Here is a 106,043-nt window from a genome sequence, read left to right as displayed (position 1 = left end):
GCCAAATTCCATTTTTCTTTTTCTCTTGTCTTAATTAAATCTGGGAAAGATCACATAGATTTCTGGTTTCTGTTTTTAAAAGTGAGTTCAGTTTAAGTTTCCAATCTCATATCCAATTTACATCTCACCTTCCCTGCCTCCAGTCAGCCAGGTTCATGCATCAGAGGACCTTGGGTGGGGAAGGAAGGTGGGTTACTCCGGCACATTTCCAACCCCTCCTAAAGGTGATGGGGAGAGGCCTGTCTCAGTCTAGGACACCTGTGTCCTCTCCATTTGCTGGGGCTGGGTCTCGTGCTCGGAGCAAGGAAGTGGACTAGGATAAATAGCAAGGGTTGTTTTCTATAATGGTCAATGATGGGGTATCACCTTTGACCCGTTCTTTCTAAATCTGGTTTTGTGTTATTGGCACCCCTGTGTTTCCTTGGTTTGGTGTTTGGCTTTACTCCTACCCACTCAGGCCCCCAGAACTTTCTTTTTTTTTTTTTTTTTTCCCCCAGAACTTTCTATGAGAGAGGCCACTGTGTATCCTTTTGGTGCTTTCCATAGAATCACATCTAAGATGCTGGATGGCCTCAGAGTGCCTGTCTTTCCTCTTCTCTGTCCTTCCTGAGGAGGCATGAGAACCACCAACATCCTCCACTCTCTCTGTCTTGGGACTCTGCTGGAAAATGAGTGGTACTCATGTTTTCCTAGTCATGCTCCCTCCCCCCTTCTCTGAAAATGGTGACAGCCACCCTTGTCAGAACTCTGCCTTCAGCACCCTCTAGGCAGGAAGTGGTCTCATGCTCAGGAAGGAAGAACCCCTCCACACCTGCCCTCATCAGGATCCATAGCTCCCAGAGATTCCTCCTGCAACCTGTTCACAGGGGTCAGCTCTAAGACTGCACAGCATCCCACTAACCAGCAGGGGCAATACCTATATCCTTGCTGAAGATGCCCCACACCCTACAAAAGATTCTTGAGAGTCTCCAATAGCCTGGCTTTGGTAGATACTTTCTTTTTTTTTTAATTTTTATTTATTTATGATAGTCAGAGAGAGAGAGAGAGAGAGAGGCAGAGGGAGAAGCAGGCTCCATGCACCGGGAGCCCGACGTGGGACCCGATCCCGGGTCTCCAGGATCGCGCCCGGGCCAAAGGCAGGCGCCAAACCGCTGCGCCACCCAGGGATCCCTGGTAGATACTTTCTTCAGCCTCCTCCTCACTCAGAGGAGGGAAGGGACTTAGCAGGGGTAGTAGGACTCTCTCTATGAACACTGTATTCACCTGGATGCAGATTTCCATGGCCTCCTTCCCACCTCTCCTGCCCCCCTCCCCTCTCCAGGAAAGGTATGGGGCAGGTGTGAGAGCTGGGGAGAGTGGCTCCAACTCAGTCCAGAGGAAATGTTCTTGATTCAGTTGTTAGTGGCTTTCCGTAGAACATGGGAGTATTAAATGCCTCTTTGCCCTCATATTTGTTTTACTAACTGATCTCAAAACCTTAGCCAGCCGATCTCCAAGCCTATTAGTGGAAGATTTACTTCCTCTAAAACTCAATGGGATTCCTACCTAGTAGAAGGTGGCCATATCTCTTCATCCTCACTCTTTGTCTTGGGGGTGCTGAAGGCATGATGCTGACAAGGTGGCCTGCATTATTGTGAGACGTGGCAGGGGGGTGGCATGACAGGAGAAGATGGTTACTGACTCCTGGGAAAAGAAAAGGTCCCACTCAATTGCCATTACACCAGGAAAATGTTTCTGGTCCGAGGTTTTTTTTTTCCTTCATCATATTTGTCCTTTGATATTGCAAGATGTTTTAGATATTGTTAACATGATGAATGAGATGGAAGGAGAGTGACATTTAATGTGTCGGGTCTAATGAGGGTGCTGCAAGTGGCTGTTCTTCATGGAGTATTTTCTGGCATAAGATGATAGGACTCACCTTTCCTTGCATTATTTTCTCCATAGTAATTATCCTCATCAAACATACTATATATTTTATATGCTCATTTTATTTTTTTATGCCTTCCTCCACATGAATGTGAGCTTCATGAAGGCAAAGGATTTTGCCTTTTATTCACTGCTAATTCCCAGCATCTTAAACAGTACTTGGCACATTGTAGGCATTCAGAATCGTCTATTGAATGAGTGCATGAAGGAAGGTTAGGTTTCAAGAATGTCTTTTACAAGTTGTTGTAGGTTTTTGTTTATTGATTAATTGAAGACAATTCTGGTTTTTGTTCTTAATTCTATTTGTGAGAATGCTTAATATTACAGGTTTCATAAGATCCTTAGAAGTCCCATCATTTTAGTGCAATGTGAACAGAAGAATTTACTGGATTGATGTGAAAGTTATCGTCTAGGTGTACACTATAGAACATCATGGGCTGGAACTGGATAGGAAAGGCTAAGGCAGGAGAGGCAGGGTGAAAGTAACACAAAAGAATCTATGTCAATAACCTATGTGCACACCAGTCTGCTGTTTGTAGCAGAATGCCTTTTTGTAGGGATTATTTTTGAACAGTAAATCTGTTTATCAGTTATTGTTTTAGGCTGAACACCTTCCAGGATACAGTATATCCACTTTCCTGTTGGCACATCGTATAGCTCCTACTTCACAGATGTTCACTGTTTTCTCACTCAATGATGATCCCATTTTGACACAGTAGAGTTGGCTTCCACCCTTGAAGCACTGGGGAGGCAACAGGCAGACACATTTGGAAACGGAGGCTGAAATGAGAGGGAGACAGTGTGACTCACCAATGTACTTTGGGGTTTGATTTTACCTAGTTTGTCCCCAAAGCAGCAGGCACTTTGGTGGCAATGAATTAGAAAGCTGGAACAAAGGCAATGACCCAAAAGACCCAACTGTGGTCGAATGGAGTGATCTGGATGGAAGAGACTAGAATGCACTAGTAAGCCAGTAAGATTCAGGAGTTGGGCTGTCCCTGACACCTCCTTCTCAATCAGTGCCCATATCCAATAGGTCAATACATCCCATCAACCCATCTCCACAATGTCTTCAGTCTGTCCTTACTGTTATTTCTCATCGGCACCATCTGAGGTAACATTTAGTTATCTTCCGTTGAGGTATATGATTCATAATTCATATAAATCTTGGATTCATGAAATTTTGAAAAATTATCACTTGGGATAAACTTACCAAAGCCAAGAATATTAAATAAATTTTGAGTAAAGGGATAGAGGCTTATTTATATACATGCAGTTTTAATCAAAGGTCAAAAATCCTCTATAGTTCGACCTCAAAATCCCTTTGCAACATTGTCTTTTCTGATTTCTCCATTCCAGGTAGGGTAAGTCCCTCTCTGCTTCCCAAACAAGACCTCCATCGTGTTCTAGTTTTTGTCCTCTTGTCCATGCTATCCCCTTCTTCTGCTACACTGATGTGCTCTTTCCTACCTTCCCCTACATGTCCAGCTTCCACAGGTCTTACCTCCTCCAAAAAGTATTTCATAGCCACTTCCCCCCATACCAACTCAACTGTAACTAAAATTTTAACTAAACTTTAATAGTGTAAATTTGCTAGTATTATATCCGACATTTTTATACTTTCTTGTTAGTTAGCTTTTCATATACATCTTTTTCCTAAGTCCTAAGTGGTTTGTTTGAGAATGCAGTCATCTCTCTATCCCACTTAGCTCTTGAGGAGGTGCTCAATTAATTCTACTTCATCAACTGATTTCAATTCTGAATTTGGGGGTATAGGTATAAATATTCAAAAAGAAGTGTCTTGACTGATCTGGGATAATTCATGTTGCCAGAATATCTGAGTCAGACTGAGAATCAGTAATGCTGTCATTAAGAAGTAGCTTCTTAGGGATCCCTGGGTGGCTCAGTGGTTTAGCGCCTGCCTTTGGCCCAGGGCACGATTCTGGAATCCGGAGATTGAGTCCCCTGTCAGGCTCCCGGCATGGAGCCTGCTTCTCTCTCTGCCTGTGTCTCTGCCTCTCTCTCTCTCTCTCTCTGTGTGTCTATCATGAATAAATAAATAAATAAATCTTAAAAAAATAAAAAAGAAGTAGCTTCTTTTAGGTGGATGGCAGTTCTTTCCCATGTGTCTCAACCAATGGGAGAAAATAGGGAAAGGAAGTAGGAGATACTCCTAGGCATGTAGACTTCCTGTCTTTAGTAGAAAACATTTCACGGAAAAGCATGCATTCCCTTGTAAGCCCTGTCGACCAGCTAGAGAAGATTCTAGTTGTGGAAGGGCTTGCTCATTTTTGTCAACAATAGAGTTTGGTGAAGGATGGGAGACTGCTCTGTCTTTGCAGAGGATATCAGTTCTCCAAGCTTGTGGAAAGGCCATGGTCACCATTCTTTTAGGATGGTTATGGTTTAAATGCTCTTAGCAAGATTATTTTTTAGACTACCAGCACCAAAAGACCCTTCCCAACACCTCTCACAATGCATCCTCAAGCACTCAATTTTCATGCTACCATCCTTATGAAACACTTCCAGGCCAGAAGATTTTTATCTCTCTCATAGTTCTTATTACTTACTGGCTTGCATTAAAGTTATTCATGCAATTATCATGAAAAGTTACTCCTTCAGCTACTATGAACAATTTGAAAGTACAAAACTCCTTTATCTTCAGAGTCCTCATCAGACCTTGTGCAGTGACTTCCTCATCTTGGATACTAAGGGGATGTGTGCTAAGTGGATTTTCCCTTTCTATTAGTTGATGGTGGATATTTTTAAAATTTAGGCAAAACAGTCAATGTCCAAAAAAAAAAAAATAAGGATAAAAATAGTTTCTTTAAGAAGCCATTTGTGTTCTAACTTTTGAAAAGTGAACTTTGTTATTTTGAAGTTTCCATTTTAAACTTTTTCTTATTTCATTTTAGACAGAGAAGGAAAAGAATAGCAAAGTACACAATGTAATCAAGAACACAGTTTAACCAAGGTGACCTTCAGTTTAACTCAAAATTAATATCCCAACTTGCCATGAGTGGGTTGGGTACAAAATACATTTTTTAGCTTTCTCTTTCTTCATACAATGCTGTGATTTGTGTATTGACAGTGCCCTATAGTGCTACTGAACAGAATTCTCTGTGTCATTGACTTTTGCTCACCAATTAGAGAAGACTGGCACAGGCAGACCATATCTTTAGGGGGAAAAAGGCTTTCAGTATTCTGATTGTGTGCAGAATCAAAGAATATTTTAAATGACTTAAATCTTATTACAAAATGTTCATGTATTAGTTAGACTACCCCAGGACATTCTGCTAACTTGAGCAATATTGGTTAAATATTCAAACTTTTCAGTGTTCTTTTCTACAAACCTAAACTCCTTAATACTGTGGGATTTAGATACATGCACAGCAAAGAGCTAATGGTAAAGGCAGATTTTGATGAAATTGTAAGCTGGAAATTATTTTTTACTCAGACCTTAAAAGAATAATTTGTGGAAAGATAGCAAAAAAAAAATGGATTGCAATAGAGAGTTCCATGAATATCTTTTCTCTATGACAAATATGGAAGGATCGCAGCTGACACAAACACATTCCCAAATACCTAATCTACCTATTGTAGTATGGACAGGGACCATTTTAATCTCTCTGTTTCCTTTATCTTCAGTGTGTATTTTTGACAATAATTTTCCTACACTACAAATTTCAAAGAAAAAGTTTATATTTTTAATATGAATTGGTATTCCGTAATACTTTCGGCTCTTTTCTACCACAAATTATTATTTCTAAGAGACATGTTTGTTGGGTGATGGTGTTGATCCAGCAATGAAAAATGAATGGTAGTGTTTAGCTACAAGATGATTTGATACTGATCAAAATTGAGCAACGGATACATCAGGCCCTGGGCTGCTGTCTCTTTTGTGGAATTGCCTAGTTCAGATATGTCACAAAGTTTGGAAGCCTGAGTTGCCACCATCAGATGGCATATGGGCTATGCCACCTGTGTCTACCCTCTGTCATGAATTCAATCCTGACACCTCCCAAGAGAGCTAGATCTTGATAATCAGCTGTAAGTGGATCAAGAAGGAAGTGGATTTGGGTAATAAGAGCTCTCCTCTTTTCCAGGACTGAATTAAGAGCCAAGGGGAAAAATAAGGATCTGTGTTTGTTTTTGCAAAAGTAAGGTGGTTTTAGCAAAAGTTAGATATAACAGTTCAACAAGTTTCCATTGCATATTTCATGTCTCAATCTAAGATAGTTTTTTAAAGATATGTCATAAGGAAAATCTAGCTGCCTATTTAAGTTCTGCTAAATCCTAATCTTCAGCCCATATTTATGTGTTATATAAAGCTTGGTTGAACTATTTCAGGGTCAAAATTCATCTTAGAGCAAATGCACTCACTGCTGTGAAGTTTCCTCTTCCAAGCAGTTCACAAACAAAATGCCAATAGCTAATTCATTTACCAAAAATAGAAATGTAATACCACTTCTTAAGTATCAAATTGACAGAGAAATAGAGAAGTAATAACTCCAAGGTTTGGTGAAGGTATGGAAGGCAGTCTTAATTATACATTGTAGATAGGAATATAATATGGTAGAAACATTTCTGGAAAGAAAGTTGATACACAGTTCCAGTGAAGACTTTATATTTGAAAATAATATTTACCTAGAAATTTCATTTTCTAAGGTACATCCTAAAGAAATAATCTTAGATTAAAGATTTATCTGTGATAGATTTATCTATTATAGCACTGCTTATAATAGCAAAATATTGGGAAAAATCTAAACACTTAACAGAATATTGGTTAAATAAATTACAGAATGTCCATATAGGCTTTGGCAGACATTGAAAATTACATAGCAGAAAAATATATAATGACATGAAAATGGTTTCATGATACATTAAGTGAAAAACAGCAATATATAAAAAAAGATGTAAAGGATGATACTTTTTAAAAACATTATAATCAGGGCCATCCCTGAGATGTATAAGGCCCTGAGGAAGTTTTGTTTTGTTTGTTTTGTTTTATGATTATGCCTCTCTACATAATTACAGTCACTCTGAATTAGAGTGTCAGTACCATACTAGCAGTCTAATCTCAAGCAATCTTGGCAAAGAATATCCTGCTAGATGGTGGCTCATCACGCTGCTTTCTGGGAATGAAAGTCTAGTTCTGAGTCATGGAAGACTCCACAGGCATGGGTCCCAGAGCTACTTGGAGTATTTGGTTGACCCTATGCATGGTGAGAGAGAAGCAGTAGGTCAGAGAATGTTCCACAAAGGAGAAACAGTGCCTGAGCCCATGAGAAACCCTATCTAGGCTCAGAGTATCCTGCCTGATTAACACTGCCAGCTTGGGCTAGTCCCAGGTACTGCTAGAAGACTTAAAAACATTGGAAGAAGACGCTTCTGGTAAATAGTATCCACGAGGAACTTAGTCTAGGCTCAGGGCACTCTAGCTATTTTGTCCTAGCCAGTCCCAAATGCCAGAGGAAAATTTAGACAATTTTGCTAAATGTCCTCCAAAGCTAGGGGTGGGGAATGGTGCCTGAAGCATGAAACTGGGACAGGTGATTTTCTACTGCGGTCCAAAGGGTAGTACTGATTATACATACATAGAATGATAATTAGGAAGATTCACCCTTAAAAATGATGAAAGTAGTTATTTCTAATAGTGGGTGGGATATATTTTTATTTCTATTTAAATAACTTTATAAAATTTTTTACAATGTAAAGGAATTATTTTTGATTAAGGAAAGGTTTTTTTTTTTTTTTTTTGGTTGTTTTTTTGAAAGAGTGTATAAGTGCAAATAAGTTGAACTAGCTGAGCTGAAGGTTATGTGTGAGCATTTCTAATATGTGGTCACCACTGGAGCTTACCTGAACATTTTTCCCAGTCGTAGCAGGTGTCATAGCCACAAGGTTCTTTCTTTGTGCTATTGGATGAAAGTATTCTCCTTTCAAGACCCCATTCTAACTGTGGACCATCTTGACAGGAACCAATATGTAGAAAATGGAGTTGTTGATTATTTAAACACTTCTCAGCCAAAAACTTACAAGCTGACAAAGTAAAGTAATGGCTGGTGTCTGTATCAAACACACAGAGATCTTCTGAATAATGGCTGCCCAAGAGAGGAAAGCAAACATTTATATATAAAGACTAGAAAAACGAGATGGCAGGTAGCCAATATAACATGTAAACTTACCACTCAGTTTTCTTCCCCCTAGTACCCAGTGCACCCAGCTTCTCTTTTTTCAGTTCCTCATATCATCTTGCATGCTCTGGGGTTCATCTTACTAAAATTTCATCTTAATCTTGGTATTACTCCCAATTGTCTTCAAATCAAAGTCTGAATTCTTAAATTTTGGTAATCAAGATCTTCCACAATTTGGCTCCAATTAACTTTCCTTTCTAGAGTTATTTTCCTTTCTTTCCTAATATTCATCACTTGACAATTGTATTGATCATTCGAAAATGATACAATTACTTCTCCTTTGTTAGCATCCCACGCCCTGTTCAACCAGTGTTGCATTGTCTTCCCTGTCTTCTCTGCCTATGTGTGTTCAATTCAATTCCTGGCTACATTTTGAAGCTAACCTTGATCAACCTAGCCCATAGAGTCTGGATCCCTCAACTCTGTAACACTCATTAATTGCAACACAAGAGTCTTATATCATTAGAGAGCTTTGCAAGTGTGTTTGTACTGTGATTGAGTGCATGAGCTTTTATGTTATTCCCTGGGTAACTTTAATCTCCCTAAGTAGGTGGGTCTTTCTCCTAAGAGGTAACCAATGGCCATAGTCCTTTTGTTCCTTGATTACTCTAGATTTGAGTTTCTTCTTGGATGTCAGTTTTTGAGTTTACAATCAGGGTATCAATGTGTAAAATCATCTCTAGGAAGTAAAGGCCACTCTCTATGTGCAGAAAACTTAAGCTGTGGGGCCAGTCATTCCCACAAACACCTTCAAAGCTGTGTAAAAGAGAACTGAGGACTACAGAAAGAGGCTAGGTAGGTAGGGAAGAGCTGAAATGTAGAGAGTTCCAGAGGACAATCAGCATTCTCATGACTTGGTATCGCAAAGATAAAGACAGAAGTTTCTTCCACATTAAGTGGGCAATATGAATGTTGCATGTATTCCCCAGAAGGTCATCTGTTAGATGAGAAGATTCTAGCAGCAGGAAGCTACACGGTGGATCACTTCTGGTGAAGACTGAGGGGGGCAGAGAGGACCACATTTGCACTGAATTATGCCTGTGGAATTATACAGATAAAGACCCTAGAGTGTTCCTAAATAAATAAATAAATAAATCCCTATAACTGTTTGTTCACCTTCAGCACAGAGGAACATGAGAGCGACTTAGAGTCAAAAGTGAAGGGTAACAACTGGGCACAGTCTGTCGGCTTCCTATTTTGATGTTCAATCTTTCTCCCCCTCAGTAATTTGACTCTAACTTTATTCATAGTGCCTATGCATCCAGCAAAGAACTGCACTTCATAGCCTCCCTTGCAAGCACATGTGGCCATATGAATAAGCAAAGATTAATGAGATGGAAGTGAGTGATGGGTCTTCCAAGAATCCTCCTTAAAAAGAGAGAAAAATGTCCATTTTTTGGTCCTCTTGCTTCCTGCTCCTGCAGAGCAATCTCGGACCATGCAATAACTTTAAGGATGGCAGAACAAGAGCAGGAATGAGCCTCAGTCCTATCTGCCATGAGAGCGGTGCTGTACTAGCCCAGATTGCCTACCTCAGCATTTATTTTGTGAGATATAGAAATTAAATGTTACCTTCAGCAACACTGTTTTGAATTAAATTAAACTGAATATAGCCCTTAAATTAAGAAGCACCTTCGACTTTCCTCAGTTTGTTCATGTAAAGAGAAGGCAGTTCGGGGTGCCTGTCTGGCTCAGTTAGAAGAGCATGTGACTCTTGATCTCGGGGCTGGGATTTAGAGACCATGTTGGATTTAGACATTACTTTAAAAAAAAAAAAGGCAGTTATAATAACAACAAAGAAGAGATAGCCATCTAGTTATGGCAGTCACAAGAGGATGTATCATTCTTCATTCTTTCTACCCCAACATGAAAAAATAAACTGACAAAGGGGTGTGTATATATGTGAAGTCCATGCTTATACCACTGTCTCTATTCTAAGATTTTGGAGTCACAACCTTGTCCTGCATTTAGGGGGAAGAGGAAGGAAGGCTTTGAGATAATTGAGTCTGAAACTAATTATGGACTGGAATAAGTCTTCACAAACAAAACTGAGTTTCGTAATAAACAACTGCCATGCAAACTTAGGGAATGGGGCTGAGAGATAATTAAGAAAGCTTGCTACTCAGTGGGGAAGAAATCAACACAGCACAGGGGGTATCAGTTATGTGAAAAATTAATATGTTCCATGTTTGTGCTTCAAGAAGCCCAGCTCCTCTATCAAGCTAGTTACACTAGAGTGGTTTTCCCATTTTCCAAATACCGTCCGTAGAGTATCTCTCACCTACAGTCTTCTTCTGGTGACATGCAAATGCATTCAGATCCCAACTGTTTTTGTCCTGGTTGACAATGGCCCTTTAATTTTGTCAAAACATCTGAAACAAAAGAAAAGGGGTAAAGAACAGTGCACAGCATGGATTCCAAGTGGTAAGTTTGGATTTAGGAGGAAAGGCAGTGGTGAAAAGTTCTCACTCAGCACCTGCAATTAGAGCACTCATTTTGCCTTTTCCAAATATGTTGTCATGAAATATTCCATCTGAAAGGTCCTTTCTAGCTCTCATGAGCTGTCATTTTCCAACCTAAAATTGCTGTTTAGTTCAGAGAGCTGAAGAAAATGGAATTGCTGAAATTTCTATTCATTTGTTCTTCAAATATTTACTGGGCTACTAAGATACTCTCAGCACTGTGTTTGGTTCTGGAAATAGTGGGTTGAGTAAAATTTTACCCAGGTCCTATGCTCACAGAGCCTAGAGTTTTGTGAGGGCAGAGTGACATTAATCAAACACACAAATACAAATAGAATTGCTCATGTTATTTGTGTCATTAAAGAGAAAGCATATAATCAAGAAAATTGACGTGCAAGGAAGGTTACGAATGGCAAAATGGCAAGAAGAAAGGGAAAGTGTTTATAGCAGAGGAAACATTAGGTATGGAGGTTCTAAAGAGAGAGGCTAAATAAATAAATAAATAAATAAATAAATAAATAAATAAAGAGAGAGGCAGCATATGATTTTCCTTGAACTGCAAGAAGGCCTGCATGGTTTAAGCACAGAAAAACAAGAGCATGAAACAAGATGAGGCCAGAGAGGTGAGTGTGTGTCAGGCTGTCTGGGGTCTTACGGGGCTTCTGAAAGATTTTGCCTTTATTTTATAAACAATGAAAATGCTTTGGTGGGTCTTAAGCAGGGGGTCATATGACAAAATCAGGTCTGGATCCTGAAAAAGAAATTAATTCTGGTTGTTGTGTGGAGAATGGATTTGAAGAGGCATGGTGGCCAAGAAAGGTATGGGTAGACAATCAATGGGAGTTCCGGTGAAAGAGGATGGTAATTTGGAGCAAAATGTTGAGTTGGAAATGGAGAGAAGTAGATAAATCAGTGACATATTTAGTAGGTTAAATGGATCAAGCTGCATATTGTGGGTAAGTTATGAGAGCAGCAAAGTATGATTCTTAGGTTTCTGGTTTGCATTAGACAATAGACATTGGTGCCTTAACTGAAATAGAAAATATTGTAAGATGCTTAGTTTTAGGGAAGGGAGGGTAATGACTCAAGAGTTCTGTGCATATGTTAAATTTGTGGTATCTGTAAGACAAACTAGATAAAAATAGATACATAAAAATGTGGCTATTTGGGTTTGAGCTCAGTGGAGAAGTCTGTGCTAATAATTTAAATTTGTTATAATTCTATGGAGAATCATTGAAGCCATGGGCTTGGGTGAGATTCTCCAGTAGGAAAATGTAGCATAAGGTGAGGAGACAGATATGAGCCTTGAGGAACTCCAACATTTAATGTCCAAGCACATGCAGGAGGCTGCCAAAAACAGAGAGCAACAGCCAGAGAGGTAGAAGCTAAACAAGATGATATATATATCATATATGCATATGATATATATTATCATCATCATATATGATATATGATATAAATGAAGAACACGAAGAGGAAGGTCAGCACTGTTGGATGCTGCTAAGAGGTCAAAGGAGATGAGGATCAAAATAATATCTATTATTTTAGAAGTATAGATGTCAGTGGCGATGGTGAAAATGTTTCTTTTGGGGTCATGGCTTGAATGTCAGATTTTCTTATAAGAATTGATGGAGAAATGCAAGTCCTAAATGAAGCAATTTATCCCTGCATGATATTCTAGGTACTAGGATATTATGGTGGGGGAAAAAAAAGATGAATGAAAACAGCGGTGGTCCCTTTTTTGCATGAATGTAAAAGGACACTGTGAAAACAGACATTACTCAAATAATCATAGTAATGGGTTTATACATAAAGGCTGTAATAGGTATTTTGAAATAAGGGAACATGGCTCCAGAGACCAAATAACAAAACCCCAACTGAGAAATATAAGGAAGGATCCAGGAGGAAATGAGACTTGAGCCAAGAATAGTGTGTATGTGAACAAGGGGGATTAAAGCAGAGGGAGTAATACTTGGGTGTATTATATGGAAGGGGAAGTCTTGGTTGTCTTGGTTTACATTAACATCCATCCAGAGGACCTCTAGGCTCGTTGAACTGGACTCGTAGCTGACTCCCTGAGCCCACTGTGTGAAACAAACTTTCCAGGACTGAATCTGACTAATCAGGCATCCACAGAACCACGGTGGCTTCCAGAAGCAAGTAATCATCAAAGGGTGACAGTAGGCAGCTATAGCTAGATATTTTGCCACATTAGATGGCAGAACAGGAGATGGAGCTCATGGTTGCGACTGTTGGCCTACCAGACAGAAGGTTTGATGAGGGAAGGGGTTTATGTAAAAGGCAAAAATAAAGATTTGGTAGGTTTTAAGAATTGGTAGGTTTTCATAGCAATGAATTTCATAGCATTTCCTATACTCCTACTCTGTCAGGAACCTCATTCCTTCTGGTGAAATCTGGCCCAGAACCTTCCTGGACATGGAGACCTACAGCTGCTGGGAAGGCCTCAGATGCTAAGCCTTTCCAGTGTCATGGGATTGTTTTCCTTTGTTTTGCTGTAGAGCTATACCTCTTTGCCTTTTGTAACTAAATCCACACTTAGGTCAGGGAAGGACCCCGAGCTGTACATTGTTTCCAAAGAGAATCAATTCTCAAGCATTTGGCTGATGTGAAGTTGTCATTGATCACATCCAAGGAGTCTGCTCCCTCAGTGTGTCAGGTGGAAGTCAGAACTGGCTGTCAGCTGTCCACACTGCCTGGCAGTTTGTGAAGGACATGGAAATAACACTGTGATCTTTGGAGTGCTGTGGTCAAGGGGATCTTCTGGAAGTGTCCATTTCTCAGAGGAGGAAAAAGTAATAACGGAAACATATGTCATCTCATTTCCTCAGGAAGCCAAACCCTTTTTCACATTAAAAGAATTAAAAATCTTTTCCTAACCAAGGTTGGCTTGAAAGCCTCTTTGTCTCATAGCTCTCCACACATTGAGAGGAAAGAGTGTTCAGTTTTATTGATGATTTTCTCTCTCTTTCTGACTACCCTTATTGATCTTTTTGCCAGTGTTGTTGGAGAGAAAATATATGAGACAGGATGTTTAGTTACTTTACCTAGATATAGAACATTTCATTTTCTCTCTGAGTGGATTAAAATTTAAATTTCTTCTCCAAACACAGAATCATGGGTCTGTGTGATGTGCCTCTGTGTGTGTGTGTGTGTGTGTGTGTGTGTGTGTGTGTGTGTGTACAGTGCTGTTATTTGTATAGAGAAGATGCTACGTAAGATGCCCAGAGGCCATCTGAAGCCTGTGGTTCCCCTCTGATATATATGATCAGGAGTCAGGTGAAATCAAGCCACAATATAAACTTGAATTTTCATGATATCTCTTTTTCAATAGTTTCAAGGTTATCTTAATAGGTTAGCTTTTGCCCTTTTCTTCCCTCAGTTTGATAGCCTAGAAGAGGATAAAGAAGGCCAGATGGTAATGAGCTTGGGGAATGCTCAGTTCCTGTTGACCCAAACGCCTGACCTTGAGTTTAACTTAGTCTCTCTACGCCTCCTGCTTTTGCATAAGCAAAATGGGCCTAATTATAGCTCATCTCAGATACATCTTCCAGTATTCTCTGAATAAAAACGAGACATGCTTTGAAAAAGCATGCTGAAAAAGTTGGACGATATGAATTAGTAGAAGCCCTTAAGTGTCTTCCAAGTAACTGACTTGCCAGACTATTTTCTCCAGACCCTCTAAGGCAGTTGCCTGATGTTGAACTTCCAGGTTTGTGGGTTCCTCTTTTAGAGTAGACAGTTAGTAATGAGTAGGACAGGGATGGAGCAGAAAGGCACTGTTAGGCATAAAAGAGGGGTAAGGACACCTGAATCCCAGGCCAACAGCAAGCTGAGGCTATCTGGTATCCCCAGATGTCTTTTCCCCTCATTATAATATCATTCACATTACCGTTTGGAAAGCTCTTCATCCCTAAAATCACCATGACAGTTCTGATCAATCCAAATAAGAAAAGGAAAGGGGTGGTACCTGGTCCTGGAAAAAAGCAGGCTCCACCAGAAAGGTCCCACCTACCCCAGTGAACATTCCTCCCTTAATTACTCAAAATACAATAAAAGCTTGTAAATAGAAGCACCCAGGACATTTGCTCACTGGAGTCTGTCCATTCTTCCTCTAAGAGTGTAATTTCACTTTGATAAACTCTCCTGACCTGCTCATCTGCTCTGTCTGGCCTGTCCTTGAATTCTTGCAATGAGACCAAGAGACCAAGAAGAGACCAAGAGCCTTTTGCAATCTTTTTTGGCAACACACTCTCTCACAGCCTCATGCTTCTGTCCTGACCAGCTGAGCTACAGGTTTATTAGTGTTATTGGTCTCCCAATCTATATATGCCAGTTGTTACTGTAATTGTGTAAATTGATGAAATATAGCAAGTGATAAATAAAGGAGGGAAGGAGTTGTTTTTATAAAAAATTGAGAATTTTGAACAATTATAAGTGATTTGCAAAAATTTTGCATTAAGTAGGGATGAGAATACTGTAAAAGATTATGATTTTATATATATATATATATTTAAAATATTCTCTAGTCAATTTGTTTCAAGGTGCATTTATGTTTTTACCTCTCTTCAAAATAATGGTTCCCAACTCTGCATGCATTCTGGTTAGCTAGCAGAGATTTTAAACAACACCAAATACCAGGCCCTCCCCAGCTCAATGACCTCAGAATTGGGGGAGGGGACCTAGGCAGAGGTGATTTTTTTAAAGTACCCCACCAGGAGTAAAAAAAAAATTATTTTAGGGGAACTGATATGGGATAACATAGATGATGAATTATGTATTTGTTTTATTTGAGGAAGCAGTCTTGGGACTCAAATCAGAAGACCTTTTAGAAAATAAGAACTTGGTTTTATGTAGAAACTGGTTGAATAATTGTGCATTTCTATATTTGAAGTTAAAACAAAAATGCTTAGGTAATTAAAAAGTAGTATGCATTACCTTTTCATGGCTCTCCGCTTTACCCAAATTTTTAGTTTACCATTAATTCTCATTTTGTTAGATGAGAGAGCTTGTACTCCCTCAAAATATTGAAGCATTATATTGGAAAAGAAAATAAACCTCACTCTCTAAAATTTGAAGATACGTACTTGACCAATAACTTCTTATTTGCTGCCTGACCTCATCATGACACAGGTTGAAATATAAAACCTAGTCCATATTGGAATCTTCTGCTTTTTCCTCCCAAAACATGCTCAAAAAATAGCACCACTGTGGATGCTATACCACCAATCCTGGGGGGTACCATCTTAGCAGACCGCAGTATCCTGAGCTGCCACTCACCACTCACCTTTTTCACAAGTGAGTGAGTTTGAAATGGGAGGTGTCCAGGAATCCTCACTGCATGTGTACCTTGATGGCCCAGCAACAACAAAGCCTTTGGGGCAGGTTAGCTCAATGGATTCTCCAATTCTATATAATCTCTGAAATGGTGAGATCGTCAGAACTTCCTGCACAACAGGCTTGAGGCATTGTGTCTCTGCAGGCAGAAAAACAGTTCATTCAGATTGACTTAGTGGAGCAGAATGCTTGATAAATGTAAGCAGATTTTAGGCAACGCAAGAGGTGATTTTAAGGTGACTTACTGCATTGGTGCAGCTTTAATGCCATGTTTTTGATCAGAAAACTAGGGGTAGAGGATCCCAGGCTTCCTCTGAGAGACTCCTCCACTGAGGCACTCTCTTTAGTTCCATTATCTAAGGTTCTCTTGCTAGGGATGTGACTCCAGAAACTTCCAACTTTCATTACATTACTGGGACTTTTTCCTTTCAAAAATATTTTTCCCCTCTTCTCCCTAGCACTTTTTCCCCCAAAGCAAGTCACCACAGTGTGAATGACTCAGAGGTAGATCTAATAGACACTGATCTCAACTCTGCTTCATGGGGCTCCCTATTAACTCTTTGGGGTGCCTACTTGAACCTTCTTGGAATCTTATTTTGACTTTACTGTAGCCTACAAATATAGGGAGCCTACAAATGTCTCCTCTCTTCCTCAGTAAAGGATGTGAAAGTGCTACAAGGAGAAAACTGCATTTCACATAAAATCCCATTTCTGATACATAAAGAGTATAAGTATCATCTTCCTGGGACTCATCAATTTGCATTAATTTGCATATCAGGCAAGCAAAAGTCTTTTCCAATGTAGTCCTTGGACTTTCCAGATTTCTTTGTAAGCATATGCTTTATAGTCCTGCATCTATGAGGCTAATGTACAGGGGCACCAGAACTGAAATAGGAAGACATTTTGAAATCAAATTTTACCAGATGAATCCTATTTTCTGCTTCACTAAATATTTTCACGAAAAAATTGTGTAATGTAGTGATTTAAAGGTATGATTTTGCTCTAGTTATATGGGGGCACGTTCATTCTTTAGAGCAGTCATGCAAAAAGTCTGCCTTGATCTCACTTCTGCATTCCACATCTCCTCGCCTCCAGGTCCTGTCTGGTAAACATCTGAAGTACTGGTATCCAACAGTTTTAAATCCAGTAAAGCATAAAATTTCAACTTCTTCTCCAACTGAGTATAGCTTCTTTTCATTCTAGAATTAAAACAGAAGCCAACAAATTATTGATGCCATGAATGATATCTCTAAGCACCTCGGGGTAGTCCTGGAATCTCTCCACTCCTTCACTCCTGTACCTTACTCAGTCACAGAGTCCTCTCAATTTCTACTTCTAAACATCTCTCAAAGTTCTTTCCTTTCCTTTGCCATCATCACTGCCTCTGTTCATGGCATTTATGATCTCTTACAAGGACAACTTTCTAACCAGGAGTTCTTCTAATCTACCTTCCATATTGCTGCTCTAAATTGATTAGATTGATTGATCAATTGATTGATTTTGCTTAAAACTTCCTCCCCACTGGATAAAGCATGGCCTACTACTGCAAAAGTTAAAAACCTATATGCTTACCCTATAGTGGCCATAAAATAAATAAATAATATATTCTACATATGCAGAACATGCATGGATTTGCTGTGGTGGCTAATCGACCATAAATCATTTAGAAGTGTTACTCAATTCTTGGTAACCCATTGGTCATTATATATTTTCCCAATTTTGTGTAATTAAAGTGCAACTACTGTCATGTGGGAGTTTACTAAAATCTTCAAGATAAATTGGGTCTCACACTTCTTAGTGTGGAGTATTAGTTTTAACCCATTTTACCATCCTTACCTCTCATCATTTGCTCCTGTAAAATCTACCTCTCATAGAGGTAGATTTTACATAACAAAACCATCTACCATTCTTTGAACAAAATATTCTCACTCATGTCTCCATGTCTTTTTTCTGACTATTACCTCTAAGCTCCACACCTTCCCTCTACCCTTCTCTCAGGACCTAACTCAAATAGAATTTCCTCTGTGAAAACCTTCTTCACTTTCCCAGCTTCATGAGATGCACCATTCTTTCCACTCTGGTGGAAACTTGCACAAAGTCGTATTTTTCTAACGTGTACTAGATTGCAGTTCCATTCTTGACCCATGACTGACACATCTGCTACCAGATTTCCTCAGAAATCTTTACAAAGCCTTCATAACTCTGCTGATAGAATGCAAAACACCATCCTTCTCAGGAGGGGCAGTAATATAACACTCTTTTTCCTTACTGAGCGGAAGAAATGCAAAGAATTGACTAGGAAGTTATACCCTGCGAACTGAAATTGTGTATTTTGAGGGAGGTGAAAAAAAAAAGCTTAATTGTCAACTTTTGTTATTATTTGGCCATACGATTCAGCTTGTCTCCTAGAAGATGATTAATTTCCTGAATGCAAACAGATTATTCTGCTATCACTTATTATGGATGTGGCTTTGTTTCTAAGGGAAACAGACTAATGAATGAGTAGCATTAATGATTCGGATGATTTATTCAAAGGCTGCACATTTCTTCTTGCATTCTTCCCCAAACAAATTATGTTCTTAAGCTTATGTTTCTATTAATTTTATGAAGCTGTAACCTGTAAGTGTATGTGGAAAACATCAAGCTTTCACCGACGCATCTACTAGACTGACTGGACAAGGAAACTTTACCTAAAGTCACTGTTCCTTGCCTCCAGGGGTAATAGGTAAATATTTTCCTGTACAATAACATGGTTGCTCTAGATTAGAATGAGGCATTAGCTACCTCTGTTTGTATCACTATTAGTGGTATTTTGCTACTTAGAAATCCAGAAGATACTCATTAGGAAAAAAATCAAAATTGTATTACTTTTGAGTAAAACTACTGTCAGTAGAGATTAAGTTTTTAATAAAGAGCAAAATAGGACAAAAAGTAAATTTATTCATAGGATTGGAAACATATGATCTAATTATAAAGAGTCATTAGTATAATGAATCATTGTTTAAACCCTTTGTGTGCTTTTAAAATTAGAATGTTGATCATTTTAACAGTTTTTGTAAGCAGCTGGCAAAAAGAGGTTAAAAATTCTTTGGGTATCTGGATTTGACAAAATGTAATTTTGAGGATTATGTTCTAGGGCAGAGACTAGAATGTTTCCATGATAAAGGGCCTCCATGGTCCAGTGCAGGTTATACAGTGTTTGTGGCAACTATTCATCTCTGCCATTGTTGCTATCATAGATAATATGTAAATAAACGAGTGTGATTTTATTCCAATGAAACTTTGTTAAAAAAAAAAAAAAGAAAAGAAAAGAAAGGAAAACAGATGGCAGGCCAGATTTGGACTGTAGGCAGCATTTGCTGATCCCTGTTCTAAAGGATTCATTCTCACAGTGTGGCTCTGAAACTAGCAGCATCAGTATTACCTATGAACTTGTTAGATATGGCAGTTTCCGGGCCCTGCCCAAGACCTGTTGAATGAGACCCAGCAAACTGTGTTTTAACAAGCCCTCTAGTGTGCTGTAGAGTTTGAGAATCTCTGTCCCAAAGACTAAGTGACATTACCTCCCTCCAAAATATTTCCTCCCTTTAAAATCTTTAGGCAGAAGACAAATGAACACAGAAGTTACATTAGCCTGGACTCTGCTCCATCGATATGTATTTGCTGGGACTGGAGAATTGAGGGTTATTGATCTTTGATCGTAAATATGATACAGTTAGAAAAAGATTAAAGGCTTCACTGAGTTTAAGAAAGGTAAAAAAGGTAAAAAAAAAAAAAAGGTAAAAAAAAATTTTAAAGGTAAACTTGATTAGGGAGCATGAGTTCTGTGATCACTTCTAAGTATTACATGTCTCTAATTTATACCTAAAGCCACAGACCTGACAAACATATTTAGTTATTTTAAATTATAGAAACATTGTGGCTCAATGAAAAAAGATAAAATTAAAAGTAATTAGAACTATATTGGCTGCTTAAGAATTCTATAGGTTTCTAACCCAAGGTATTACAGACTCCACACCTCCTGTGACTAGGTTTCTCTCAGAAATCATGTCTTAGGGGATTCGTTTGCTCAGACTCAGAAATAAACAGTCAGATCCTAGGTGCAGATTCTCACAAGTCATCCAAACCTATATTGTGGTCAAGTTCCACTTTCCATTCACATAAGTGGACCCTTAGCTTAGGAATTAGTAGTGCCAAGGAATGCAGGCAATCTGCTGCCTTTGGTCTAACGGCCAGACATCAAGATGTCTCCAGAGAATTCAAGACAGAGGAGTGGTAGAGTGTTTTTAAGTATTAATTTTTAAGTCAACAGAAGATGATTAAACTGGGAAAACAATAACCTTAATTAAAAGAAAATGCATACTTTTTAAATTCTATCTTCTGGATTCCAAACTTGAAGTGAAGGTCAGGATGCTTACCCGGATAAATCCATTTTCTGGAGAAACTGGCCGAGGACACCCTGAATCAGATTCTATCTCAGGGAGGTCTATTTCTTTTACTTCTTCATCATCACTGATACATGCTTGTCCACTAAAAGGGAAAAATAAAGAGGTGTATACATATATATATATATATATATACACACACACACACACACACACACATATACACACATATATACATTTATACACATACACACATACACATACACACAATCTATTTACATGCATATGTGTATGCATATATATAAAGAGGCAAAATATTCAAGAGCAATGAGTAGCGCCAGATCCACCAATACCCCACTAACAAACTGTTAGAATAGGTAAAATTCTGATTATTTCTTTACTTAGCACTAAGAAAATAAATATTCCCCATCACCCATCCTTACTTGTTCTCCATGACTGAAAATGTGCAGTCTTCCTCTTGCCGCTGCTCCCCTTCACATGGTTTCCCCCCTTGTTGGGGGGCAGGGTTGTTGCATTCTCGGGTTCTTGATCTCTTATAAGTAGCATCACACGTGCTCCAGGAAGACCAGCAGCTCCAGTTCCCATCCACTGCATCTGGAGCACAAGAAGCCCACCCACTCAATCCTGGTGCAGTTGAGAGAGCAGGGGTCTGAAGCCAGGCCAACTTGGTCTGGTCTCTTCGCTTTTCAGCTGGGTGATTCTTTGATGAATAGCACAGGATTATCGTGAGGATTAAAAGAAATTACCTTTGTAAAGGGCCTGACACCTTGCCTGATTTCCCTTTCCCATTCCCACAGCCTGAATAAAATGGCAACATCCATGAATCATTTTTAACTATCAGCAACATATCACACACACATGTATATGCATACATATATGTATAAATATGAATTTCTTCTGAATAGAGTATGTATCAATTTACTTTTTGAAAGGTAATAGAATTTATTCTTACCCCCATGACACATCCCTTTTTAAAGGAAGATTAGAGGTAGCCATAAACATTACTTAATCCTGTAGGGAAACTTTGGTGGGGGCTTAATTTATCTCTGACTACAAAGCCTTCGTCATTCTACATTACATAAGAGGCTTATAACCATAGTATCATATATTTAATTTTATATTATGGCTTATTACTTTATTTATTTTATGTTACAGGCACTGTACTGCCTATCATATATACATACTTATGGATATATGTAAAATCTTCAGGTACATACTGGCATTTTCCCCATTTTATGGACGAATGGGTTGAAGCATAGAGGGATTGGGTGACTTTCCCAAGGTTATACAGCTGGTAGGCTACAGCTGAGCCTCACTCACACCAACGCTGTCTGACTTTAGGGTCTATTTTTTTACAGGTTTCTTTTCCTTGTGAGTTTGCATAAGATGGGTAATAAAAATGTTATTTTGTTTTACTCCACCAACCTTTTGGAAGGGAAACCAGGCCTCCCTTACAGGAAGTCACAGATACTCACTAGACTTATAATCCGGGGAGCGTCTCTCACAGTTGTCTCCGTAGGTGCCACTATGGCATACACACAGACACTCTGTCCCCGAGAGTGTGGGGCGGCCGTTATTAGGGCACGGAGCACACCGGCAAGGGTCAAACTTGGCTGCATACTCTCGAAAAGCCTTTCTGAGGTTGTTCCGTCTTGTCACCGCACAAGGGATGTTTCTCACCAAGTCTGTGATGGGAGCAAGCTAAGAGCAGATGGTAGAGAGATCTGGTCCACCACATCTCTTTGGCATATGTTGCCATCACTGCTCAATTCTCACGGACTGAGAGGAAAGGTCTGGAGAATCCCACACTTCAAAGGGACTATTACACAATATAACATGTCTACCTGGTGGACCAATGGGAAAAAAAACCTTCTCTATGAGGATAGGGGAGCTTCTTTTCTTTCCCTTCTGGAGTGAGTAGAGCAGCTACCTGCAGGATTAGCTGGCTTCTCTTGTCCCTAATGTCATGTCTCTGGAACTTATCTTCCCTGGAATTCTGCTAGGAGAGAAGCCTCATGGGAGGTGTTGCTTACTTGGACTTACATCACGTTATTCACTAAGCATCAAATGCAAGCCTTAACTCACTGAGAGAGGAGACTGGGAGTCGGGCGACTCATGCATGCTCTGCCAAAACCTCATTACATTTGATTCAAGCAGAAAAACCCAGAGAGGGTGAAGAGAGGCTTTCTGTGTTCTTTTTTTTCCCCAGGGACAGGATTGGCTTTTGGTAGGACCAGATGAGAAAATATGGAGCAGGAGAAATGAACTTGCCCGTAGGATGAATGAGAAAATTATGGTAACAAATAATGGAGCTAACACAAAATCAGAGCTCATTTTATTAACATTTTAAAACCTCAAAGGAATGACTCTTTAGTGCAGTGTATGAGTCACAGGTGCCCAAATGGGCAGCCAGATTTCATTTTCCCATCATAGCCTGTAGAGCTCAATGTATCTTCACGTTGCATGTAAATTATTCTGCTTTCATAATGATTGAACTCCTTTATCTTTATTTAAATGAAATAAGCAGAGTAGCTTCTCTGAGGGCTTTAAAAATGTGCTTGTTTTAGTCAAAACCGTTTTTAAATGGCATATGACTGATTTGCGGGCAAAGTATTCCACAAATAATAAAAATCACCTTTTTATGTCATCACAACAAATACAGGACAGGTAATTTTAATCAATGGTGATAGAAACAGAGAGCCAAATGGGACTAAGATTCCATTTATCCCACAGAACTATAAATGAAGATTTAGGCATGTTCATCGAATAAAAAGTTGCAAGAAAAGTACACAAATCAGAATTATTGTATAGATGAGAAGCCAAAGAGCTCTACTTAAGGCAAGTTTTGAGCAGTTATATTCACTAAATTCCCCGTCCTGGTATTTTATGTATGCTAAGAATTCTAAATCTGTACCAGAGAATGCTCATTTGAATAGCAAAAACAATCGATGTGTAATTTAACATTTTTAAAAAGGTACATTGTGCATGCACACTAAAGAAAGGCATTTCCTCTATCATCTGCGGGGGGAAAATGGAAAAAGAATTGCATGTGCGCAATTTGGGCTGCTAGAGAACTACTTTAGCTCTCTTACCCATAATATTTTTGACTCTTACCTCAAAGTCAATCACAACGGGATTTTCCTTCACTGATTCTAACCACTCAGAAAATTCCTTCTCCGTAGGGACAGAGCTCCCTTTCTCCCATGCCAAGGCAGCGGCGTACTTACTTCTCCCGCCTTGAATCAGGGATAAGGATTTCTCTGCTCCCTGCAAAAAGGAACCTGCAAGGTGTTTCAAGAAAATGACTCACTTAATTTTACTGCACATTCAAACTTTAAAGAAAAGCCTATTCACACAGGAAGAGAAGTAGATGGTAGTCATGTAGCTCATTAAATAAGCTAGTGGAAGGCGAGAGAGCACTCCTCCTCATCTCTACAGGGAGTGTAATAATAGAAATGATAGCAATGTTAGCAGTTGCCATTTATTAAGCAACTCGTATATGCCAGGCACTTTGCACTGATTGCTTTAAGTTATTCTCATGACAATCTTGAGAAGTAGGTATTATTATGAACATGGGCACTGAAGCTAGAGATAATGTAGCCTGGAGCACATGTGCAGTTACTGGGCAGGGTGGAGGGGAGGGGAAGAGTAGGAGACTGGGGCATAAGTACAGCTCAAGGCCGGGCTCCTCTGCTCCCTGCTCTTTAATGCCAAAGCTCCCACTTTTGATGTATATCAGTATATGTCTTGGGTGTTCAAAATAACAGGAACTACCAGGGGATTCTGTTATCCAATCAGTTGACTGCCAGGCTGGAGATTTCCAATTAGAGGAAAAAGTTGAGAAAATGCTTTTAAGCTTAAAGACAGGTGCAAAAGCACAACTAACAAAAGAGAAAAGAAAAGTTAAATCTCATGTTAAGAGGTGGTATAGTGTGTCTTTAGAAGCAATGACATTTAATGTACACAGCTCAGATCTTTTCTTTTAAGATTTTACTTATTTATATGAGAGAGAGACAGTGCACATGAGAGAAATTGAGAGAGCACGAGCAGGGAGGAGGGGCAGAGGGAGAGGGAGAAGCAGACTCCTCGCTGAGCAGGGAGCTCAGTGTAGGGCTCCATCCCAGGATCCTGAGATCATGACCTGAGCAATGGCAGATGCTTAGCTGACTGAGCCACCCAGGTGCCCTACAGCACGGATCTTTAACACAAATTTTCAAAAACAATTCCTATGAGCTAATGGTGTCTTTTTTTTAAAGATTTTTATTTATTAATTCATGAGAAACACAGAGAGGAGATAGAGAGAGGCAGAGACACAGGCAGAGGGAGAAGCAGGCTCCACGCAGGGAGCCCAACATAGGACTCGATCCCGGGTCTCCAGGATCAGGCCCTGGGCTGAAGGCGGCGCTAAACTGCTGAGCCACCCGGGCTGCCTCTAATGGTGTCTTTAACTAATAAGGGCAGGAACTGAGTAATAGGAAATCATAGTGAGAAATAAAAGCAAATGAAGAGGAGTCTAGTGATATGTAAGGGTTAATGGCATTAATTTGGTGTCTATTCTGCAGTACCAGTAAGGATTAGCCATGCCTTCACTGTTTAGAAATTCTATAAAAAGAGAGTCTAGAATGATCAAAACAATGGGTGAAATCTCTCTGTGAAGAAAGTAGTATGATCCTTTTCATAGTGAGGTTGCATAAGGGGTATAAGAAGAATATTTTAGAGGTTTTTGTATTTATTTTTCATATAAAAAAGGAGAGAAATTCGTATTTGCCAATATATTGTGTACCTATTGACAGTAGCTCTGACATGTTAGTTCACATTTGATTGATACCAGGTATTTCATGAACGGATTGACACTAGTAAGAGTCAAAAATGACAAGCGTGGGATCCTGAAGGAGTGAGTATTACTGTTTACTACTCCATTAGCTAGTTTGAACAAAACTAACTCTTACAAGTGAACAAGTGGTTTAAAAAGATTTCAGGAAGAAATGCTTATTGAAGATGATACCAATAGTGCAAACACAAGCAAAACAACTAGTAGGAGGAAGAACAGATGTTTCTATTTCTTATACAAGTTTCTCATGAGCCACAATATGGGATTGACATCAAAGCTGCCCAAAACATATCACAAATTTCAAGGAGTTTTTATGAATATATTAATTTGTCATTATAATATGAGTAAGACAATAAAAATTCTATTTATTTCATATAGGCTATCTTAAAATTTTTTCTCTTTTCTACATTTGCATATATTTTGTGTGCATAATATGTTTTTAGAATACTACATTTATAAAGTTTGTTAGTATTTTTTTACTCAGTATATTAGGGATATATAGTAAAAAAAACTTTAATGATATTATTACAGATTTAAAAAGTTTGGAGTGGGATGCCTGGGTGGCTCAGCAGTTGGGCGTCTGCCTTCGGCTCAGGGTATGGTCCTGGAATCCCGGGATCGAGTCCCACATCAGGCTCCCTGCATGGAGTCTGCCTCTCCCTCTGCCTGTGTCTCTACCTATCTCTCCCTCTCTGTGTCTTTCATGAATAAATAAATAAAATTAAAAAAATAAATAAATAAAAAGTTTGGAGTTCATTTGATTAAATGAGTTCAGGATTAGAAACAGACAAATTATGCTCTTGTGTGTGCTTTACTCTTTTGAAAAACTTTATTGTTTCAAAAGTTTATTTAAATTCAATTAGCATATAATGTCTTATTGGTTTCAGAGGTAGAGGTCAGTGATTCATTATCTTATATAATCCCAGTCCTTATTACATCACATGCCCTCCTTAATGTTCATCACTTAGTTATTCTATCTGTTACCCCTCTCTTCTCCAGTGACTCTCAATTTGTTTCCTATGATTAAGGATTTCTTATGGTTTGTCTCCCTCTCTGATTCCATCTTGTTTTATTTTTTTCCTCTATTCTCCTATGATCCTCTATTTTGTTTGTTTTTTTTTGTTTTTTTTTTTAATTTTTATTTATTTATGATGGTCAGAGAGAGAGAGAGAGAGGGAGAGAGAGAGAGAGAGACGCAGGCAGAGGGAGAAGCAGGCTCCATGCACCGGGACCCCGATGTGGGATTCGATCCCGGGTCTCCAGGATCGCGCCCCTGGCCAAAGGCAGGCGCCAAACCGCTGCGCCACCCAGGGATCCCCTCTATTTTGTTTTTTAATTCCATTTATGAGTGAAATCATACGACAATTGTCTTTCTCTGATTGACTTATTTCACTTAGCATAACATCCTCAATGACATTCATCCACATTGTTGCAAATGGCATTTCATTGTTTTGTTGATGGCTGAGTAGTAGTCCATTGTATATGTGTACCACATCTTCTTTATCCATTCATCTGTCAATGGACATCTGGGCTCTTTCCATAGCTTGGCTATTGTGGACATTGCTGCTATATACTTTAACGGGCAGGTTCCCGTTTGGATCACTACATTTGCATCTCTGGGGTAAATACCCAGTAGTGCAATTGCTGGGTCATAGAGTAGCTCTATTTTCAACTGTTTGAGAACCTCCATACTGTTTTCCAGAGTGGCTGTACCAGTTTGTATTCCCACCAATGATGTAAGAGGGTTCCTCTTTCTCCCCATCCTTGCCAACATCTGTTGTTTCCTGATTTGTTATTTTTTAGCCATTCTGACTTGTGTGAGGTGGTATCTCATTGTGGTTTTGATTTGTATTTCCTTGATGCCAAGTGACATTGAGCATTTTTTCATGTGATTGTTGGCCATTTGTATGTCTTCTTTGGAGATGTTTCTGTTCAATGTCTTCTGCCCATTTCTTGATTGGATTATTTGTTCTTTGGGTGTTGAGTTTGATAAATTCTTTATAGATTTTGAATACTAGCCCTTTATTGGATGTGTCATTTGCAAATATCTTCTCCCATTCTGTGGGTTGCCTTTTGGTTTTGTTGACTGTTTCTTTTCCTGTGCAAAAGCTTTTTATCTTGATGAAGTCCCAATAGTTCATTTTTGCCTTTGTTTCCTTTGCCTTTGGAAGTGTGTCTAGCAAGAAGCTGCTGTGGCTGAAGTCACAGAGATTGCTGCCTGTGTTCTCCTCTAGGATTTTGATGGATTCCTGTCTCACATTTAGGTCTTTCTTCCATTTTTGAGTCTATTTTTGTGTATGAGTGAGGAAATGGTCCAGTTTCATTCTTCTACATGTGGCTGTTCAATTTTCCCAACACCATTTGTTGAAGAGACAGTCTTTTTTTTTTCCTGCTTTGTCAAAAATTAGTTGAGCATCCATTTCTGGATTCTCTATTCTGTTCCATTGATCTATATGTCTTTTTTTGTTCCAGTACTGTACTCCCTTGATGATCACAGCTTTGTAATAGAGTTTGAACTCTGGAATTGTGATGCCACCAGTTTTAGTTTTCTTTTTTCAACAATCCTTTGGCTATTCAGGGTCTTTTCTGGTTAAATATAAATTTTAGGATTATTTGTTCCAACTCTGTGAAATAAGTTGATGGTATTTTGATAGGGGTTGCACTGAATGTATAGATTGCTCTAGGTAGCATAGACATTTTAGCAATATTTGTTCTTACGACCCATGATCATGGAATGTTTTTCCATTTATTTGTGTCTTCTTCAATTTCTTTCATGAGTGTTCTATAGTTTTCTAAGTACATACTTTTGCCTCTTTGATTAGGTTTACTCTTAGGTATCTTATGGTTTTAGATGCAATTGTAAATGGGATTGACTCTTTAATTTCTTTCTGTCACATTGCAAGTGTATAGAAATGCAACTGATTTATGTGCATTGATTTTATATCCTGCCAGTTTGCTGAATTCCTGCATGAGTTCTAGAAATTTGGATTTTTTGGGTTTTCCATATAGAGTATCATGTCATCTGCAAAGAGTGACAGTTTAACTTCTTCTTTGCCAATTTAGATGCCTTTTATTTATTTTTGTTCTTTTGTTGTCTGATTGCTGAGGCTAAGACTTCTAGTACTATTTTGAATAGCAGTGGTGATAGTGGACATCCTTCCTGTGTTCCTGATCCTAGGGGAAAAACTCTCAGTTTGAGAATGATATTACTGTGGGCTTTCATATATGGCTTTTATGATATCAACGTATGTTGCCTCTATCCCAACACTGTGAAGACTTTTCATCAAGAAAGGATGCTGTGCTTTGTCAAATGCTTTTTCTGCATCTATTGAGAGGATTGTATGGTTCTTGTCCTTATTATAAATGTGGTGCATCACATTGATTGATTTGTGGATGTTGAACCACCCTTGCAGCCCAGGAATAAATCCCACTTGGTTGTGGTGACTAATCCTTTTAGTGTACTGTTAGATCCTATTGGCTAGTATTTCGGTGAGAATTTTGGCATCCATGTTCACCAGGGATATTGGTATGTAATTCTCCTTTTTTGGTGGGGTCTTTGTCTGGTTTTGGGATCAAAGTAATGCTGGCTTTATGGAATGAGTCTGGAAGTTTTCCTTCCATTTCTATTTTTTGAAACAACTTCAGTAGAATAGGTATTATTTCTTCTTTAAATGTTTGGTAGAATTGCCCTGGGAAGCCATCTGGCCCTGGACTCATCTGTTGGGAAGTTTTTGATGACTGCTTCAATTTCCTTGCTGGTTATGGGTCTGTTCAGATTTTTTATTTCTTCCTGTTTCAGTTTTGGTAGTTTATATGTCTCTAGAAATTGTGTGTTCATGTGTGCTTTATTCTTAAATGTGGTTTGATTTTAGGTAAATTTTCATCATGATTAATAAACATTTATTGAGAATCTGCTATATGCCAGGTACTGAAGACTGAGAGAAATATAAAATATGCCTTTTGTATTTGAAGGACTTAGACTCTCAATGAGGAGACAAAACAGGTACATAAATAATACTAGCAAAATTATAGAGCCATAAAAAAGGAAGGAAGAAAGATAAGAAGGGAAAGTAGAGAAGGGAAAGAAAGGTACACAAAAAGACCAAGAAAATAGTTTGGCTAAGTGGTACAGAGTGGTACAGCAATTTGTGATTCCTGAGTTAGGGCAGGGGAAGAATTCTGCAATCTTAGGCACTTAGGGAGGGTGGCACTATGAAAAGACTTTGAGGCAGAGCTAAGTCATGGTGGGGGGCAATGCCCTCCCAGCATGGGCAAAGACCTGGAATGAGGGGCAGATGTGCCATGTTCTGGAGACAGTGCATATGGACATCTGCTTGAGTTGAAGTTGAAGGTGCAGGTAGGGGAAGAGCAAACAGCAAAACAGAGAGGATATGGATGAGAAGCCAAAAAGATTGGACTCCATTCTGTAGGTTTAGAAATTACTACATCCCCTAGAAACTTTTCATTTCTGCGTGGAGAGTTCACCCAGTTCAGGGGTATTAGCAATAGCAATGTAACAATGGGTAACAATGAATAATTAAAAAATAATAATAATAATTGAAAAACCAGTTTGGAGACCATTCTAACAGTCTCTGACTTTGCAGTGTCCTTATTTGACATTTTCTCATCTCTTTGATGGATGGATTTTATAATTAAGCAGGTTTTCTTTCTTTTTCAGTAAGTACCCAAGAATGTATATTCTCAGAATTCTCTCACATTTTTAGATGTCTTCCTGTTACCTTCATATAGGAAATTACTTTTTCCCCCCTCTCTCAGAAATTTGCGGTCATTATTATCTTATAGCATTGAATTTAGCTATGAAGAAGTCAGAGGCCAGATTTTGTTTTTGTTGTTCTGTAGGAGATTTGTTCGGTCATTCAAGGTACCTGAAGAATTTATTTTTGAAATCTTTGTATTGGGCAGCCCAGGTGGCTCAGTGGTTTAGCACCGCCTTCAGCCTGGGCCATGATCCTGGAGACCTGGGATCAAGTCCCACATCGGGCTCCCTGCATGGAGCCTGTTTCTAGCCTCTGCCTGTGTCTCTGCCTCTCTCTCTCTCTCTCTCAAACAAATAAAATCTTAAAAAAAATAAAATCTTTGTATTTAGTAAATTAACTATGTCTTGTCTTGAAGTTGTATATTTGAACAGTATTTCTAATGCATGTAATCAAAACAAATTTCTTCCTTTATTTCAGGCAGGGATGTATTCATAAATAGCTGTATTTTGTTTTGTTTTTTTCTTAACAGTTTTCCTGTTTGAGTTCTTGGGATCTCTATTTCAGGAACACAAATTCTCACAGATTAAATTACATTTGTCATTCCATTTTCATTAGATTTTCCTTAGTAACTGTTAATATCCAAATTTTTCTCTGCATTTATTATGAATTACTTGAAGTCCGTCCTACATGTGATTAACTGTCTTGGTTTTATTTTCAGGCAATTATATTTTGTTCTTGCAGTATCTAATTTATTTAGAACTATAATGGTGATATTTTTCAGTGTTCGTTTATCTTTGTAACTTAGCTTTGAAATCTACCTTTTCAATTAATTCTTATGATCTTTTTGTCTCTGGACACTTGATTTATTGAATTCACATTCTTATTAAATTTATTTATTGTTTGAGAAACTGGTATAGAACCTATAACCATTCTTTGGTTTATATTACTAGGCTATTCATCTGTTATGCATGTTCACTTTTCCTTTTTCCTTTTTTTGCTATAACATGAATGCATAGTTGTCAAATCAATTCTTCTTATTTTGCTTACGCTTAACATGGGCATATACATGTAGATGATCTGTATGCTCCGATATTCAAAATTATCTATTTATTATTATAGTAAATATTTTTGTTTGTTCCTTATCTGTCTCTCCAGGAGAATATGAGCTTCATATTTTAGGAGTTTCGGTGATTCTGCTTCCCTTCATTGTTAGCAGAATGAGTAGCAATCAGTAAGGCAGTCAGGGAACAAGAGAACATTACACAGAGGAAGGAGTTATTTATAATGGCAAGGCACGAGAGAGAGCATAGCTCCTAAATAAGGAGTTTCTAGTTTAGCTAAGCAGAGAGAGAGAGAGAGAGAGAAAGGTAGGAATTTTCTTTAAGGCCATGACATGTTTAAGGCATGAGAATCGCACCATAAGGTTCACCTTGGAAAAGTTTCCTGTCACAGAATATGTGTTGAATAGATTGGCAGAAGGCAATGGGAGAGGCAAGGGGACAGTTAGGAGGCTTCTGTGGTAATCCAGGTTGGAAATAATGAACAGAGGACATGCTGGTAGAAATGAAGAGATGGGGGTCACTGGGAAAAATATCAAGGATGTAGAGTGATTACTTATTGGATGTGGAGGCTAGAAAGAGGGAGAAATTGAAGACAATACTGAGGTTTCTGGCATTGTTGCTGGAGCTTTTATATATCTCTCTTAGTCTCTTAGCAGTCTGTATTTTTAATGGTTGCTTATTCATATAGCTTGTAAGCTCCTTGATAGGCCTTCTCGACAACCAACATCACAATGCCTAATATTGAGTTCAGCCCATGGGAAGAATCAATAAATGTAAAACAACCAAGTATGAGATTACAAAAACCTTAGTTATTTCCCTTTTAAGTAGTGCTAATGATATTTTATTTTCACTCTCTCCTCCTCCTGCCCACCCACCCCCCCAACCCACCATCACCACACAAACGGCTGTGAGGTAGGTAAATGAAATAGAGGAAAGTTAAAAATAGCACAGTCAAGTATAATATGGTACTGAAATCACTGCAATCTCAGGACAGGCTACGTTGCTAAGAGAATACTCTTACCTTCGTATTTCTTGGACATCTTGTTAGTGGTACACCTGTGTTCCACTTCTTTTTTCGAAAAAAAAAGCACACTTTTCTTTGTTTCAGTCGAGACACAGTTTTGGATTTCTTTCTCTGTTAAACCTAGGAAGTGGGGTACAAATAAAACATCCTGAGAATGTACCACTGAGGATTGAGAGAAGAGGGGCGTGAGGATCTGAGCACTTGGGAGCTCCAGATACTCTATCAGCTCCATCTTTTCCAATTCCTGTAAGCTGGGATGATTAATAGCTTTCACCTACAGATTCAGTCCCTTTCAGGCCCTGGGATGATCCTGAACAGAGGAAGAATTATGAGTCCCTCCCTTCAACATTGGCCCTAAGAAGCAAATATAAGGGGGCTCATGTTGGCCTCTCCCCTGTTGCCTACACACTATGAGCCTCAAAGCCTGCCTGTCCTACTGGTCATGGCCACTGTAATACCTGCAGATCAAGAGATGAACACATGTTGTCTGTGTACCCCTGTCATGCCTTCTTTCTGGGTCATAGCTGATATTGTGAGGCCTGAGTCTGAGTAAGGCTTCTCACTGAGTAGGTGGTGCTAGGTAGGGAGAGATGGGGGGGGCTATGGGATCACACTCATGGAATTGCCCAAAATGCTGAGATGAAAGGAAACCAGAAATTAGGAACACACTAGACAACCCTGCCCTAAGTGTGGGTGGAGAGGATATTTTTTTGTTTTTGTTTTCTTGACAGTCGCCTGTGACGAACAAAGAATCACCAGACCTAAAAGGAAGCCATTAAAGATGTAATCACCAGTACTTACTGGAACCAGGACATCACAAGAATGATAAGGCCACAGGCTCCCTGGTAAGTTCTATTTTTTTAAAAAAATTTTTATTTTTCCTGGGAAGTTCTAAATAAAAGTTGCCCACACTGGCAACCCCACTGGGACCCCTCTCACTCCTGAGAGCTTTCTCTGTATCCTCACTTAATAAAACTCTATTGCTTTACTCACTCTCCTTCTCCCACGAGATTCATTCTTTGACTCTGTGAGGCAAGAGCCTAGCTCTCCCGCCTCAAGTCCACCTCATTTACTCCTGGTCATCACCTAAAAAGGAAATCTTGTTGGTCATCCCTCCTTCTCTGAACAGTCATTCTCATACTTGTCCCCCTGACTCAGCTGCTCATTCTACCTGTATCTCTCCACAACTTTGTTTTCTCTCCAGAATTCTGACTTCCAGATCTATGAACTCTTCTCAGTGTCCTCATTAACTGTTGTCTTCCTTATCTTCAAACAAGCCTGTACTCCTTGTTTCTCCTGCTGTCTCCAAGGGAGGTGGACACTGCCTCACTCCCAGCCTTGGATAGCTGGGGTTGGTATCTTCTCAGCTTCCCAGTGCTGCCATTGGATGACTCTCTAGGTTTACAAGTCTTGTCAAAACCCTGATGCTTTAAGGCTCAGATCATTCAGTTCTAACATCTTTAGTCTTCATTGTTCTTGTCTTTTACCAAACTTCTAAGCATCATTTGTTAAAGAATTTGGCATTTGAGTCACTCTTTTCTACCACCATCCTTGCCTGTATTCTCAATGACATCTAAATCGATGTGACATCAGGGATTAAGTGGGACACAGTGTAGGGAAACAGGTGTGGCTCTTTGTAGGCTGAGGTGGTGCTGCCCATCTGGGGTAATTTGAAAAGAATCAGTTTCCTTTTTCCTAACAGTTTCCTAAGCCTCCTGACCTGCCACCTGAGATACCAAAGTTAGAATCCAGATTTGGTTTTGTTTTTAATGTAACTTATGTAAATTGAAGTATGGTTGACATAAGAGTTCTGTTTTTTTGATGTTTAGTTAAAGATGGCCTTGCAAAACACATGCACAGGAGAGATAGAGTTGTTACTATCTGCTCCTAGGCACCTCAAAGCAAAGTAGTTAATCAAATACCGATATTTAGGGCTGTAGATTACAATCAGCAAAGGACTGTTTTTAGAGCTTGAGGCACAGTTTGGGTGTGATGCTGAAACTGAACTCTAAACCCACAGATCACTGAGAAATGAGGCCAAGTAGAAGGGGCTGGGGTCTTCCTACTTCACAGTATTTTCAATAGTTTGACACAGTTGAAGAGATGCATTATAAGTTGGTAGTGAAAAGTCTTAGTTTGAAGTCCTTATGTTTACTATGCATCTTTAAACCCCCCCCCCCCCCAAAAGGTCTAGTTTCTTTTTTGGTGAGGCTGAATAAATATGAGTCATTTTCTTCTGGTAATGTTCTAATAAGTAGGTCGGTCAAATGCTTTGGTCATGTTAGGAATTTAATGCATCTATAGTGCATAGTTACCATCCTTTTTTAATTTTCTCATTAGGTTTTTATTATTTATAAGTAAAAATTAAATTTTATGCATCCAATTCATTAACTATAACATAATTAATTGACTATCAACTTGGTTAATTTCATTTTCCGAGGGCTAACAGAGAATGTTTAAAGATTTGAACGATGAATCCCTTATAAGAACCATGGTGTCAGTCATGCAGTGATTAAAATATCAAGGCTTTATCAGTGATTTTCTGTATAAGCCTTTCTTCCCCTGCATGTCCTGTAGCTTGCTTCCTGACCTCTACCCAGATGCTGAGTGATGCAACACTTGGCCTCTCAAACCTGCATGTCCCTCTGATGTGGCACAGAGACAAGTATTTCAGAAATATCCTGAGCTACTCTGACTGGGCAAAGGTCAACAGTGTTAGTCAAAAATGTCATAGAGATAAATGATGGGGGCTATAATTGTTCTCTTCCAGTTCAGAGTAAGAAATGAGTTCTCAACAAAAAGAGTTTAAAATTACTATCTTGCATATTATGATATCTTAATTGTTTAATGTTTTTACCATATTTCTGAAATTCTTTTCACCTAGCACACTGAAGCAATGTCAACTTCTATTCAAGGTTTTAAATTGACTATGGGACATGGAACAATAGAGGAGTAAATGAAGGATGCAAATAAAAAGCAATTTAATTTTGTCTTCCTCTTCTTGGGGGAGAAAAGGTACCATGAAATATTCAGGTTATGTTTTTGAAATTAATGACAAGGGATACAATTCTATTGAATAAAGCAAATAAAAACTAAGCCTATACTCTAGTTTTATGGCTAAACAAAGGGAGAAGAAATGGAAAAAGAGGAGGAGGCCTGAATATATATTCATCTAGAGAGCAGGCAAAAACAGGTAAGCATACCCAGCAGAGAATTCCATTTTATTGAAATATATTTCTGTCTGGATGTGCTTCATCTTAACCATGATTAAAACTGTGCACGATATTATTATTGTGACTCAGATATAAATACATATATACTTATTGAATATAAGAATATGTATTACATATATTAAATATAGAAATATATTTAATTGAACATATATATACACATTATACAGTGTATATAAATGTTTTATATATATATTATGTGTGTATATGAAGATGTAAGTGTATATGGTCATATATTTCTAGTTTCCTATCATATCTCACATTCTCTTTCTTTCCCTTATTATATACATCTGTTTCTACCTCTATAGAGAAAGAGATGGAAGGTGAGAATGTTTTAGTAGGAAAGTATAGCTCATCACTTCATTTTGGTCATGGGTCTTCAACCATTAAAATGCTGGAAGGTTAATTAAAGATTCAAATAGTTCTTTAACTGACCTGATCTCTAAGCCTTTAGAGGCTTTGCTCTGAATGCATGATGAATATAGTTGATCAAGTGAGAAATTATTTTCTGGGCTACAGCAGTAAGTGACCAAAATAATTTCATCCTAGGGGTGAGACAAAAACCAATCAAGGGCCAGAAATTTCCCCCAACCATTTTTGCTCAGTATTAACGTGGCATTCTCATGGCAAGCAATATCAAATTCATCATACAAATAATGCTCCAGTGGAAAGGATAACTGAAATGGAACATAAGAATTAGGCAATATGGTAAGCCTACCACAGCATAAATCTTTTGGATTTCAGTAACTCTCTCAGATAAAAATTTGGGGGGGGGGGCCCTCTTCCTGAGGGTCCTTCTCAAAGACATTTATCCCGTCTTTGCTCTTAGGAAAGCAGATCATGAGGGATATCTGGTCACTTAAAGTCTGGAATAACTCAGAGCAGCCACATTAACCATTAGTATTTGCCATCATGAGATGTAAGAACAGAGGGCCTGATACTCTGTTGACCCCAGGGTTGGCTTGATATTGTCTTTTTAAACAAATTCCTGATTTCTTTTTTTTTTTTTAAAGATATATTTATTTATATGATAGAGGAGAGAGAGAGAAAGAGAGAGAGAGAAGGTGGGGGGAGGGGCAGAAGGAGAGAGAGAGAATCCTGAAGCAGACTCCAGGCTGAGTGCAGAGCTGGTCGTGGGACATGATCCCAGGACCCTGAGATCATAACCTGAGCCAAAACCAAGAGTTGGCCACTCAATGGGCTGCACCACACAGGCACCCCCTGATTTCTTTTGTATAAAATTACAGGATCAAGAATTCTTATTTATCTGGGGCAATTGCTTAGTTAAGTTCTGGTTACCATACAGTTTCCTAACCGTGACCTTAAGAGACACATGATAGAATCATTACAAGGGTCCTGTGTCATTTCACAAAAGGAGTCTGAAAGCAAATTTATCCAAGGTGCTTAAGCTGTAATAATAACTAATATTGGCAATTTAAGTTAATAGTTAAGAAACCAAGATTTATTTATAAACCAAGGTTTATATTGTTATTTTACATGTAAGCAGAAAAAATCCTTAATTATATCCCAAAATATAAAGTTGCAAACTTTCCTTGAAAGAGTGCTTCTCATCCGGTTTCAAGTTTTATCACCAGTTGGTGCATATCTAACCCATATTTAGTCCCTAGTCAAGTCCTTAACTGTTCTTTTATCTTATGCCCTTGGCTTTTACTTAAAAAATCATTAAAAGAAAAAGACTACTAGCAAATTTGTTATAATTATTGTTCTATAAAATGTATTATCTCCTATAAAATTGCTATAGGTAAATTATTTTTTAGAGTTTAGTTCCAGAACAAATTTCATTTTTCTTGAGATAGTAGCATGCATCTGTCTTTTAGGTTACCACTACAGTGTAGCTTATGATGTTTCTAGATGTCAGGAAATACAGAAACAAATCTAATGTCCAATCAAAGAGGTTAAGTATATTTACTTTTTCTTCTTTTTTGGTCCTAATTTTCTATTTTTGTTTACTTGAATATGTACCTTTTGGCTGTTCTCCCTATCATTTTGGATATAAAGTGGAGTCTAAAAGTCAATAAAGAAGAAAAATAAATAAATAAATAAAAGTCAATAAAGAAGAATTAAAATGATAGAGTAAGAGAAAAATGAATTGCATGTAATCTAATCAGAAAAATGGGTTGGGGAGGGGGTGGTGACTGCAGAAAACCTACCTGAGTTCCTGAGTTCCTCAGCACTATATTGGTAGAGGAGGTCATACACACCACCCAGGGAGCCAGAGGTATAATAGTGAGTTCCAAAGTCATCGAATATCCGGCTATACAAGGCAAAGTTGTATTCTAGAGGCAGGTGGTTAAGTGCTTTCAAAAAGACGTCAGAAAGCTGCAGATCTTTAGTTTTCATTGTGAAGTTTAAAACTTCTATCACTTTATGGATCCTAGTAAAACTAGAATCCTAAATGGAGAGGAGAAAAGAGGGGGAAAAAAAAAAAAGAAAACAAGATAATTAAAGGTAATGAAAGCTTGAAGTGTCAAGCATTTAAATGTTATCTATTTATCACTAGCTTCATCCCAACCATAGCACACTAACAACTTTAACTCTCTATGGCACGTGCTCACACACAAAATTAGAATTTTCATTTTATTTCCTCAAAGTCCTGAACAAATGAGATTATCTCAGTAATGTAAACTCTGTGGCTGAGGCATAGGTTTGGTAGACAGATCTACCAAAAACTAATCAATTATCAGAAAAGTAAATCTTTCACTCTTGATTGTCAATCATGGTTGTGTCCCTACTGAGTGTTTATTTAGAAATCCTTGCTAACAGGAAACCTTGGAAAAGGACTGCATAAAGTTTTAATTGGAAGTTTGCAACTGAGATTCAAGTCACAGCTCTGTTCCTAACTAGGAAAAGGTGTTTACATTTCTGAGTCCCCAGGAGTCTGTGAAATGTGACCAGGTGCACAGATGAGTGCATTGGGTCACATACCACATCCCTTTCAACTCTAAAATGCTATGATTCAGAATTACTTAGGTTTAAAACTAAACAAAATTATTTATATTCTTTCTCCTCTAAGCATAAACAGAAATATTTGTTTGAGGGTTTTTTTTTAATCATTTCTTGTTATGTCTGGTTAATTTATGATTTGGTGGTTGGTATTGTACCCAAATCTTGTTCCATTAAATTGTCCTTCTATATACTCACTGAGTTTTATGAGTGTATCCATATGTACTGTACTTTTTAAAAATTTTTATATACTTTACCTCTCAATTTTAGCAAACTGTAGTGTTTGAGTAATAGCAGAGAGAGAAGCATATTTTAGCAAAAGAAATTTATCGCAGCTATAAATTATTAAATAGCTATTTTCCTGTGTGCTATAATTATGGGATAAAATGGCTGCTAACACAAAAGAAAAGAAACAATCACAAGGATTGAAAAAGAGTCACCATTCACTCTCTTCCCTCTCTCTCCCCTACCCTTTTCCAACCCTGCCCTCTTCCTGCCTTTAACACATTTATCGCTCAGCTACCTCAGATGCTATGGACACAGGAATGCACAAGATAGACAAAGTTTATCCTTTTGAGGAGCTTACATTTTCAGTGTTCATTAATTCTTTTTCAAGTTTAATACTTGAATTTTGTCATAGAACCATGGCTTTGGAAGTTTGGGGGGACATTCTGTTTTTAGTAAGAAGTACACTCACTTCCAGAGTATCTGAACTGTCCATGCAGACACGGGCATTGAAATGCATAGCCCAAAATTTCCAGGTTGCTCTACAAACTAAATTGTAAAAAATACAAGCAAAACTTTGTATTTATATTGTAAAAAATACAAGTGAAACTCAACTCAGCACAAGTACACACACTTATGAAGTACATGCACTCATGCTGGGAAAATAAGACTAAAAAATGACATGGCAGTAGGTTATTAACCATGTATGATCTGTTTTTATATTCTGAGAAAACTTGCTTTATTTTCATCATCTTTTTGTGGGTTCAGCTTCAAAAAGTAATTCAGAAAAGCACTGAATCTTACTAAGACAACTAGTCTTTGAAACAGAATATTTGCACAACAAATGTTTAGTCAGATCTGAAAATTATGTATTAAATAAATAAAGCATTAAGCTCCACTGAAGGGCTTGGATTGATTTTCAAGTGTGTAGTGACTTGTTTTCATTATTTGAAGACTAAGAGAGGTTATAGTAGCATTTTCTACTTAACCTGAGATTCCTTATTTTTGTGGAGTCTAATCAAAGATGTTGGGTTGACCTCGATGAAGTTGACAATTTTGTAAGTCAAAAATGGTTGTATATCAGCAATTTCATAAGTTCCAACAGATAATATGAATAGCCTAAAATGTTTCCACTTTGGGGCAGATTATAGAGGATCAAATAACAACCGTTTATCCACAGATAAGGGTTTTACAAGTGTTCTCTAGCATGTCTGAAACATTTATAAACCAATTCTGTGAAGCAAATCTTAATGTTGAGACTGATGTATATATCTATGTCCCTTTCAACATCTCCGTTTCCCTGTTTATCATGAACTATATTTTAAAGCAGTTGTTTCCAATCCTGGATATGATATTAGAGTGAGCTGGGGGACTTAAAAAAAAGAAAGCCAGAATCACATGACCAATCCCAGATATTCTGAATCAGTAAGTTAAGAGAAGGGCCACGGGATATATTTTTACTTCCTAGTAATTCTGATTCTAACTTGTTTTAAGCATGGGGGGATGGGCTAAATGGGTGATGGGCATTAAGGAGGGCATGTGTTGTGATGAGTACTAGGTATTACATGTCAGTGATGACTCATTATATTTTACTCTTGAAACCAATACTATACTAAATGTTAACTAACTTGAATTTAAATACAATCTTGGAAGAAAAAAAATACAATAATTGGTATTGCTCAACCATAAAAAAGGATGAAATCTTGCTATTTGCAATGATGCGGAATATGCTAGAAGAGTATAACTCTAAGTGAAATAAGTCAGTCAGAGAAAGACAAATATCATATGATTTCATATGTGAAATTTAAGAAACAAGACAAATGAACAAAAAGAGAGAGAGATCAAAAACCAGACTCTTATTAATTATATAGAAAAAACTTATGGTTGAGTGGGGGCTGAGGGGGCATGAGTAAAATAGGTGATGGGAATTAAGGAGTACACTTATGATGAACACCAGGTGATGTATGGATTGTTGTATCACTATATTGTATACTTGAGACGAATATGACACTATATGTTAACTAACTGGAATTAAAATAAAAACTTAAAGGAAAAAAGAATATAATTTGGTAAGTCTGAGGGATACTAGGCTACCTATTACTTCATATGATAAAAAGAAAACTTGACACATGGTAGATATCTGATAAATATTTCTTGAGTTAAAAATAAATATATGGACTAATTTACTCCTCTGTAAAATATTAAAAAGATCTACTCTGATTCCCTTAGAGTTCTTTTGAAGATAAATGAAATGCCTAGGAAAATTATAAAGTGCTATAAAATATCTTATTTATGTAAGCATATGAATGGATGACTAAATTAAAATATGAAAGGCACTATGATACACGCATAGGAGGAACCTTAAAATGGTGCCCTCCAGCTGCTGGTCCCCTTTGTTCCAGTGTTGGTAACTTTTCTCACCTCCCCCTTCAGGTTCCATGATTCAGGGCTCAGTCTTCCCATATATCTCTTCGGAAAAAACAAATAATATACAGTGGTGGTTGTAGTGAGGAACAGATACTATTTTAAAAGACATTTGTAAATGTCTGAAAATGTCTAATAGAAATCTATCTCCTAAATCATTTAAGAGTTGAAAAATACGTCCAGGAGTTTTAATATACAAACAATAAAAGAAAAAGGAACAGAAGAAGAATGGTTGATGGATGAAGATGTATCTTTACATATTGAAGGAGTTTCACTGGTTCCTGGTAAGACTAATGGAAGAAATCTATTACTTAGATACAACCTAAATTCTAACAACAATAAAAATTATAAATTTCCAGATAGAGGAAGTAAAGGGGAAAAAATCAGCTTTGCACGTGATTTTTCCTATGCAACAATGAAAAGTAGAAGATAGTGGAATAACATCCACAAACCATCAAGAACAGAAGACTATGGTCCAATATTCCTATATTTGGCCCAGATATTCCTTTATTGCTCAGGGGAAATGTATGCATTTTAGATATATAAAGATTTAGGGAGTAAATTTATAGACACACACACAATATATATATATAAAATATAACATAAAATACTATGAACTTAGAACTTGTGTTATGTGAGGAATCCCCAAATAGAGAAGAATCAGAATAAAATAAAATTAACATATGTAATATAAAAATGAACACAAAAAAATCCCAAGGAATACCTTAGAACACAAAGGTTTTGAACTATCCAAACTGACGTTTTGGAGGCCTGTAATGATAGTGGTGGGGGAACAGAAAGCTAGATACATTCTCAAGGAGATAGTGGGGATGGGGTGTAGGGAACTTAAACATCTTTTGGGGGGTTATAGATATTACTTCATGCAATAAAAGGAAAACATAGGTTTAATTATGCGTGTTAATTAAAGAAAGATAATCACAAGCAGAATTTAAAAGTTTAGTAGAACTTTGAAAATGACCAAAAGGACAGAAAGCAATAAACAGAAATGTGACAAAGACAGCAAATTAAAATAGGAAACAGCAACAAAATAAAATGAGTAAGAAAAATTTGAAACGGAAGAAATATGATCAATTATTTCAGTATATTAAATCGAAGAGAGCAGGATTTCCCTAGCAAAGGCCTGTCAGATTATGTTAAAAAAGCAAAGTTCTGGGACGCCTGGGTGGCTCCATGGTTTAGCGCCTGCCTTTGGCCCAGGGCGCGATCCTGGAGTCCCTGATGGAGTTCCACATCGAGCTCCCCACATGGAGTCTACCACTCAATCTGTCTCTCTGCCTCTCTCTCTCTCTGTCTCTCATGAATAAATAAATAAAATCTTAAGGAAAAAAAAAGCAAAGTTCTGTTACATGTGGTTTATAAAAAATACATCTGAAACATTAAGTACAACTTTAGAGAGACCGCAACCATAAATACAGCCAAATAGATGCATCATTATTTGTATTACCTCTATAACTTTTGAAATCAGGTATAACAAAGTAAATCTATTTATTTATTTTTATTTTATTTCTTTAATTTTTATTTATTTATGATAGTCACACAGAGAGAGCGAGAGAGGCAGAGACACAGGCAGAGGGAGAAGCAGGCTCCATGCACCGGGAGCCCGATGTGGGATTCGATCCCGAGTCTCCAGGATCACGCCGTGGGCCAAAGGCAGGCGCTAAACCGCTGCGCCACCCAGGGATCCCCAAAGTAAATCTATTTAAATTTGCATTAGAAATCTTACTGGTTTGATGTAATAAACTCTCCCGTTCTAATTACATGATTGCTGGAATTGGAGTTAATTTTTCAAAAAGAATAAAATGATTTGGAACCATTTTGATTACCTTTTTATGGGAGGCTTGAATGGCTTGTTTGAAGGCAGAGTTATGGGTGGTGCTTTGAGTTTTCTTTGAGGAATAAAAAATTGGTATATAAAGACTGCTCTGCTCTTCGCCCCCAAATAAACCTTGTTGATTTTCATTCTTTGTAAGAGAAATTAAGTCCTTGTAGAAATCTGTTTCCAAATCATCTTCTTTAGTTTGTACCTGGAGAAAAATCAGTATAAAATAAGACATAATTTAGGAAATATTAGAGCTACTTGTTAAGAACTAATGCAATGATCCTTCATTCCTTTATGCATTCAATAAATATTTGTTGAAGACCCATTTTGCTAGAAATAAAGGAAAAGTTAGTTCCCTGCCCTCAGGGAGTTAATAGCTTAGTTAGGGAAATAAACAATCACAGACAATACAATGTGGGAAGTGCTGTGCTGCTAATGGGATTGGCATTAATAACCATAAAACCCAGAGAGGCCACACCAGGTAAACCTTCACCAAGGAAACTACTAAACTGAGACTTAACAGGGTAATAAGCAACAAGGGCTAGTTTTAGTCGGCTTGGGAATTTGATGCTCTTCGAAATCTAATCGAAGGTATCTTCCCCAAAACTGAGGCCTAGAAAAGGGAAGGACAAATGCTGTCCTTCCTCACTCTGGTTCCATTCCCACCCACTTAGCCTCCTCCTAGATGTTGCGCATCAGCACGCTACTGGTTATGTCTGTGGGACAGAAGATAAAGAATCAATTGGCTTGGCCTGGTGGGTGGTTATCAGCCTTCACTGCCTAGGTCTGGAAAGTGGAGAAAAACACAGCCCGTGGGACTTGACTTGAACTAGGAGTGGAGCAGGAATTTTCCAAGTACAAGTTAAATTTCTATTATGCTTATGCTGGTAAAAAGAGACAATAGATGATTAAAAAAAAAAAAGAAGAAGAAGTTGCAAAGTAAATTGATTTAAGAGTACTTTATGTTGGAAGATGCTTGGGTTTGCAATGGAAAAATTTCTTGTTTTAAAATATTCAGTATTAAAATGCACTCTGAGGCAAACCACATGTCACAATCAAATAGCTTGTACAATTAGTGAAGAAAAGACAAAATAACCCAGCTGCAAGAGTCTTGCTCAACAGTAAGATGCAGTCAAAAGTTCAGTGCTTCTTTCAGATAATACAGTGCATGCTAGTTAGCATTTAAAGGGCCCCAAAATGAAGCTCTTCAGTTAGCAATGAAGCAATACAATCCTATTGAAATATAGCTGCTGCCATTTCTTTACCATTTCTCTAAAAAGCTCAGACTATAAATATTTTGTTTTATGAATTAGCTTTTACACAAGAAAAGATGTGTCAGCTTAAAGGAAAAGATACTAGCTTGGTAGTTTTGGAATGTAGGTGAGATTTGGTGGGGTGAGGTCCAGAGCCTAAGAAAAAATTATTTTTTTTCTAAGATTTTTATTTATTTATTCATGAGAGACATAGAGAGAGAGGCAGAGACACAGGCAGAGGGAGAAACAGGCTCCATGCAGGGAACCCAACGTGGGACTCTATCCTGGATCTCCTGGATCTCCTGGATCTCCTGGATCCTGCCCCAGGCTGAAGGCTGCGCTAAACCACTGAGCCACTGGGGCTGCCCTCAAGAAAGAATTCTTGAGACATCTTTGATGCAAGTGGTGGATTTATTAAAGCACGGGGACAGGACCCTTGGGTAGGAAGAGCTGCTACCCCTGGGGTTATGAGGGGTGGCTGATTATATACTTGGGAATTGGGAGAAGATAAGGAAAAGGGAGGTTTCAAAAGCATTTTCGTATGTTAAAGACTCAGTGGATACTGGAGGCCTTGCCATTGTCAAGTTAAGATTGTTTTTCCTTCTAGCAAGGCATTAACATTAAGACAATTGGGAGCTATGTGGAGGAACGTACTTTCTGTCAGCTTCAAGTATCTGTCAATGGGCTGCAGGTTAGAAGGACATTTAATTTTATCTACATCTCCTTCTGGAAGCTACAGTTATTGATAAAAATGCTCTGTTCGTGTAAATCACTAAGACATCTGTAAACTGAGGGAGGCTCTTGTCTTGCAGAATTGTGGTCTCCTTAAGTTAACCATTTGTTTTTCCTTTCCTTAGCCTTAGGGCAGTGAGGAGTGCCTGAGGAATATCACACAGATCCCACCTGGGGGGAGTGTGGATTGTAGGGTGTCAGCTTGTGCTTTGTCCTCAGCTAGCCTTCTGCTCCCTCATCAGAAGGTATCCTGGGCAGAAGCTAAGAGAAAATCTGCCATGTAATTAAGTTGGTGGAAGAACAGGTTTATGGGGACCAGGGATGAAAAATTAGACTGAACTGGGAAACTGGAGCCAGGGCTTTTGGGGGGCCCTGAGAAAGTATTTGGATTAACTTCTAAAGGAAGATTTTGCATATAGTAGATTCTTTAAAAATGTTAATTGAATGAATGAAAAAGTGGAAGTGTTACCATCACTTTTGTGTTTTGTAAAGATCACAGTAAAGTATAGTTAACTAAAGTGGAGGCAAGGAGAGCCATTGCAAGAACTGTTGAAATGAGCCCAGTGAGACAGGATGATGGCCAAGGCTAGGGGAGCTGTGGCTGGGTAGAGAGAAACTGGGGCATTTGCAAGATATTTGGGAGGAAAGTTCACAGAAGTCTTTGAGGGAGTAGATATTGGGGTGGAGCGGGGAGGCTGGAGAGATGATGGGAATGCTGTTCCATGAAAGGGAATATAGAATGACAAGGCAACTTTTGAAAGCATAGATTTTCCCAGGAAGATGTTAACCAAACTGGGGGGGTGGGGGTGGGGGTGGGGAGGTTTTAATCTTCATTTACATATATTACATACATCGCAGAGCCCATCCATCCTCACCATCTATAGATCCGGTGGGCTGATGACCTAGGATTCAATGTGTGTCAACACTTTTACTTTGTGTTTGAAGAAAGGAGGTGGGTTTGCAGAAAGGAGCAGAGGAGAAGTAAGAGGAACTAGGGGAATGGAAAGGATGAGGTGGCACCTGGTTTCCTGTGCTGTGAGCCTTAGAGGTAGGACCTAAGGTTGTGATTTCATACGGGATTTGGGGAATTTTTGAGGGATTGCAGAGATATGAAGGTTCTCAGGCTTTGGGGCGCAGTAAGAGGCCACATCTAGGTAGGCCAATGCATTGCTAAGTATCAAAGTCTAGCAGTAACTGTATTCTGCAGTTTGCTGCTGACAGCAAATGCTTAGCACACAGCCAGTAGCAAAGCAGTGCCACCTAGAAAAAAGGAGGAATATTCTTGAGTAAGTGGTACAACTCTGGGGCCTGGTGCAGGGATCATATGGTGACTGAGCTCAGCAGTTAGGGGCTGGGGGTCCCCCGGGAGCAGAATTCTTCCTATGGTCTTCTAATCTGACTTCCCATCCAATGCCTTCTCTTCCCTTCCTTTTAGGAGCCTCTCTCATCTTTGCATACCAGCCACCCCATTAGTTCATTTATCTTAATGAACGCCAATACTATAAGAGAAAGGAAGTCAGATGCCTGCTGAATTTCTTCTCTGTTGTTTTCAGTAAAGCACAGCTTAGATTTGCACAGTTGCCTGCTCACAGCCTGAGCAAAGTAATACAGAGATCACTGAAAAATCAACCAAACTCTTGTGACCTTGGATCTGGTTATTGACCTTCCTCAGGAGTTGTCTGTTTCCTAAAACTCAATGACATATAGTTAGAGATCAACTCAGGTAGTTTCTTAAGGTTTGACAAATTTTAGATCTACATTGTTAATGAAAGGACTCTTTTTTATTCTGAATGAGGATTTTTAGACTGTATTTCCTGATGTAACTAGCCATCCAGACTTGGGTTACCAAGTTATGTGAGTGGGTCCAGTGGTCTGCTGGTAAATGTTTAAAAACCCGTGCTCTGGGAAGGTGAAAACCTGTGATTTACTATAGCACTTGCCATTGGTTATAGTGCATATATCCCTACCATAGCTGATTCAAGCTACCTCTGTGGTACCTCCTAATTCAAACTTGGAAAGAGATGTATGGTAGCAAATTATTATACAGAATTTTCATAACACATATACAATAGATGTAAATAACCTCAAGAGCCTCGATGGGAAAATGTAGCAAAATAATGAAGAGTTGATAAATTTTGAGTAATTATCACCTATGTTTTTAATATTTTAATTGTAAGGCTACATATTTAATATTTAGTGATGTCTATGTTTATAAACTAGCTTGCAAAGTTCCTAAAAATTCAGCAATTGGCTCTTGTAATCTGGAAGAGCTTGCTCTAGCACAACATTGGTGAACCTCACAGATGATACCTTTTAAACGACCGTTTATGAAAGGTACTCAAACCCGGCATGTATTGCATGGTTGTTAATATCTTTCTTGCTATTACTGTCAAGGTCTCATCTAGCTCAGGCAGCAGGGCAGTAGGAGCCAGGAGTTCTAATTCTGATGTGCCATTTACTTGTTGCATAACTCTGAGAAATTTGTCTAACTTGGATCTTCTACTGGTACAACAGATATAAACAATCTTCTATTTTTCTGGGAAGGATATTATGGGAATTGAGTAAAACAATACATGCAAAATACTTTCAAAACTCTAAGTATAAAATGTTTAGATAACAAATTTGCCCTCATTCTCATGAGCCTAATTTAACATGTGACTTGTAAAACTGCATGAAATAGATGCTTGCTGAGAATATAGGCAGTATTTGCAGGGGAGGATTACTGTATTTTAAAAGTAAGCATATGGATTGTTTAAGTGCTAGAAGACATCCTCCAACATAACAGTATTATATGTAAATGTTTGCATGTTAGCTCTGTCTCCAAAGGTTATTCAATACGATACATCTCAAGAGTAATGGTATTATTGACAGAATTACTATCTTTTTGGAACAATGTCTCATCCGAGTTCCTATTTAGCATACCAGTGACACCTTTTCCACCTTCCTTGGTAGTGGTGGACCCTCTGGGATTAGCATCTTCTGGATCTGTGGGGAGATGGTGGGCAGTTTCTTTACATGGTCAGAAGTCACTTGTTACCCTTGTCACTTCTATCTTCAGGCAGAGATCAGACTCCTCAGGGTCAGCCTCCCAGAAGGTGTTTGAATTAGGCAATTGGGCCCCAAAGGCATTCCCTTTGTCCATGAATACATATTAAATGGCTTTAAATTGAGCTGATCAAATTAGAAAACTATGTGTATTTATATCTATATCTATATCTATATATCTATATCTATCTATCTATCTATCTATCTATCTATCTATCTATCTATCTATCTATAAAAGGTTTTCTAAAGGAAGGATTGAATGACTTTTGTTGAATCCAGAGAGCAGTCTCAGAAATCACTGGACCCCCTGAAATTCACTCTAGCATGTCAAAATGTTATGCATGGGTATTACCATTAAAATCTTGGCTTTCCTGTTTCTCTTATCATACTTTAAAAGAAATAGATTGTTTACTTTTAGTTCAACAATTTTGGAGTACTTATCATGCATAAGGCAGTAGGCTAGATCTGGGAGTATTGCTCATTTCACTGAGGAAAACAAAGAGAAAACCAAATCAACTAATAAAATAGGAAGAAAGGTAAGAAGAACTACCCCTGTGACATTTAGCTTCATCTTGATTTTTTTAAGAAGCCAGGCACTCTTTTATGTCTAAGTATTGTGGTTCTCTGAGAGAATTAGCTATGGTAGGAGAAAATTTGGAATCAAGCAAACCATTTTGTGCGGGAGAAGGTACAGCTAAATGTTCACTGGAGAAAGCACGGACTCTGGAGTTTGGGAAACCAGAGCTTGAATATCTAATCCATGACTTACGTGCTGCTTGACTATGGACAAATTGGTTACATTAGTTTTTTCATCGGTAAAAGTGATGATGACAACACTGACCTCACTGGGTTGTGGAAGGATCAAACACCAACCTAGAATGGGTGATTTAAAATGTTCATTACCTTTGTATTTTCTCGTTTCATTCATCAATAACTTTTCATTGGAAATTTAGCTTATAATCACTGTCAGCGTTGGAGTGCCGCCATGATAGGTTGTCATACCTCAAAGTTGACATTCTCCAAGTTGGCCGGAACTCGGTATGGATTACTTGCTTTACTGCTTTTGACAGTTTTACATATTCCTCCAGTGAAAGAGTTATCAAGGACCTCTCCTCTGGGCTCTCCTGCTAGAAAATGAAATCTGCAAACAAAGTAATTTTCAAGAATTCAATAGATGTAGAGCAATCTTTAGAATTTACCATACTTTTATATGAAAGGAATTCCTTTCTTAGACATTTTTGACTCATGACAAACGACTTGAAGAAAAGCCCATTTTTTTCTAGTTTATGGTGAGGCAGCAGAAAGGGTTGGAAGCCAAAACCTAGCCCTTCTGTTAGATTTCTTGTATTCCACTCATTTAATTGTTCTGGGCTTTTAACACAAAATAAAATTTAGGTTTATTTTTATTTCATGACTTACAAAACCAGTGCAAACTTTGGAAGCAGATTATAAGATAAATTATTACATGATTAATGCCATTCTGGGTTCACTTCCTTCAGTATGATACAGCAAAGGAATTCTTAGAGAGAGTTAACAATTAAATAGTAATAGCAGTATTTTAATAAAATTATAATAATACTATTGTTTTTATTAATAACGGTAGTAATATTTAAAATTTGTTTAATAAATGCCTACATACTATTTACTTTATGTATTTTTATACATATATTTACTATATGTATATTTACACACATTACATACATTTTTATAATATACATACATATTTACTATTTGTAAATACATATACATATTTACTGTATGTATATATGAATATAATAAATATACATATATATTTATACATATACATTTATACATATACTTGTATCAAGCACTGTTTGATCTACACTTAACGTTACTATTTAAAAAAAAATTTTTTTTTTAGATTTTATTTATTTATTTGACAGAGGGAAAGAGAGCACAGCAGAGGGAAGTGCAGGCAGAGGGAGAGAGAGAAGCAGGCTCCCTACAGAGCAGGGAGTCAATGTGGGTTTCAATCCCAGAACCCTAGGATCATGACCTGAGCCAAAGGCAGATGCTTAAATGATTGAGCCACCCAGGCACCCCTAATGTTACTGTCATATTTATTTAATATTTATGATAACCGGGATCCCTGGGTGGCGCAGCGGTTTGGCGCCTGCCTTTGGCCCAGGGCGTGATCCTGGAGACCCGGGATCAAATCCCACGTCGGGCTCCCGGTGCATGGGGCTTGCTTCTCCCTCTGCCTATGTCTCTGCCTTTCTCTCTCTCTGTGTGTGACTATCATAAAAAATATATATTTATGATAACCATGTGATGTAGATATAGATACAAATATTTCACCAATTTTATAAATGAGGAAACTGAAGGACATAACCATAGCACAAGTCAAGTATGTAAGAAATTATGGAAATCAGGAAATTGTTTTATAGTAGATAAAAAACTTCTCCAAGATGCTCCAATAGATTTCCAAATTCTTATAAATATTCTGTGAAAAAACCTTTGTAAAAAGCTTGATAATGCTGGCTTACATGTGATGAGATAATAAAAAATATATATAATGATCTGTGCCCCCAGCTTCTGGCACAGAGCCCCTAAAATCCTTGTAGCTTCCTACGTAGTAAGAGCACTAAGAACATCTTTTGTTCTAATATTTGGTCTTTGACCCCAGTTTTTGACACAGAGCTCCTAAACCCCTTGGAATTTCCTCGGTGATAGGAGTGTCTTGTGTTCTAATAAGGTGACTCTTGGTAGGCTCCTGGGTGGGGGATGGCCACCAGAAAGGCCAACCCATGTTTAGAAGCTTGGAATATATTCAGCCTTATTTCCAATCTCCAGAGAGGGGAGAGGGACTAGAAATGGAGTCAATGATCAATCAGGCCTACATGATGGAGACTCCATAAAAATCTGACAACTGTGAGGTTCAGATTACTTCCGTTAAATACATGGAAAGTACTGAGAGAATGGAGTGCCTGGGAGGAGGCGAGTCATGGAAGCTCTGTGTCCCTTCCCACACAGCTTACCTTGCATATCTCTCCCAACTGGACATCTGTATTTTTTTTAATATTGTTTTATAATAAACTGGTAAACAATGTTTTAAAAAAGAAACAACAAAAGGAGTCACTTGGGCTAAGCTTCATGTCAGCAAACCAAGCCTTAATGCCTAACCTAATTGCAGTTCTTTATCGCCTCTCCCAAGAATGTGAGCTTTAACCAGCAATGTCGAATACTTGGTCAGCACTAGTGAGCTAATCTGCCTGACTGACTCCTGCTTTCCCTCAAAGGAAGGTGACCTTGCCTGAAATAATCCACTCTTGGCAGAAACTTCCTTGCTCTGCTTCCTTCTGCCCATAAATGTTTTCCATTTTTGTAGAACTCCTTGGAGCTCTTTTCTATCTGCTAGATGGAAGGCTGCCTGACGCGAATCATTAGAAAAAGCCAATTAGATCTTCACTTAGTTGAATTTTGTCTTTTAACAACCAGTAAGTAAATTGTTTTACTGAGTTCTGTGAGCCATTCTAGCAAATTAATCAAAGAGGAGGGGGTCCTGAAAACCTCCTAGGTATCAGAGTCACAGGTGATAATTTGGGCTGGTGATTAGCATCTGAGGAAGCTGGGTTGTGGGACTGAGCCCTTCACCTGTGACATCTGACACTACCCTTAGGTACATGGTGTCAGAGTTGAATCAAACTATAGGACACCCAATTGGTATCTCAGAGATTGACTTGGAAAACCCCCGCACTTCTGGTCAGAGCATGGCGACAAGGGTGGTCGCGTGAGAGGAGAAGAGGTACAGAGCAGAACTGGTAGTGAATTATACCTCAATAAAGGTGTTTTTAAAAAAGGTGTGATTCCTGTGGCTTTTGTAAAATGCACCTCATACTCCAATAGCTGCAAGCACAATTTGAGGTTTGTTCTCATCCGTATTTGAATTTGCATCAATGGGTATTTTGAGGGAGAAAGTATGAGGAGTTGGTCTGGGAAAAAGTTTCATGGTAGCAAGACAAACGCAGGTGTTTTAAGACTCATTCATTTTTGTTTTCGGAGTTGAGAGGGATCAATGAGATAAAAGAACTTTTGACCTTACACTGTTTTATACAATGTACTTATGAGTTTGTCACAAACAAGAAAGGGCTGGGGAAAAATGGCTCATGGGTCATGAGGAATTTATGAAGGTAACAAAGAGCTAGAAGGTAGTTTTCTGGAGATAGCTCTATTAGGACATGCCCAAGGAGTCTTTTAGGTGTTAAGTCAACTACATAGTGATTTTCAGCTTTATTCTTTCTCCTCCCTTCTGTGGTATTTAAGTTGACTAAATAGTTTGGTCTTTCAAATATATTATATGGTCTTTCATATTTTAAGTTTTAAAGTGTTTTTATCTAATTTGGCCTTATGTGTCGTATTTTATACTTTCAAAATTTAATAACAAATTACACACATATATAAATCTGCATGTGTGTGCCTGTATGTATATGTGTGTGTATGCATTTGTACCTTGGTCGAACCTGAGAAAAAATGAATAGCATGCTATTATTGCCCAATTCTTGCTTTAGATTTAAGACTTGGTGACTGGTGCTGGCAATGTAGGAACGTTGGTATGTCTTGTTAAATTCTTTCTTGGAGAGATGCTACTTAAAAACAGGTACAGCTACCCAGGAGGCTACCTTTTTTGGGTAGAAATGTGCTAGAGAGGGGGCAGAGATTCTAAGGCCAACAGATAAGAAAGAGATTCCAGTAAGCAGCTCTTAAAATTCTTGGTCCCTGGAGAGGCGAGGAGAGGACTGGCTGTCCCTGAGCCAGCAGGTTTTGCTCATTTCTGAGAAACCTTGGGATAACAGCTCTGGTTGGCAGAGGGCCACATGGTCCTTCTGCCAAAGTACACATAGCATGTGGTCCTCCCCATCTGTAACTCTAGAGCCTAGACCAACTGAGCAAGAGGTGTTTGTAATGTCACCCCTCATCAGTTGGAACATTAGGAAATGTGATTATCAGTAGGACTTTTGGGCTGAGGTTTTCTTCCAGGGAAAGGAAAAGAAGAAAACCATTTCTGTACGTTGGTAAGAAGATGTTGTTGAAACACTCTCATTGAAATCAACACTAATTAGGAATTCTTAGGACAGAATGTGAAACCAGTTTGTAGTCATCTGATGTATACATGAGGAAATTGCAGCTCAGAAATGTTCGATAACTTAGTTATGATGTAAGTGAGCTAATGCAGAACTAGTTCTAGGACCTGGCTCCCCCACCTCCAGAGTCATAGTGGCTCCATTTTACTGCTATCAGAGTTTGGTTCAATAGCTTCTGGTTTTTGTTCTAATTAAGTGAGGTTGTATTTGTAACTGCTGCTGTTCATCTTTGGTGCCTCAAGGTTTCATATTATGCAGGTCTGGCAGCATAAGTGAAGACTTAGAAATAGAGCCCAATACAAAGCAGCAAAAGCCTATAGCAAACTATTTGCTTTCTGGCCAAAAATTGATAGGAGAATTCTTTATCATGGGATCAAGAGAGTACAGGAGATTATCTTTACTGATTTTCTTATGCTTCCAACTAAGGCTTAGTTCTCTTTTCATTGACTTCTCTTATATTTCCTGAGATTTTCTAAGACATTGGCGCAGTTTAATGAATGTAGAATCCTTTGCCAAATCTCCAGTGTCCTCATGACCTAAAATAAGAATGTTAGAATTCCTGAGCACTATTTAAAGACTGGAAGGAGGTTTGCATGGTTTACTGACGTTTCCTCCAGTATGTTCTCATTCTTAAGGTGGATATTGTCCTAAATCAGAATGTAATGGTGGAAATCACCTGGGTTTTGAAATCTGGATTTGAATTCTGGTTTCACCATTTACTGGTTGGTAGGACAGGTTATTTAACCTTTCTGCATCTCAGTTTCCTAATCTATAAGCTGAGCAAGTAGACCAGATGGTAATGCATCTGGTCCTGAACTACCCATGCACTGCATGGTCCATGTGAGAGAAGGTTTGGATACCTTAGCCAGGTTCAGCTGACCTCTTACCCTCTTACTTTTCTTACCATTATTATTATTTTTTATCACCTCCCGTTTTTTTTTTTTTTTTCATGTTTGCCTCATTCCTTTCCTGCTGTCTTTATCTCCCATCATTGACTCTGACTTTGCCTCTCGTGCTTGCAGACTGGTTTTCCATCCTTAGTGTTTTGGGTTTCAATACAGTCACAAGCATACTTTCCTCATACCCTCTTCTCCATTATCAGTGGGAGTTTGGGGCGGAGGTTTTTTTCCAGGGAAAAGAAAAGAAAGAAACCATGTCTGTACATTGATAAGATGATATTAAAGCACTCTTACTGAAATAAACTCTAATTAGGAATTCTTAGGACAGAACTTCAAAGCAGTTTGTAGTCATCCAACATACAGATGGGGAAAGTGTATTTCTAATTGGTTACTCACCCAATCAAGACCTAGCCCCAGGAATCCACCCTGATTCACTCCAGAACTGTCAGAAGGATAGATGAGAATGGAAACAAACCATGGTTAGGAAGCATTGGCTGGTAGAGGCTAAGTGTGAAGATGCTAAATTCTTCTATACTGCAGCAGTGAGGATCATGGCCACATAATGCCAGAGCAGGGCCACCTCATGTGGGAGACAGGGCTGGTGGGAGTCATAAGAGGTTAATGAGGAAGGTGGACAATCATGTGTCTCATTGCTTCACTGCTACTTCCACTCATTCCTCCTGAGATTCCTTTACTCCTTCAAAGGGTGAAAAGACAATAATTACAAACCCAGCGCCCATCAGCTGTACGCTGGGGATGGGATTCCACTGCCGCTTCCCCGGGCACACTGCTTTTGCTCTCCCGCAGTTCCTTTCATCCGAATTGTCCCCACAGTCATTTTCTCCGTTGCATTCTAACTTGTTGGCAATGCAGCGGCCTGGTCAAGAAAAGCAAATGACGTTAACAACACGTGATTATTTAAGATATTTATTGCTTTGAAACAAGTGAGTGCTTTAAATTTCAAGGGAGAGTTGTGAGGAAAATTTTCACTATTTTTGATACAGATTTAGGAAATATGGAAATGGATGCCAAACTGATATTTTCCCCTTATTTTTGTAGGATTACAAGAGTACTGTAGAATTTAGTTACCATTGGGCTGATTGTCTTAATAAGAGAAGTAATTCTAGAATCCCAATCCCATGACAGTGAGCTTGCTGCAGAAACCATGTTCTGTACGTTCAGGCTTTTGTTTTGATTCAGAACAACAAACTCAAGGTCACTATTCTTATTTTTTAGAAAACCCTATAATTTAATATATATATATATATATATATATATATATATATATACACACACACACACAGATACACATGATAATATCACTGTATCTCTAAAATTTTATGTTGAGTGAAAGAAGCCAGACATATAAGAGCCATGCTATGTGATTTTTTTATCTTATGTTCAAGAACATAAAATTTATTATATCTAATTGTTTTTTGAACAAGTTAAAAAAGCAATTCTTTAAACCACTAGGTACTACAGGGTTAAGTAGCAGGTTAAGTGAGTGAATTTACAAAATAGTACAAACTCCATTTACTTAGATAATTCCCTTCCTTTTTAAATTTCCTGAATTTCATAAGGATCCTTAGAATCAGTGTATATTAATCTGTTACAGAAATTGAAATGGCTTATGTACAAGACAGCCCCTCTCCTGTCCTTCAGCCTCTTGTCTATAATCAGGGATGCTGGCATCTATACGATTATGTACAGGTCTCACTGACAATGAGATTGAATTAAATGTTTTACTCAAGATCATCTGATTAATTACTTTAAGTTGTAATCAGCATCTCACTGCAGCTATGCATAACTATTTTTTTAAAGATTTTATTTATTTATTCATGAGAGAGAGAGAGAGGCAGGGACACAGGCAGAGGAAGAAGCAGGCTCCATGCAGGGAGCCTGATGTGGGACTCAATCCTGGGACTCCAGGATCACACCCTGGGCCGAAGGCAAGCACTAAACTGCTGAGCCACCCAGGGATCCCCTACACATAACTATTTTGACTAACTGAAATGCTTGGGGAAATTTGGTATTCTGTTGAATTAAATTTTTTTATTAATAGAAAGTTTTCCAGAAAACACTTAGTTTCAACTCTTTTGGTAAATAATCTTCAATAAGAAGGTAGAGAAAAATGGAAGTAATTAAGTCTCTTTCTCTGATTATTCAAAATTTTGTATTGTATCTGGACCATAATTATAAAGAATTATAGTTGTGAGCACCATAATCAAACAAGACTGAATATATTAAGGGAACTGGATGTCTGCGAGTCCCAAGATATTACCTGAAAGATGGTTTGTTTTTAAAATAGCACATCTCTAGTGTTTTGTTTGTTTGCTTTTTTTAGGGCAGAAATGAGTATGTAATTTAGTTTGAAATAGAGATGCTTTTTCCAAAGGAAAAAAAGAACAAATATTACATTTTTTAAAAGTTTTGAAACTCACCCTTTTAAATTTGAGCAAATCTAATTTCTGATATGGTTACACTAAAAAAAAAAAAAAAAAGAAATCCCATTTTATCAGGCAGAGGTAGGGACATACGTGCAGGGTATCGTTCTCATTAGCCTAGCTTTGTGAACAAGGAAACAGTTGTGTATGAATATAAGAAATTCTATTCATTTGGTACTTCTGGGGATATTGAAGGAGTGATTAGCAAGGGTAGGGATGAAATCCAGAGGACTTCTTTTGAGTGATGTTTAGGATTGGGTGGCAGGAGTGATAGAGGTCAGATAGGGCACAGCTGAGAATGGTTCCAGGCCACAGAAACTCAATAGAATAGGAAACACAAGGGGAGAGATATTGTAAGCCATAAATATATCCCATACCAAAGAATGAATGGGAAAGGTGAAGGGCAGTTTGGATAGTGCAGGATTTGCAGAAGTCAGCATGCGTTAGCCAATGCATGCATATATATATACTTATACCTGGATATATGTATCACTTAGAAATCGTACATGTTTTTCCTATTTACTTGAACATTTGTGTTACTGCAATGGTGTAGTATATGTATAACAAGCTACAGCTTCTCTTATCTTTATGCTTAAAATTAGGAGTTTGAGAGAGGAATTGGTATAGTGTGAGTTGGGATTATTAGTCTTGTGGGTAATTCTCAAAGATCCACATGTGCATTAAAATCATATATTTAGTCTTGAGGGACTCGAACAGCAATCATGAGGGAGGAAAAGGAAGAGGGAAACTCACTTTAGGATAAATAGTTCTTTGTTAATTGAGAGCCAGGCATCTATTGAGTCCATACAAGCTTTTATTTCTTTTGAGAGGGGCATTAGTGGATGATTTTACACTTGGTCTTAGCCAAAAGGCTGAAAAGCAATAGTGGCTGATTTTAGAAGAGCAAAGCAAGTATATAATCTTCAATGAAATATTTAACAATCAGTAGGCCATGGCATTGATCAAAACGAATGCCAACCACATCTGTGGCAGGGATCATGCACTTAATGGCTGGATCATGGGAAGACCTAAGGATTCCTGGTGAAGGGACCTGAACAGCAGAGCAGGGGTAACCAAGAGAGCTCAAGGTAGCAGCTGCTTACCATACATTGCATACACATTTCAATAGTCAGGTTTTTTTTTTTTTTTAATCACTTGCTGGATATATTAATGATGAACTAGAGATCACCTGTCCTTATACCACTAGCTTTCCTGAAATCACTTCTTATGAATGGGTGGGCCATTGATGTACCTAAAGGCTTCTCAAACTTGTGAATATTTTTGGCCTAAACAAAACAGACCTTCTGTAATAAATTTCATAGATCCAGCATCCATTGTATAAAGGGGTTCTTTCTGGTAATTAGTTCCAAAGCTATCTTTCAAGCTTCAAATAGTTGTATCTCAGTTCTAAACCTTTATCTTAATATTCTGGATTTAATGCCTAAGTCTGAAAAAAAATGCCTCAGTCTGTATTCCACTCAGCCATTGCCAGCAAGGTTGTTTTCACATTCCTTCTTTTGTCAACTTGTGACCTGACCTTATCCATGTAGCCATGAAGTGTATCTTCCTACCCATGTGCCACCCTCATATCCCAGGTGTGGGGGGTACAGTGGGAAAATTCCAACACCAGCATTCCTGTCCAGCTTTCAGAAAAGGTCAACAAAGCTAAAGGCAGGAAGCAAGGAGCAAAAGGAGAGAAACACTAGATCTAAGGTCTGGAGTCAATTTTTCTATGGAATTTGAAATCTGCTACTTAGTTATAAATACTGTATTTTTCATTGTATTCCAGAGTACATAAAAATGATATGGATCCCAATTTTAATGTCAAATTGATTATTTAGGTAAGAGGTTAGTGAACTCTGGTGGAAAGCAGGAAGCAGAGCCAAAACTCACCTGCTGCCCTACTTCGTAAGTAAAATTTGACTGGAACACAGCCATACCCATTTGTTTACATGCCGTCTATGGCAGCTCTGATGCTATAGTGCCAGAGTTGAGTAGTTGCAACAAAGAACATATGGCCAAAAAGCCTAAAATATTTACTCTCTGGACCTTTACTGAAAAAAGTTTGCAGAAATCAGATTTAGAGAGTTCAAAATGGTGGTGTTGAAGAGCTATTAATTAGCAAGAGAATACATAGGATTAAGCAGTATATTCAAGTATATTGATTCATAATCTAGTGAAACTTAAATATCTGAATGAATAATGGATGTGACTGTTGCCATCATTTAAATCATTTTCAATTTTCCCTTTGGAGCCATTCAATGGACCATAAGAAAATCTGCCACATTATCTCTAGTCACCTCTCTGACATAATATCTTAATCTTAATATTCTTATCTTAATAAACTATATTGAAGATCTTTTAAATCTGTCACTCTTCTTCAGCTGCTTGTTCTCATCATAGATTTGTACTCATTAATAGCTGATTTTTATGAGTATCTGCCTTCTCTTCATCCTGCTTTATCACAGTTTAGGGACCTGGGCACCAGTACTTGGAGAGCAAATGGATCGGGTGCTGGTCAAGATAATTATAGCCTGAGAGCTATAATTTCATACATGAATGGCTTGGCAATTGGGACCATAACACTCCTGTCTCCATGCTTAAAACATGGTGGGACTTCTCTGTCATGGCTTTTACTGGTAGTCAACTGGAATAACTTTATTGTCAAGTCATTTTTGGTAGAGATTGAACATCTCCTGAAGTACATTACCACTGTCACAGCGGAACTTATTCTTGCAGTCAATCTCTTCAATTTTGCAGAGCTTAGATGGAATGCATGGTTGAAAGGTCACCAGGGGCTCAGTACATGGTTGTCCTCCAAACTGACTGGGGCGCAAGATGGATCTCACCTTAAACTGAAAGGAAAGACGAGAAAGGTGAGGGGACTTGGAGGCAGGGTCCAAGCCAAAAGTGTCTAAGAAAACTGGGCTTCTTCATCACAGCAGTGATTCCTCCTCCATTAATGTTTCCTAAATTAACTAATGAGTTTTCCAGTTCCATTATTGTGTGCCCTTAGGGAAATCATCACCTCTCTGGGCCTCAGTTTTACAAATCATGAAATGAGAAATCAGGGCAAAAGATTTCTAAGACTTCTAACTCTGAAACCATATGAAAATAAATTAATTAAATCAAATGCACAAATATTTATGGAGTATCTTGCATGCAGTAAATCTAGGCAGTAACATTAGCACTTTTAAAGATTGATTTATGTATTTTAGAGAGAGACAGAGTACAAGCGTGAAGAAAAGAGGGAAAGTGAATTTCAAGCAGCCTCCATGAGTGTGGAGCCCAATGTGGGGCTCAATTCCATGACCCTGAGATCATGACCTGAGCTGAAACCAAGAGCCAGGGACTTAACTTACTGTACGACCCAGGTGCCCCACGGTAGCCCTTGTATATCTCAAAGGTCCTATGAAGTAACCAATTTGAAAGGATTTGAGGGTTCCTCTGCATAAAGAAGTCAGCATGGAAACCCAGGTTGATGGGACCCCTGGGTGGCTCAGTGGTTGAGTGTCTGTCTTTGGCTCGTGTCGTGATCCTGGGGTTCTAGTATCAAATCCTGTGTCGGGTTCCCTGTGAGGAGCCTGCTTCTCCCTCTACCTGTGTCTCTGCCTCTCTCTCTCTGTCTCTCATGAATAAGCAAATAAAATCTTTTTTTTTAAAAAAAAAAGGAAACCCAGGTTAACACATTCATATTTAAAGGATTTTAAATGGTGAGTAGTAAAACAGGGAGTCAGGGAAGGATAAGAATAGGACAGGATAAAAAATTACTGACTTTCAAGTTAGAAAAATCCAAGTTCAAAATATAGCGCCTCTATTCATCAGAGGTATATTCTTGGGAAAGTTACTTCTCCCTAAATGAGCTATAGCTTCCTCATCTGTAAAGGGAGTAGGAAAACACACTCTGATGTGAAGTTTGAATAAGATGATATAAGTAAAAAGCCTAGAACAGTTTCCCTCAGAGAGTGAGTGCTCCACAAAGTTTCTTTTTCTTTCCTAATGTGAGAATGCTCAGCACCACTCTGACTTCGATTTATGTGGGCCAATGCCCTCATAGGAATGAGCTAAGATGGGTAAATACTACAGCTAGGAACAACAAACAAATCAAGGGACTTTCCTGCGGGGAGAGGGAAATTAGAGGCAGGGCCAGGAGTCAGCCTTTTGATTAATGTCTCTCATTTGTATCTGATTTTAAATCTTGGACTGAAACCCCCATTTTCTAGCATCTGCTTTTACTTTCTGAGCTCTCAGAGGAAATAGGCAGTAGAATTCAGAGCTCACTAAGTACTATACCAGCACTGGGGGCAAAATTTCCTCTTGGTCCTCCTATGATAGTAAACCATGTAAATGAGTTCTGTTCCCCCCACCCCCCCCAGAATAAAAGATTGCTAAATGGAATTTTCCATCAATGGAAGCTGAGATGGCTTATTTTTAGACATTGATGAACCTAACCTAACATTGATGTTAGGTTATCCAAGTCTTTTATTGTGATTCAGATGTCCTGAAGATATCCATGGGTCACCTACCTGTTTTTCAACACAAGGGTCACAGTCAGACCATGGTCCATAATCTCCCAGGAGGCAGTTGATGGGACAACGTTGCCAGTTACATTCTCTGGTCTCCGACTTAGTGCAAAGCTGGTCACAGAAGTTATCCAGATAGTACTGATCAACTACTATTTTTCTGTAATAGTGAGGAGAAAGAGGTTTAGATTGAATATATTCACTGTCCTTCAAGCCCCATAAGAAAAATATCATTGAACATCAACCACTATTAATGAAGGGAAAAGTTTTCATGGAAAATCAGGCAGGTTGGCTTCTGCGCAGTTCTTACCACTTAATGGAACTTAGGACTGGATTTTTAATTTGTGAGGCCAGGGCAAAATGAAAGTGAGGGGCATCTTATTAAAAAAATTATTAAGAATTTTAAGACAGTAATGGCAGAGCATTGAGCCAAGCATGGAACCCTTCTAAGTAGGGTCCTGTGTGACTGAATAGTTCACACATCTATGAAGCTGGCCTTCAAGGAATTCTTGGAAAGGACTGGATGGAAAAGAAAAGAAAGTTCTTGCAATTTCCTTAAAATATGACAACACGGTTTGATAAGTATAAGGATTGAGACATAGAGTGCTGTGGGGCCAAAGATTCAAAGAGAAAGTAATAGAAGATATACACCTTGAAAAATTCACATGAGTCCCCCAGACATCAAAGAAAAGGGCAAGTGGAAGGAAAGGCATATGCCAAGATTAGAGGTGGAGGAGCATGATGGGTCCCTGGTGGAGCTTGTGGGAGGGACCTGGGCAGCACTGGCTGAGAGGATCCTGATATGTTGTTGTGCTTTATTTGGTAGGCAGTGGAGAGCTACAGAGGGACTCTTGAGTGAAGGAGTCTTAAAAGCTTTAACATACTTAGAGGATGGTTTATTGATGAAGTCAGTTGATGATTTTAATGAGACTCACATTGCGCGTGTAAAAATAGTTTTCTAAAGTAGGTCTCTAAAAAGCTGTAATAATGAAAAAACATTAAATATATGCCTTTGTTCCCAAGTTATGTGAGCATCTCCATGGAACAGAGACATCTAACAGATTTAAAGTAACTGTGGGGGATAAGTATTCTGAATCGGTGAGAAGACTGAATTATTAAATGTTACCAAGTAAACACAGTTTTCTTGCCATCTTGTATTTGCCAACAATCAAGCTAATAGCTAATAGTGCTGCTCAATTGAGGTCCTGTTAGACTCAGTTTAATGAGTAGAAAATTCTCTATAATTAACTCACTAACTGTAGGCAAGCAGTTATACACTGATTGAAAAAGGCTTGAGTAGTGATTCTTAGTAAGTTAAATAGTCAACAGAAAATATTGCACATATTCTTAACTAAATTTCTTTGAAGCCCCTTGATTTTATGGAGAGAACAAATGTAGACTTCAACCTTATGCAGAAAAGACCTCAAATTCTATCCAAATCAAATTCTATGATTTCTTACTTTGGGATTGCTTAGTGTGGGATTTTTGATATTTTTAAGTCTGTCTGTGAGGGGGCGGGGCAAGATGGTGGAGGAGTAGGGTCCCCAAGCCACCTGTCCCCACCAACTTACCTCTAGAACTTTCTAAGTCTGTCTGTAAGGTTTCCCATGGCACAAACACAATCTACACAGCTCACACTCACCTCTGTCTGCTCTGGGTTCCAAAATTGCAGGTTTTTGAGCAGCTGGACCACTGACTCCATGGGTAATGATCACAGAAACAGGGTTGGCATTTGTCAATCAGAGCACTCAGGAGAATGAAATACAAGATGGATTGTCCAGCCATGCCTTGAAAGCCTCTAAGCCCTGAAGAGGAATGATGTACATCAAATGCCTTTTGGAGGTAAAACTTACAAGTCATTCTCAGTTACAGACTCAGATGTTAGAAAACATTTGCATCTCCCTGCCTTCCTTAAGGCTAGTTAATACATATAAATTCACATACTTATGACTACAAATCCTGCTTTTAAATATTTTTAGAATGGATATTTCCAGAGTTACAACTCCCAGTTCTAGGAAGTTTCTCTGAACTGTCAGTAATAGCCTATAAGACAAGGTACTGTAGTATGCATTTGTAGCACATTTCATTCCAAAATGGAAATTCTTGGGCAGCCTCGGTGGCTCAGTGGTTTAGCACCACCTTCGGTCCAGAACGTGATCCTGGAATCCCAGTATCAAGTCCCACATCTGGCTTCCTGCATGGAGCCTGCTTTTCCCTCTGCCTATGACTCTGCCCCCCCCCCACCTCTGTCTTTCATGAATAAATAAATAAAATCTAAAAAAAAAATTCTTATATAATCTTATACTTAAAAAAAATATTTATTTATTTATTTATTTATTTGAGAGACAGAGAGTGAGCATGCAAGTGGGGGAGAAGCACAGAGGAGGGAGAGAGAGAGAATTGATGCTGAGCACAGAGCCCATTGTTAGACTCCACATGGGGCTCTCATGGTCCAAGATCATGACTTGAACCAAAATCAAGAGTTGGATGCTCAACCAATTATCTCTACCTATGGAGTCATAGAAGTTAGAGCTGAAATGAATCTTTAACATCTCCAGGTTAAACCTCCTCATGGTATGGATGATGAAACTGGGTCTTCAGGAGGGGCAATAATGCTGAGACCACATAACAACTTAGATCCCGGAACTCCTCATTCTTGGATGAGGTGCATCCCTTCATTGAATTTCTGATCACACTAACGATGTGTTACTGGAGCATCTAGATGCCTTGAACTCCACCACCTAGGCCACAAGAGCATTTATCCAGATGTAGCTGAATGATAGAGAAAACTTTGATCAGCAGCTCCCCTGTGTGCTGTGGAGCCTTGAGGATCTGCCAGCTATTGAAAGGAACTTGCAAAACCACCTCTTGCCCCCAGTGTTGCTATTTTGATCCTTATATCTTTAACAAAACATGTAACATTATTAAATACACAGAGAAAATGCTGTTGTATTTCATTAATATAGTAACTGTCATTTAAAGAGCCAAAATGCCATTCTTTTAATTTATTTTTTGTTTTTAAAGACTTATTTATTATTTTAGAGGGGGTTGGAGGAGCAGAGGGAGAGGGACAAGCAGATGTGGGGCTTGATCTCACAACCCAGAGATCATGACCTGAGCTGAAACCAAGAGTTGGATGCCTTACCAAGTGAGCCACCCAGGTGCCCAGCCATTCTTTTAATTTTTGTGTCTCAGTTTCATTATCTATAAAACCATCAATAACACTCTACCTTCTTTATAAGACTTTTTTGTTAGGCTTCAGTAAGAAAATTCATGCAAAGCGCTTAGAACAATCTTTGGCAAGGAATCATCACTCAATAAAAATTAGTTTTTCAAGTTAGTAATAACATTTAAGAGTGTTACAAATTTAATGGTAGCTGTTGCTCATGCATTTTTCAAAATTAGTGGCTACTTAAGTGAAGCAAGGATCATGTGAAAGCCAAAAATGTGTTTTGATATTAAATAAGGCTATTTGCATTCAAAACAACTTAGAAATATGGCTTTAGTTGCTTTTCATCTTACAAATAAAATCAGATCTCTGACCAATTTATTTGAAATTGTAATTTCCCACCAGTGTTTCCTATGCCCCTTCAAAGCTTTATTTTTCTTTGTTATACATCCCCTTTTGATATATAAATTATTACTTAAGTTTAAATAAATATCTCCTCTTCCCTCTCTCCTTCATCAGCATGTAAACACGCTGGTTCTTGGTCTCTTTTGTCTGTTGAATTCATTTCAGCATTTAGAAGAATGAGAGCAAGCATAGCATATAATGAATAAATATTTTTGAATTGGGTCTTGGAAATAGTTTAGAAATGGGTTTTTATGAAATATGAATATCATAATTTGAGTCCATAATTACAGCCACTTTTGTAACACTATTCTCAAAGTTTCTGCCAAATTAAAGATATTTCATAGACCTCAGAAATGATCTTCTCTCTTCAATTGTCTTCCATTGTTTTAGCCAGAGTGATAGTTTGTAACATAACTGCTTTATCTCAGCTTTGTTGTAATAGTTGATGGAAATAAAAAAAAAACTACAGCTTTTGAGATTCAGATTTCTTTTTAAAGCACCTGTAATTTATTTAGTCTACCTCTTATTTATTTGATAACATTTATTAAGTTCTAAACTGTATCAAGATGTATGAAGAAAATTAACATAGCTTATAATATAATCAACCAGAAAATTTCTGCTGACATTCAAAAAAAGTAAAAATAACACCTGTCTATATTTGAAAATTTTGAACAGAACAGAAAGAAAAGTGTAAGCCAGAGTTCTCTTCTACCTGAAGCCATGACCTCTTCCCACACATAATCACTGTTTTCTTTTTTTTCATTGGTATCCAACTGAGGGAAAATTCTTCCATATATTATCTTATACATATACATGTATGCATGTTCTTTAAATATATACACAAAAAGAGGACATATGATGTGCCCTACTCTGTAGTTTGCTGTTTTTACTGAGTAATATACTTTGAAAATCTTTCTATATTGATAGATGCATATCTACTGCATCTTTTTAGTGGCTGCATAGTTTTATACCATGTGGATGTATTACACTAGATTTAACTATTTCTTAATTTTAGACATTTAGTATATACACACACTGCAATAAACATCATTGCACTGTATACTTTCGTAGTAGATCCATGGGATCAGTGGGTGTGTTCCTAGCAGTTGATGGCTTAGTCAAATGATATGAAATTTAAAATATTAATAGATATTGCCAAATTGCCTTACTGAAATATGCCTTCCTCAAATGTTTCAGAGGGTAAGTTTCTGATTATATTTTAATGTGGTCATTTTCTTTGTGTCGCAGTAAAAAAATTCTTCAGCAAAAAAAAAAAAAATGAGGATCATTTTATAAATCTTCATTCAAACCAAGAGTGTGAGATCAGATATAAAAATTATTTCTCCAATATGCTCAGACTTGACAGCACTTCTTCTTAATAAATTAGTGAGATTTTTGCACTTCCCTACAAGCCCAGAGAAAAATGCTAGAATAAAAGCAACCAAAATCGTTGACATGTGACTGAATGTCCTTCAATTTAAAATGAAAATGACATACATTTGAGTATCCATTGTAAACTGCTAGGCATTGAATAAAATACAAATAATAGAATCCATTATCACTGTCTGGGGAGGGTAGACAGAAACTGAGGATTCTTCCCATGCTTTTTATCCAAGCTTTTTTTTTTTTCTTTTTTTTTTTCTTTTTAATGCAACTCATAGGTAGGCTGCTACTTATCTAAAAGCTGTTACTTCCCTGGGCTATTTGAATCCAAAAATTAAAGATTGCTGCATTTGCCTACTGATTTTTGTTCACTGGTAAGTAACTCACCTTTCCTGGTTTTGCCAGGCAGCACAGAACTATAGGACATTGAGCCAAAGAGTGTCCAGACAAAATTTAGCCTGTGATCAGGAGAAAAGTGTGTCTTAAATAATCAGACCCAAACTCCAGATTGGGTGGTTTTTCGCCATTTTCATTGGTGGTTTTTCACTGGACCTTCGTTGCGGAGACTCCTAACAATGTGAAATTTCCCTGTTAATCAACCACCTGACTAATCACCTTCCTACCCTCCAACCCTCAACGAGGGATCCTATCATACAGGAACTGCTTCAACAAAGGAGCCTAACAGGAGAGGGTTTTGTTGTTTTTACTGTTGCTGTTGTTTATTTATTTTTCTTATTAGATTTTGAAGAGATCATTTTCTTCCAGAATAATTCCTTCAACTGTAGAGAAAGCAAATTCTTAAAGTATTTTGTTGAATCAGCATGTAGATGATTGAGAGAAGTTAAATTACCAGTTGTCAATTCTCAGCAGATGATATCTGTTTCCACTTCCAAAAACTCGAAAAGCATTGATGGACTTTATTCCAACTAAGAGCAAAAACTTCAAGAACAGAACCCTTATAAAATTATTCCAACCTCTTCTCTGGCTATAACTCTTCTGAGGTGATTTGGAAAATACTATAAATTAAGATGATAGGGTCTAAGCTTCTTATTTGAGGAGTTGGTAATAAAATAACTAATTGATATCTTCTCCTTTAATACCATTTGATTGTTATGAGGAAAAATTGATTTATGTTAAAAGGATAATTTTCATTCCAATAAAGATAATTATTTCTCTAAATTTGTTATTACCATGGCCCAGCATAAAATATCAGATGTTTCCTTATTTATTAATTTTCAACATCTCTACGCTTTTTGGAAATATCTACAATGACATATGGGCATTTTACCCATTACCATACAATTTTCATAGAAACATGGAACAAAAGAATGTTCAGTAAGAAGAGAAGGCTGGAAAAATCTGCTCTGGTGCCATGGTGGAAGAGCAGCAGCCATACATCTCTCTTGAACTCTAAAAATCAGTGATCCCACTGAACCATTGAAGATGGCTTTGTGAGCATTTGGAGAATTCTAGTGTAGAGTGAAGTCCATTTCATTCTGATCTGTCACCTTCTAATGTACTTGCCTCACATGAATGTGTCTATAAGGCAGTTTGGCATATCTTACCCGACAGGTTAGAGGATGGTCTAGTTTGCCCTCAGCTGCAGGTTCTTTCTTTCTGTCTTCTTGTGAATTTCTTGAATCTCTTTATTTAATGTTTTTTCTTCTATGCATGCCCCAGAATCTCGAGAAATGGTACTTACCATTGCTAGGGCAGGCTAGGGAGTCCAGGCACATGACTCATCTTTTGGTTAAAGGGTATGTTTGCTTTACTTTTTAACTCTAGTTTAATTCATAGAAAAAACTTGATCTCAACAAAGTAGTTCTCTGGAAGGATAGTTCTTTAAGAAACATGAAGCTTTAGTTCTTATGATATTTAAGCAAAGTAGTTACTTCTTATTTTAAAAGAGAGGCAAATGATCTGAGGTATGTATTTTCGTTCATGAAAGGGTAAGTTTGTTGGAAACATGATCCATGATTTTGAAATAGTAAGATTATGAATGAAATCATTATATCACTCACCTTTAAACAGAGTCTTTGGTGTCCAGAGAGCTAATCCTCAAGTGGCTGAAAAAAAAGTAGGTCACGATGAAAATGGTTTACATGATAATCCAAACAAAATTCCCTCCTATTGCTAGCTAACACAAGGCCCTATCCCACAGGTCTAACAATACCCAGGGTGTTGTCAAAATAAATACTCTGTGGAAACTCTGGACTTTGTAAACGATTACTTCAAACAGCAGTAACCCTGAAACTCTGGGATTCTGAATTTTCAGTGATTCTCCCATTCAAAGAATATTGTAATAGGTATTGCTCTTGCAAAAAAAAAAAAAAAAAAAGAAAGAAAAAAGAAAAGAAAAAGAAATCTCTGACTCTATTTTAAAAACCACTTAGAATAAATTGCTTTAAATTGTCTTCTCCTTTAGGAATGTGTCCAGTTAATTAAAACATGTATTGATTTTTTTTTATTGTAGAGTATTTGTTGAGGAAGATTTAGGAAATATGTAAAAGTGTGAAGGGAAGATTAAAATCATTTTTAATAACCAGACAAAAATTACTCCAATATTTGGAGTAAATACTCCCAGTCATATTATATGTATGTACTCTATGTAAGTATACACATGCACAGGAATATACATACATATATAATTTTGTAAGTGATATCACATATTTTTTAAAGATTGTTTTTTAAAAGATTTTATTTATTTATTCATGAGAGACACAGAGAGAGAGCTAGAGACATAGGCAGAAGGAGAAGCAGGCTCCCTGTGGGGAACCTAATGTGGAACTCCATCCCAGGACTCCGGGGTCATGACCAGAGCCAAAGGCAGATGCTCAACCACTGAGCCACCCAGGTGCCCCTATTTTTTAAAGATTTAAATACACAGAATAGATTACATTCCACAGCCTGTAAAACCATATCATCATTGGTCTATGCAAGATCTTCTTTTATTTATTGCATGATTTCCCCCCATGATCTTGTTTCATTTCTTTCCCGAATTAGTTACATGTGTTAATGTATTTGAAGTTTGTCCTTATATACTATTATCTAGATATATGTATACCCTTAAAAATATAGTCTCATTATCCATGTATATTTTTGTAATTTACAGAAATGGTACTTTTCTAAAAGTTTTATTTGATTTCTTACTTTTTTCATTTAGCATTATGCTTCTGAGCCTTATTCAAGGTAAGTCTATTGAAGCATAGACATTCATTGTATCAACCACATTTTACTTATTTACTCTCTCAGCGCCGACTTTTGTTGACTTTGACTCCCTGCAACTATAAACACAAGATATTTTTCACTGTGAATCTGTGAGAAAATTCCTAGAACCTCCCACGTTACTCTTCAGAAAAACTGTACACATTGACACTCTTAGCAGTAGCCCAAGAGAGCTTCTAACTAGCAAGTTCTCAACTAGTATTTGTTGTTGCCAACCTACTGACCTTATATCTGACATGTAATAGGATATCTCACGGTTGGTTAAGTGGGGTGTCTCTGGTCAATAGTGAGCTTCAGCATCCCTTTGTTCTCATTGGATATTCTGATTTCCTATCTGAAAATTGAAAATTAATATTCCCCCATTATTTTTCTATTGTGCTTCTTTGCTTTCATTGCCTGACTTTTAGATATGCTCCATGCATTCTAGGTATCAATGATTTTAAGGATTTTTAAGGGTCTCTTCTTTCAATCTGTCACTTTGCTTTGGATAATTTTTCTTTTGCTTAGGAAATTACTTTGTTTAAGAAATCTGAAGTCACAGATACATTCCTAAATTTGCATCAGTTACTCTTATAGTTTTATATTTCATAAGGAGTCTTAATCCTCTGTGGTCACACTGTATTTTTATAAATGGTGTGAGGTGGAATAAAGTAAGTAAAATAAAACCCAAGAAACTTATAATCATTTAATAAATGAATAAAAACATTTATGAAAACTTAGTGACGGGGGATCCCTGGGTGGGTCAGCGGTTTGACACCTGCCTTTAGCCCAGGGCACAATCCTGGAGTCCCAGGATTGAGTCCCGCATCAGGCTCCAGGCATGGAGCCTGCTTCTCCCTCTGCCTGTGTGTCTGCCTCTCTCTCTCTCTCTCTCTCTCTGTGTGTGTGTCTATCATAAATAAATAAATAAATAAATAAATACATAAATACATAAATACATAAATTTTTTTTTTAAAGAAAACTTAGTGACTTTGGTGACAGGCGGTAACTACACTTATTGTGGTGAGCATTTCATGTGTGTAATTATTGAATCCCTATGTCACACACCTGAAATAATATTTGTCAACTATACTTCAATTCAAAAGTTAAAAAAACTCAACAATTATGCATGATTAAAACTTCCTTCAGGGGCACCTGGGTGGCTCAGGTGGTTAGGCATCTGACTCTTGATTTTGGCTCAGGTCTTGATCTCAGGGTCCTAGGATTGAGTCCTGCATCAAGTTCTGTGCTCAGCATGGAGTCAGCTTGTCCCTCTCCCTCTGCATACCTCTTCCCCATCAAATTAATATCTTTAAAAAACTTTCATCAAAATAGAAACAGAAGATAAATTCTTAATCTGACAAAAGATATCTACAAAAAACTTGTAGCTAACATCGTAGTGGAAAAATATTGAGCATTTTTTCCTAAGTTCAGAAAAGAGAAAAGGATGCCTACTATCACTACATTTATTCAGTATTGTACTGGAGATCCTATGGTATTACTTATAGACAACATGATTATGTATATAGAAAATCCAAAGGAATCTAGAGACATATTGAAATTAATAAATGAATTTAATAAAATTGTTGCATACAGTTTATTATGTAAATGTTTATTATAGAAAAAGATGTCTCTATAAACCAGCAAAAGCAAATATAAAATTTAATCTGTAAAGTTTTAAAATAGCATCTAAAAGTGTACTCTTTACGTCTAATTATGATTTTACTTCTATGACAGGTTCACAATAGTTTGAGATTGGCTAATATGTATATTATGCTAAGGTGAAGCAGAACAAAATGGTGCAATGAATAAAGAAAACTATGGCAATGGAGAATGTGGAGACATATTTTCTTCTTGATTTTGCAATAACCAACTATATGATTTTCAGCAAATCACTTCACTTAAATTTTTTCCTCTTTTGGAAATAAGTATTTCTCAAACATTTCTCAAAACAGTAGAAGACTTTAAAAAATATTAATTATCCCAAATATGGAAAACAGCTAAAACAAACATTTCTCAAACAACTTATATTTTTACCATGTGGTGGGAAATGATTATCTGAGCAAGTCTAAGGATTCTTTGAAGTACACCGGGAGACCTCTGCTCCAAGGTAACATGCTTTAACATGCATGGTAGTAACTTACTCAGAGTAAGTCAGAACCAGAATACAAGTACCTGGTTCACAGTCTGCTTTCTTTTTCCTATACTGTGCTGAGGTTTTAAAGATTGAGATTTCAGGCTAAGAAGAAAAATAGAGTAGTGTGCCTTAGATCTCTGTTGAATACACATTGGGGCTGTGGGACATGAGTTTCACCCTTCAGGATCTGAGAAAGTTAACAGGAGGAAAAGATACATATGGTGATGGGGCAAGAAAATAAGTATGTACACTTCTTTTTCTAGTTGGTTCTTTGAGGCCCTAAAATTAAATACATTTTTTCCTATGGTCATGGTATTTGAAGCAAAGGGCAAATGCTAGCAGTCATAACCTAGAGAGATAAAAGTCAGAAGCCAATAGGATGAGCCTAAGAAGTGTTGTTAAGTAACGTGGGCTATGAGGAGGACAGAGAAATGAGAAGATTGTGTTCCATGGCACCGGAAAAACAGGTGGTGGGATTTAAATGTGGTATGGAGGAATTGTTGAGATGGAGTATCTTTTCAGTGATGTACATGGGTTCTCCATCTTGAGTCTCTGTGGATGGTTAAATGACACATCCCACTCAAGGTCTTTTCTAGATCACTGATTGGCAAACTACAGCCAAGGAGGCAAATCTAGCTTGTTACCTGTTTTACAAATAGAGTTTTATTGAAATGAAGTCACACAATTAGTCATTGTCCACAGCTCCTTTTGTACTATAACAGTAGAGTTGAATAGTTGCAAAGGAGACTATATAGCCTGCAAAGCCTAGAGTATTTACTATCTGACCCTTTATAGAAGTTTTCTGAACCCTGAAACCCAGAGGGAGAGATTTCTGGTCTGATCAACACAACCACAATGTCCAATTGGCTTTGAGAAATAGGTGCAGAAATAGGTTGGTTTTGTTTGTTTGTTTGTTAATGATGAATGAGTGGTTGTTCCAGAGCTACAAATTGGATGTGTGCAATTATGCTCAGGTGTGTATCTGTGCAAGAATATGACTACTCTCTAAATGATATTTGGACACATACCACCGAGAAACAAAGTATACTATGAAATTTGCAGTTGAACTATTTCAGCTACTGAGGTCTTCTAAAGTGTTGGCTGGTGACATGGAATACCTTTTTATTTATTTATTTTTAAATTTTGTTTATTGGAGTTCAATTTGCCAACATACAGCATAACACCCAGTGCTCATCCTGCCAAGTGCCCCCCTCAGTGCCCATCACCCAGTCACCCCAACCCCCCGCCCACCTCCCCTTCCACTACCCCTTGTTCAATTTCCAGAATTAGGTGTCGCTCATGTTTTGCCACCCTCACTGATATTTTCACTCATTTTCTCTCCTTTCCCTTTATTCCCTTTCACTAATTTTTATTGGAATACTTTTTTAAATAAAATGCTCTATATCTGTATAATGCAGAAAGTTGCTAGTGAGCTTAAATGTGTAGACTGACCATCGGAAAAGGACTTTCTTATAAAGGAACAGAAAGGAGTATAAGGAAATTAGAGCCAGGACATGGAAAGTTAAAATGGACCAATTATAATTTTTCCACACTAGAATATGTATTCTGTTAAAAATCTTCATTCCTCTCTTAATGATGATGGATGCATAGCCAAATGGTATTTTCTGCCAAGAAAATAACCCCAAACATAAGATAATGAACAGTGCAAGCTGCTATCTGAAGGCTTTTTCGTACGCTAAGTATCCACATGCCAACTTATCATTATAGGAAAAATACTATAATTTCTCATTAGAACCAAGGCTAATGACCCCATCTATTTCCCTGGCCCTTTAGAGTGTACTTTGTCAGTCAATGTGTAAGTAGATAAAGTAAAATTACAAATTGAATTATTTCACTCAGAGAATTAGAGAACAAAACTCTCAAATGGAGGATATAGAGGTTTACTTCGGACCTCAGGCTACCACGCTCTTTCTGTCTTTTCTTTTACTACTAAAATTATTTCAGGGATAGTCTAAATTGACTATATTTGATTTCTTAACAGCTATTCTTCATTAACTTAACTCTTTGGTATTGGAGTTACAGACACAACAGCCTACATGAACTATTCTCTCAATGACCACCAGGAACCTCCTAATTGCCAAACTGAAGGATCACTTTCAATCTGCTTATTGGCTTCTGGGATATCTTACAATACGTATTTTTCTCAGGAAATTCCTCTCTTTTTTTTCCCTCTCTTTCTTTTTATTATTCTCTTCTTGCTCCTATCTGGAATTCTATCCTTAGTCTCTTCTTTCATATTTCACCTACTTCCATGGACTTAAATTTTACCTTTCTGCCTATTGCTTCCTAGCCTACCTATTTCTGTACAGCTGACGCTTGAACAACATGGGAATTAGGAGTGTGGATCTCCCATGCAGTCAAAAATTCATGTATAATTTTTGAGTCCCTAGAAACAACTACTGATAGCCTATTGTTGACTAGAAGCCTTACTGTTAACACAGTGAATTAACACGTTTTGTATGTTATATGTATTGTATACTGTACTCTTACAATAAAGTAAGCTAGAGAAAAAATATTATTAGCAAAGTCATAAGGAAGAGAAAATACATTTACAGTACTGTAAAAAACTCACCGATAATGGACCCAAGAAGTTCAAACTCATGCTGTTCAAGGTCAACTATATTCAAATGTTCACTAATAGTATCCAAATAGAACACCACATCACAGCGACAGCATTCTTTCTTCCCCATTTTCTATAATCTACTAGCTGCTAAATCCTATAGCTGTACTCTCTGAAGTGTCTCTTGTCTATGCACTTTCATCTTTTCTACCTCTTCTGCATGTCTTTAGCTATAGCTCCACTTCCAGCCCCGACGAACTCACAACTAGAAGATTCCTTCAGTGGCTTAAGTGGTGCTATAATTCCTCCTAAACTACCCTTTCAGGTTAGTCAGTCTACAGCTCACCTCTCAGTGGCACAGCTCTACTCAAAACATCAATGCTGCTCTTTTCTGAAGATCACCAAATTAGGGACAGAGTCCTAATGCCTAATATTTGAAATCCTGAACAATTTGATCCCATATTATCCCTTTAGACTTATTTTCTCTCCTTCTTTTTGCATACTTCATCATCCAACCAAATTGGACAATTTGCTCAAAATAGCCTCTCCTGACATTGTCCTTTCTTGAAACTTTTTCTTCCCCAATTTTGTATTCTGAAGTATTAGTGTATTATGTATCTGTTCTTCAAGGTCCATTCCAATGTATTTCCTTCCTAAACCTTTCTGTATTTCATAAACACTTTCACTCTTATGATCAGAAACTACATGATTCCTCTATCCTTTAAGCTTACATAACTTTTTTTATCTTTTGTATGGAAGGTATTATTGCAGGCATTGTGATTATTTGTTTGCTGTATTATCACCTACTCTCTCTTACTCTGTATGATATATTCAAATTTCCTTAGTAACAGGGCCTGAATAATATATTCATCTTTACAATTGACTGAAAAGAATTTAAATAAATGTTGATTGAATTGAGTTATCTACACACAATGAATTTGCCAGAAAATTGTTGATTTTTACATATGCTTTTACATATATGCCCTTAGCTAGGATTCTGCTATGCAGGTTTTCATTGATTTGGTGTAAGAGGCAACAATCTTTCCTATAGCAAAGGGCTTCAAAAATTGTTTTTACTTGCATAGTTACTGACTCGTTGAGCAATTCATAATGATGATATTAAATTGAATAAACCCTTTGGCAATTCTTTGGAATGCAAAGAAAATCAACTATTTAGACTCTTAATCTAAAACTGTTTTGATATAGATAGGAATAGAAATAAAGTTTGAGATAAAACAAGTCAAACCTCTGCAAATTTCTGTGCCTTTTGGGGTCATAGAAAAATCTGGATTAGGTTTTAATTCAGGGCTTTCTGGGAAAAGGCAAGCAAAAAGGTAACTGAGGTCAAAGGAGTCTTACTCAAACTCTTGAATCAGCTTCCTAGTTTACTCCATGACCTACAGTTGTCCCATGCATCTTGAACTCTATTACCCAGTTTTCTATCTTAATCTGTTCTGGCTGCCAAAATAAAAATGCCATGGACTGAGTAGTTAATCAACAACAGAGATTGTGTCTTCATAGTTCTGGAGGCTGGGAAGTCCAAGGTCAGGATGCTGGCAGATGGACAGTCTGGTGAGGGGCACTCCTTGGTTCATAGATGGCTGTAGTCATGTTATAACTTCACATGGCAGAAAGGGCAAGAAAGCTCTCCAAGATCTCTTTTATCTTTTAAGACACTAATCCCACTCATCAGGCTCCACTCTTACAACCTAATCACCACCCAAATCCCCGCCTCCAAATACCATCACACTGGGATTAGGTTTCAACGTATGAATTTTGGGGGATGTAAACATTTAGTCTAAAGCTCCACTATGATGAAAGTAACAATTTAATATTTGGGTAACATTTCATGGCTTGCAAAGCACTATCAAAGTGCCATAAAAGCAATAATATCTATTCACCCATTCTGATCAATACATAAATATTCACTAGTGTATTCACTTGTTACACACCAGACATTATGTTGAGACTTAAAGAGAAAAAGATGAATACATTTGGTTAATTTTTCAAGAACTTTAGTTAAAAGATAATAATAGTTGGATAGAAAAAAAATGAATATGAGAAGTACTGAAAATTATAAGAAATTTATCACAGAAATCATAACTTCTCTTGTGTATGCAGCCATTTAATCTCTTTTCTTTAGCTCACATTTATTATAGTTTCCACCATTATTATTATTTGAAGCCTTTTGTTCACTCATTCAGCAAAACTTTACTGGAAAGCACTGTTCGAAGCACTACAGTGAATGAGACAGGGAAAAAAATCCTGCCTTCATGGACTTTATAACTTATTAGGTAGAAGAGAGAGAAAACAAACTAAATGAGCAAATTTCTTTAGTATTTATTAAGATATTGTATCCTTCTAAAAACGCAGTTCATTCTCTCTGCGTCTTTTCTCCTGCCCCTCTGTTTTTTAGAGGAAACCTACCCAGTCTTGTCTCAGAAAAGCTAATCCTCCAGGACCTGCTTCAAGTCTCATGATTCTGCCTCTTGAGCAAGGCTGGTAGGCCAAGATGGGGCATGAGTCAGTTCAACTTTATGTGCCCAGGTTAGGGATGGGAACTCCAGTGAGACATAACATGAACCTTACTTCCACCAAATGCTAGGAGAAGCAGAGAACACCTCTTTGCAGAGGGGAAGAAGAAGAATGGAGTGGGGACTTGAAAAAAAATGTGCCCAGGGAGTATAAATGTCCCTCGTGAGGCTCAGTTACACTTCCTTCCCTTGAATTCCACAAAATACACCTGTTCCCTTTCCTAGCACCTCACAATCGTTTTTCTACCCTCTGCTTCTAAGAGTTTGCCTTTTTCTTTTTACTCCACATATAAGTGATAACATGCAGTATTTGTTTTTATCTGGCTTATTTCACTTAACATAATGCCATCAAGTTTCATCTACATTGTCACAAATGACAGAATTTCCTTCTTTCTCATGGCTGAATAATATTTCATCACACACACACACACACACACACACACACCTTCTTTATTCAATTATCTGTTGGTGGACACAGGTTGTTTCCATATGTTCACTATTGTGAGTAATGCTGCAAAGAACATGGTTGTGGAAATACCTCTTCAAGATTCTGTTCTCGTTTCCTTTAGATTTATATAACCAATCAGTAGTGGAACTGCTGGATCATAGAACTGAGTAGTTCTATTTTTAATTTTTTGAGGACTATCCATACTGTTCTCCCCTGTGGCTGCTCCAGTTTGCATTCCCACCAACAGTGCACAAGGTTCCCTTTTCCCACATCTTTGTCAACACTTATCATCTCCTGCCTTTTTGATAATAGCCATTCTGACAGGTGTGAGGTAATATCTTGTTGCGGTTTTGATTTGCATTTCCCTGATGCTGAGTGATGTTGAGCACCTTTTCGTGTGTCTGTTAATCATTTGTACAGCCCTCATTTTTATGCAGGTAAAGTATCATTAATAAAGGAGAATCTAAGTCTCTGGGTACATTAGCAATTAGACAAGTTAATTCAACAAATAAATGGTAAAGGGGAATTCGAGGTCTTCTGCTCTCTAGTGGAATTTATTTCACTTTGTTTTTTACTAGCTTTCAGTACTCCCATGGCCACCCAAAACCATTCTGTTATGCTTCTTTTGCTTCAATAGACTTACTAATGTTTTGAGTAATCGGAAAAAAAGTCTTTCTATAAACCAGATCTAAAGAAAGAGCAAGAATGTAATAAGCATTCTTGGCAGTTTAAATTTAATATTTAGTTAAAGGATTCTCTTTATTTTATTAAGGTAATCTATTTATATTGTTTAAAAAAACAGAACTCAAAGTTTTAAGGCAGCAAAACAATGCCACTACTTTACCCTTTCCTGCTTCCTCATCTTCCTCCAGGACCAGTCACTTTCAAATTAGAGCTGGTTTGTTTTTCTTTTCTTTTCTTCTCTTTTTTTGTTTTTTATCTTTGTATTTCTTAGGATTTGTGCCCATACAACTCCATTTATCTTAATCCCATGTCTCTTTTTTTATAGCTTTCAAGTATACTCCTGAATACACTGTTAGAATTTTTGCTGTAAATTATGTATTCACAAGAGGGATAACATTGCCCTCAAGAGGATGAAAATTGATTGTTAGTGGGGGTGGTTAAAAATTCTTAGATACTACAATAGTCTGTGGTCCTGTGGAGCTTAATCCTACCCAATAGAACCTTATTCCTTAGAATGTAACTCCTCTTATTGGGTTTCTTGGGAATCACACAAGCAGCATTGACATGGAGTTTATGGAAGTTACCCAGAATGTATACAAGATTAGCGCTAAAATCTACGGTGAGCAAGTGACTTCTTTTCTTTGATTATTTGCTCTTTCTGGAGGGATATTGCAAGAGGAGGCATAATCATGAGACGTTGTTTATGTGTGATCCTCAGTGTTTTTATGTGTGACATAGGCTTTAGAATGAAATAAAAATAGTTTATACTTTTTATTCAATTCAATAAGTTATTCAGTCTATTATATCAAGTGCTGAAAAGAAAGAAATGTTGACAATATCCAAATGAACATCTAGCAGTTATTTAAAAGTTATTTTCTCATATCAAGCAAAAAGTAAAAGTTGAGTTCACTAAAAATAGTTTTTAAGCAATTTAATTTTTAAATTACAGCTAACTCTTAAACAACATAGGTTTGAACTACATGAGTCTACTTACATGCAAATTTTTTTGATAAGTACAGTACAGAACTATAAATATATTTTTTCTTCCTTATGATTTTCTTAATAATATTTCTCTAGTTTACTTTATTGTAAGAATACAATATATAATATATATAACATACAAAATATCTGTTAATCAAATGTTTATATTATTGCTAAGGTTTCTGGTCAATGGTAGGCTCTTGTAGTTAATCTTACAGGAATCAAAAGCTATATGTGGATTTTTCACTGTGCAGGAGGCCAACACTCTTAACCCTTGCATTGTTCAACAGTCAATGTAAATTACTTTTTAAAAACTCTAATGGGTTCAAAACCTCTTATTGCTGTATATTATATATGTTGTTAATTTGCATACTAATTTCATACATTAAAATTTATAGAACTAAATAAGTTACATTAAAATTTACTGTGCAATAATCACACAATAATGAAATTGTTACATAACAATAACTTTTTAACATTTTAACTTTTAAAAATGTAGTCATTCTGAAGCCTGTGTTGAGCAAAAAAAAATGAACTTTATGTTTTTTCTTTTTATGTGTAAAGCACAGATATGCATATTACATATAAGCAAGCATACAATATATCATCATGGGTATTAAAATTTATTGCAGAAGATGAGCAATTAGAAAAAAAGTCTAAAAGTTTCTTAGGGAGTGATAATGAAAAAAAGGTTGTGAAACTGATTTAAACTATCATATGTGTTTCAGAGCAATTAAAAGGGAAAATAATGGCTTTTTAATGTATATCCACAATTTTTAATTTTTTTATTATTAATTTATTATTAATTAATTAATTATTTTTTAAGATTTTATTTATTTATTCATGAGAGACACAGAGAGAGAGAGGCAGAGGGAGAAGCAGGCTCCATGCAGGGAGCCTGATGTGGGATTTGATCCCGGGTCTCCAGGATCACGCCCTGGGCTGAAGGCAGGCACAAAACTGCTGAGCCACCCAGGGATCGCAATACCCACAATTTTTTAAAAGATTTTGGGATCCCTAGGTGGCACAGTGGTTTGGCGCCTGCCTTTGGCCCAGGGCGCAATCCTGGAGACCTGGGATCGAATCCCACATCGGGCTCCCGGTGCATGGAGCCTGCTTTTTCCTCTGCCTATGTCTTTGCCTCTCTCTCTCTCTCTCTCTCTGTGACTATCATAAAAATTTTTTAAAAAAATTTATTTATCTAATTGAGAGAGAGAGATAATGAGTGATGAGGAGGAGCAGAGAGAGATAGAGAGAGAAGCAAAGCAGACTCCCCTTTGAGCAGGGAGCCAGATGGAGGTCTTGATCCCAGGACCACCTGAGCCACCCAGGTGCCCCTGTATATCCATAATTTTATCATTTTCCGATCTTCGATCTGTGTCTAAGATTTGATTTTCCAGGCCTAGTGTCTCCTGCTGGAGAAGATGGGGAGGTGGTTGCCTGTCTTGAGCAAGTTAACCTGATGCCTCTAAGTCCTTTGCCTCCCAGGGGTTCTGCAGGTTAAAAAGTGACTCCTCTTTAGTTTTCGCCTCATGTACCTTTTAGCATATAGTTTGTTCCAAATCAGACACTATTCCTCCCTCTGCTTTCTGTTTCCAAAAGTTATTGAAATATTATGTCTACTGAAGTCTCTGTTCTTGTCCTTTTGGATTTACATCTTATTTCCTTCCTCTTACAATAGGAGCTTGATGAAATAAGTTTATATGGCCAATTACTATGTTCAGTAGAAATTCATGTAGCCTCCTACATGGGAATAAATATAATCTTTTAACCGTATTCATCTAACCAGATACCTTCCCCCATTTTCCGCCCCCATCATAAAAAATTTTAACATGCATAAATCCTTTTGAATTTCTTCTATAAATTAAGCTTCCCAATCTCTTTGATACCAGATATAAAGAATACAATTCATGAGACTGTGAGGGAAAGATTTGTATTCAGCTTGAAGCTGAACTTGCCTGGGGTACTATTATGATAAATGAATGCTTTGGTTTTATGGTTTCTCCTATAGCTGACATTTAGGGATTAGCAGGTATTGTTACCTACTGGGCATTGGGGAGATATACGTCAAAAGAGGCAGGAAAACAAAGAGGGTAGCAGAGAATTAGTTACAAAACTATGATAATTTCATTATTCTGTGAGGACTAGATGGTTGAATGAAACTGTGCTTGAATAAAAGTGCTTTTTCTGCTCTTCTTTCCAGTGATGCTGGAAGAAATCCCGGGGAGGCAACATCTAGAAAATAGTCTGGGTGGATGAGCAATCCCCAGTGCAGGATCACCAAACGAAACCTTCAAGATGGTATGCAGATAGCTCTACCCTTCAGGAAAATAGATCTCAAAATACCTTTTATTGACATCATGAAATATGCCTAATTGACCTTTTGAGTGACTGCATCGGCCCTATCTTTTCTAATAGGAGAAGCGAAGCAGTCTATTTTGATAAAACCAGTGTCATCTGAGGCTTAGAAGTGTGAAAGAGAACAAAGATAAGTCCCATTATATGAATTTCAGTTTATCCAGTCTACTTTTTTAAAAGAACAATTCATTGAAGCATGATTTTTTTTAGAGAATTTTTTTAAGATTTTATTTATTTATTCATGAGACACACACACACACACACACACACACACACACAGAGGCAGAGACACAGGCAGAGGGAGAGAAGCAGGCTCCATGCAGGAAGCCTGATGTGGGACTCGATCCCGAGTCTCCAGGATCAGGCTGAAGGCAGCGCTAAACCACTGAGCCACCCGGGCTGCCCTGAAGCATGATTAACATACACAAAGTTGCATGTATTTAATGCTTACAACTTGACAAATTCAGAAATAAGTATGCACCTGTGAAATTATCACCCCAATCTATGCCATAAACATACCCATCACCTCCAAAAGTTTCCTCCCAGACTCGTTATTATTTTGTGCACCTGATAATAACACTTAATAGAAGTTCTGCCCTCTTAGCAAAATTTTAAGATAATACAGTATTGTTCACTAAGGCATTATGCTATAGAGTGGACTGCTAAGATTTATTCATCTTGTATAACTGAAACCTTGTATCCTTTGTCATCCACTATCCCTTTCCCTCAGTCCCTGGCAACTACCATTCTACTCTCTGCTTCTATGAGTTTCTATGGAGTCTACTGTTGATCTAATACAGTTACCAAATTTAGAAAAGTTAGTAATTGGTAGAGTGTTTTGATTTAATATACAGTTTATATTATTCATATTTCAATATTATTGTTCCAATATTATTTTTTATTGCTTTTTTTCCTCTCCAGTACTGAATCCAGCCCACGATCACATGTTTCATTTAGTCATCACTGTCTCCCTTGATACAAGAACAGGTTTCTAAATTTTTGTTGTCATTAGTGGCATTGACAATTTTGAAGAATAAAGGGCAGCTACTTTTAGAATATTCATCACTTTGGGTTTGTCTGACAGTATCACATCTGGAGATAACAGTTGGTTTTTAAATCTCAAATCAGAATAAGTGCATTTTCAGAATAAGTGCATTCTGGAAATACCTGCATTTGATTTGCTGGTATGTATTTAGGATTTTTGTCTTTATGTTCGTGAGAAAGATTAGCTTGTAATTTTTCTTTCTTGAAATATATTTGTCAAATTTTAGTGCTAAGCTTCACTTGGCCATATTGAACAAGTGGTCTGCTCATTTTCTATGTTGGGGAAGAGTTTGTTTAAGATTGACATTCTTTTTGGGGCATCTGGGTAGCCCAGTCAGTTAAGTGTCTGCCTTTGGCTTGGGTTGTGATCCCAGGGTTCTGGGATCCAGCAAGTCCAGCAATGGGTTTCCTGCTCAGCAGGGAGTCTGCTACTACCACTCCTTCTTCCTCTGTCTCTCCCTCTGGCTTGTGCTCTCTCTTTCTCTCTCAAATAAATAAATAATTTTTTTTTTAAAAGGGTTGATGTTATTTTTAAATATTTATGAGTAAGTCCAATATAGATCTGAGTTTTTTGAGAAATACATGTTTTAATAAAATATACAATCAATTTAATAGAAATAGGACTTTACAGGCTATCTGTTTTTTTAATTGTGTCATTTTTGCTAAGTTTTTTTTTTTTTCCCTAGGAATTTGTCTATTTCTTTTTTCTTCTTTTTTTGGCATAGTTGTTCAAAATATACTTGTATTTTTAGATTCTATAGCCTCTTTAGTGATATCGTTTTAAATTATTCCTGATACTAAAATTTTTATTACTAATAATTATTCTGTGTCTTAAGGTTTCTTAATTTTATTAGTTATTTCAAAACTCTAATTTTTGGCCTATTGATTTTTCTCTTTAGCATATTTATTTTCTGTTTTATTAATTTCTACTCTTTATCATTTTCTTTTCATTTAGTTTAGGTTTAATTTTAAAAAAATATTTAATAAACAAATCATTTGCCTTCAGCCTTTCCCCCCTTAACACATGTATTTTAAGGTTTTTAAATTTCCCTTTTGGGACGCCTGGGTGGCTCAGTGGTTGAGCTTCTGCCTTTGGCTCAGTGCATGATCCTAGAGTCCTGGGATTGAGTCCTGCGTCGGGCTCCCTGCATGGAGCCTGTTTCTCCTCTCTCTGCCTGTGTCTCTGCCTTTCTCTCTGTCTCTCATGAATAAATAAATAAAATCTTTAAAAAAAATTTCTCTTTGAGCACTGATTTTGCTTTATTCTATACGATTAATATGTTGCATTTCTTATTCAAACTAAAATATTTTCTGATTTCTATTTTTATTATGTCTTTGATCCATAGATAATCTAGAAGTGTATTACTTCCAAATATTTTATTTTTTCCTATTAAAATTTATTTTCTTTTTATGCTCAGAAAAAAAAGAAATGGCCTCTGAGTCTCATGAAGGAAAGGGAGGAAGAGTGTGTGTGTGTGTCGGGGGGGCTTTTGGCATGAGGTTTAATGTGGTAGTTCTTTCTCCCTACTTGCTCTACAGTCACTCCTCTTTTAAGCATCCCCCTCCAAAAGTTATAGATTTGAACACAGCTTGCCACCCACTGGGGGGTTAGGGAGGCACAGTTGGAGTCAAAAAAGTAATGCCTACATTCAAGAAGAGATGGATTCAGTGCATGTGTGGGAGTGCCTGGTGAGGGAAGGAGGTGGCTGAGGAAGCTGCTTAGAGGAGGGAGGGCAGAGAGGCTGGGATCCTTCTTCTCCCAGCATTGCCCACCCCTTTCTTGCAGCTCCCTTCTAGCAGAACTGATCCTTGTTGTCCTCATCCTTCATCCCCTACAGTGCCAGCTGGGCAAAGTCCTTAAACATGGTATCATCATCTGTGGTATAGCTGGTGTCTCCAGGGGCATCTGTTTCAGGAGTAGCAATCTGGGGCCCGAGGAAGGTGATGTGGTGGTGGGACTTGGGGTGCATAAGAACAAAAGGCAGCTCCACGGAGATACCCTACCATGAGACGCTGCCAGTTTCACCTTGACCCGTAGAACACCAGGATTCCCAGCACCTCCTTGTTGGCACCTTCTTTCCAATGGTGCTGGAAGCCAAGTTGGTGTCTTTGTGCTTGAGCGTCCCATCCAGGGCAAGACCATGCTTCTCCTGGTTGTCACTGAGCAGCAGAGTGATGATGTACACCTTCAGAATGTGGAATTGGGTGACACCTGGTCATTTTGTTTGATCTGAGCCACAGGCCAATTGTACTGGACAGTGCTTAGGAGGCAGATGTTGGCATACTATCTCATAGAGACTTTGATCTTCTCGACTGTTTTGGTGGAGATGTTGGTGACATGGACGTTGACACTGAGGGGCTCCCCATGGTAATATAGCTCCCTGCCCAGGGAAGTCTCAAGGTGCAGGACAGGTCACACATGAAGTGGTGGGTAGTTTCTGCTGGAGGCTGGGGCCCAGTTTCTCTGGGGCAAATTGTACCTTTCAGATCACCAGACACACAGAGCTCCTTTTGTGGTTTTTCTCTTCTAGTGATTTGGCAAAGAAGGGTCAAACCTCAAAGTCTGCTCCATAGGCCTTCCCGGTGTCTGCTGGGTTTGGCTGCAGTGTGACAGACTAGGGCCAATTCTGAAGTATTATATCCAGGTCCTGCAGCCATAGCAGATGGTGCAGGTGAGGGTCACAAACACTTTGTGATCCTTTAAGTGGTCATGATCCACAAGCACCGCACCATCCACAGGGTTCACTTTGTCTAGGTGGTCTACAAAGACCTGGTTGCCCAAGTACGCCTCAAGCTTGAAGTTAGAGCACAACTTCTTGAAGACCCTGGTGTCTGGTTTCCCTCCATGGGTGCGCACACCCGCTGCCCACTGGGTTGGTGGCTAGCTCGCAACCTCCCAGCCTGCTGCCAAGTCCCTTCTCCTCCCTATGCCACTGAGCATGTGCGCCCTCCGCTTCCAGCTATTGTGGAATAATTATACATAGCTAAATTCCCCTGCTGCTTGGGATTATATTTATATATCCATGCCTCCAAACCACTGAGACTTGCATTATGGCTCAATATATGATCATTTACCAACATACGGTAAATGCTTTGCATATACTCAAAAAATGTGTATGAAGTTTTTTAGTCTTTTATCTACTTTAATTAGGCCAAACGTATTAATAGTATCCCTCAAGTCTTTTGCACCTTTACTGATTTTTAGATGCTTGTTTCTATCAGTTACTGTTAAGAAATGCATTAAAATCTTCCCGAACAGCATTACCCACCCATCCCTTGAGCTCTGGCTATCTTCAACATCCTCCTAGCCTTTGTCCCCCCACCTCCCCACCCCCCAGCACTGTGAAGTAGCAAAAAGCTCTGATCTGCTGCTCTTTGTTAGGACTCTGGCCCATAGTGCTCATATATCAGCAAATTTTTAAAAGAAAAAGTGGCAGAGAATTTCTCTTACTAAAGTGGGTTTTCCTTTTCTCAGGCTCCTTTGTTGCTAAACTATTTCTTGCCTTTATTATTCTTTTTAATTTCAGCATTGAGAGTTGCTTTTCTAGGAAGTTTGGTTTGATAGAAAGTACTCTGCCAGAGAGAGAATCAAAGTCTCACATGCACCGTTTCTGATTAGTAAAGTAACACTCGTGTTTTATAGAAATTGGGAAAGTCAGAAAAGTAAAGAGAAAAATTAAAAACCTTCCAGCATCTTCACCTAGCTAATTCCTAGTCATCTTTCTGTTTTCTGCCTCAATTAACTTCTTCAGAGTCTAATCAACCTTTATTTATATTAAATTAGATGCTATTCATAGCACCTTGGTTTTTTTCTTTACACTTTTTTCATGATGTGTTATTATAGATTTGTTTTTGTATTTATTTGATTAGCATTTGTCCCTTTCACTAGATTATTAGTTCTAGTGTGGCATGGACCATGTCTACTTTTCTCTGTAAACATAGTATCTATTATTGCCTATTTGATATTTATAAAATGTACTTTTTGAGCAGTATTTCTTTTTCACACGCATATATGTGTATATTTTCAATTAATATTCTATTATGCATATAATCTTTATATGTATTTTTCCATTTTATGTACTTTAAAAATTCATTTGACAATATATCATAAATATTTCTCTATATGAAGATTATAATAGCTCAGTTACCAATTATTTGACCTTGGGCATGTCAGTTAACATTTTTAGGGCTCAGTTTCCTCATCTGTAAAATAAAGAAATGATAATTGTTCTAACTACTCCTTCATAGAATTGTCAAAAGTAAATAAGCCCACAGATCTGCAAGGAAATTATGGCATAGAAGATACTAACATAAAATAGTTAAGCAATGAGGGATTAAATTGTTGCTAGCGTTGTTGCTCGATCCATTGTCTACAAAAAAACCACTGGAACCATATGTGATATGACAGATCCATGTTCACCTCAGTTCTCTAAGGAAGATGTAATGCTTTCTATTGACCACATAGATGGAGAAACTCTTCACGTGTGGAATGTTTGCATCATGGCAGAGGGATGAGTGTCATAGAGCAATTAGGTAAGAAAACAACATAGAGCTAAAACAAGATGCAGCTATTTCTATTACAGAAAAGTAGGCAATTAGCTTTTTGTAGAGCACTTTATAAGGAGCCAAACATCTGTATGAATGTAATAAACACTCAGTTGCTTCTAAGTAAGTGCATGAGCAAAAAAAAATAATAATAATCGCAGTTATTAATAAGGGATGAGAAGGGAAAAAAAGCTCTCTTATCTTAGAAGATTTGAAAGAAAATCACTGTGAGGGACACCTGGGTGGCTTAGCGGTTGGGCGTCTGCCTTCAGCCCGGGGCGTGATCGTGATTCCTGGGATCAAGTCCCACGTCGGGCTCCCTGCATGGAGCCTTCTTCTCCCTCTGCCTGTGTCCCTGCCTCTCTCTCTGTGTCTCTCATGAATAAATAAATAAAATCTTAAAAAGAAAAGAAAAGAAAAAAAAGAAAAGAAAAGAAAGAAAAGAAAAGAAAGAAAAGAAAAAAAAGAAAAGAAAAGAAAAGAAAAGAAAAGAAAAGAAAAGAAAAGAAAAGAAAAGAAAAGAAAAGAAAAAAGAAGAAAAGAAAAGAGAAGAAAATCACTGTGAGACAAACCCAGAGGAGACCAGATCATTTTTTCTAGCTATGCTGGGTTATCAACAAGTAATGTGAGAACCTTATCAATGTGTTTTTCCAGTTTAAGTCTTTCATTAAGTTTATTTCTTTTTCTTTTGGTTATCATACATATACGGCAGCATTACTGCTACTAAATATTACTTCAATCATTACCACAAATATTTCTGTTTTCTCAATAAATTGAGATAAAATTAAAACCTTCAAGAATTGCTACATGTGACATCTGGATGTGTAAGTTCTGCTTAACCATTAGAGTCAAGGTTTTCATAGCCAGAGTTTGCAAAACTAGGTGAAGAGTATCACCTATGTAATATTCTATCTCAAGAATGATCCTTTCTGGGTAAATTTTACATTATTATTTTGAAGAATAAAGGTAAAAAAACACTATACAATTGCAAGATATCAATATAAAAACACTCTAGAGTAACTAGATTCCTTGTCTCGATAATAGAAATTCCACTTTCCCTTAATGTTCCTGAGGAGCGGGTTGGGGGAGGGGGGATTCTAGCATTTTCCCAGAGTGAAACTTTGTTATTCTAAGTTTCTTTTGTTTGGAAAATGTTGCAATACTCTGCAATTAGAATCGTTTCATCAGAAAATGTGGCAATAAATATATTTCCCAAATGCTTGTTCTTTTAAATTCTATCTGGCAAAGTGGCCATTTAATCAACAGAGTGAGAAGATAGAGATTTAGTTTAGAGCTTAATTGGACTAGGACTGAGTGTAGAAGCGAGAAGAAGCTGAAAGATTCATTAGCCTATGGTCTCTCCAATTTTGTAAATGATTATTAGTGACTAAGGAAGCAATCTTCTACATCCTCCATACCATTTGTGGAAAAAGAAGCACAGAAAATCCTCTGCTTTGACATTGCTGTGCTTAAGGTGTTTCCATTTGTTAAAGATGCCAACCGAATACAATTACTCTTGTTCATTAATTACTAGTTAAATCAGATTTATTACCATGAGAAACCTGGAAAGTTATGAGAAATCAAGAATGCTAAGATAGTAAAATATGGAAGTACATTTGCAATCGTGGATTATTCAGAACTCAAGATAGACAATTTATTACTACTTGTTGCTATAAGTCCTCACTAATGGAACTGTATTAATTTGGAGTTTGGGATGATTTGGAGTCTTGGCTTAGATCTGTCCTTTTATTCATTACAAAGACAGGGTTTAGAAAGCAAGTTAGCAGTTAAGCAATAAGGATCATATATATTTTTAAAATCCAGGCTCTCCACTGCCCTTCTTTATTAATAAATAATAAATACCATTAGTATATCTTTTGACCCAGTAAAAGAGGAAGATGCAAAAGCAAGTCTTGTCACACATGAAGAAGTAGTAATATAACCCTTAGACCACTGTAAAGAAGAGAAGAACAGATGAAAAGTTTAAGGAAGTAATAGGCAAGAGACGCTCATCAGCAGTGTGCTGGTGTATGTATAACAATTATAGCATTTGTCAATTTCTGTTGTGTAAATACTTACATTATGGACAATTTCAAGCTGCCAATCTGATATTATTGAGTGCAGAGTTAGAAAGAGAGAATAGACATAAGTAACTTTAAGGGCATAGTTATTAGTGAAATCTTTTTTTAGTAAAATGTTAATAAAATTAGTAAAAATGTATTACAATTTAGGATGTAATGATTTGAAATATTTATTGCCTTTGTTTTTAATTAACTTAAATGAAAGTTCATATAATTAAACTTAAAATAAAGTCTATGTTTAACAGCTAGCTGGCAACAATTCTGAACTTTTATGAGCTGGTATAAATAAGCTGGCTCTAGGCCACCATTAAATTTTGGTACCACTCTCTCCCAGACTTAAAACCTAGGTGATAGAAAAACATATCCAGATAAGTCATGGGGAACCCAAAAATATTGGACCTTGAACTCTGATACAATGGACATAGACTGAAAAGATTACAAAGCTTGCAGAAAAGTCCTGGATTCAGAATGGTGTCACAAACAATATGGCGGTTGAACAAGAAAGCAGCAATGCTGGCAGAAGTAAATGGACTGGGGATAATTTTACTAATTGTGGGAAGCCTATTTGTAGTATCCACAACTCTTATGTGCCTTGAGAGAGGAACAAGAAAATATTGAGAAAACTGATGAAACCAAAAATGTCTTGATTAGATACTATGACAAGGAACACACGTTTTATAGTGGGTGTCCACATAAGCCTTAAAAGGCTAAAGGAAAGACTAGATCAAAATTAATACCAGTGTTAGATGCTGAGCACATCAGTAGGACAAAGCCCTTCACAGTGGCAGCGAGCACGGTATGACAGTCTGTGGATTAGAGGCCCTACTTCACCACCTTTTTGAATATTTGGATGAATCTTGAAACACAGAAGGTAGAATAGAAATCCTATGACAGAGTAAAAGACAATATTGATGGAGAACTTAAATTTTGAGCTAATTGAATGTTTTCCTTGATCAGTAATACTAATTTTCAAGTTTAAGATGTTTTTCTTCAATCACTGAGTTAGGGGCAGAAAGGCAAGAAGAACTCACAGAAAACAAAGTTACATTTTTGAGGAACATCTGAGTTCTAGTAGGTAAATATCAACTTACACTTGTAAGGAGAATGTTTCCTTAAGAAATAAAAAAAAATCTACAATCTTTTTATTTTTTTATGATCTGTTATTTAAAAGAATAATTTGTAAATTGTGTGTCATTCCCAAATACATTTCTAGCTAAGATTTTACATTAAGTTTCTTTCTCATGTTGCAAAAGCCTTCAGAAATCCCATGCTTATTCTTTCAGTCGACTCCAGAGCAGTGTATCTAAATATGAGCTTCTAATTCTCCTGACTTCTAGCCTTGATGTCACCATTTATTTCTTCCTTTCTGCAGACCCATATGCCCTAGTCAGTCAACAGGCCCTTTCAATGCTGCCTTCATAGGCTTCCTTACATCTCTTTATTCCTTCTGTCTTATTTTTTTCTTTAAAGATTTTATTTATTTATTTATTCATGAGAGACCTAGGCAGAGGGAGAAGCAGGCTCCCTGCAGGGAGCCCGCTGTGGGCCTTGATCCTAGGACTCCAGGATCGTGACCTGAGCTGAAGGCAGATGCTCAATCACTGAGCCACTCAGGTGCCCTTGATTCCTCTTGTCTTAACTAGAATCCAGGCTCCTTTCACCTCATGTTTAAGTAACTGTGGTAGTCTCCTAGCTGATCTCTCTACTTTCAGCCTCTGTTCTTCCTTTATCCTTCTAAAAATAATGTTGGTTTTATTTCCTAGTAACCTCTGTTTAGTGTCCACACTCTGCTCTTAATCCACAGTGGCTCTCTATGTTGAGTCAAATGCTCAGCTTGGCAGTCACACTCTTCCATCAGCCAGCTGGTTTCTAATAGAGCATTGTAATTCTTTCCTACCATAAACTGTTTTTACAGCAAGCAACTTGCTTGCTGTTCTACTCTCCAACTCCCCACTTGTCTGCTCACTTCTCTATCCTTTCCTGCCCTTGTCCTAAAATCCCTTCAACCCACTCAGGAAAAGCCTGTATTCTCTCAGCCAAAGCCTATTTCCTCCCCTAAACTGTCTTGACCTCTCCATCTCGCAGGCACAAGTTCCAGCTCAGAATATCTGTAATTGTTACAATCTGTGTCATATAAGATATCATTGATTAGACATTTTCTTGGCCTGTTCATTATGTCTCACATATCAAACTAAAGCACTTAAAAACAAAGTTTAGATCTTCTCCTTTTATATTCTTGATAACATTTAGTGTAATCTTGGGTATAAATTTTAAAAATTATTGGAAAAGCTTTTATTTATTTATATCCATTAAGGAAATCTTATTGCCTTGGCTAATTGCAATATACATTTGGGGAATCAAATTTTATCCCTTTAGGGATACTTCAGTAATTGAAAGTGGCCTTTTTCCATCCAATCTAAACTGAAATGTTTACATGCAAATGACAATTTTCAAAAATAGAATCTACATGCATGTGCTATGGATTAGTATGATTCTGTTTTAGTCAATATGCTCAATTTTATCATAGGAAAATAAAATGACTGACCCATCACCAACCTATCAATTATTCCTTCAGTTATTTTGCAATGTAGAATTGGGTATCAACTGGTTCATTCATTTATTCAGCAAATGTAAATCAGACACCTGTTTTGTGTCAAAAATGAGTCCAGGACCTAGGTTTGTGGCAAAGTACATATGGTCTCTTTTTTCAAAAGCTTAGAGACTTTCAAGAAGATGAACAATAATGAAAAACAAGTTAAAATACTATGGAGGAGTGAAGTAGTGTGGGCAGAAGAGCAAGTTCTGGAGTTGGGCTACTTGAGTTGACACCGGGCTGGCTCACAGCCTTCTACCTGCTGGATATTGGCAAGTTTCTTAACTTTATCAGCCTCACTTTCTTCATTTGTAAACTTGGGATAAAATTAGTTATCATGAAGATCAAATTAAAAAAATTTAATGGAAATTGCTAGAATTCAGAGGGCCATCTAAAGTACTGACAGTAAATATATATAGATAAATTTAGAATTTTATTATAATCCCAATCATTCACAGTGTAATGAAGGCGAGGTACAAGATGGAAGTGCAGGGGCAGAGAGTCTGGAATCAGGGAGGTTTTCCTTGGGAAGTGAGAAAAGAAACGGCCTAAAAGCTAATCTGTGGGATTAGAGGCTGAATTAATCCCCAGAGAAAAAGAGAACTTTAGAAGAAATACAAGAGTTATGATCTAGAAGAAGAAGATAGAGGGTCAAGGGTACAGGAGAGGAAGAACACTAACTTCTATTTCCTGACCTTCTGATAAGCTTGATAAGTAGCAGCTACTACTGGGGAAGGTCAGGAGAGAGCCTGGTTTTATTAAGGACAGCAGACAAAGAAGTGTTAAGGCCTTAAGTGGGTTTGTTTAAAGTGGAGCATATTTTACCTACAACAAAAGAAGTATTAATCTTTGAGTACAATATGTCAAAGAGTGATGGAACAGGAAGTTGCTCAAGCTTCTGGCAAACAACTAACTAGACTAAGCATCATTTAAAAAATAAGGAAGTTACCCCGTTAGTGCAATAGGTAGCACGTTAGTCTCATAAACAAAAATAAATATATTGCATGGTTTTCATGTTGACACATCTTATGCTTTATGGGAGCATTGTTTTTCTCTTGGTTTGTGGCATTACAGATATTACAAATAACTATTCACTTATGTTAAAGGAATTTTTGTTCTTGGCCTTTTTAAGCTTGTAGAGGGTTTCATAATAATGCATTAAGCTTTTAAAATAGAAGGTCTTGAATTGAGTTGGTATATACATATTTTAGTTCTTCTTGATTTATAACTGGTTATTGAACTAGATATAACTGTTATTACTTAGTGTATCTCTTATCTAGAGTGTGGATGTGACAATAGCTACGAGTGGCCAGCCATATCCTCATAGCTCTCCTCTACACACTGAAGCCTCCTTAATGAAATTTCTGCTACTCCATACCTGAGGCCCTTTAATGACCCTGGGAAGAATCAGCCCATGCAAGAGTCAAGCCAGAAATGCCCAAGAGTTAATGCTATTGAAGTAGCCCTCAGTCTTGGACAGTTGGGGGTTTGGTAAAAAAGATATGCTTTCTCTCCCCTCAGTTGGAATAAGTCTGAGATATGCTCCACATTATCACCTAGAAGTCTGGAGTGGAATTAAGTGTATTAGATCATGTCTGCTCCTGTCTGAATCAGGAATATTCCCCTGACATATCTCCCTTCTTTTCGTGTATCGCCAAAATCTCTTTCTCTATTGGATGGCTCCTATCAACTTATATGAGTGCTCCCATTTTTCCCATCTTAAAATCAAACCAGCAAAAGACAATTATACCCCCATTTCAACCTCTAGCTACCCTCCCATTTTTCTGCCTATGTTTTCAGCAAAACTCAAAAGATCTCCTATTTGTATGCCAGTTTTTCTTTTTCGTCATTCTTTCTTTTCCTGTGATTTTTTTTTTAAAAAAGAAACACGTATAAAAACCATCAGCCTAAAAACTTTTAAATCAGATTTAAGAGTTCATGTAGGGGGGATCCCTGGGTGGCTCAGCAGTTTGGTGTCTGCCTTTGGCTCAGGGCGTGATCCTGGAGTCTCCCTGCATGGAGCCTGTTTCTCCCTCTGCCTGTGTCTCTGCCTCCCTCTCTGTGTCTCTCATGAATAGATAAATGAAATCTTAAAAAAGAAAAGAGTTCACGTAGGAAAATATTTCACCATGTATGTTAATATCTTTTTCTATAAAGCACCGTGTTTCTACTAAATCATAAAATTCGACATGACTTTTAAAAAATGAAGAATAATACGAGGGATGGTTCTCACAGCAAAAAATTAAATTGCTTTAATTCTCCTGATCACTTTAGAACATATCTATAATATCATCCAAATCTTGATTTAAAGTTTTTATTATTGTATTACGAAAAGAAATGATAGAAAGATAAAAAGAAAAATAAAACAAATTTGAAAATCATTATTTTTACCTTCTCTTGCAGAGCATAAAGTCCCAAAGGAGACCTGTAAAGTAAAATTTTATAAATTTCTTTAATCTACATGGGATGAAAAAGGATTCTGCCCAGACCCTTATTCAAAAATTTTTTAGGTTCAAGTTAGAGCACTGTAGTAGTTTCAAGATTTTATTTAATGTTTTTATTAGCTAAAATATGAGGCAATAATTGAAATGAAAATAGGAAGAATATATACTGTTATAGGAAGAGCTTCAGACTTGAAGGCTCCTTTCCAGATGTTAGATCTTGGGACCCAGTTATGTCAGTGCTCTGCTGCTGTAGTTTGGGAATAATAGCACTGAACCTAGATGGTTGTTGTGAGGATTATTTTAGATAATGTCAAAGAGTTTTCTAACACAGAACTGTAGTACAACTAACTGTAATGTAATAGCTTAAACTTAGCCAAAAGTCAAATGCAGTTGACCCTTGAACAACATGTGTCTGAACTGCTTGGTCCACCTATATGTAGATTTTTTTTTCAATAAATATATTGGAGATTTTGGAGATTTTCTCTCATGATTTTCTTAATACCATTGTCTTTTCTGTAGTTTACTTTATTGCAAGAATATAGCATAAATACTTATACAAAATATGTGTTAATTGACTGCTCATATTATTGGCAAGGTTTCCAGTCAATGGTCAACTGTTAGTTGTTAAATTTGGGGGGAGTCAAAAGTTATACACAGATTTTCAACTATGCAGGGTTTGGCACCCGTACCTCCATGTTGTATCAGGGGTCAACTATAATTCTTTTTTTTTTAAGATTTACTTCAGAGAGAGAAGGAAAGACCGAGAAAGAATGTGAGAAGGAGCAGAGAGAGGGGAAGAGGGAGAGAAGCAGATTCCTCGCTGCTCTATCAAGGGGGCTCTATCTCACAATCCTGAGTTCATGACTTGAATGGAAATTAAGAGGGGGATGCTTAATCTACTGAGCCACCCACACACCCCAAGGGTCAACTGTAAATAAAAACTATTATCTCTTTTGCTTTCCAGCAATAACTCAAAAAGTTGAGAACAGAGAAATACACAACTAAAATCCAGCCACACCACAGAAGATTAAAAAAAATTTTGAAGGCTCACAAGTATCTTTTTTATATTAAAAGGTTTTAAAGCTAGGGACTTGTTGCATGAAAGTAACCACATCTACACATATACAATGAGATTAACCAAGATGTTCATGGGTTTTAGTTTAGTAAAAAAAGAACTGGAGCCTGGGTCATTATCAAGCTGAGAAATCACATCTTACAAACTTAAAAAAAGAATGTAATAAAATGGTGTTACCTTTAGGGAATATTGCTCTAAGGGACTTGAAAACATTATTTATTCAACTTAAAAATTATTAAATTAAATATTTGATGAAATTTTTAAGAAGAAATTAATACAGCCATAGTTCTTCTTGATGGGGAAAACAAAGAATAAAAATATTTAGCTGGCCAGGATTGAACTGAATACATAGCTTATTTCATCCTATTCTTTGGTATTTACATAGGTTTCTAGAATTTCTTATGTTTATCCCATCAACGATGTAGGCAATGATGTCTAGGCTCTTACCAGGTTCAACTTTAATTTTAAACTCTATTTTTCAGGTCCCCAGTGATTAAATCTCCAGTTGTCTGAATTTTGAGCACTTGAAATTACAAGAAATCTTTTGTTTTCCTAGATAATAGCACTATTTTCCTACAATAAGATTTAAACTGTTTCCAGTTTAAATTACTGTTTCCAGTTACTACGTTACATAAAACCATCAAACCCCATGGCACAAACATTGAGAATTTAAATGACCAATTGTTTATGGTGGGTGTTAACTATAATTTTAGAAAGAAGAAATTTATTTCCTAATTAGTTCATTTTACTGGCCTGAGTCTACACTGGAAAAAAAAAAGAAAATTATCCAGTCTAGTTTCCTAATATTTCCCATATGTCATACCTATTAAGAATAGGGACACCATCAGTTCTCAACAGGGGTGCTGTTGGCATTATGATGCCAGAGTTCTTCATTAAGCCAGAATGTCTACTATGCATTGAAGATTATTTGGCATATTTGGCCTTGTACTCACTAAATGCCCCCGGGCTGTCCCCAGTCATTTTGACAATCAAAAACCTCCTCCACACATTTCCAAATGTCCTCTAGGGAGCAAACCACCTCCAGCTGAAAACCTAAACCTCAGAGGAAGAACTAATTTTTTTTAATGCGTCTGTTTATTATCCATTTTCAGATAATGATTTCTAGGTTATTCACAAGTTATAGCCAATGTTTTCTATAGTTTAATTTCTTTTCAAAAGTATCAGGCTAATGCTTTCTTTTTATTCCACCACGAGCTTAATATAAGTTCTAAAACTCAAATATATTTTATTTTATTATAAAACTCAAATATATTTTAACTTCTCAGTCTGGGCAAATGAGGTGGTTACCAAGTGGTAGACTATATTGGTGCATGTACACACACACACACACACACACACAACACAACAGCTTTGTGACTTGGTTACAGAATTTTCTGCAGGAAAAGGATACATAGCAAATTTTTGAGAAACTAGTCTTCACACATAGTAACATCAAACGGCTTAATCAGTACTTTCAGGCTTTCTCTTTCAGTAAATCCAGATTTGTTCACTAACACAAAACAAATCCTCCACAACTTCTCTAGTCTTTAATACTAGTCTTAAAGATGAACAATATTAATAAGTAGAAATAGAATGAACAAATAAAAATATTAATGTTAGATTTGACAACAAGATTGGACTTTAGTTAGTAATGACAAGCTACTAGGAGGAGTTTTGCCTTTCCAAGTGCATAAATAAAATCTCCACTCACCTCACATAGACCTTTTTGGTGTAGCCATCTCATACTACTATATGTTGATGTACTATAAAACAGTCTATAACACTTGGTTACTGACTTGACTTAAATCTAGAAACCTTTTTTTTCTTTTTTTTAAGCAAGCATTCCAAGAAACACAAACCTCACAGGCATGCCCACCAATACAGGAAAGAGAATAATAAAAAAGTAGAAAACTTACCATTTCCCCATGACTTGGAAATACTTCAGTAAAGACAGGACATACTTCAGCTCCACAGCCAAGCCCCCCTTATGCGCTCCCATCGGGAATCTCAATACATCCTGAAATGCTTAGGTAAGATGTACTTGTCTTCAAAAACATTCCAGTTTCTAAGACTCAGCTTCAAAATAAAATTTGATAAGGGGCCCCTGGGTGGCTTAGTCAGTTCAGTTAAGCATCCAACTCTTGATTTCAGCTCTGGTCACAATCCCAAGGTCATGAGATGGAGCCCTGGGTACAAAGTCTGCTTAGGATTCTCTGTCTCCCTCTGCTTCTCCACCCTCCACCCTGCACCTCCCCCTTGCACATGCTCTGTCTCTATAAATAAATAAATAAATAAATAAATAAATAAATAAATCTTAACAAATGTTAAATTGAAGATAAAACTAAGAGAGACTCAAACATATTTTAGCAAGAAATCTCTATAAGCCCTAAACCTGAGTAAAACATCTACATGTTTAAGTGGCATGGGAAACAAAGGCAAAAGAAATGTAGCTTGAATTAAACTCTCCTTACAGCGTGCAGGCCACAGAGACATCCCCGAAACACGCGGAGTGTTACCCTCTTCAAGGAATTCGTGGCTGCCCTAGTGCCTTCATGTTTAAAAGTAGCGTCATCTTGGCAGCAGCTGGCCCCTCAAGGTCCTTAAAGCATTGCTTCCAGATTCCTTGGAGACTTGCACTATCTCTCACCCCCACTGGTTAAAAGGTATACAATCTGTCACTCCTCACAGTCCCAGTATGACTTTCTGTCCACAGGTCCTGTCCCACGAGTAAGGAAGGGGTTAAAGTGTAGGCAGGAGAGAGAGGAGGCCCCTGACTCCCCTGACAAGGCTCAGGCAGGAGGCTATGTGACCAGGCTCACAAAAATCCCAGATATGGAGAAATGCGGAGGCGGACAAAACCAGAGATAAGGGAACATAACGAGATGACTTCGTTATGTCTTAAATGTCAGAGATGAGATATCTCTATGACAGTTACAGCTGGACCACTAAATATCACCAAACTTCAAAGAAAAAGTAAACATGGTACTACCAGTGGTAGAGATGTCAAGAAGATTTAAGTTCCCTAGTCAGTTCTCAATAAAAGACTGCCACTAAAGCCCTCAGTGGCAACCCATTCCCGACCCCTCTCACTCTAGGAAGCTTTTTGTTTTCCTTTCTGTTCTCACCTTCGCTTAATAATTTGCATTTCACTTCACCCTTTTGTGTCTGTGAGATCCATTCTTTGACTGTGTGAGACAAGATCCCTGCAATCCTGTAACAGAAGTTTCTTAAAACTTTTTTTTAATGTGATCAAGTTGCATTTATTTGAGAAGCAGAAACAGAACTAGGAAGGAGGGATGAGAACAAGCCAGGAGTCCCTCTTAACAGGCCAGACGGAGCCCAGGCTTTGTCTGTGTATGTGATCTGGGCCACCCAGCAGCCTCCACCAGCCTTTTCCTAGGAGGACAGGATGTGAGGAAAACCTGGGCAGAGATGAACGTTCCATGGAGGGGGGGTTGATGGAATGAATTGGCCCCGGGCCCCTCTGGACCAGATGAACAAGCCAGAGACCCCACAGCACTGTTGGCGATGTAGATGGAGGCACCACTCTGTTGTTCTGTATCTTCTTTCTACCATTTTTACTTCTGTTTTAAACAAATATAAATTAAACATGAAATAACTTTTTATTTAAATTTTTAACAATCATTAATTCAGGAAAAGGACATTGGAGTTGCATCTAAATTTTTACAATCTATCTTACAATTAATATTTTTCAAATGGTAAAAACAGTCGTTTAAGAACTGTTTGATGCTCAGGGTGCCTGGGTGGCTCAGTTGATTAAGGGTCCGAATCTTGTTCTCAGTTTAGGTCTTGAGTTCAAGCCCTGCCCAGCGTGAAGCCTACTTAAAGAAAGGAAAAGAATTGTTTAATGATCACTTACCAGTCCAAAAATTATTAACATCTATTATTTCATTTTTTAATTAAAATTTTAACTTTAGGGACGCCTGGGTGGCTCAGTGGTTGAGTGTCTGCCTTTGGTTCAGGTGGTGACCCTGGGGTCCTGGGATTGAGTCCTGCATTGGTCTCCCCACAGGGAGCCTGCTTCTCCCTCTGCCTATGTCTCTGCCTCTCTCTGTGTCTCTTATGAATAAATAAATAAAATCTTTTAAAAAATAAAATAAAATAAATTAGCTTTAATTTCCAGTATAGTTAACATACAGTGTTGTATTAGTTTCAGGATTTTTTATTTAATTTTTAATGAGATTTTAAAAAATAACAATATCACTGCAACACAAGGGGTGATTTTTCCTGCTTTCAAAAATACTTTTCAAATTCTGTTTTTGACTGTGAGAATACAGAAATTCAATTGAATAAAATATGCCAACTGCTGTAACAAGCAAGTCATGTTCTTTGGGGGCAAGAAAACAACGGTGCGGGGCGGGGGGGGAAGTATTCTCAATATACGATGAGTAAGCAAATTCTGCTCTTTTCTTCCTTTCCTCCCTGCTTCCTTCCTTTTCTTTTTTTCCTTTTTTTCTTCCTTTTTAAAAAGTTCTTCTTTTGTCATTCCTTCCTTTCAGAGTCCCTTTTCCTAAAGCGTATTTCACCAAACTGGAATTGAGGAACTAGGGTGGACAGGGAGGAGGAGGAAAATGAAGACAGAAAATAAAGAGGGCTAAGTTCACAGCCAACAGAGAATTTGCGGTCTATGGTCCCACTCCAAGGTGGGAAGCTGCTTGACATAAGTTAAAATGGAGCAAGAGCTCAGGTTTGTACTATGGGGTGAAAATCAGGAAGGACTTCACCACCAGAAACCAATTTGCCTTCCCTTAGGAAGGGCCTCTGTCCTATTACTATTTCACTCTCCTGGAGGATTTCTGAGCACACAGAGCAAACAGGAAGTTTGAATTTCCTGGGATGATATAAAAGACCATTTTCAAGACTATGCATATTGGTGAATAGACCCCTATACCTCATTTGCCAATTTGGGGATGAAATTCAATCTTTCTTTATGTTTCATTCTTAATTGTCACCAAAAAATTGGAAGACATTCTTTGATTTAGTTCAATTGATATTATCAGAAATTTTACGTGTGTATTGTGCTCCATTTGGTCATGACTGAACCTTATATGTCACTGCTGTTTGGAGTCACTCTGAAAACAGGAACTACAATATTGTGAAAAGACTTTAACTAGGTCATATGTTTGGACATCCAGTAGAAGGCTTAAATGTAAAACAAATTAGTCATGCCCACGGTCTGGAAAGCATTTATTCAAATGGAAGTACATTCCTCTTATGCCCTTGACTCTTTATTCATGGATCAGGAAGTAAAATAACAAGTTTTATCTTTCAAATCATCTTAGCTAAAGTGTTTTCATCTTGGCCGCAATCTGAGGAAGAAAGTTATTGCAATAAGAAATGTTGGAGTATATAAGTCAGTGTGGTTTTTATTTTTATAATTGGGATTGAATTGAAGCATGGAGTCATTAACGAGGGAATAAAGTGACCTGGATGGAAAATTAGCAGTGGAGCAGAAGGCTATTTCATGGAGTTATTTCCCTCACATTGACCATAGAAGTACCGATCGTTCTTGCAGTGACCAATAGAACAAGTGACCATGTACTGGTTGGTAACTTATAGGCCAATAGTTCCACTGTTTCATTTAAGAAGGATGAATCAAAACTTTAAGTATGTTGACTACAAAACATTTGCTGTTTTAAGATGATCTGACTTTTTTTTACAAGTCTAAATACAAATTTTAGGCCATATATCTGAACAATATTTACTCATTTTAAGGTCATACAAATTCCTGCAAGTTCACATTCAAATCAAAGGTAAGTTTCCCTCAAGGTTTACCTTTGGTGCTGTCTTATCTTATTTCTCATCATTGTCATCCTCCCAATTTTACCTATGGCTCCCCTCCTCCTGGATCTCTTAGCTGTTTCTCTCTAAATATTGTCTGGGGATCCAGATCTTGTGTGATAGTTCCTCAGTGTATAGTATCCTTATTTTTACAACCTACAAAGATCTGAACTTCTAATAAATCTTTCTTAATTTCCTCCTCTATCAAAATCTCACCTCTCTTTATGTCTTTGGATTCAAGCTACCTAATCTTTTTTTTTTTTTCCAAGCTACCTTTTTTTTTTTTAATTTTTATTTACTTATGATAGTCACACAGAGAGAGAGAGAGAGAGAGAGAGAGAGAGAGAGGCAGAGACACAGGCAGAGGGAGAAGCAGGCCCCATGCACCAGGAGCCTGACGTGGGACTCGATCCCAGGACTCCAGGATTGCGCCCTGGGCCAAAGGCAGGCGCCAAACCACTGCGCCACCCAGGGATCCCCCCAAGCTACCTATCTTAATCAAAGCTGTTACGGTGCTCATTAGGGGTCTGTATGTCCCATTTCCAGGTTATATTCCTATGTTTAGCAAAGGTCATCTGGAGCCATAACACATAAACTGAAATACTGATGGGATTGCCCTCCCTCGATATCATGGCACAAATGCGTGCCATTGCTCCCAACAAGGACTGAAAGAGGCAATATAGATGGTTCTGGTATTCATCCTCATCACTGGAAAACAGCATGAAACACCTGTGTTTTCTAATGTATGCTTCTGAGGTTATGGGGTAGGGGTTCAGCAAAAACATTCATAGTAATGACAGGCAGACTATTCATTTCCTTCTCATAACATAAACCAGAATCAAGTCATTGGAAGCCAATTTTGAATCTGAGGCAGATAATGTTTCCTGTATCCTGCTATTATTTTTCTCCCCAGCATGTGCTCAATGAAGATAAGTCCTGTGAATAATTATCTGACTGCAGAAAACCATTAGGCCAGGTTCCAATGAGGTACCACAGCTGTGCTAGGGACCAGATAACAGAGAACAGCGCTCAGGGCTTTTTTCATCATGTATCTCCACCATGACTAGTACAGTGGAGAGAAGACAGGACCCAGAGTGAGGTGGTCCCAAATTTTCAGGGAAGGTCATGAGAAACCAAGGGTATGGGAGCCAGTAAGTAAAGTCATCTAAGAAAAGAACCAAGAGAACTGTTCTAGGCTATGTATCTCCTAAAATCTGGAGATTGAGACGATTCTTTTAGTCTTTCCTCATGTGGAAGGAATGCAACCAAGATGTTACGGTTAACTTTAACCTCTAAACCAAAGTGCAAGAGAAGCTTGTTGATTCCTAAACTTATAATCTGAAGTTCTTCTTTCTGGAAGTGATTGCAGTAGGTTAAACAAAACCAACTCCTTAGAACATGAGTAATTCACTCCTAGAAAGGGCTGGGAGTTGGCTGATGTGCTGCTACCTATATTGCTCCTCTGACCAAACTGCAATGTTTTGTTTATTTAATTAATGGCTTTCTTCTCATTAGGCTTGCTGCCACAACCAAATGGAAGTTTTTCAGCCTGCCAAAGGGATGAGTCTGGACTGTTTGCCTATGCCTTGAGGCTAGCTTTTTGCTTTCTCTCTAATTTTTTAAAAGCTGTCTTAAAGACAGACTTTAAGCTACATTAGAACCAGAGGAAAATATCAGCAAATCCCACTGAAAAGAAGTGAATAGCCTCAGGGGTTTGTGCCCCAAAGGTCAGATTTAATCCAATATCAGTTCTGTTTGGGAGTCAGAATATTTTTGAAAAGTCTAGGCGTTTTCTTCATAATTAGGTCAAAAGAGGTGAGCCTGTTCAGTGGGGGCCTATTTTAAAAATAAACTAAAGACTTCCTATTCAACTCAAAATATAGGTGGAGTCAAGGTATGTCTATATAATATCAATACAGAAAGAATAAAAGTGAAAGATCCATTCTTTCCCTTAGATGATTTGCTTCTTTTCTTTCTTTCTTTTTCTTTCTTCCTTTCTTTCTTTCTTTCTTTCTTTCTTTCTTTCTTTCTTTCTTTCTTTCTTTCTTTCTTTCTTTCTTTCTTTCTTTCTTTCTTTCTTTCTTCTTTCTTCTTTCTTTTTTTTTTTAAGATTTTATTGATTTATTTGACAGAGAGAAAGAAAACACAAGCAGGAGGAAGGGCAAGCAGAGGGAGAGGGAGAAGTAGGCTCCCTGCCAAGCAGTAGCCCTATATGTGAGGTTCAGTCCCAGGACCCTGGGATCATGACCTAAGCACAAGGCAGGTGCCCCAGATGATTTGCTTCTGTGACGTAAATGCTTGTGATACCTGAACATAGTTCTGTGTTCAAGTAGATTTGGACCAATACCCGCAAAAAAGGAAAACACAGGAAATACCACAGTAAGATAAGAAGTAGATATTTAGAGGGAAGCATGAACAAAGATGAAGAAAACTTAGGAAGATTTGATGGTCTTTGGGGCTAAAGGAAGAGAAATAGCAGAAAGACGGATGCGCCACTACCAAGCACCAATGCACTCAGTGCCGCTGTGAGAGGTGACTATCTCCTACTCTCCTACTACTTTCTGTTCTAGTTTATAGTATATCTACACAAACCTTCCCTTAACTTGGAAAATTTTGAGGAAAACATCTGTGGGAAGAAAACATTGGCTCAAGGAATTTCCATAGCAAACCATTTTGATACCAACAAAAATCACTGGGGCAAATATGGAAGTCTCATCCCTTTTGTCTGACTTTCATTAAGACAAATTGATTGTTTACTGGTTATCCAGGGCATATCTATATAGAACAATCAAACTGCTTGAGGAGAAAATGTCTTTGTGAATGAGAGGGCAGGAGAGCTTTTGGAAGCTTTTCTCTGATGTATAGCAAATATCGGCACTTCTTTTTGGAGGAGAATAGGTTTAATTGCATCCTTACATTCATCAAAAATGAAAATACAATTTTCTGAGAATATTTCAGCAAAGCTCTTTCATTTAGACATGGGCCCTGCCTGGGAATCAGAGAGCTGAACTCTGGTTTAGTTTGGGGAAGGCTGTCTGGGACCTTAGAAAAGGCTGCCGACCCTTTGGCTTCATCTTCTACATCTGTAAAATATGGAGATTCACATAGAAGTTTTTTTTTCTTACTTAAAAGTATTTTAAGATCCCTTCTAGTGCTAAAATTCTGGAAATCTATGCTTCTTCCAGACAACTCAGAGAGAGAAAACCATATCTTTAGTACATCTCTTGTTGATTATGAGTAACAAAAAAAATAGGATACTACATGGTTTGAGTAATAAAGAAATCTTTGTATTTGTAAACAGCTGCATTATTTAAACTCACTCCAATTAAAAATTGTAGAGCAAATGGAAATTGAACTTGGAATAGTATATCTTAGTGTTTATATAGTTCAACTTTCTTCCATGGCCAAAGAAGTGTGTGTCAGCATACTACTATATAATTTCCAAAAGTTGTGAAATAGACAGATTAAAGTTCTTTTTATTAAAACTGCACAAGAGTTCTGGAGAAGATAAACGAAATGCAATAAATTTGACAGAGCTCTGGAATTTAGCATCTCAGTAGGGAGAGAGATGCTGGACTAAAATATCTTTACAGGCAAGGAGGCATGTAAAGTGTGGGACATGTTGGCCTGGTCTGCCTTTGCCAATAACAAGCTGTGTGATGGAAGACAAGTCCCTCTGTTTCCCAGATTCTTTGTCTGTAAAAGAAGGAATTGGAATGAATGCATGCCTGACCACTTTCAGTCTTAGAGTCTTATGATTCTGTAATAAGACATTAAAATGCAGTTAATTACAAATTAATAATGCAAATAAATTGCACAGATGCATATTTTAAATCCTTAAGACAATAAATTCTTCCAAGATACTCATTTATATATAATTATTTGTAAGTTAATTAAAAACTCATAGGGTCACATGACTTTAGATAAGAAAGAGACCTTAGCAGTCAGTGCCAACTGTTATAAAACTGCATCATAATTATTTGTGAATGTGTCCCTTTCCTTGCATTCTTTGAGGAAATAGTCTTGTGTTTCTTTGTATCATCAGTACTTAGATCAGTACAGAGAGAGTAGACACTAATTAAAGATTAATTAATTTTTCAGGTAAAAAACCAGGAACCCTAAAAAGGCCAGCTAAGCTGCCTATACTCACACAGGTAGCTAGACTGAAGCTTCTGCCTCTGCTGAGACCCAATCCAGGGAGGGCTGGTTCTTTTTTTAAGGCCAAATTTAGATTTTTTTTCCCAAAAAAACTGTCATTAGCAATGGCATCTTTTCCATGAAAATGGGTCTTTTAAGGACTCTAATGGAGGCCAAATAAAAATTAAATGGAAAATAAGGCACACAATAGATATTCAATAACTACTCAGTGATCTATTTGAACTTGAATCAAATCACTCTATCTTCTTAAAAGTTGTAAAATTATCTTTTTGTGCCTACTGCAGCTTTGGCTCTTGACCCCAAAAAGCATGTGAAGTGTGTAGCGGTTCCAAAGCATTGGATGCTGGATAACCTGACTGATGTGTTTGCCGCTCATGCATCTACTTACGAGGTCCCCATAAGCTGAGAGAGTGTCTCCCTCTCATCATTTTCATAAAGAACAAATTTAGGTATGCCCTAACAGGGGAAAAAGTAAAGAAGATCTGTATGCAGTATTTTTATGAAGAATGATGGCAAGGTCTGAACTGATACAACCTACCCTGCTGGCTTTAAGGATGTGATCAAGCACTGACAATACTGGGGAGAATTTCCATCTGATCTATCACACCAAGGGTCACTTTGCTCTTCATTGGATATACCTGAGGAGGCATAAGTTGTGCATAAGGAGGCATAAGGCATAAGGAGGTATAAGTTGTGCAAAGTGAGAAGGATCTTTGTGGGGACAAAAGGAATTCCTCATCTGGTGACCCATGATACTTGCACTATCTGCTATCCTGATCCCCTCATCAAGGTGAATGACACCATTCAGATTGATTTGGAGACTGGAAAGATTACTGGTTTCATCAAGTCTGATACTGGTACAGACACTCTCTATATGGTGACTGGAGGTGCAAACCTGGGAAGAATTGGCATGACCATCAACAGAGCGAGACACTTTGGTTCTTTCGATGTAGTTCATGTGAAAGATGCCAACAGCAATGGTTTTGCCACCCAGATCTCCAACATTTTTGTTATTGGCCAAGGCAACAAACTGTGGATTTCTCTTCCCTGTGGAAAGAGTATCTGCCTCACTATTGCTGAAGAGAGAGACAAGAGCCAAACAAAGCAGTCAAACAAAGCAGTGGGTGAAATGGTCTCTAGATGACATGATTAGGAGTCTTTATACTTAATTAAAGATAATACAACACGATAAAAAAGTAATAAAGTTATATTTCTGTGGTAGCTGTCCCCAAGGTGACCACTTTTATTTCTTCTTTGCTTATATCACATTCTATCAAAGGATGGAGTCTATTTCTCCATCCCTTGAATCTAGCCTAGCCTGTCACTGCTTTGAGCAATAGAGCACCATGAGAGTGATACTCCATCAGTTCTGGTCCTAATCTTTAGGATGATGGTGGCTTTTGTCCTTGTCTCTTGGAGCCTATAGCTGTCATACATAAAGTTCAGGTTCAGTGCTGAAGAGGTCCTGAGACTACATAGAGAAGAGAGGAGCCCTGCTGTCCCCAGGCTTCCAGAATACCTATCTGGTCACCAGGTATGCGAGAAAGTTGTCCTGAACTGTCCAGAACAACTCAGTTTCTAGCTAAATATCACAAAGTGACCACAGTGGACGACCTATGCAGCAGAAGAATCACACTGTTGAGTCCTACTTGAATTTGTGGTTAATAAAATATTGAGATAGGGGCAGCCCGGGTGGCTCAGTGGTTTAGCACCACCTTTGGCTCAGGGTGTGATCCTGGAGATCCAGAATCGAGTC

General features: G+C 37.6%; 1 protein-coding gene and 3 pseudogenes across 6 annotated transcripts; 1 reads left to right on the top strand and 3 right to left on the bottom strand.

Annotated features, from left to right (window-relative positions):
• Positions 1 to 1,970: 1,970 nt before the first annotated feature.
• C6 (complement C6) lies at positions 1,971 to 96,939 on the bottom strand. Of its 6 annotated transcripts, none has more exons than XM_038535214.1 (20): positions 96,799 to 96,939; positions 96,244 to 96,513; positions 67,640 to 67,684; positions 62,304 to 62,466; positions 60,665 to 60,821; positions 58,849 to 58,993; positions 54,424 to 54,571; positions 48,696 to 48,834; positions 42,668 to 42,868; positions 37,382 to 37,622; positions 31,978 to 32,100; positions 23,461 to 23,627; positions 21,822 to 22,047; positions 20,769 to 20,940; positions 20,359 to 20,470; positions 17,007 to 17,139; positions 15,891 to 16,079; positions 10,405 to 10,495; positions 7,789 to 8,030; positions 2,099 to 2,706 (listed from the first exon to the last, which is right to left on the bottom strand). In XM_038535214.1, exons 4-20 carry the CDS (start codon positions 62,444 to 62,446, stop codon positions 2,525 to 2,527), a joined length of 2,811 nt encoding a protein of 936 aa, XP_038391142.1. In that variant the 5' UTR covers positions 62,447 to 62,466; positions 67,640 to 67,684; positions 96,244 to 96,513; positions 96,799 to 96,939; the 3' UTR covers positions 2,099 to 2,524. The 6 variants fall into 6 exon arrangements, with proteins under 6 accessions (XP_038391143.1, XP_038391146.1, XP_038391142.1 ...); XM_038535216.1 differs by lacking the exon at positions 96,244 to 96,513 and adding an exon at positions 93,200 to 93,233 and having other exon boundaries at positions 96,799 to 96,936; XM_038535213.1 differs by lacking the exon at positions 96,799 to 96,939 and adding an exon at positions 93,200 to 93,233 and having other exon boundaries at positions 96,244 to 96,344.
• Positions 77,648 to 105,508, top strand: LOC100688229 (annotated as a pseudogene).
• On the bottom strand, positions 83,368 to 96,938 carry LOC111095624 (annotated as a pseudogene).
• On the bottom strand, positions 83,790 to 84,984 carry LOC100688412 (annotated as a pseudogene).
• Positions 105,509 to 106,043: the final 535 nt, after the last annotated feature.

Source organism: Canis lupus, chromosome 4 (assembly GCF_011100685.1).
Source record: "Canis lupus familiaris isolate Mischka breed German Shepherd chromosome 4, alternate assembly UU_Cfam_GSD_1.0, whole genome shotgun sequence".
In the NCBI taxonomy this organism is placed as follows: domain Eukaryota; kingdom Metazoa; phylum Chordata; class Mammalia; order Carnivora; family Canidae; genus Canis; species Canis lupus.
Note: the sequence above shows the minus strand (reverse complement) of the source record. Positions and strands in the feature narration are given on the sequence as shown.

Excerpts from the sequence above, each read along its gene's own strand:
- C6 (XM_038535214.1), bottom strand. The coding sequence starts at position 62,446 with ATGGCTGGACAATCCATCTTGTATTTCATTCTCCTGAGTGCTCTGATT. Across the intron at positions 42,869-48,695 it reads TGGAGAATGTCAACTTTGAG|GTACAAACTAAAGAAGATGA; the intron begins GTATGACAACCT and ends ATTTTTCTCCAG. Across the intron at positions 17,140-20,358 it reads CAGAAAATGGATTTATCCGG|AATGAAAAGAAGCTATACTC; the intron begins GTAAGCATCCTG and ends TTTTAATTCTAG.